This window comes from Syngnathoides biaculeatus, chromosome 11 (assembly GCF_019802595.1).
Source record: "Syngnathoides biaculeatus isolate LvHL_M chromosome 11, ASM1980259v1, whole genome shotgun sequence".
Classification (NCBI taxonomy): domain Eukaryota; kingdom Metazoa; phylum Chordata; class Actinopteri; order Syngnathiformes; family Syngnathidae; genus Syngnathoides; species Syngnathoides biaculeatus.
Genome location: NC_084650.1, coordinates 1,045,319 through 1,189,497, shown reverse-complemented (window position 1 = coordinate 1,189,497; position 144,179 = coordinate 1,045,319). Strand labels below are relative to the sequence as shown.

The 144,179-nt window shown below is 41.5% G+C and overlaps 2 protein-coding genes and 1 long non-coding RNA gene across 7 annotated transcripts; 1 reads left to right on the top strand and 2 right to left on the bottom strand.

Annotated features, from left to right (window-relative positions):
• Positions 1–37,607: 37,607 nt before the first annotated feature.
• klhl4 (kelch-like family member 4) lies at positions 37,608–86,497 on the bottom strand. 4 transcript variants are annotated; one of them, XM_061835407.1, is made up of 11 exons: positions 84,258–86,497; positions 58,383–58,550; positions 56,767–56,903; positions 56,127–56,323; positions 50,744–50,956; positions 50,330–50,516; positions 50,035–50,259; positions 45,211–45,373; positions 42,828–43,040; positions 41,109–41,280; positions 37,608–40,843 (listed from the first exon to the last, which is right to left on the bottom strand). In XM_061835407.1, the coding sequence occupies exons 2-11, from the start codon at positions 58,523–58,525 to the stop codon at positions 40,784–40,786; spliced, it is 1,710 nt and encodes a 569-aa protein (XP_061691391.1). In that variant the 5' UTR covers positions 58,526–58,550; positions 84,258–86,497; the 3' UTR covers positions 37,608–40,783. The 4 variants fall into 4 exon arrangements, with proteins under 4 accessions (XP_061691391.1, XP_061691389.1, XP_061691390.1 ...); XM_061835405.1 differs by lacking the exon at positions 84,258–86,497 and adding an exon at positions 79,387–79,832; XM_061835406.1 differs by lacking the exon at positions 84,258–86,497 and adding an exon at positions 59,174–59,762.
• On the top strand, positions 79,728–119,944 carry LOC133508885 (uncharacterized). Of its 2 annotated transcripts, XR_009797173.1 has the most exons (7): positions 79,728–79,867; positions 79,996–80,127; positions 80,534–80,636; positions 82,080–82,266; positions 118,299–118,353; positions 118,525–118,665; positions 119,586–119,944. It is a non-coding gene; the product is annotated as an uncharacterized LOC133508885 (long non-coding RNA). The 2 variants fall into 2 exon arrangements; XR_009797172.1 differs by lacking the exon at positions 80,534–80,636.
• On the bottom strand, positions 86,636–122,955 carry ahnak (AHNAK nucleoprotein). Its single transcript, XM_061835409.1, is given in 9 exon segments — positions 86,636–92,595; positions 92,598–97,926; positions 97,997–102,556; positions 102,598–107,469; positions 109,361–109,578; positions 109,702–109,858; positions 109,983–110,040; positions 115,775–115,837; positions 122,693–122,955. Coding segments are annotated over 6 exon segments (20,259 nt in total). The 5' UTR covers positions 109,983–110,040; positions 115,775–115,837; positions 122,693–122,955; the 3' UTR covers positions 86,636–87,472.
• Positions 122,956–144,179: the final 21,224 nt, after the last annotated feature.

Sequence of the window (144,179 nt, the reverse complement as noted above, 5' to 3'; positions counted from 1 at the left end):
CTCAAAAGAGGATCTTCTTCTTCTTCTTCTTTTCCTTTCGGCTTGTCCCGTTATCTTTTGCCATCTTAGCCTATCTCCTGCATCTTCCTCTCTAACCCCAACTGCCCTCATGTCTTCCCTCACCACATCCATAAACCTTCTCTTTGGTCTTCCTCTCGCTCTTTTGCCTGGGAGCTCCATCCTCAGCATCCTTCTACCAATATACTCACTCTCTTGCCTCTGAACATGTCCAAACCATCGAAGTTTGCTCTCTCGAATCTTGTCTCCAAAACATCCAGCTTTGGCTGTCCCTCTAATGAGCTCATTTCTAATCCTATCCAACCTGGTCACTCCGAGCGAGAACCTCAACATCTTCATTTCTGCCACCTCCAGTTCAGCTTCCTGTTGTTTCTTCAGTGCCACCGTCTCTAATCCGTACATCATGGCCGGCCTCACCACTGTTTTGTAAACTTTGCCCTTCTGTACTTTTCCACGAGCATCCTCAAGGCAAATAATGCATCTGTGGTACTCTTTCTAGGCATGAAACCATACTGTTGCTCGCAGATACTTACTTCTGTCCTGAGTCTAGCCTCCACTACTCTTTCTCATAACTTCATTGTGTGGCTCATCAACTTTATTCCTCTATAGTTCCCACAGCTCTGAACATCCCCTTTGTTCTTAAAAATGGGAAGTAGAACACTTTTCCTCCATTCTTCAGGCATCTTTTCGCCCGCTAGTATTCTGTTGAATAAGTTGGTCAAAAACTCCACAGCCATCTCTCCAAATTGCTTCCATACCTCTACCGGTATGTCATCAGGACCAACTGCCTTTCCATTTTTCATCCTTTGTAGTGCCTTTCTGACTTCCCCCTTAGTAATCATTTCCACTTCCTGGTCCTTCACTCTTGCCTCTTCAACTCTTCCTTCTCTGTCATTTTCTTCATTCATCAACTTCTCAAAGTATTCTTTCCATCTATTTAGCACACTACCGGCACCAGTCAACACATTTCCATCTCTATCCTTAATCACCCTAACCTTCTGCACATCCTTCCCATCTCTATCCCTCTGTCTGGCCAACCTGTAGAGATCCTTTTCTCCTTCTTTCGTGTCCAACCTGGTGTACATGTCTTCATATGCCTCTTGTTTAGCCTTTGCCACCTCTACCTTTGCCCTACGTCGCATCTCGATGTACTCCTTTCGCCTCTCCTCAGTCCTCTCAGTATCCCACTTCTTCTTCGCTAATCTCTTTCCTTGTATGACTCCCTGTATTTTGGGGTTCCACCACCAAGTCTCCTTCTCCCCTTTCCTATCAGATGACACACCAAGTACTCTCCTGCCTGTCTCTCTGATCACCTTGGCTGTCGTCGTCGAATCTTCCGGGAGCTTCGGTTGTTCCATCGAGAGCCTGTCTCACCTCTTTCCGGAAGGCCGCACAACATTCTTCCTTTCTCAGCTTCCACCACATGGTTCTCTGCTCTACCTTTGTCTTCTTAATCTTCCTACCCACCACCAGAGACATCCTACACACCACCATCCTATGCTGTCGAGCTACACTCTCCCCTACCACTACTTTACAGTCAGTAACCTCCTTCAGATTACATCGTCTGCACAAAATATAATCTACCTGCGTGGTTCTACCTCCGCTCTTGTAGGTCACTATATGTTCCTCCCTCTTCTGGAAATAAGTGTTCACTACAGCCATCTCTATCCTTTTTGCAAAGTCCACCACCATCTGCCCTTCAAAGTTCCTTTCCTGGATGCCGTACTTACCCATCACTTCTTCATCGCCCCTGTTTCCTTTACCAATATGTCCATTACAATCTACACCAATCACAACTCTCTCGCTGTCTGGGATGCTCAGAACTACTTCATCTAGTTCCTTCCAGAATTTCTCTTTCAACTCTAGGTCACATCCTACCTGTGGTGCATAGCCGCTAACCACATTATACATAACACCCTCAATTTCAAATTTTAGTCTCATCACTCGATCTGATACTCTTTTCACCTCCAAGACATTCTTAGCCAGCTCTTCCTTTAAGATAACCCCTACTCCATTTCTCTTCCCATCTACTCCGTGGTAGAATAATTTAAACCCTGCTCCCAAACTTCTAGCCTTACTACCTTTCCACCTGCTCTCTTGGATGCACAGAATATCAACCTTTCTCCTAATCATCATGTCAACCAACTCCTGAGCGTTTCCTGTCATAGTCCCAACATTAAAAGTTCCTACACTCAGTGGTAGGCTCTGTGCATTACTCTTTTTCTTCTGACGCTGGATCCGGTTTCCTCCTCTTCTTTGTCTTCGACCCACAGTAGCTGAATTTCCACCAACGCCCTGCAGGTTAGCAGTGCCGGGGGCGGGTGTTGTTAACCCGGGCCACGACCGATCCGGCATGGGATTCTTTAGATGAACGCTCATATTTGTTTGGCACAGTTTTTACGCCGGATGCCCTTCCTGACGCAACCCTCTGCATTTATCCGGGCTTGGGACCGGCCTACAGATTGAACTGGTTTGTGCCCCCATAGGGCTGCATTTAGTAATCATTTCCACTTCAACCTCAAAACCTCAAAAGAGGATGAAAAGTTGAATGTCATTTATACATTATCTTAAAACCTTGGAATTTTTTTTTTCTGTATGAAAAATATCTCCTTTAAAACTTCCATCCATCCATTTTCTGCACAGCATTTCCTCATTAGGATTTCACATGAGCAAGAGCCTCCTCCATCTGACTCTGCGTGAGAGGCAAGGTACACGCTGAACTGGTCGCCAGTCAACCACAGGGCACAAATAGACAAGCAACCAGTTACTGTACAGATCACGATGAATGATTTGAGTCAAAGTGGCAGTAAAACAGCCCAAAAACTGATATTAAATTTGACACACCAGAGGATGGAGTAATATTGAAAGGACCTGCCAAATTTGAATGAATAAAGGAAAAAACATCTGCAGCCCGATTAGCAGATTATCTGCAGCCCACTGGGCAGCACACTATTATGTTACCTGTCGGCTGGTCCCAAACCCGGATAAATGCAGAGGGTTGCGTCAGGATGGGCATCCAGCGTAAAACTGTGCCAAAAATATATCAGCATTCATCATAAAAAATTCCTTAACGGCTAGGTCGTGGCCCCGGCTCCCTATACCCGCACCCGGAAATGTTAATCTGCAAGGCGTAGGTAGAAATTCAGATCATGTAGGTTGAAGACAAAAAAAAAAGGAGGAAAGTGGCTTAATCAATAGAATAAGAGAAAGGCACAGACCATGCAGCTGTGTGTAGGGACTTTGAATGTTGGGACAATCACAGGAAAAGCTCAGGAGTTGGTTGACATGATGATTCGGAGAAAGGTTGATATATTGTGCATCCAAGAGACCAAGTGGAAAGGGAGTAAGGCTAGAAGTTTAGGTGCAGGGTTTAAATTATTCTACCACGGAGTAGATGGGAAGAGAAATGGAGTAGGGGTTATCTTAAAGGAAGAGCTGGCTTAGAATGTCTTGGAGATGAAAAGAGTATCAGATCGAGTAATGATGATGAAACTTGAAATTGAGGGTGTTATGTATAATGTGGTTAGTGGCTATGGCTAACTAGACGAAGTAGTCCTAAGCATCCCAGACAGAGAGAGAGTTGTGATTGGTGCAGATTGCAATGGACATGTTGGCGAAGGAAACAGGGGTGATGAAGAAGTGAGGGGTAAGTACGGCATTCAGCAAAGGAACTTTGAGGGTCAGATGGTGGTGGACTTTGCCAAAAGGATGGAATTGGCAGTGGTGAACACTTATTTCCAGAAGAGACAGGAACATGGAGTGATCTACAAGACCGGAGGTAGAAGCACGAAGGTGGATTATATTTTGTGCGGACGGTATAATCTGAAGGAGGTTACCGACTGTAAAGTGGTGCTGGGGGAGAGTGTAGCTCAACAGCATAGGATGGTGGTGTGTAGGATGACTATGGTAGAGGGTAGGAAGATAAAGAAGACAAAGTTAGAGCAGAGAATCAGGTGGTGGAAGTTGAGGAAGGAAGAATGTTGTGTGGCCTTTCGAAAAGATGTGAGACAGGCTCTCGATGGTCAGGAAGAGCTCCCAGAAGACTGGAATATTACTGCCAAGGTATTCAGAGAGGCAGGCAGGAGAGTACTTTGGGTATCTTCTGGTAGGAAAGGGGAGAATGAGAATTAGTGGTGGAACCCCAAAATAAAGGAAGTCATCCAAGGAAAGAGATTAGCGAAGAAGAAGTGGGACTAGTGGGAGAGGACTGAGGAGAGGCATAAGGAATACATTGAGATGCGTCATGGATCAAAGGTAGAGGTGACGAAGGCTAAATAAGAGGCATATGATGACATGTACTCCAGGTTGGATACAAAAGAAGGAGAAAAGAATCTGTACAAGTTGGCCAGACAGAGAGATAGAGATGGGAAGGATGTGCAGCAGGTAAAGCTGATTAAGGATAGCGATGGAAATATGTTGGCTGGTGCCAGTAGTGTGCTAAGTAGATGGAAAGAGTACTTTGAGAAGTTAATGAATGAAGAAAATGGGAGCGAAGGTACAGTCAAAGAGGGAAGCGTGAATGACCAGGAATTGGCAATGATTAGTAAGGGAGAATTTAAAGAGGCACTGACCAGAATGAAAAATATAAAGAGAGTTCGACCTAATGACATACAAGTGTAGGTATGGAAGCAGTTTGGTGAGGTGGCTGTGGAGTTTTTGACCAACTTATTCAATAGAATACTAGCGGAAGAGAAGATGCTAGAAGAATGGAGGAAAAGTGTGCTAGTCTCCATTTTTAAGAACAAAGGCAATGTTCAGAACTGGGGAAGCTACAGAGGAATAAAGGTGATGAGCCACACAATGAAGTTATGGGAGAGAGAAGTGGAGGCTAGACTCAGGACAGAAGTATTTGTGAGAAACAGTATGGTTTCATGCCTAGAAAGAGTACCACAGATGCATTTGCCTTGAGGATGCTCGTGGAACAGTTCAGAGAAGGTCAAAATTAGCTACATTGTGTCTTTGTAGACCTAGAGAAAGCCTGTGACAGAGTACCAAGAGAGGAACTGTGGTACTGCATTCGCAAGTCTGGTGTGGTGGAGAAATATGTTGGAATAGTTTAGGACATGTATGAGGGCAGCAGAACAGCAGTGAGGTGTGCCGTAGGTGTGTCAGAAGAATTTAAAGTGGAGATGGGTCTGCATCAGGGTTCCGTGCTGAGCCCCTTCCTGTTTGCGGTAGTAATGGATAGGCTGACAGATGAGATTAGACTGGAATCCCCTTGGATTATGATGTTCACAGATGATATTGTGAGCTGCAGTGAAAGCAGGGAACAGGCTGAGGAGCAATTAGAAAGATGGAAGTACACACCGGAAAGGAGAGGAATGAAGATTAGCCGAAGTAAACCAATATATGTGTGTGAATGAGAGGGGCAGAGGGGCAGAGTGAAGCTCCAGGGAGAAGCGATAGCAAGGGTGGAAAACTTCAAATACTTGGGGTCAACCATACTGAGCAATTGAGACTGTGGTAAGGAAGTGAAGAAACGGGTACAAGCTGGGTGGAACAGTTGGCGGAACGTGTCTGGTGTTTTATCTGACAGAAGAGTTTCCGCTAGGATGAAGGGCAAAGTTTATAAAACAGTGGTGAGGCCAGCCATGATGTACAGATTAGAGACAGTGGTACTGAAAAAAAGACAGGATGCAGAACTGGAGGTAGCAGAAATTAAGATGGTGAGGTTCTTGCTTGGAGTGAACAGGTTGGGTAGGATTAGAAATGAGCTAATTAGAGGGACAGCCAAAGTTGGATGTTTTGAGACAAGATTCGAGAGAGCAGACTTTGAGGTTTGGATATGTTCAGAGGCGAGAGATTGAATATTGGTACAAGGATGCTGAGGATGGAGCTGCCAGGCAAAAGAGCGAGAGGAAGACCAAAGAAAAGGTTGATGGATGTTGTGAGGGAGGACATGAGTACAGTGGGTGTTAGAGAGGAAGATGCAGAAGATAGGCTTCGATGGAAAAAGATGACACACTGTGGCAACATCTAATGGGACAAGCCAAAAGAAGAAGAAAGGAAAAAAAACATCTGACTGTTTAAAATCAGGTTTCAAAACTTGAGTAATAAGGGTCACCTCTGAGACATTGTGCCCGTGTCGAATGGATGCGTCAAAGGAATCAAACATACTGAAGGGATGATAACTTATAAGATGTAAAATCATGTAGGAGGCTCATCTTCCAAATGCAATGGTTATCGTTGAATATAATCATGAAAAAAAGCACACATCAACCTACTGTCGCTGTCGGTGATATGATGTCACATCTGAACATGACACCTAAAGACAGCAGGAATTTAGGAGCAAGCCTGGGTAGTTAGACAGTTGGCATTGCCCTATTCACTAGTATCAAGTTACCTCCAAACTGATGTTGTTGCTGGTGAAAGTTTACAAAACTATGAATTGTAAAATGCCCACTGCAGTCGCATTAATGTTCAGCTAGCCATTCGCATCTTTAAAAATTAAATCCATCACTTATTTTTTAACTTCATTTTTTGGGAGCTTAAAAAAACACCACAGAGTTGTTCTGTAAACTAAGATAAGCAGCGAAGATGTATTTTCGGGGCGTTGCAATCGCTAGTTTGCTTCTTGCACACGGGAGTAGTAAATGCGCCTTGGTGTGGAAGATAAGCACAGCTAACTCACAACTCAAACGCAATGATGTCACATTTTAATTATGTAGTGTGTGGGAGACAACTCATGCTAGAAAATATTCGCTCGAGTCCCATGGTGTCCCTTGTCATATTGCCAAAATGATGTGTAACAGTTAGCATTACTCATTCAGAGTTGAATTTGCCAGAAAAAAATGTTTATTCCAAGATAATTTGATAACAGCCAACTACAAACTTTGTCTTGACTTCTTGAATCTTGTTGTTGTTCTTATTGGTTGTGTTGATAAATGTTATGTTTTACCACTGTTGATATTTTTTTCACTACATTGATTTTAAAGTAAATTACACTTCACACTTGTTGTAGGATTGCTGAAGCAACAAATCCACCTCCCCGCCCACAAAAAATAAAAATATGACTGCAACTTTATAGACTAAAGTACATAGCTTGTTGAAGTAGTCTTTTTTTTTTTTAGGAATAATAATCAAATTCAGTAGAAACGGAAGAAACTGTATGAGAGGTGATTAAAATATTCTTCTGTCAATACAGATAGAAGTGGAAAAAAACTCATTCGCTGCCTCCATGACGTGTTATTAAGGAATGATTTCAACAAGCTCTTAGTAGCGCTTATTAGATGGAGTATCTAACCAGAACAAAACTCACTTCTGCTAACTATGTGGAGGAAGTGAATTGGAAAATTAAATGGTGAGAGGAAAGTGAGGGAGTAGTCGGTGCGACGATCTTCTCACTGCGTCCCCTCTCCCGCTAACAAGTCCACCGAATCAGCTCACGTCGAAAGTCATTCACATGGTCTAATTTCACCTCATTGATTGGAACTTAAAGCCCTGGAATACGGCAAGGAAGACATTAAGATTATCTATTTGGTAAAGTGTCTGCTGAACATTTGTTTTAAAATTGTGTGTCAGCGTACAGCCTTATAGTTTGAGTCGGGTGCCCTAAAAAACACTTGAGAAACTTTACAAACTAAAACTGCTCTCACTGCGGGGTACCATATAAGTGGCTGCAGATTTTTTTTTTTTAAAGCATGTATGTATATGCTACATGCTGTAGATAAATGAAAAAAACTTTTCATTAATCTTGACGAGCTGTTCCTGCTCAATGCCAGATGCTGGGGACACAAGCTGTCAAAACAATAGACATAGTCTTCTTTACTCACTTCCCCCTTGCCTCTGCTTTTTTGTTTGCACTTGCAAAAATGACATTACATCTGTCAGCTAGATATGATTTACATAAACATCAAGCTATACTTCAGATTATCTGTCAGGGAAACGCGCGAGGCTTACAAAATATTTGCATTTCAAGGTTCCACTTACACTATGTTCAGAGCTTTGCAGATGTACTATTTAAAGTTGTTTTTTTTTTTTTTTGTTCATTTGAAAAACAATCTCTTAGGAAGAGACAAGGTTTCGGACATCATATTTCACTTGTGTCATGATGACTTTCTTATTTTTTGCTTGAAAAATACTTTGAGGTTGGAGGGATAATGGAACCGAAGAATGTTTTATTCAAACCATACATATACAACTGGTGATCATACACCAGTCAAGAACAGCAACATAAACAAGTGTTGCAAATTGTCGAGCAACAGCATGCAATCACATCCTGAAAGGAAATTATACCTCACAGGAGCATACGGCTATTTCATGAATTAGGCTTTTCCTATGATTGTATTTCCCTTGAGCTGTTGGGTATCTTCTGCTTGATAGATATCCTGTTGATGACAACTCAAGAAATTTTATTTGTGGAATGTACAGTATGTGTTAGTTGCACGTTGTGTGTATGTTTTGTGGGTGCTACACGGAGTGACATAAAAGTGGTTTTCCAGATCTCATTTACATGATTAGCTGTTGATGCTGAGTGCCGGACTTGAGTTAGTCATACTGAGGGAGGGATTACCATGATTGATTTTCTTTCTTTGTGTTTTTGTTTAACACCTAAAACGCATTGGAACGTCTATTTTGGTTGGAGAATGCATCACAACAGTTAATTTCAAAAAACCAAGAAAAAACACGGAAAACTCAAATAATCATCATGGGTAGATGAATCTTGGGAGACTGAGCTAGTGAGCATATTTGTCTCTTTTTTGTTAATGTTTTGTTGTTGTTGTATTGTAGAACAAACCTGTATAAAAATTATAGATGTGGCTATAGAACGAGAAATGGATCAAATCAATCAATCAATCAATCAATCAATTATCCCTGCAGTTCCTTTGAAGTTATCATCAGGTTACTCAGTGACTTCTTCTTTTCCTTTCGGCTTGTTCCGTTAAGGGTCACCACAGCGTGTCATCTTCTTCCATCTAAGCCTATCTCGTGCATCTTCCTCTCTAACACCATCTGTCTTCATGTCTTCCCTCACAACATCCATGAACCTTCTCTTTGGTCTTCCTCTCGCTCTTCTGCCTGGCAGCTCCATCCTCAGCTCCCTTCTGCCAATATACTCACTCTCGTGCCTCTGAACCGTCCAAACCATCTAAGTCTGCTCTCTCAAACCTTGTCTCCAAAACATCCAACTTCGTCTGTACCTCTAATGAGCTCATTTCTATTCCTATCCAACCAATCACTCCAAGCGAGAACCTCAGCATCTCCATTTCCGCTACCTCCAGTTCTACATCCTGTTTCTTCAGTGCTACCGTCTCTAATCTGTACGTCATGGCTGGACTCACCACTGTTTTTTTTGGCTTTGCCCTTCATCCTAGCCGAGACTCTTCTGTCACAGAACACCAGACACCTTCCGATAACAGTTCCACCCCACTTGGACCAATTTCTTCACTTCCTTACCACACTCTCCATTGCTCTGTATTGTTGACCCCACGTATTTGAAGTTGTCCACCCTTGCTATCGCTTCTCCCTGGAGCTTCACTCTGCCCCTCTGCCCCTCTCATTCACACACATATATTGGTTTACTTCGGCTAATCTTCATTCCTCTCCTTTCCGGTGTGTACTTCCATCTTTCTAATTGCTCCTCAGCCTGTTCCCTGCTTTCACTGCAGCTCACAATATCATCTGTGAACATCATAGTCCACCTCACTGCTGTTCTGCTGCCCTCATACATGTCCTTAAATATTCCAACATATTTCTCCGCCACACCAGACTTGCGCATGCAGTACCACAGTTCCTCTCTTGGTACTCTGTCATAGGCTTTCTCGAGGTCTACAAAGACACAATGTAGATACGTCTACCCTTCACTGTACTTTTTCACGATCATCCTCAAGGCAAATAATGCATCTGTGGTACTCTTTGTAGGCATGAAACCATACTGTTGCTCGCAGATACTTACTTCTGTCCTGAGTCTAGCCTCCACTACTCTTTCCCATAACTTCATTGTGTGGCTCATCAACTTTATTCCTCTATAGTTCCCACAGCTCTGAACATCCCCTTTGTTCTTAAAAATGGGAACTAGAACACTTTTCCTCCATTCTTCAGGCATCTTTTCGCCCGCTAGTATTCTGTTGAATAAGTTGGTCAAAAACTCCACAGCCATCTCTCCAAATTGCTTCCATACCTCTACTGGTATGTCATCAGGACCAACTACCTTTCCATTTTTCATCCTTTGTAGTGCCTTTCTGACTTCCCCCTTAGTAATCATTGCCACTTACTGGTCCTTCACTCTTGCCTCTTCAACTCTTCCTTCTCTCTCATTTTCTTCATTCATCAATTTCTCAAAGTATTCTTTCCATCTATTTAGCACACTACCGGCACCAGTCAACACATTTCCATCTCTATCCTTAATCACCCTTACCTGCTGCACATCCTTCTCATCTCTATATCTCTGTCTGGCAAACCTCTAGAGATCCTTTTCTCCTTCTTTCGTATCCAACCTGGTGTACATGTCGTCATGTGCCTCTTGTTTAGCCTTCGCCACCTCAACCTTTGCCATAGGTCACATCTCAATGTATTTCTTCCACCTCTCCTCAGTCCTCTCCATGTCCCGCTTCTTCTTCACTAATCTCTTTCCTTGTATAACTTGCTGTATCTTGGGGTCCCACCGCCAAGTCTCCTTCTCCCCGTTCTTACCAGAAGGCACACCAAGTACTCTCCTGCCCGCCCCTCTTAGTACCTTGGCAGTAGTACTCCAGTCCCCCGGGAGCTCTTTCTGTCCATCTAAAACCGGTCTCACCTCTTTCCAAAAAGCCACACAACATTCTTCCTTTCTCAACTTCCACCACATGATTCTCTGCTCTAACTTTGTCTTCTTAATCTTCCTACCCACAACCAGAGTCATCCTACACACCACAATCCTATGCTGTCGCGCTCCACTCTCCCCCACCACTAATTTACAATCAGTGACTTCCTTCAGATTACATCGTTTGCGCAAAATATAATCCACCTGTGTGCTTCTACCGCCGCTCTTGTAGGTCACTCTATGTTCCTCTCTTCTGGAAATAAGTGTTCACCACTGCCAATTCCATCCTTTTGCATAGTCCACCATCAATATATAACCTAACCTCACCACCAATCACAACTCTCTCTCTCTCTCTCTCTCTCTCTCTCTCTCTCTCGCTCTCTCTCTCTCTGGGATGCTCAGGACTACTTCGTCTCGTTCCTTCCAGAATTTCTCTTTCAACTCGAGGTCACATCCTACCTGTCAGACATAGCCACTAATCACATTATAAATAATACCCTCAATTTCAAATTTCATCCTTATCACTTGATCTGATACTCTTTTCACCTCCAAGACATTCTTAGCCAGCTCTTCCTTTAAAATAACCCCTACTCCATTTCTCTTCCCATCTACTCCATGGTAAAATAATTTAAACCCTGCTCATGAACTTCTAGCCTTATTCCCTTTCCACTTGCTCTCTTGGATGCACATTATAGCAACCTTTCTCCTAATCATGATGTCAACTAACTCCTGAGCTTATCCTGTCATAGTCCCAACATTCAAAGTCCTTACACAAAGTTGTAGGGTCTGTGGATGCCTCTTCTTCTTCTGGCAACTAAGCCGCTTTCCTCCTCTTTTTTCTTTCTTCGACCTACATTTTCTGAATTTCCACCTACACTTTATTGATTAACAGTGCTGGGGGGACCGTCCTACAGGTTGCACAGGAATTGTGCTCCCCTTCGGGCTAAATATAGTCAAAACAAGCAATCAAATAAACAAAGTCAGCACATACGATACACAATTCACATAATACCGAATCTATGTTAAAGTCACATAAAAGCAATCAAATAAACACACACATACTACTTGTGTGAAAATGTAAAGGATATGTTGATGGAAAGGATTCAAACCACAATGGCCCTCCTCTCTAGTAGTTAAAGGTTAGTCCACATTCAATGTTTGGTCTACGCTGTATACGCTACGTATGTAATGTTGTTAGTGCGCTAGGATATGCTAACTTGGGCCATGCAGCTTCAACGCGAACGATACAGCTTCAATTTGAATTCTAAGATGTACTAAGATAAGTTGAATTTCCTATAAGTCCCCACGGCCCTCGTGGTCTAAGTTGTTAAGGTCGTACAAGTTATGAAGTTACTCACATTCGATGTTTCTTCAGCAGCACGGTTTGGTCACAAACGCGTCTTGTTGTTAGCCAGCTAAGCTAAGGTAGTCTGGGCCTATAAGCAAGTTTAAATTGTCGTTTCCACTTGCCCAACTTCCTAATAAGTACTCACGGTCCTTGTTGTATACGATACGTGGGTTTTGCAGGTTGTGTAAGTAGTAGCATTTGATGTTTACTTCCTCAGCAAATATTTGATTACATATGCGACTTGATGTTATCAAGCTAGGCTAGGCTGTGCTAGGCCACGCAGCTTCAACGCGAGTGAATACGGCTCCAATTAGGGGACTAAGATGACACAGATGATGATTTTCGTCCACTGAAGTATTCATAACATTTGGTCCAAATTTAGCAGGATTTATTTATTATCTCAGTGATTGATTATGTAATTAATTTAAAGGTAAAGATAAAGATAAAGATGTTACATGGTTAGTTGAATTTTATTTGCATTGTTTATGTTATATAATGCATACACTTCCCTTCCAGTAAGTTGTCAATGATAGTTTTGCTAAAAATTAGGTTTTTATTTCACATATTGAACATTCCCTGAACATACCAGAACCTCTAGACACAGGGGGTTGGTTATTCTGTCCACCACAAAGGGTTCACAGAAGTGACGCTGCAATTTCCAAATAGCGCACTAAACACTATACGCAATGGAGAGCAAAGGGTTGCAATATGAGGAGGAGGACTATTTTGACATATAGGAGCACCTAACTCAACCCAGCATCATCAAACCATACCTTTTAGCCAATCCCGAGCTTGGAACATAACAGTGACGATGACGAGTCGACAAGTAGCAGCTGTACAACAGAAAAAGTGAGTGGCCACTGGCTTGATGTGACGGTATGTCAAAAGCATGTCTTTTAACACAGCCATAGCTAGAAATAATGGCAGCCCGGGAGTGCCAATTTTTTATGAGCATGACTGTACATTTTTATGTTTTATTGACATGGCACAAGCTTTTAAATAATATGCAGTATTCCTGTATATTCCATGGCCCTCATTCAAGTAGCGTTATCAATCGCCACACAGAAAGTCTTTACCCTGTCTGTTGGCTTGTCATATTGGCAAAAATATAGACATCAGTCCTGAAAAGTCCTGAGTGGGTCTTTTTTTCCTGCTTCCCAGTGCATAACAACCATAATAGAGTCATAGATATACACAATGAAGTCCTCACCCCTTTGTGTGTGCAACTTCGCTGCTCCACCATCGCATCTGGGAGATTTAGTTCTCTTGTTGGCGGCTGAAGTTTCGATGGTTGTAAGAAAAATACTTGGGACTGCTGTTGCTTTCAGCCTCTGCCTTTGTGTCCATTACCAAGTGTTTCATTGCCAGTTCGAACTGAACAGCACAGAGTTTGGAATGCTTGCTTGGCACTCATGCTTGACTCTATTTCTTCCCTATCCACTGGTGACTTGTTCCTTTTTCACTTGGAAAGCCCAAGAAAGACTTGCCACTGTCTGAAATATTTGTACAACCAAATGGCACACAGTAAACCCTCATGAAATCATTAAATCCTACGGCAACAAATCTAATCCTATCCAACCTGTTCACTCATAGAGAGAACCTCAACATCATTTCTGCCACCTCCAGCTGTGCTTCCTGTTGTCTCTTCAGGGCCACCATCTCTAATCCGTAAATCATGACTGGCCTCACCACTTTTTTATGAACTTTTCCCTTCATCCTAGCAGAGACTTTACTGCCACACAGCACACCTGACACCTTTTCTACACATTCCAACGTGCTTGGATGTGTTTCTTGACTTCCTTACTACACTACCCACTGCTCTGTACTGTCGACCCCAAGTTTTTGAATTCCTCCCCCTTTGCTATTTCTTCTCTCTGTAGTCTCACTCTTCACCCTCCGCCACTCACACTCATGCACATTTCTTCTGTTTAACTTCAGCTAATATTTATTCCTGTCCTTAAATCCATTGCATGCCGCCAGGTTTCTAATTGTTCCTCCACCTCCTCTCTGCGTTCGCTGCAGATCACAACGTCATCTGCCACCATTATGGTCAATGGAGATTCCAGTCTAATCTCATCTTTCAGCCCACCACAGCCAACAGGAAGGGGTCCAGTTTAGATCCCTGATACCTGACTCTTCTGTCACACCTCGAGCACACCTCACAACTGTTCTGCCCCCCCCTCCCGATATATGTCCTGATTACCTGTACTATTCTATCATATTTCTCTGCCACTCCAGACTTCTGCATGCAGTACTACAGATCCTCTCTGTGTAATATGTCATAAGCTTTCTCAAGACTGACAAAGACGCAGTGTAACTCCTTCTGACCTTTTATTTACTTCTAAAGAAACATGTTTTTTTTCTCCCTTAATATACAAATTTCTATATATAATAACTGACTGGACAAGTAAGGAAATGAAATATGTGTTCTGATGTCATGCAAAGGTTTTGGCAATCAGGAAACATGGCACCCAAGCAGCTAAAAATGTTCCCAGCTGTGGTTTGACGTCACGCAAAAAGGATGACAACAGGTTGTTTGCAACACTTGTAGAGTGAAAAACTCCTGAAAGGGAATAAAAACAAGCAACATGAAAATGCATTTGCACACACAGCATGCAATAAACTTAACAGAACTTCATGTTTTCAATCTGTAGAGAATTTAAATTTGACTGCAGCCCATCCAGAAAAGGTAAACACGTCATCTGCTGTTAATACTGCAGGTAACTAAGTTTTTCTCTGGGGACCCACTAGTATCCCATTGAGGAGCTCCAGGTTGTGGGCTTCTTATGACCTCACTGTTGGGTTTTTTAAGGTGATGATATTTATGAAATAAGCAAATTTAATGCTAATCGACCAGTTTGTTCTCCTTTTTTTCAAAATTATTAAAGAGTCAAATCATTGAGAAATTTACAGAAATTATACACACATTTTCATGTCATGCTCGGGTTAGTGAGCTTACTATTGTGACTTGAGTTCAAGATTGTGGAATTAGAAGAAAGTAATGTGTCAAAAATCTACTCACAGGCAAAGAGCCAGTTCTGCAAAGAGCCAGATTCAGGTCAATTCTAGCAGGCACCCATGTCCTTTATGAATAATTAAGCATTCAGGCACAGGATCGACCTTAAGTGACAAAACACATAACTGAAACATATGAAATCTAAAAGTGAATGCCAGCTGGTGCAATTCCAATCAGGATTTGCAAAGCATAATGTTTGAAACATTTATATTGAAAAGGCTTGGGTTTTTCAGCCAATGTTTATTAGAAGACAGCTAACCAAATCCACGACTCGTGTTTGCAATAACACAAAGGTATTAGTTTTCCATTTTACTTGCATATATTGGAAACATCAGCATGGCGGAACAACTGGTAAGATTGTTGGCATCACAGTTTTGAGGACCGGGGGTTCAAATCCCGGCCACGCCTGTGTGGAGTATGCATGTTCTCCCCATGCCAATGTGGGTTTTCTCCGGGCACTCCTGTTTCCTCCCACATCCCAAAAACATGCAACATTGATTGGAGACTCTAAATTGGCCTTAAGTGTGATTGTGAGTGTGACTGTTGTTTGTCTCTATGTGCCCTGCGTTTGGCGGGCAACCAGTTTGGGCTGCCCATTCCGACGACCCTTGTGAGGATAAGATGCTCAGAAAATGGATGGATGTAATGTAAACAAATGCTTTGGAATAGCAGGCCACCGTTCATTTTAGGTCATACATATTATTGTCACCATGACAGCCAGCCAGGGGTGTTAAATCAAGGATTTGCTTTTTTGCTCAGCTAACAAGACTCTAATGAAAGTCTTTACACACGAGGACGAGCCACAGTGAATCATATAGTCATCATGGGGATTAAGATCTACGGCGTGTTGTTTTGGTACTGTTGTAGATGTTACACATTGCTTTGTGTGACACCTTATTGTTATTCCTGGAGGAGCTCTGTAAACTGTAAATGCATGTAAAATAAGACTGACGGTAGGAGGCTGAGCACACACTGAATGGTATAGAACATTTTATACATGATCTTATGTGTGAAACTGTACAGGAAGATAATATATTAAGATATCATCCGGTAGATTTGCGTTAGCTAGGGTGGAAAGGTTAAACACTAGTTAGACAGCTTGTACGCAAACCATTTATATCATTTCATAGTCGAGTCACAAAACCAAATCTCATTCAAATGACTTCACATTTTAACTGAGCCCTGTGTTTTAATTTTGTTGAAAACAAAACCATACTTTTTTACACCCATCAGCCTCTGCAGCTGAAATTCCGGGGAGAGTGTATTGGTGTCTTGAATGAATGGGTTCTACATTCTATATTCTGTTACCATTTGGGCTGGAAATATCTGGCACAAGGCTGATTCAATAGATACAGTATCTAGATGCACAGGTTGCGATTTAATTACTGGTGAATTGATTCATTATGGGAATGATGCAATTCTTGATTCGATTTGGAGAAGAAAATAATATGAGTTAACATTTCCACATGTGCTAATCAAAAAGAACCATGACTACACCCAATTCTATAAAATAACATTTGTCTAACATGGTGTGTCCAATAAAAAACATGAAAACATCATTACATGTACTGTATTAGTTTAGGCAAACTGTATGGACTGTAATTGTATGTCTACTGTTATGATTTCAATTAAATGTGTGCAGAAATCCAGGTAATTCAAAGGGTTTACTTTACTACTTTTTATTACTATTTATTCATTGCAATTTGATAGTTCTGAGGTCCAAGGTTCAATCCCAGCCCCGCCTGTGGAGTTTGCATGTTCTCCCTGCGTGGCTTTTCTCCGGGCACTCCGGTTTCTTCCCGCATCCCCAAATCATGCATTAATTGGACATTCTAAATTGCCCCTAGGTGTAATTGTGAGTGTGACTGTTTGTCTCTACGTGTCCTGCGATTGGCTGGCAATCAGTTCAGGGTGTACTCCACCTCCTGCCCATTGACAGCTGGGATAGGCTCCAGCATTCCCCATGACCCTTGTGAGGATAAGCAGCTACAAAAATGGATGGATGGATAGTATATGACCATTATTTTTAGTTTCTTGGAATTCTTACAGAGGTGGTCTATGACGTACTTAGCGCAACATCTCTCCATAGAGTGCTAATACACACTCAAATGGGTTGGAGTTTAATCCCTGTGGATACAGTGAATCTACATTGGCAAAAGGACAATAGTAATGATATTTACCTAATCTTCCTTGAGAGATTCAGGGCATGCTTTTCATTAAGACAAAAGTGGATAAGAAAGCATTGAGCACTCTTTTAGAGTTTACCTAAATCCTTTAAATCTAGGTGCAATTCACATTCTGATGGTGACTGTTTCTCACAGCTCTGACTTAAACCAGTGCAGGCACAAAAACTACTTAGATGGTCTTTTATTTTCTTTTGTTTTATTTTGTCTCAAATTTTTTTTTAATGCGTCTCTTAAATTTGCCGATATTCACAATGGTGGTTTGAATAAATTGCTCTGAATCAGTATTGTCAATCAACCAAACTTTATTTTCTAAGTGCTTTTCAAACATAAAATTCGCCACTTAGCCATTTACATTAATTAAAAGTTTGAAAATAAACAAAATTGCTTGTCCTAAAGGACACAGAAACACACACGTCCATACCTCCAAGTTAAACAACAGTACCGTGATGATTGGGACTCTGATGAAGAAGACCCTGGGAAGAATTTAAAATGTCTGGGCCTTTTTTTTTTCAAACTAACAAATGTGTATCATGATACTCTCATTGTGTTTGCATTTCACGATGTTTGATGTATTTTTGACAGACATAAATTGAACAATATTTTACCTGCAGAGATTTCTTCTTGTTAAATTCATAATTTTCTACCAATTTGTTTTCAACTTTCCAAGTATTAACTCAATTCATCTGGAATGAGATCCAGCATAAAGGGTGGGGGGGGGAGTCATTTTCAATGCACAACTCATTTTACTTACTTATGCAACTATTCAAGATTCAAAGTGACCACATTTTAGGGGTTATGTAATGAAGAAATAATGCTGATATTGAATGAGACCTGACACAAAATTGGGAAGTACCTGAGGTAAAAATAATTCCAGAATGGTTCGGTTATCTTGCATCAAAATTGATTTCACATTCATTTTAACAAGTTGGACTAAATGTACATCTTCATTTGACACATTTTGTTTATCATTTTTTTGATTATGAACAAATTCAGACCTGTGCAGGATGACATTATGTTTGTGTGATGACACATTTGGGAGAAAAAATAGATTTACAACTAAATTATAATTTGCTAATTTATCCCTTTGAATTTAGGGTGGGAGTTAACCACTGTCATCTGTGTTTGTTCCATTAAGTGAAAGTATAGAAACATATCTCTTCAGACTACAAAGAACAAAAGAGGGAGGATAGCACTTATTTTTCTTTTTAATTAGCTTCATCTGAGGAATTATCCTGCAATAATGTAATGGCTCGATTCATCTCCCACACCATCTGCTATGAGGGAGCTGTACCTCTGGAGTTGATTCCTTTCCCCTGGTGGTATGTCCAGGTAATAGGCTGTTCAAAGGCTGCTCTGGGCTCGGAAAGCAGAATGAAGGTGGGGAAGGAGCAGCTGGCCATGGCACCATCGCCTGCTGCCAGTCAGAGGGCTTCCCGAAGGGCTTCATGGGTGCCTATGCACGTGTACAGTAGCTACAGTAACTGCATATGTGTGCCCATGTTTGTGTTTTACATGCCACACCAATTTTACTCATAAAAGTAGTGCTCCAGACCAGTTTTATTTTTTTGGGGGGTAGTCAGACTTGCAGTTTTACACACACTCTAAGTGTGATTGTGAGTGTGACTGTTGTTTGTCTCTATGTGTCACTGCTGAACTGTATTTATTTATTCATTGTGGTAACTGTGGTATTTGTATTGTATTCTGTTTATTCTTTAATTGTATTCTAAAGCCTCACCAGAGTCCAAGACTGCAAATTAGTTGAAGCTAGATACAACATTTAAGCATCCCAGTATATAAACAACATTTATTATAAGATGGGTAGAGTGAATGAGAGGGGCAGAGGAGGAAGAGTGAAGCTCCAGGCAGAAGAGATTGCGAGGGTGGATGACTTCAAATACTTGAGATCAACAATACAGAGCAATGGTGTGTGTGGTAAGGAATTAAAGAAACGGGTACAAACGGGATGGAACAGTTAGCGGAAGGTGTCTGGTGTTCTAAGTGACAGAAGAGTCTCCACTAGGATGAAGGGCAACGTCTATAAAACAGTGGGGAGGCTGGCCCTGATGTACGGATTAGAGAAGGTGGCTCTGAAGAAACAACAGGAAGCAGAACTGGAGGAAGCAGAAATGAAGATGTTGAGGTTCTCGGTCGGAGTAAGCAGATACAGTATGATAGGATTAGAAATAAGTTCATTAGAGGGATAGCCAAAGTTGGATGTTTTGGAGACAAGGTTAGAAAGAGCAGACTTAGATGGTTTGGACATGTCCAGAGGTGAGAGAGTGAGTATATTGGTAGAAGGGTGCTGAGGATGGAGCTGCCAGGCAAAAGAGCGACAGGCAGACCAAAGAAAAAGTTGATGGATGTTGTGAGGGAGGACATGAGGACAGTGGGTGTTCGAAAGGAAGATGCACAAGATAGGCTGAGATGGAAAAAGATGACACGCTGCGGCGATCACTAATGGGACGAGCCGAAAGAAAAAGAAGAAGAAGATTATAAGAGATGTAGAGTGGCAAGCTTGCTTGTTTTTCTATTTTGGTAAGGTTAACTAATGTTAGCTAATGGTAAACGCTAGTCCGACAGGCTGCTACCATTTGCTTATAAAAATATATGAAGAGCATTCTGTTCGTAGTTCATAGTAGTTGTTTATTGGTTTTGATTGCCTTTGGCCAAGAGGATGGTAAATTTGTTATCAACAAATTGCACAAGAATATAGAACTTTAGCATTAGTTCTCCCTTTTGCGTCAGTGCAATATTACAATTTTAATATTTCCAGTACATACAGAAGTGCCACGAGAAATGGAAGATAACATCCCAGCATGCCTAGCGGCATGTTTTACAAGCAGCAATTAATTATGCGTCAATCATAATGTTAGATCTGCTTGTTTTAGTCATTGCTTGGTTTTCTTTTTTGTGTACTATGCAAGTGTAAGGTTGTGCGCCATGTAGTGACTCTTTGCTCATTTTCATTGTCCAGCTGCACTAGATGGTGAGTCATTTTGTGGTTAAAAAGGTTCTTCCTCTCTTTAATACAGTGGATATGAGTGAATGAGGTTTCTTTTCATAACCTCTTATGTTTTGAAGTTTTTTTGTCAGCTCTTCCTGTTTTTTTCTTAGCTGTGGGTGCTCTGCATGGGCACACAACAGCTGTGCCGCACAAATCCTGCTACGAGTGGTGATCTTGGGATGATCTGTTCTATATGCAATATGAAAAAAAAAAAAAGAACCATGCTAAAAAGGACATTAAAATGAAACTCAATGTGAAGCGCAGCAGAGGGTAAATAAAAAAAAAAACAGACTGAAATAATGCTTTGGCTTAATTTCTGTAGCAGCCACTAATATTAGCTGGCTTCTCTGTACCGTTTGTAAGATCTGCATACCAGCAATTGGAGTACACTTAGGTCTCTTTAATGTACAACAGCATCTTACAGAAGTCAGGAAGCTGGTTTAGTCACTCATCAAAAGCTATTAACTAGTGGTGTTTGGCACCATAAATATACTTAAAAGACAAAACATTACAAGCATGTACAATAAATTCAGATACATAAAATGCACTATGGAAAGCACATCAATTAAAGTATGTGTGGGGGGGGGGAGCTACAGGGCAAGGCGGGGTTATTGAGGGTATCTTATCTACAACAGTTAAGCAACTTTATTGCGTCTAATATGTACCCTGCCAGATTGAATTGTATAAACGGTGGACCTACATGGCAGCATTGGACATTAAAGGGGCCTATTGAATGTCTCCTTTTTTTGGAAGATGTGATGGCATCCTCAAACTGTTTATTAAACCCAGCGCAGTCTACTATTGATACGAGGCCATGATCGAGAGGAGAAGGTCCGCCTTAACTCTGACCACTCTGCACACAAATCTCACTGACTTGAAAACTTGACATGCACACAGCATGTTAGCATTTAATTTCCATCCAGATTTCACAATTAAAATTATACGGGGATTGCATTTCACTACCTGGACTTGCGGCAATTTGCAGGTCATTAAGCCTCCTACATTTTTCTGGAGATATTTTGGCGGTGAACATCTGGGGTTGAGTAGGCAGAGCATGAAATGAAACGCCTCTGGCTCTCCGCTATGCCTTTTGTCCAGAAGGGCTGAGAGTATTAGAGTGTCATGCATAGTGAAAGTGGGTTTGTGTGGGCCGCAACAAATTGGCTTGTGACCAGAATTGAAAGAGAAAATTGACCATGAATGTTGGATAGCAGCCACCAGTTTGAAGGTATTCCTGGGCTACAGAATATTGGAGCTGTTTTTCTCCAAATAATTCTATTATTTAGTCCTATATTGCATGTAATGAGGAGTATGACATGTGTTCCCCTTTGGAAAATTATAGAGGGCAAACACTTTTCATTGACATTTAAATCCCGCAAGATATACGACATAATTCTCTATTGTACTGAAATTGATTTTCCTGCGATGGAATAATAAAGATACTGCAAAGGAATTACTCCTGTGAGATCTTTTAGGAATCTGATTCAATATCACTATTTATTTTTTTTTCCCAATCACTTTTTTTTTTTTAAATAATTACAATTCTACCAAATAAATACTATGTGAGTTGGCTGGTAAGTAAAGGCTGCTGCGTCACTGAATTGTAAGGCTGGCATACGTGAGCAATTGGTTTTAAAATCTTCTCTTGGATTAATTTAAAAGCGCACGGATATGGTATTTAAATAACCTCCTTGGATATCAATAATACTTAGCGGTTATTTTTAAAATCCAGCAACATATTTTGTTGGAATTCCAATGATTTTTATTCTTATTCAGCCATAATGATATGCTCTGACAATGCGACCATTTGCATGAAAAACCCTGAGATCTAAGGCATGCTTTTTGTGAATAAATGGGCCTCTAAATATTCTGAATAATTAGTACATGCCAAAGGGTGCCAATCCCATTTACGCAAGGATTCATACAAATGGATTAGCACAAAAGGGTAAAAATCTCATTAATGGTTCCACTGCATCTGATTTCGCATTTGTCGTTACATTTGGAAGATTGCTGTCTCATGTAAAAATGTGCCCTTGTTTTTTGTAATGAGTAATATCGATGCAAAGTATTTTATAAAAGGTTACTGTAATTGCCTATCGGAAACCATCCTTCAGTCCAGTATGTGGAAGTAGAGAAGCAATCAGAAAAAAAAAAACAAAGAAAAGGAATCTTTGAAGAAAAATGCAGGAGGGGAGAAATATGGCAAATCCTCACATTTAGCACAGCAAAACTTTGGTGTGTTTCTTTTCCGCAAATACAATTTCTTAGTTGAGGATTATGCTTTGCCACAGGGTCTTCCCCTAATGGCTTTCATCTTGTCAAATAACTGCAGTGAATGTTTCGAAGCTGATCACTTTCCATTGCAAGCTCTGACAGAAAAAGCTTCTCCTCTCTGTTATCATGCTGGTGCAGTGTTGGGATCTCACTGGAGATTTGCACGGTACAAGTTTTATTCGAGATGATATGCGGTAATCAGGCCCTTTGAGTCCTTCTGTCTGACTCTCCCCTTCTTTCTTTTGTTTGGTTTGACAAAAGCGGCTTCTGCTGGTGCACTCAAGTTATCCAGTGTTTAAGCATTGCATCAGTCTGCATGGCACACAGTTAAGCTTTGGGGGAACTGGGAAGACAGCCCAGTCCTTCAGATTTGTCATTGCAGTGAGCTCGATTTTTGCGATGCGCAGATCAATCGCCTGTTGACCAGATGACGACTTGGCTCTGGGGTATTATTCCACATGCACATTTTTCCACCCTCTCTCATACAAAGTGTGAACAAGTCATCAAATATTCCCCTTTTTGTGTCTTTTTTGTCCACGTCTGTAAGCGTATTTGTTCTGCACAGGGGGCCCCTGCCTCCGTGCACTGATATCTTATTCTGTATAGGTACACTACGATGTCATGGCGACGCTTAGTTATGCGGCGGAATTTATTGTCTGCACTGCAGCAGATTACCATTGCTTAACATGCCACACATGAGACTGGAAGGAGCAGTGCAGCTTCCTTCCTTCTGGCAAGTCTGTTGAAAGTCTTGAGGCGTGCTGGGAAGCGCAGTCTTCCTGCGCTGCGACAGACTGCAGCCATGCTCCACGAGACTCGGAAGACTACAATGAAGACAATAAAAAAGGTGACGTTCAAGGTTTGTATTTTTTATGTCATGACACTCTACTCCGTCCTACGGACACTAACTTTGATAATTTGTGTAAAAATATGATGCACAAACCAGGTTTCCGATCTATTTGGGGGCTTCATGATAACCAACCTAATGTGTATTCCTCCTCCAAACGCCATTCCATTGTAAAATACAGACTCCGCCTAAATAATTCAATGCCACAGCAAGTCCAACAGGGGTATGAGGCAAGCGTGAGCCTCAGGATGAATTTGAAGGGAAGACTTTTCACCAAGCTACAGGCTCTGTAACAAAAAGACGTGTTTTCTCACAGAGACTTTGTAGTAAAGACGAATGACTCTTTTGAAGTTGTTATCTGCATACATGGGTCTTCAGATTCTGGCACCAGGCTATAGGAGGATAAGAAAGGTTTGAATTTCGTCTACCGTGGGCAAGCCTCGTGGCAAAACACAGTGTGGGTTTTCGCCTGTGTGATTCTGATCGCCTGGGGTTAAGCAAGAAGCAAAATGTTCTAAAATTTATTAAACCAACCCTAGTGTGTCTCTGCTCAGATCTCATCTGTAGGTAATTATAGGCTAGCCTACAGCAGAAATGCTGTGGCAGTAGTATTATTGCAACAACACTTCACTGCACCCGCATATTGTAATACTTTAGAACTTAAATTTTCTTGTCACATATCTGTCATTTCATTGCACTTGTGTCATATCTGTATTGTCGAGGGAGACAATACTTCTGTGAACAATGATAACGCCTCACACTTTACATACTGTAAAGAAATTTCCTCCTTTCTTCTGCAGTCCCACTTGTCTCGTAAGACTTTTGTTGGATTCATAAAGACTTTCAATACATTTGTTTCTTGTAAAAGTTTTGGGGTTTTCATTTGTGCTTTAAGTTTGTTCCAGTTGAGAGAGATTTATCTTTTTCCTTATTTACCACAACCTAAACAGCATATACTCCAGCTACGTGTTGTGTATTAAGATTAAAATAACAGCCTCAAAGTTATGTTGCGGTGAGTTTCCTGGCTTGTTGTTAATGGGAACGCATTTCGCATAACAAGACAAATCTTGCTTTAACTGGATCATTCTGTATAACGCTAATGTTGTTTAGCTTTACCACTATCGTTAACATGACTTTAGTATTTTTGCGCAGGACTGGTTTGAACTTTACCACGTGTTCAAGTTTGCCTCAATGCTAATGAATTTAAATTCTGACTGTTGTCTTTTCCATTTGATTCAACTTCACATAATCACTTGTAGGATCTGAACTACTGTCATTGATCATAAGTAAAGGAGTCCGTGGAGAGTTAAAGTAAGTCAAATAGTCAAGTTTGCTCTGTAAAATACAATGTGTTGATTTGGGATTAATTAGTTTATAATCCCCCTCTCCACTGATCACAAACACAAAATTGATTCCATCCGTCTATTAAACCTGTGAGACTAAGTGATCTCCTACAATTGTGAATGAATTGCAGAAACGTCCATTTCTATTTTTTTTTTTTTTTTTTTGGCTGTCATTTCCCAGGCTTCCACTCTGATGGGTTTGTGTATAATTTCCCAAAAAGCCACTTTACTGACACGACACAACGCAAACTGCATAAGTGGTCTGACAATCAAAACTGTCGTCGTTGACGGTTCGACATATCAGAGGTGAAACAGAGGCAGGACGCTGACAGGATGTCAGAGTTGTGCGACGTTCAACACCCAATCCAATTTATTTATAAAGCACATTTAAAAACAACATAGTTGACCAAAGTGTATCAAATATACAGACATAAAATATGAAATGTTTAAGATATAGCAAAACCATAAAATGCGAAACATAATAAAACACAGTTTATGAACATAACACCACATACTGCCAAGTCTCATAGAGTTGCAACATGTTAGGGAGAACAAATGGGTTTTTAAACATGATTTAAAAATCTAAGGAGAATGGGAGTTAGTCTGACTTGGGGGTGGCAGATGGGGGGGTTAGCTCGTTCCAGAGTTTGGAGGCTGCAAAAGCTCTGTCTCCTCTACGTTTCAACCTTCCTCTCGGGACGACAAGGAGGGATCTGTCGGCAGAACACCCAAGATACTAGACATCTAATCATCTCAATGGCTGTGTGAATTTGACAACAACTGAGAATTGTGACTAGCAGAGAGGTCACAGTGGACATGTAAGTGGTTTGACCTTTTGATGTCTGCTGGCTCATCAATCAAAATGATTGTAGTTCCTACATCTTAAGAGAACAATTAAAAATGGATGACACTTGACAAACATGTTTATCAATCCCACCTTTAGCCTTAGTGATTATTGGCTATAATTGTATCACTAACATTTCGGGATTAACATTACACTGTATACTTGCCTCTTAATGGCAAAATCATTCAAAGATGAGGTAGTCAGAGACTGAATTTTAAAGAAATTGCATATTCCCTAGAAATTGCATGAAAAATATCAGGTTTTCCGTGTTACGAGCCATCACTCGGTCATTTTGTTCTCTGTGTGCTTACGCCAAAATTTCAGATATGAGGACACTTTAGATTTGCAGCGCCGACAATCACTTCTCACTCATTCATGAGTAAATTAGGACATGATCTCACTTTTTGCAGTAATTAAACTTTAGGTACAAATTAAACCTTAAGTCAAGGGATCTCTGTATAGCCTGTTACTGTAATACACCACAGTACATCATAGGAATGATCATATAAGATACAATGCTTTGGGCCGATGCCATGATCTCTAACTCATCGTTCCTGAAGTGGCTGTCATATTTGACTTTTTTTGTTTTTTAAAGAAACTTATTAGTCTAAGACGAGCAACAGATGGCCTGGCTGACATTTTATTTTTATGATTGTTTTAATAATGATACTCTCAAACCAAGGACAATCACAAGCCAATCATTGTTATTATTTTATTTTATTCATATACATACTTATTATTTATATACATATGACACGCTGTGGTGACCCCTAACGGGACAAGACGAAAGAAATGCATACATACATGTACATTATCATTCAAGTCAGGGCAAGTTAATGTCACTATCAAACAGCTTTAATTGAATCTAAGACAACTGAGAGTAAATAAATTAATGTGTCTATAAGTTTCATATGTAAAATTCAGGTTTCAATATACTCTAGATACATTTACAAACGTGTTGGATGCACATTGTTCAACTGCAAATCCAATAATTAGGTTTATAGATGATGATTAAAATCAGAATCAGCTTTAATGACCAAGTATGTAACAACACACAAGGAATTTGTCTCCGGCAATCGGTCTCACCCTGGTACAACATTCAGAACAAAGAACCAACTAACAAAAATAAAGAACAAGAGGCATTCAGTTAAAATGATTATTTCAATATAGTTGATTTCTTAGACATGGTGAATTTATGCGGACTTTCCATAGTACTGGATTGCATGCCCAAATCATGGGACCTTGCAGAGTCACAACCCATAATGCAACTTTAGTTGGTAATAGAGTATGTTTCCAAATCAAATAGATGACAGTACATGAAATGGACTATTGATCATTGACATCAGTGATCAACTTCCAATTCTCACAGTTTACTACATAACAATAACTTCATCAAAATGAATCAACACAACATAACTCTGTATAGAAGAATGCAATCACTCAATAATGAGTTACTATAACAAAATTGGGATATTGTATATAATTAAAGTCATACAGATAAGACATGATTAATTCCCAAGGCTATCCAGAATATTATATTAAACAATATGGTTTAAAAGCATAATCTAAAGATAATAAATGGATGCCCACGGGTTTGCAGAATGCTTGCAAAAAGAAAAACACGCAGCAGCGAGCTAAAAAGTATAAAATAAATACAAGAAATACTGTCTAAGAATGAGTTAACAAATGTCATGAAAAATTGTGAAAAAAGATTAGCATCATAAATTATTAGAGAATAATAAACATAATATGAAAGGTTTATGGAATACATTGAACAATGTAATTATCAAAAAACCCAGACAGATTTATTATCTGCAGTATTTCAAAGACAATGATAAAACTTTAAATATTTTGGATGATATAGTTTATGAAATCAATTCATTTTTGGTAAACATTGGACCTGAACTGTGTGTAAAAAAAAAAAGTCCAAGTTCTAGAAATACAAAATGTAAAATTGCTGCAGTACAAAGAAACACTATGACAATGTTTCTTAAATCAGCTGATGTGAGAGTGGTTATAAATATTGTTCATCAAGCCAAAACCACCGAGTATAATGAAATACATGTGAAAAACGTAATACATGTGATATCCATACCACTGACATACACCTTCACTACTGTTTATCATTCCCAACTAGTCAGGTTCCCAATAATATGAAAATAACTTAAGCCATTTCTTCGGTTTAAAACTGGACACAAAAAACTTTTAATTATTTTTTTACCTTTTTCTGTTTTACAAGAGTTGTCAAAAATTCTGGAAGACGTTTTCACAATCAGGTTTGATGTTTTCATAGAAAAGCATCACTTTGTCACCAAGACAAAATTCATTTTGACAACTATTATTCATTTATTCATTAATGCATTTATTTATTTATTTATTTATTCATTTATTTATTCATTCATTCATTTAGTAGCTGATAAACTTTTTTTCATTCCTTGTTATTAATATGCAAGATACTGCTGTTCCAGATATAATCACTTGTATTAGTGTACACGGGAATATGTTTGTATTGTGCAGCTGGCCTAATGCACACAGTGCAATGAACACTCACCCAATGGCATCAATTGTTGTGGTTTTCGCACAACACACACACAACAGCGCAGAGCACCAGTTCTCAAGGTCTTGTATGGTGTGGACTTCCTCTAGTGTAGGGGTGAGCAAACTTTTTGGCTCAGGGGCCACATTGACTTTTAAAATTTGACAGGCGACCAAGCCACAACCAGATCATATCAAAAAGAAAAAGAAAAACAAAAAAGGCATTGTAGTGTTTATACTTACTTGTACTTTTAATGACAACAGTGTTTTGTTGATCACCTTTTTTTGGCAGTACGTGTGCGTCCGTGTGTACGCAGTAAGTGTTGTGTTAATTTTGTTGTGGCATATCTCAGAACACATCTGAAGAGTTTATCACTCAGCTGGGAATCTGTGGGATATTTTGTTGGTGTTCATCACACTGAAAGTCTGTTCACACACATATGAAGATCCAAACACCACCAGCATCCTCTCTGCCGTCTTCCGGAGGTTTGGAAATGAGTCTGAAGCATAAAACCCATCCAGTTTGAGAGTTGAACTTCTCTTTTTAGACAGTATCACATTGGAGATCAATCAGTTCCATTTGCAGCTCCATGGTACTGTTTCCATGTCTTGTGTGACCAAATCTTGGATGGCAGTTTGTCAGATAATGGTGTTTTGCTCTGAGCTGTAGTCATTGGTTTCTGCATTGATTGGCTGTGAGCATAATCATCCTGTTTGGTAGAAAAGTGATGGCTGATGTTATATTGCGCTTAACCCTTTCTTAACAAATTAGACCGGATTTTGACCGTACTTCAGTGAAATAATTTTTAGTTGTCCTTTCTATACTAAACACTCTATACTAACTGCTGACTTTTCCCTTCTTTGGCCCACTCATGTTCAAAGAAGGGTTCAGAGCAGTAGCAGAGTAATAACAAAACCAATGACAGAATAAAAACTAGTCTCCGACAAGACCCCTTTCACGTGATAATTCGGCTTCAACTTCCAGTCAGGGCAAAACATTGCTTTGGGTACTATTTCACGTGAAAGTTGACATCCTTTGACATCCTTACAATCGTACATTGTGAAACATTATAACATCGAATTGAAATGAAATACATTAGGTGTCACGTCCCATCGGAAACGAGAGTAGGACCCAAATGCAGGAACTCGGAAGATGCAAGGTAGTTCAAGAAGAGACACGTTTATTGTATGCAGAGGTCGGGGATCGAGCAGGCGGTAGTTCGGACGTCGGGCGAAGAGAACAGATGAGCAGACAGGCAGGAGTCGGTACACGGGGAAACAATCAACGCAGGCAGAAGTGTCAAGGAGTCAGGCTTACAGGGTTGGTCGGAGAACGGACGAAGGTCGGTACACACAGGTTCAATCAGGGATACGAGAGTGCTGGAACGGGACATAAAGCTCAACGAACTGGCGCCGGACCAGTCGTCACCGGGTCCTATATATACAGGGGATGATCAGCCCGCATAAGGCGCAGGTGTGTGCCTCCCAATTAGCGCAGCCGCGCGGGCACCCGCACAGCTCGTGCTGAAGTGGCAGGATCATGACATTAGGTTCAGCATTTTTGGTGTCAATATGGTTAATTCTTGTTGTGCTGTTAGCTGTCAAAACCGTGCAGGTGGTCACAAAGAAGTAACTTTTCACCAGTTATTGTGTTTCAGTTTAAACTTCATAATTAATTATTATAATTATGAATGAGGAAAATATATCATTGCAATATTAGGAAGGTCTGTACCTCCTATTACATATATATGTGTCAATGTATCTTTTAAACCTTCCTGGCATGTTGCAAATGTTTAGATTATATTCATGTATCAAGGGATCCAAAATATCCCAAGTATTTAGATTTATCGCATCGTTTTCTATAACGATGTGTGTATGTTTATCATACTTTTTGCCCTGACCAGAAGTCAGAGGCTGTTGACTGTGGTGGAACCAATGATGGACGCAGAGTGTGCAGTCTAGTTTTTATTCTGTCATTGAACAAAACAGTCAAAGTCAAGTCAATGAATCTTTGTACTTACTGCGCTACCTAGTGGAACCACTGAGCATTACAGCACTACCTGGTGGAACCTCTGATTATCCATCCATTTTCTTGGGCGCTTATCCTCACAAAGGTCGCGGGGAATGCTGGAGCCTATCCCAGCTGTCAACGGGCAGGAGGCGCGGTACACCCTGAACTGGTTACCAGCCAATCGCAGGGCACATTGAGACAAACATTTGCACTCACAATCACACCTAGGGGCAATTTTAGAGTGTCCAATTAATGTTGCCTGTTTTTTGGTTGTGGGAGGTAAACCGCAGTTCCCGGAGAAAACCCACGCAGATCAGTTCAGGACAGGATCAAATGAATGTGGTCATGTCTTTGATAAGATTTGGGTGATTTGGTACCAACTTTTGGCGGGCCGGAGTGAAATGATCAATGGGCTGGCTGTGGCCCGCGAGCTGTAGTTTTCTCAACTCTGCTCGAGTGGTACGTGCCCCAACCCCTCTTAAATTACACCTATGCTCTTGCAACATTCCAATGATTCCATCTCAGTATGCTAAATGCAGAGAGTGCAGTGTTCTTCTCCTTGTTGTGAAGCACAGCCCCTACGGTAACTTTCCTTGCAGCTAAAGTTATGGTCCACACCTTTAATTATCGAAGGTTGTTCATCTTTACCAACAATAGCAGGGTGGGGTGCGGGGGAAAAAAAGAGAAATCATGTTTGACAAAAGAAGCAGTTTAGTCCTGGAGTCAATCCATACACGTGTATTGAAGGGACAGCAGTAATGTGCTGGGAGGGATGACACAGTGTGAGAGACATACAGCCGCTACAATTGTGAGTGTTTTTTATCCTTTCATTGCAAAGATAAATCAGAAAAAGAGAGGTGGTAAATGTACAGTATATTGTGTGTCCTTCAAGGGAAAAGCTTTTATTACATTTAAGTGGGCATGACGTTCATTTCATAGCAAATAATGGAAAGACACTTGGGAGCAGAAGCATGAGGAAAATATACAAAATGTACGTATTTTGTCTGGATCCACTTCCTTCAAATGTGTGCTTTTAGTTAAGCTTATTTAGAATCCCTAGCCCTTCAAAGAAGCAAGACTGCTGCATGAAAATATTGCTAAGATGAGTCAGTGGTTTAGCCGGTAATACTGATCGGCAAGATGGTATTGAAGTATGTTGAGGCCCCGTTAAAAATGAAAATGTTGGATGCATGCAAGGGATGCGTTGCAGCCACAAAGGCGTCCTAATTGCATTTGTTCTTATGAGAGCTCCACAAATGTTGAACCTGATTTCACAAGCGTGTTGGCGGCACACTGCGAGAAAGCAGATGACTGGATTCTAACAAGTAGCTTTGGAGATAGGATGTAAAATCTTGACAAACACTCACAGAGCTAGCATCCTCATCCTTAATGTCTCACCCCTGACAGGCTTCCTCATGCATGAATTCAAAGCTGGTAAAACCATGACTGGATTCATTTTGATCTGATGTGTGTCATGTAGATGAGCGGAACGGTTTCATTTCATCGTGTCCACCATAAGAGCAGTAGCCGGAAGCAATTTTTTTTTTAACAGTTGTTTCAGTGTGGATGCTAATTAAGTAAATTAAAATACCAACAGAAAAACCAACATTAAGACACTTGACTTACTTTTGTTTTAATGTTGTAGAGAATCCAAATTAAAAACAGTAAAAGGAAAGAATCTAATGTGTGTTTTGTGTGTATATGTGTGTGTGCTCGTGCACGTGTGTGTGTGTGTGTGTGTGTGTGTGTGTGTGTGTGTGTGTGTGTGGTGTGTGTGTGTGTGTGTGTGTGTGACTGTGTCATGTTGAAGTTCTCTGCGTTTGCGGTGACATTGCATCAGATTCTTTAATGTTTCGCTGTCCGTGCGGTTTCTTTACCCTCAGGGGGGATTTGCAAATTGGAAAATTGGGAAGAACTTTTTTTTTTTTTTTTTACTATTTTCATTTGTATGGAGGAAACAGAAAAAGCCTCCCAGCCACTTTCATGGTTGGTTGGTGGCATGCACCAGTTTAGAGTTTAAACCCCCACTGAAACAAAATCCCCCATCTTTTACTGTCATGAATGCACTTTAACATTCATTTTACCTTAATCGGAATCTGCATTTAGCATATTATTGGAACACTTGAGCAGTTGGCAGCAGGGGTCTGGATAGTTGCCTGATTGATTGAATTGCATCTGAAATGTAATGTACATCATCTTTATTATTTTATTTTTTTCCATCCATCCATTTTCCTAGCCACATATCCTCACAAGGGTCGCGGGGAATGCTGGAGCCTATCCCAGCTGTCAACAGGCATGAGGCGGGGTGAACTTGTTGCCAGCCAATCGCAGGGCACATGGAGACAGACAACAGTCGCATTCGCAATCACACCTGGGGGCAATTTAGAGTGTCCAATTAAAGTTGCATGTTTTTGGAATGTGGGAGGAAACCGGAGTGCCGGGAACATGGTTGAACATGCATACCCCACACAGGCGGATCCGGGATTGAACCCGGTACCTCAGAACTGTGAACGCTTTACCAAGTGATCCACTGTGCCGCCCATTTTATTTTATGTATTTATTATTTATTTTCTGGCTTGTATAATGTAAGAATGTTAAAACATCACTTAAACCATTAATTGTAGTTTGTTTTATGAAGATGAAAGCTTAACTGTTGAACAAATTATTTTGCATCATTCCCTATGGGAAGAATTTGTTTGAAAGCGTAGTCCAAATTTGTCTTCCGCAGCGTTCTGGAACATAACACAACAGAGCTCTGGTCATTCACACTTTTTGATGGACTATATTTCCCTAGCAAATTGTCTTTTTGGTTTTTCTGCTCAAGAAAATAAAAGTTGAAGTAATTTCCAATAATATCAATTCCTTTTTAGCGCAATCTGTAAATAACTAACTGTCATCATATTTTCGACCGCATTTTGGCCGGCACGAAATCTTTTGGAAAATCAAAGTCTGTTGATTGGTAGTGGAGGGTGGGGTGGATTACATGTAATAATACAATTTTACGAAACTCTTCAAATCAACAAAATACTCTTGGATCCGACGGGAATTGTCAAGTTAAGTCATTTTCATTTATAGAGTGTAGCAGAAATTATCAAGGCACTTTATATACTGTAAGGAGCTGGTCAACAAACACACGAGAAAACCCCAAGTGGACCCCACATGAGGAAGTGCTGTAAATAATCCAATAATAATCCATGAGATGGACCAGCTAAATAAGAATGGCGTGGGACACGGCCAGCTAAATGTCAAGAAGATGGCATGCTATTTGGAGAAAATGAAGGAACTTGAGGGACTCGGAACATATAAACACACACCCCACCTCTGGAATCCATCCGAATGCCGTTCATCTTTATGCAACGCACATCATCCGCCGCCTGCTGAAAACATAATTTGCTCCTCAAACCCGTCCAAAAGAACATATTTGTGTTTTCAAAAGCTAAATCATGTGGTTCCGTTTACAATACAGCTTGAATACTGATCGGTTGAAATACTGTAATATGATGTACTGTGCCAAAAAATGGGCATGATTCATAACACTCTTCAGAATCAAGTTTAGAGTACACTAACATTTGAATTTTTTTAGATGGCAGAAAGTAGTATCAATCTACAATTGAATACCATGTTTATAGATTTATATATATCTAGTATTTTTAGCATAAGAGGTCTCAAAATGTTCGTGTGCTTGTACTGTGATAAAAAAAAAATACTAATTCCTTTGAGAGAAAGTTACTGGAATATTAAATAAGGACATATCATCTGCAAGATAGAGACTTTTATTGAAATATGATCTCTGTATTTCATTCTGTATTTCATTCATTACCCAGTGAACAAAGCAAGCAAGCACACAGTATTCTTTAGCAACATCCGTAGCAGTTAGCTGCTTTCCGGCAACAGGGTGGTGCCTTGCTCATGGGTACGTCTGCAATGAGGGGGATGCAAGTGTACCCATATCACTCTGTCCATTGATGCAATCAAACCTGGGGCCCTTCAGGTGCAGGAGCATTAACAAGCATTTGATTTGCTCCATGTGTAACAAAATTATTGACGCATGTCAAGAGCTCTTTAGCCCACCCACTGTTCGAAGTTGTTCTCTCACTGAAAGTGACTTTAAAAATGCACTGATTTGGTGTTCCAGCCTGTTCACTATAGCAGCCTAGCTCACTCCCCAGTGCTGATGGACCGTGCGCAGCATTTCTGTATCGGCCCGTGCGGCTCAGGCGTGACTGCATGTGCGTGGAAGGCGTCGGGCAGATGGGACGTGTCTGATATCTCTCACTCAACGTAATGAGATGAGAAGGCGCTACAGCAATCCCGAGGCCCGTCTGACGGCAAGAGACGTGGTGCCCACTCATACGGGAGGGATCTTTCCCCTCTTCAAAGATAATGAGATGACAATGAATTTCACTATCATTAGATGGAGGCAGGCTTCCAAGGGGGTAAGATGGATGGAGGGAGGGAGGCAGGAATGTTCTAGTGAACTCGTCCGTCGCCTTTGATGAACCAAGAAAAGCAACTGTCATTCTTTGCACGTGGACACGTGAAAGGTCTGCAACCTACTTTATCGCTGTAAGTAGTCTGGAAGTCTTTTTTTTTTTTATTCCATCAATTTCAATCGTTGACAAAACATGAGCACGCATTTTGAATGCCTGTGTGATAGTACAAAAGCTCTGAATCCAGTCTCACTGCCCCCCCCCCAAAAAAAGAAAGAAAAAAAATCAATTTTCCAGGGAAGAGGCAAACATACAGTTTTGTTTTGTTTTGTTTTTTTCATGACATGGCTCAACTGCTGCATGTCAAAAGTGCTGTGTTAATGGGCTTACTTACGTTAGCGTGACAAGAAAATCTTTTTGGAAGTTGACAAGTTGTTGAAGCCCTTGTAAAAGGATCTACCTTGTCTTTCTTCCCTCCGATGAAGATGATCCCGACATGCAGTTAAATTTTTTTGGGCATACTCTATGAACCATTTTTTTCCCACTGGAATGTTCTTTGGAGCATTTCAATTTGGGGAAGAAATGTGTCTGTAAAGTTGTACATAAATGCAGAGGATTGGGGTTCAAATCTTGGCTCTGGCTTTTCTGTGTGGAGTTTGTATTGTCTCCTCGTGGTTTTCTTCTTCTTCTTCTTCTTCTTCTTCTTCTTCTTTTTTTTTACATTTTACTGTAGCAATGTACACAGCTTCTTTTTAAGCACGATGTCTTATTTTGTGGGTGGATATGCCACCATATTTTAAGCAAAGCTCCTGAAGCCCAAGGTAACAAGTCAGTGCAAAGCTGTGGGGGTGTGCCAGCAAATAAAACAGATTGTTACCTTGACTTGTTTTCCCTTAAGTGCTCTAGTTTACTAGAGCCAAAGAGGGAGGATACTTTATATAGATCATTTTACTAATATAGTACTACTGTCAGGTCATACTGACAGTTTTCAATAACATGACAATTTTTTTTTCTCTCATTTCATTTTTTGGATGCTTACAATTTGCATCTTTTCTCATTCCATCAATTAGCATCTTGAGAATCCCATACCATTTTAAAGTCATTTTTAAAAATAATTTTCTTGCATGGTACATTATTTTCATCATTTTTGTAAGATTTGTGATTTTGGCCTTCAGTCATATAAGACACATTGATTTACCTTGTCTATTTAATGTAGGTATAAGTAAACTTGCCTCTCCTTGCATGGACTTTTTTTTTAACATAAGCAAAGGACTTTTAACTTCTTTTCACAGTTGTATAACAGTGTAAAATGTTTAAAAGTGTTACTTAAAACTTTGCCTGTTCAGTCAACAACAGTTGACACTGGAACAAATTATTTTAATTCCACTTTCCGTACTTTAAGTTCTTCCAGGTTTAAGAGAAACTAGCACACCGGAATTGATTGTGTTGTTTTTTCTTTTTCTTTTTAAAGAGCTCTCCTGTTCACTTGCACGACCTCCCTGAATGTTGGATCTGTAAGACTTCGTGCTGGAAGCTGTTTTTTTCTGTTCAACACGGGACTTTAAAATACTCCCTCTGCTTATTTTGAAATGTTTCAATTATTCTGATGACAGTTCCCCATTAAAGAACACTCATGTTCAGTTAATTTCCACGATTAAATATTTAAATAGATGAGATAATATCCATTTTGGCAAAATACTCCACTATTAACCAGCTGGCTATTTTTTCACCCCATGAATATTGTTCAATTTCTTGCAAGCTTCTAAAAAAATGCTTTGTGAATAAAAACCCTTGCAAACCTTAATATGAATATAAAGCAGCTTGCAAATCACCGCGCCTTGTTGCCCATTTGTCAAATCACGTTTCATCCCAGCAGCTCACTGTCACAAAGAATAAATAAACTGAGAGGCAGAGACCAAAAAAATTGAGTTATTTAAAATAAATAAATAAAAAATAAGTCTGGGAAGAGAGATCCAAAATAGAATGATCTGTCTGCTTTTGTCAAGCAATTACACACGATTGTTTAAAAGTCTGTGATAGCAGCATCCCTTGAAAATCTGACAAAGCATCTCTCGAGTCATTTTGCTTGTAGGAAGAAGCATCTCCTTCAAATCTCGGCAAGATGTTCATTTCAAAGAAAAGAAAAGGGGACACCTCAGCTTCCAATTTCCTGTCATTTCATCATTTTAATATTTCTGCTGGGGTGATTAGCTCAAGTATTCGTCCTTGGCTTTCTTAATGTCACTTGACGGTTGTTTTAATCATTAGCGCGCCGTGATGTGCTTCGTGGATGCGCGTGAGGGTCTCAGCGGTACAACAGCACCCTCTCTTGATCATTTACGATCAACAATGCAATGCTCCTCCATTGTAAATGTTGCGGGGCGCAACCCTCACGGGATAATCCAGTTGAATGCGTGCACTTTATTATTTTTTGATAATCACACTTCATAAATGCATATGCAGCGCTTTTCCTTGGGATGGAGTTTGTGTTCAAGACGACGAGATGGAGGTTTTCCCATTCGCAGCAACAATAAATCAATGAATCACACAATTTTTCCATTAATGTCCCAGTGAGGTGAGCTCTGCCACCGTCCCTGCAATAGGGTGTCTTTTAACGGCACATCATGTCATCTAAATGCTTTATATGCAATAAGTTGTGGACCATTACTCAAATAATATATATAATATATTCCTTTCTTTGCTTCTTTTCTCCTACATTTTATATTTATTCAGTGTCATCCATGATTAATCACGTCCACAGTGGGTAGTCCAATCATATTTTACACTTCTCGTCCTCTTGGACCTACAATGCCTAAAACCCACTAAACGTGTGCCCCACAAATACGGTATGCATATATAGTACCATCATTTCTCGATCCTCTACTTAATCTTTGCTTCTGTGGTCCGTAGATGTCATAAGTGGCTTTTGGACCTGCCCTTTTGCCCCTTGATGCCCAAGGTGCTCCGTTGTCTTCTTTTTTTTTTTTAAACATCTGTCTGGGTGATTTTCTCAATCAAATCTAATGTAACTGTGTTGAAAAAACAAAAACATATTAAGTTACAATTTTTTAAGGAATTAATATAGTACGGTATGTTGGAATACAGATGGGGAGGGGATGCAGCGAATCTCTCCGCAAAACCACCTGACCTGCTCATCCACAAGTAAGATTCATGTTTATTCGACATAAAAGTTAGATCAGTTTCAACAGCAAAGAGAGAAAAAAAATGAAAAAAAATAAAAAAACAAGGCACCTCTGGATAGCTCCCCTGCCACCCCTCAGTCTTACACAATAACACAACTCTATGGCCGTTATTTTGGCCACAATATCATTGGGACTTATGACCACAAAAAAGGTGTCATATGCTCACCAAATGTTAATGAACGGGTTTGTTATCATTCTGATTAACAACAAAGCAAATGTGTGGTAGAAAACTGCAATTCCTGTCTTTTCTGATTCTCTTTTCATGAATAGCCTGCAGCGCAATGCTATGGCATTTCAAACTCTTCTTCCAATGTGCCCCACTTTTAGCTTTGAGCACCTGCCCCTCCAAAGGTCTCAGCACGCCCCTGCACATTATCAAGTCTCTCTCAATCTCTTGCAGCCTAAATTTAAAACAGCTTTGAGGTATCAGCATTGTTCATCTCACATCTGTTTTTTGAACCTGGTCCACTCTGTGTACCAATGGTTCTCACAGGGTTCTTGCAAATAGCCCAATGAGCTGTTTCTCAGAATCTCCTTGGCGGGTTGTAATTTTGATCAATACCTCATGAGAAAAATTCCTTATCCTTAGTTCTAAAACCTAAATTCAAATTTCAGACTTGAGTGGTGGAACATTTTTCTCGTCTGACTGAACAACTTACTGAACTCACACAAAAACGATATAGATGGTAAACAGCATTAAACCTTTATTGTATCCTCCATATGTCACTTGCTTTAGGCAGGGCTGTCAAACTCATTTTTGTAGTGGGCCACATTGTAGGTTCCCGTTTCCCTCTGAGGGCCGTTATGACTGAAACCATAAAAACCTTTAATCATCTCATCATATTTACACTTGAAATTTATTAACTCTGTTTGGAATCAGAAATCAAGGGTAATGCGTTTTTCAACTATTGTTGATGTTTGGTCAGACAAAAATCCTTGCAATATCTCCATCTTATAATTTATGATATGACAAGTTGAAATTTTTGTACAGATTTTAACGGGAATCATGGGAGTTGACACACATGATTTGCCTTCGCGGCCCACATAAAACCATGTAGCGGGCCGGCTCTGGCCCCAGGCCTTGAGTTTGACACCTGTGCTTTGGGGCACACTGCATTTTTTTATGTGTGGTAAAAAAAAAAATCACAAAACAGTCTATTATCAATAAAAATAATGATATTGTGTGAATATACAGCTAACATTGAGACACAATGTATCTATGTACATCGTTATATTCCACTTGTATTTCAAATTCAACTTCAACCAATGAACAGAATTCAACGAATTGGGTAGTTTGAGCAATGACTTTTCCATGTCTCAAAGGTGAATATTTCAAAAGGGTAGATGTCATCATAACTCTTAATTAGTCTCCAATTAGATGGGCCTGATACCATCTCTATTTTTCTCACAGCTCTTCGACGACATATCGGCCTGCCGAGGGATTGTTATGATATGTTCTGATGTATTAATCAACACTACGGTCCTTAATTCATTTGTACATTAAATCGAAAGGGGAAATAATGCACACATCTTGTTGAGTCACGGCTTGTGACAATGGTTTTGGTTCTGTTTCTGTAGAGAGTTTGCGTATTTGACAAGACGGACGAGTTCCTGTATTAAACATTTACATTTTCTTTTGTTGACACTGAAAACAGTATTTTGTATGCAAAATCCATTTGCAGTAATCTTGAGGAGGTTGTTTGTGTAGGAGGTTTGAAAACAATTTGAAGGGTAAATAATGAGCGGGGGGGAAATAAGCAGGAGAAGTTGGTCCTCAAGTCTGTTGATGAGACACTTATGCTTGGTTTATAAATTGCTGCACCGGGAAGAAAATAGCAGAAAATCCTGATATAAAAGCTTCTATGTTTCATTTGGGTTTTTTTTCAAATCTCTAAACATTGATTTGAACATGATTATATTGGGATGTTCTTATGCTCTACAAAGTCATGATTAAAAACATAGAAAGTAACATTCACTCTAGGGAGCATATTAATATAGCAGTTAAAAATTGTCATTTAATTCTTAAGGGCAGAAGAGATTGATATAAAAAAAACTAATAGAAAAGGAACACATTTTTTGCACTCGCGCGTTGGATATTGGGTCATAAAATTAGATAATATGTGTTGACCCTCTATGTGACCTTAGAAGGCATTTACAAAAGTTACAGAACACACAGTGAACTCAATATAATCCACTCTGCGCACATAAAAGAAATCAGACATTGCGAGTGCAGTGATCTGAGGACGCAGCTTCAAGCAGGACTGTATCAAAACAATTGGAGCAATGTGAGATATCAATATGATATATCTTGTGTCATTCACAATTGTGTAAACTTTTATTCAATCCGCAAGACTGTGAAGGACAAGCAATTTACTTTGGTGTGGTGTAACGCTACAGCTTTGATAAGAAACTACATATTTTGATACATTAGCCACCTGAAAACTTGATTACCTTAGTATTGTCTCATTATTCACAGTGATGTGCTTATTTATTTTTTATTTTTTATTTTTTGGGTGGCTGTAAAGGGAAATAAGTAGACCAAAAAAATGTACAGATTGAGATGACAACCCTAGGAAAATGTTTATGTATAGATCTGTTGTTCAGATAATGTGACTTTCACGTAGTTTCATATTGACATTTTTTTTTCATTTTTCTTTTTGTAAAATCAAAATAACAAAGCAATACATCAACATCTTGTTGCTGGTTTGCTACAGCCTTGCCAAGTGTATGCAAAAACTGTTGATCACGTTGACAATCTCAAGAATGCGCATTCCAGTTCGCGAGTCAGGTCCTCCCCAGTGGGTCCACATGTGCACCAATGATGAGGGGAGAGGCTTGGTCATGGTTTTTTTTTTTTACCTCTCAAAAATCTAAAAAGCCAAAAGGATGAAAACAAAAGAATCTCAAAGAGTGCATCCTCGTCGTTTTGGTGGTCCGCTCGCCTTCATTTGTTTATATCAAGGAGGCGTGGGACAAAAATTGATCACGGCAGTTTCACCACCACCACGCAGGCACCTGCCCTGCCAATGTTTAGTGGGACCTCCTGCAGAACGAAAACTATGTTAACATGCAGGTTCTCATGTGAGGATTCCAAATAGTCCCATGCATTATGCTTCAGGCGTGTTTGGAAAAGAGTAAGAAACGCATTGTAGGAAAGCAAAAACAAGGAAAAATGTAAAAACAATAAATGGATGTGGAGTTGTACAGGTACAGTGTGTAGTCTACTCAGTACCATCGTTTGTGCAGATCTTGGTGTGACTATTGTTAAATGCAATGTGGACACATCAAATGCAAAACAAGTCCAGTACCTCAGTCCAGTCATTGTTCTGTGCGTCGTATGACTCAACCGTGGTCAGGTAAGATTGGCCATCATATCCACCCACAGCGTACAGCCTGTCACCCAGAAGGCAGACACCCACCGCATCCCGAGGAACGCCGAGAGAGGACACGGTGGTCCAGGCATCCGTCTTGGGGTCATACCTGAAATCATCAACGTGTGTTTTTTTTATTAAGAGAGGTTACAGATTAAACTCACCCTGATCCCAAAATTACCGAGGATTAAATAGACAATATTGCAAAAGTTTTCAAATGCATGTTTTCCTTAATAACATGGGCTCTTTGTCTGATACAGATATTCTATAAGTGTGGTATGAGTACCACTAGCGGTACCGGGCTTTCTCTAGTGGGATGCATGAGAATCACTGATATAATGTTACAGTGGATTTTTTTTTCTATAAGCAAAAATAAGGCATTTAAAATAAACGGTTTGTTTTCCAACACCTACCGAGATACAATCTTTTTTTTTCATGCAATGTATTTTAAATCACTCATTACTTGCTTGCATGTTTTAATTTGGTGAATTAAACTTCACTGCCATGTTCAAACACTGCCTTAAAATAATATTTGATATACCTATTAGGAAATAACTTCTGCCTGGTATTTGATGAACATCTGGGCTTGCTACACTACTGTTAATTATTATGGTGATATTTAGAGAGTCAAGTATTTTTTTGAGGTTTCAGAACCACTGGGCCAATATATTAATTGTTATATCAAATAGTATAAAATAATGGGATCATATCATGGCAAGGAACCTTTCTTGACAAAATTTCTACATGTTTGTCTACAGGGTATTGCTTAGATTATTTTAATTCACAATTTAAAAAAAAAAGAATATCAAGATATCAATCATGGAATCTTATTTGCCTCACTGAGGAGTATGAGCAGATTATTTAATTCCATGGTGGGAATAAAAAAATATTATTCCAAAAATGTACTCTGTTTGTATTTTTTATGTAGGGTTGAATGTTAGACCACTTAAAAGCGCAATGTCAAATAAGTCACAGATTTTTATGAATTGGTTCAAGTAAAAATTACACAAACATGTGATGCACAAAATATTTACCATTTAATTACTTCCCCAATTTATGGTAACCACTCAAGCATTGAATGGATTATAATTAACGATCACAATGATTAATGAATTTTGTGCAAAGTCATTCCATTTAAAAAGTAGCAGAAAAAAATGCATAAATACTGTACAAGAGTTTGTTCCTATGTATTTATGCACACCAAATGGATAACTAAATAAACGAATAACAAAAAGCTAATTTATAGTTAAAACTCCACTTTTTCAGCACAAAATTTTCCTAACATTTATTTATTCACTACTTTGATTTATTTATTTCTCATATTCTATCATATGTTTAGATGGTATTAAATGCATCTATGTGCATATTTTTTAAGAGAAACTGCATGGAATTTCAACTACAGTACGGAGTACAGTACTGCACTTTAAATATAAGTCCACCAGGTGGTGCTAGACTCCTTGACATCAATGAATTGATGGAAAAACAGATCTCAGGAGCATCGGTCTGAAGAGACAAATGATGCTTTGTTCCAGTGAGAAATTCATCAGTGTCCGCACCCACGAGTAAATTCCTCGCACAGATACTGGAAGCAATCCAAAATGCACTTGTGTATCAAATTTTTGTGGATGTTCCCTTGAGGGAAATTAAGTGTCCCACCTTTCAACACAATCTGACAATCGGGAACAGTGGTTGGAGGCCGGGGCGTCGTGTCCGCCCACAGCGTATAAAAAGTTGTTGTAGGTGGCCACACCAACCCCCCCTCGCCTCTTGGCCATGGGGGCGCACATGCTCCATTTGTTGGTGTGAGGGTCGAAGCACTCCATAGACCTCAGACATGAGCTGCCGTCCCGGCCACCTACTGCAAACAATCTGGGAAATTAAACAAGACAGAATATCTCAAATACTGAATTTTATATCAAGCACTGGGGAGCCATCTGTGCTTGCTAGACGTCATTTGCAATTCACATTTGCAACCTAAATAATCCAATGTTTGTTAAATGTATCATTTATGGCCAACAGTCACAAACTCGATCTTGATTGCTTTGTCCCATCATATTTCAGCCTCTATGTTCAGCCATTTCAATCTTCAGAATTAGTACCACTGGCCCATGTAACCTGAAACTCTTTTGGCAACGGAATGTCTCTTTAACCAAGCAGATTTCAAATTTTCCTCCTAGGGACAACTAGGTTGCCAAAATTGCCATCAACCTTTTTCTTTCTTTCGACTGGTTGGTCAAAGGAAGCCAAGTTCATCAAGCAAAGCATCTCGTCTAACATCTGCAGACATGAATACATTTAACCATCAGCAGCATCTCCAGTGAGTATGATGTAGTTTATTTGAGTGTTTATTTTCTTTCTTCGCTTCATGATTAGAACTCCTAGAGATTATCTACACGGTGCAATTGTTTTGCTGTTGAAATGCAATTTAGGATAGGGCTGAATATCATTTTGACTTGACATTAAGAGGTGCGTTAAGTCGGGTAGTCCCCGGAAAGGGCCCAAATGCAGAAAATGAAAGAGAAAGTGGCAGGAACCGTTCACATCAGCTGTCCCAGGGTTGAGAAGCAGCATTCGTGGAATGCGTTTCCTGCCTGAATCATCACGAGTGCCTTGCGAGTGGAATCCTCACAGTAGACAAGACAAGACAGTAGAGGGTTGGGAAACAGGTTCCTTGTTGTCTATTATGACCTCGATTCAGAAATAACGCAGCATTGACTACAACACCGCATTGTAGATGCAGCCAAGCATCACATCTCTCTTTCCACCAAGATATTTAAATTAGGCAGAGAGCATTCTTGTTGCAGGCGCCTTCACAAAGTGTAGCTAAAATGTCAGATAGCCCACAAAGCGCTGTTTTGAATTTAAAAAATGTCTCAGTTAAAATATCACACAACTAAGATACTGCCGTAGCTTTTTCAATATTTCCCATCAAGTTGTGTAACTCCCGCACACTAGCTTTCCTTTACGCTGAGACTTGACTACACTCCAAAGCAGTATAGTGAACCATTATTATACTCATTTTTTTTTTTGTAATGGTTGGCTAAATGAACTGAAATAAGATTTTATAATACGTATGCTTGCTCTGCTAACTAACATTTGGTAAAACTGTACCTCCAAATCGGCTTCTTGGTCACACAGTATATGCAAAAAAACTCTCAACACTCACTTCTTGAACCATGAGAAATACTTGGTGAGGTCTCTGTGAGAGTTCCGTTTAAATCAAATGTGCAATTTCAAAACTCTATACACCCCTGTTCAAATGCCAGGTTTTTTCATATTAAACAATAAGAACATGGATAATTTTCTAAATTTTTCCAGCATTAATGTGTCCTATAACCTGCAGAACTTAATTGAAAACAAAAGTCATATTTTCAAGAAAAAACAAACAACTAAAATAATATGATTATATGAGTCCGCACAACCTCTAAAAATTGGATGTGGCTTCATTCAAGAATTAACCAATCACTTCCAAACGCCTGCTCCAAAAGTTGCTCTCGAATTAACACCAAATACATTTAAGATGTTCTAGTAGCCTCTCCTGACATTTTTTTCTTTATTTTTACAGACCCCTGAAGGGGTTTTGCCTATATTTCAAACTGTTGATAATAACACCCACCCTGACTAAGGCCCGAGGTCCAGCTAAACCAAAAAAAGCACCTATAGTTACTTACTTACTGAGCTTTCAACGAAACGGTATGTCTTGGATCTTACAAAGATTATTTTGATTGTCTTTTTCAGACAAAATATCTAATATGACTCTTTAAACCAAATAACTTTTTAAGATGGAACAGTAATAATTTATGAGTCCTTCTCCAGTCCACGCAGTGTAGTACACAGTAGGTTTGTTTTTCTTTTTTTTTTTTTCTATTAGCTGTCAGTTAGTTTTTCCCCGCTTCAGATTTTCCATCAATTTCGTCCCCAAGGCTCTAAACAAAGCAGCAGATGGTCAGGAAGTTTTTCCTTGTACCGTATACTGCACAAGTCAGCATTCTGCCAGGCACTGGTGGCCGGTGGGGTGAGACAAGGCCAAGCAACTTACTTCCCATTGAGCGTCGTGACTCCCATGGTGCTCCGTGGTGTCGACATACTGGCCACATAGTTCCACTGTCGGGCCTGCGGGTCCCAGCGCTCCACTGTGTTGAGATAGCTCCAACCGTCGTGACCACCTACAGCGTACATGGGGCCCTCCAGCACAGCAGTACCTGCACACATTGAGCCGAGATAGATGCTGTGGTGAATCAACTGAGAAAGGTGCATAACAATATGCAAGTACTACCTCATAGAGTATTTGCTATTGAGACTTCCACTCTTTTTGCAAAAGCAAACTACTGAAAGAAAGCAAGTTTGTTATTTAGTGCATAGATTTGTCATTACATTTAGGCATTGTGTTTGGTGACAATTAAAGGTAAAACTAAAGCAACATCCATCCATCCATTTTCTTCGCCACTTATCCTCACGAGCCTATCCCAGCTGTCAACAGGCATGAGGCGGGGTACACCCTGAACTGGTTGTCAGCCAATCGCAGGGCACATAGAGACAAACAGCCGAACTCACAATCACACCTAGGGGCAACTTAGAGTGTTCAATTAATGTTGCATGTTTTTGGAATGTAGAAGAAAACCAGAGTGCCTGGAGGAAACTCACTCAGGAACGGGGAGAATATGCAAACTCCACACAGGCGGGTTCAGGAATGAACCCAGGACCACCTCAGAACTGTGAGATCAACCCTTTAACAGCTGCTCCACCATGCCGCCACTAAAGCAACAATACATTGCAAATCATATTCAGTTTATTTCTTCTTTCCTAACGCTGAGGAAAAGATGTGACTAGTCTGAAACAAATCTCAACATAGATTATAATAATTATGATATTAATTTTAAAATTGTGACTGCTGAGGGACATTTGTCACATTATTGACTGCTATCACCCAAGGAGAACAAGAATTGAGTTATTACTGCGATTTCTTGTACTCTGTTAGACATATCATAGGTAACACTGTTGTGAACTTGGATTACTGAACAAGTTTTACAAGGCACATCTGCATCATTGTTCTGAGGTTCCAGATTCAAGTCCAGCTTCGTCTGTCTGGAGTTTGGATTCTCTCCCCATGCCTGTGTTGGTTTTCTTCAGGTACTCTGGTTTCCTCACACGTACAAAAAAAATGCAAGGCAGGTCAATCGAAGACTCTAAATTGCCCATAGGTGTGAATGTGAATGCAAATGTTTTTAATGTTTACTTTATATGTGCCCTGCAATTGGCTCACGACTAGTTTCAGGGTGTAAACTGCCTCTCATTTGGAGATACCTGGGATAGGCTATATCATGCCTGTGACCCCAGTGAGGGTAAGCGGTACAAAAGATGACTGAATGAATGAATACTGCAGTGTTAAACCAAGGTTTCTATCCATTGTGTTGGTGTATTGTATTGTAAATGTAAGTGTTTTTGGCTTACAGAAGATGTAGGCCAAGTTACACAAATCTTAGCGCCAGAACTGACCAGGATGTCACTCTATCACACAACCCACAGTCAGAGTTTCATAAAAACAAAGGGCAACATAAATTTAATGTGAGACTTTCATAGGACACATCCAACGAACCACGGGATGCATAAACACACATGATCAATTTTATGCTAATCCTTAGCGTTTATGAACATTAACGATTAATGGCTGAATATTTTATGCGTGTTGGGAGTTGCAAAGGTTCGCAGTTCTACTGCATGCAATATCCAGTAATTCTCTGAGTCACATCAATCAAAATCCCATTTTGGATTGGAAACTGCAGTTAATTACTATCTTCACCTCACTGATAATACTGAAGTAATAATAATCATGTTAATACACTAAATATAGTGGCCACTGCCATTGTTATAGTTTTTTTCAATTTAGTACTACTATAGCAACTATTATTACTACAGTTTTTTATTATTACTACAGTATTTTTATTATTTTGTCTTAGTTTTATTTTATATATATTGGTTATATTTGTTTTCAAATCCTTTTAATCATGTAAAGCACATTGAGTTACGTCGCGTATGAAATGTGCTTCCCAAAAAAAAAATTGCTTTGCTTTGCTTTGCTTTGCATTACTAATAGTAGTGGTATTTCTCTTAATATATCAAACATTATTTGTAAGTGCTTTTCAAACAAAAAATTGCTTTACATGAATAAAAAAATTGAAATAATAAATCTAGCCTGCCCTTGTTCACAATGAAAGACACACATACATTTAAGTTGAAAATAATACACAAAGGACTTTCCACTATTAATACTATTGTTTTTATTACTACTACTAATCTTGTCATTGTTACGACTATTTGTATAAATGGTATTGCTATCGGGCGGCACAGTGGATCAGCTGTAAAGTCGTGGCCTCACAGTTCTGAGGTCGAGGGTTCAATCCCAGACCCCCCCCCACCCCCAGCCCCCCCCAACTGCCCCCCCCCCCCGGTGGAGTTTGCATGTTCTACCCGTGCCTGCGTGCCTCCTGCCCGTCAGCCAGCATTCCTGTGACCCTTGTCAGGATAAGCGGCTAATAAAATGGACGGCTGGTATTACTATCACAATTAGAGCTATTATGATAATTTACATAAATGCTACTTTTACTCCTACAACAAGGGGGAGCAAAACGCTCATTTTTGTTTGGCACAGTTTTTACGCCGGATGCCCTTCCTGACGCAATGAACTCATGACCCACTATTTAGCAAACCAACGCACTAACCTCTGAGCTATGGGGCCTCTTCTTTTACTCCTACAACAAACAATACAAATTATTCAATTACTGCTACTCTTCCAAAATTAGATATTTTTGCAGTGGCAGTGCCTCTCTCAGCAATGAAGCTTGCTTAGCACATAAAGTCAACCATAAACCACAAAGGAAGCGAGAACAACACATAAATTGTGAGTCATAACTGGGAAAATAGACAACAGGAAGACAATGAAACAGGCTAGATTTTCTTTTGTCCCAAATCACAGATGAAAGCCTGTTTTACGACAGCACACAACGGATCTCTGCATCAGAGTTTAGTGGTGGTGTTGAAATATATTGTGGGAACCACAGGAAAGTGTTGCACTTAGAAAGTCTGAATTAAATCAACACTGTCACGAAGAAACAACTCTCAAGGTGAAGCTGTCCTTTTGTGTTGTTTTGGAAATCAAAATCAATTGTTTTTCTTGTCTTTGCCCATAAAGCTCACAGCAGGCTGTGGGGGGGGGACCGGTAAACATATTGTGAAAATATATTTAGCCTCAACATAAGTGTGGCACAATCAGAGCAGGCAGATATTTGGGCTAGAGAAAACATGAAAGACAACCCAGGTGATGAATAAAGTGTGCGCTTGCTCGGGCTCGCTGAAACCCGAGACCCCACAGAGCTTTGACAAGATCTTGATATTCTGTTTCCCACACCTCTTTCAACTGTAAATCAAAACGCTTGTGATATGAGATTTGTTGGGCAGGGAGGGTTGAGGAAGAGCAGGGACGGCGCTGCCCACTGTGCTTTGATCGGGGAAATGGAAAATATCAAAGGTGTATCTCAAAAGAAATGTGTAATTTCAGTTCACAACGTTCCAGCTGTTAACACTTGGAGCACATGTCCTGAAAAGGTCCTGTATTGATGTGGAACTTTTTTGCCTGGCTGAACAAATTCACGAAAATGTTTACCTCTGTTTATTAAAAAAATTTATTTAAAACAAAATCTCTTCAGACACAACCAACAAAATGTGATCCAAATAGGTAAAATATGTATCTTCGCTCATCAAGCTGAAGGGCATTTTATAGTTGTACCTTTCAGTATACATCAATGGCATAAATAGATGAACAAAATTCATTACTCTTCCATTAATCCATCCATTCAACAACACCAAGTGGGAACTGAACTCACACTGGCTGACCAAGTCAGGTGAGTGTACCACTACACCATCAGTGGCCCAAAATACATCATTTATGAAAATAATAATAATAATTTTAAGACAGTCCATCCATTATCTTCATGACTTGTGACAAGTGCTCGAGCCTATCCCAGCAATCATCGGGCAGGAGGCGGGGTACACCCTGAACTAGTTGCAGGGCACACATAAATAGACGACCACATGCACACACAATTACGCCTAGGGGCGATTTAGAGTCTCCAATGATTACATATTTTGGAGATGTGGGAGGAAACCGGAGTGCCTGGAGAAAACCAAATCAGGCACGGGGAGAACATGCAAACGACACACTGGCAGGGCCAGGATTTGAACCACAGTCCTCAGAACTGTGAGGCAGACACTCTAACAAATTATTCACCATCCCGCCGCACTAAAGATTTTCATCTCAATATCTTAAAGGTCAGTGTATCACCTGCATCTTAGTCTCCTTAATCACACTTTATATCAACATGTCAGGAAGGCTTGTACAAGCTGCAAAGTTTATTAAAAGTCAAATGTACTGTATTGTCCAACTTGTATTTTTGCTTTCTACATACCTTTAACAGTTCAAGCTGGAAGCTAAAAAGGGTTAGGAGTATATAAGAGCAGCTGAGCAATAAACGAACTATACAACAATACGAACGAACAATAAACTGAAAATGACATGACGCAACACAAAAATAAGCGGTAACTCCTCGAATTGTAAAATAACGCTTTGTGGCATCCCACAATCCTTGTGAGGATAAGCGGCTCAGATAATGGCTAGATGGATCGATGGATGGTTTGTGGCAGCCCGAGTAGGTGTGGAGCTAGGTAGAGAGAGCGCTAGAGAGAGAGAGAGAGAGAGAGTGAGAGAGAGAGAGAGAGAGAGAAGATGAATGCATGAGATACATAGACAATGAGACAGACAGAATGACTGACAGCCCTGAATGTCATGTCTGATTTCAAGACTACTCACCAAGTCCATGTCGATGTGTTGACATAGGCGGCATGGTGGACCACACTTTGTTGACCGGATTGTAACACTCCACCATGTTAGAGGTCTTAAGCCCATCTCTACCACCGACCACATACAACTTGTTATCTATCACGGCAACACCAAACTGTAGCCGGCGGCCGTTCATAACTCCGAGCGGGACCCAGGTGTTGGTCCGCAGGTCATACTTCTCAATGGTGGTTGAACCTAAAGGCGCACACTACATGTGAATTGGTTGCCTCGCTCTGCCTGGATATCTGGCACCAATGGGTCGTACCTTTAGTCGCATCCATCCCACCTACAGCGTAAAGTGCACCCACTGTGGACTTTCTGGGCTTGGTTCTCGGGCTCTGAAACATGGGACGGCGCTCTGGTAGAAGATGGTACTTCATGGCCTCCATCAACAGTTTTTGGCATTCCAGATCATCAGAGAACATCTTGTTGTTTTCCAGGTCAGCAATAAGCTGTTAGGTCAAGAAATAAATAATATTAAGACATATGTTTCATGAGACTCGACAACTAAATATTTGAAATGTATCTACTTCACATACATGCAGTAAATGCCAACGCTCTCCTTTGTCCTCAATACAGTCTACAATTTAAAATTCTTGTTTTTATAAAAATGTAGCCCTTTTTTTAAAAAAAATGGATATATTCCCATCTGGCAGCAAGTAAAAAGTCTATGTGTCACCTGCGGAGGAAGAAGAGGCAGGCGAATATAAGAGAGAAGCACTCCGAGGTCCTGTTGTCGACGCTGGACGTCGTGCCTCACCCACATCATCAGGGCCTGGAAGATGGTCTCCTCGTCTGGCACGTTGATGTCATCGCTGGAAAGAAGCTTAACTATCTCAGCCGTGGGTAGCAGAAGAAACTCCTGGTTCTGAATAACCTCCAGAAAGTTTTCCTTTTGGAGGAGACACCAAGGGGACAGATAATCATCAGTCATTACACCAGAACTAGACTTGACGCATGGGACGGTGTGTCTATTTTTTATTGTCGCAGCAAGGAGCACAATGGCATGAACGGACTGAGAGGAGTGTTAAGCCTTTGCCAGTCTTCCTTGCAGCCAATAACAGCAATGACTTATGCTCCGGTGCTTCAAATTCTGTAGATATAACTGTCACTGATCTCATTAAATAAAATGATGGCAGCTGCAAGCGGACCTGGCAGAAAACATCTCCCCTGAATATCTTCATCAGCTGACAAAGCATTTTAGCAGCTGATCATACATGACACCATTAAGCCCTTTACAAGACTTTTTAACGAGCGACGGAAAGGTCTTGCATTATCATCCCATCGCTGCATTTTTTTTGGGTGTGGAAGTTCTTCACTATTACCTCCCCCTGAAAGATTGATTTTCCTTTTACTAGCCTGCAGCCTGGGCCATGTGACAACACCGCACGGCAACCTTTTCAAGGACATTATCTCGGGGCACTTCCATTTCAGATGATGTGATAAAAAACACCCCCTGTACACGGCCCCGTTGGGTATTATCTTATCAGCACTAGCCAACCAGGAGAATATAACATATTTTCTTTGTGAACAAAGCTTTCAGTTTTCAGATGCCTTAGTGGATACTCAACAATTATCTAAAATAAACCCACTATTGATCATTCATCTCCAGATTACAGTGTGTCGCTCAAATCCATTACCAGAGCAGGATTTGAGCGCTAAATGCGACAGGCGTTAATGAAAAGAGAGATGTGCATTGATCAGCTGTGGTTACACTTGACGGAGAGACCCTTTGACGTTGCTTTCGAACCAGTAAGTTGTAATTACCAGCCTGACAAGAAGATTGAGAGCTAAACAGCGTTTGTTTCATCATGATCTTGAAAGGATGCGATTTCATCCGCTAGCGAACTCGCTGGCGAGCAAAACAAGAGCAGCGGGAGAGAATACACATCGATTAAAACCCCTGCAAAAGAGTATTTGTGGAATAAGATATAATTTCTATTACACTACGTCTGCCAGTGATGGAGGTTGTGCTGTTTTTCCATTTAGTCAGTTGTATATGTCACTTTGTGAAAATAATATATCCTGTACTGCCACTTGCTTTCTTGTTGTCATGACTTTTTTCCATGTCAGTCTTTTTGACATACTCTAATCTGTAGTAAGTAGCAGGATAATGTCAAAAGGAATGCAAAAATTAAGATGCAAATGTCATTTGGATAAGGGTGTCGACAAAAGACTTGATTTAATTCAACTTTTATTTTTATGCAATGTAGAGGACATAAGCCTTACAGGAACTGGTGTCATGTTTTTGTTCTTACAAAGTTGTTGAGACCCAAGTTTTATTGAAACCCAGCATCATCTTTATCTCTCTTTTCTCTCTTTTGCCACAGATGCCACACTTTTAGTCAGCCATCTTGTATCACTTTGGATTCTTTGCACTGATGTCAGTAAGGCTTCTCATTATTACGAAAGGTAATTCCACCACAATTCCACCACTTTATATCTAATCACATTTTATCAGCTGTGGTCTACATTTTCCAATTGGGCCAACCACTCAGAACTTAGTGTCATGTATTTGTGTGTGGTAAGCCTGTAAATGTCTGCTATAAAGCAAATCGCATAAACATTGGGCCACATGTATTGGGAAACAATTAAAACAAAGTTTCTAGAATGAGATGTGAACTTGATCAGTTAGAATAGAACAGGCTTATTAAAACAAAAGTCCACTGCTAAAGCTGAGGACAGAGTTCCAGGAAGCCCACAAATCTTTCTGCTCATTACCAAAGCCATTGAACAGGAAGTTCAGCCATCCTGTGCAGTTTGATGATTTGATTAACCTTCCGATCCTGGAAGCGGGCTTTGTAAACAGGCTGAGCAGATGTCCTTTAGGAGATAACGCTTGCCCCACGCTGTCACTCCTGCTCGGCCAGTCAAGAAAGACCTTATCTGACAAGCATGTCCATGAATCTTAATCCATTGCAAATATTTCTCTGTGAAATGTAACAGAAATCCCATTTTGCCTGGTCTAACTGGTGCACTAATCAATGTGCAGCTTCATGGTATCTCTTACTGGCAGCCGCACAACGAAATGAAATAAGGTGAAAGCATCATACCTTTCCATTTCTATTCAAATGTGCATGTCAACATGTCTATGCACACGAATTAGATGATATAAATAAGTGAGATATCTTCATTTCATTCCTTTGCACATTATTTGAATGCAGCCAGCATCAAAATAACAGATGGTGACAGAGAATATGAGTGCTAGTAGCATATTGACATAATCTGTAGAAAACAAAGCAATGTCCATCATACCAAAACTGACATTTATTGGAAAGCTTTTGTTATTATACTTTATACTGAATTGTGCTTTATTAAATAATTTAACTAAAGATGTCTTCTTAACTGAAGAAATTGTAAATGGTTGTTTTTTATGTGCCCTGTGATTGGCTGACAACCAGTTCAGGGTGTACACCCCCTCTCGCTTGAAGATAGATGTGATGGGCTCTAAACCCCCCACGACCCTAGTGAGGATAAGCAGTACAGAAAATGGATGGATCTTTTTATTCAAACATCCAATGTAAACGGCCAAATTGAGAGACCCATAGGTGGCAGTCATGCATTATACGAAACATCAACTGCACCATTCAGCTGAGAAGGACCGGTTAAAAACATCAAATAAAATGAAAAAAAAATGGATAAATGATGTAGTCCAAACTACATTAAGAGAACGGTTTTCCCACCTGGGCCATGATGCATATTAAAATGTTAAATATGTAATAAGGTAGGAAAGATAATGCTTATTTCAAACCATGAAACTGTTTTTGGAAGCATGGAACTGTGTTTTGAAGATACATATTTACTTTTTCCAACTCACTTTCTTATTTTATAAATTGCCAGATCTGGTTGGATAATGTCCTTTAAATATGATCTCATGTCCACATATGATTTACGAGAGGCTCTCTTAATCACTTGTCAGGTGCAACTATTTTTGCCCCAACTGTTTTCAGCCAAATTAGCTCATCTTTGCCTCTGATGTTTTCCACCCTTGATATTCGTCCTTGGCCTCGTAATCTCCATGGCCAACTTGCAAGGATGCCCAAGGAGCTGCAAAACACTGATCTGTCAATCAGAGACTGTGGCAGAATTACCATGGGGAAGAAAAGAAGGTGTCCACTGCAACACTCACTCTTGTATTATTTTAGGAGGGAAGGAGATGTACTACTATACATACATAAGACACATTTTATTTTGTGTTTCAATTGTATGTTTGTTTATTTTTATAAGTACTTGCAAATATCATCATGCTTCATGTTACTAGTTTTTGGGATTATAGGAGAGGATGTACACATTTCTGCATGCTATTCTCTTGGACTCATTGTTTCATCACTAATATGCAATACCAATGTAACTTAATACTGTGAGTCAAAACACTATAAATAAGTTCTTGTTTTAATTAATAAAATGTTCATTTCTACTGAAACATTTATCTACGTTACCTGGCTTTTTTGCAGTATGAAGTCAAGTATTTGTAATTAAATGTGGAATACTTGATACTGCATATCCATCCACCCATCCATTTTCTATAACTTATCTGAGGTTGAATTGGGAGGTCAGAAAGTGAAGCGGGGAAGCCCAGACTTCCCTATCCCCTGTCAACACATCCAACCTTTCCAGGAGGATACCAAAGAGTTCCCAGAACAACTCACCAGGTGCCTCCTGGCTGATCGAGGTGCTCACCCTATTGCTAAAGGAGAACCGTGACACCCTGCAGATGAACGTCCTTTCTCGTGACCAGAGGTGAGGGTAGGAAGGTTGATCAACCGGTAAATCGAGAGCTTTGCCTCTTGGCTCAGCACTCTCTTCACCACGACAGACCGATATAGAGTCTGAAGCATTGCAAATGCTGCCGCTTGTTGATCTCCCGCTCCCACTTCATTCTTCCCTCAGTTGTGAAAAAGACCTTGAGCTATGTTGAACTCCTCCACTTGATGCAGGATCTTTTCCCTGACCTGGAGAAAGCACTCCACCTTTTTCTGACTGAGGACAGATTTCTAGGCGCTGATTTTCATCTCAGCCGCTTCAGTCACACCTGCAAACCACTGCAGCAACAAATAAAGGTCACAGCTCGATTAATGCATCAGGACTACATCATCTGCGAAAAGCAGGGACACAATCCTGAGGCCACCAAACTGGATTTCCTCAACACCTCAGCAGTGCATGAAGGTATTGCAGATAATCAGTGACAACGAAAGGTATGAAACGTTAACCAAACTCTGGCACAAGTCATACAGGGACCAAACAGCCTTTATCAAGGGGTCCCCTAATCTCTATTCCTGGAGCACCCTCCACAGGTCCCCCCAAGGGACATGGTCGAATCCATTCTCCAAGTCCACAAAACATGTAGACTGCTTGGGCAAACTCCCATGCATCTTTAGGGGACAATTCTGAGTGTGTCGATCTGGTCTACTGTTCCACAGTCAGGATGAAAACCACACTGCTCCTCCCAAATCAGAGAGTAGACTTTCAGATAGATGTTCTTCTCTCCCCACTAAATTTGAATGGACCTTACCGGGAAAGCTGAGGAGCGTTATTCCCCCTGTAGTTGGAAAACATCATCCTTCTTTAAAAGGGTGGATGGATGTACAGGTGGATGAATGAATAAGCCAATGAGTAGAAAGATGGCATTTATTAGTTTTCATAATAACAGGCTACGAGAGCAGTTTTGCTTAGTTTTGTTTTGTTGTACGGCTAACAGATAATAAAACTATAATATATCTGCACAATCTAAAGCAATCCAATCCAAGCGCTGTTTCGAAAATATTGTGCAAAATATTGTCTCAAAGCTCAGATCAGACTGACAGTCTTGACAGATATTCATTTCACACTATTACTGTATTGTGGTTGCAGTTCTGTTTCTTAGGAACACTACTGCTTAAATGAGAGCTCTTTACAATAAGTTGGTTGCCCAATACTATTAGCACCTATAGCAACATTATTTACACACCTCAGGAAAACACAACCACCAAAGTATACTATAAATGAATGCCTGTCAATCAGAGCTAAGTATTTTTAATAACATTGGAAAAGTCTCATTTCTGTATTTTTCCATGCCTCCCTACCATTGTGTAGTTGTGAGCCACATTGAGAAGGTCCACGCAGCCCTGAGCGTCAGCAAAGGACCGTATTCCCAGGCAGTTGGAGGGGTGAAGCTGCTTCATCAGGAAGTTGCAGCAAACCTGGATAACTTGTGAGAGCTGCAAGAGGCAAGCTGCCGCCAATAAACTCTCGATGGTCTCCTCCTTCAACTCAAGGACACCTGCAATGTCAGCAGGAGCAAGCTATATTTTTTTATGTGATGAGTAAATGTAGCTGTGCTAGCAAAAACTGTGCTAGCAATGAATATACTGGCGTTCACTCGTAATTTCTCTCATTCTACCACAGAATAGATAAAAACGAGCATAAATCCTAGGGCTTAATATTCATTGACATAATAAACTCCAAACTGCTTTTTAAACCCTGTCATAAAAGCTAAACAAATCATCATAATAGCATCCTGTTTTGAATTTAAAATACTTAAAATAAAAAGCAAAAAATAAAAAAATAAAAGGAGACGCTTATTCATATGAATAAAGGGCATAGTACAAGTGAAGTAATATAAGTCAGTCATCCCACTCAGTGATAGTGTTTTTAATCACGGTTGCATTCCAGAGGACTCATAACAACTTGCAAGAGCTTGTGAATGTCTTTATGAGCACTCACCAGTGTAGGCAAAATGGACCAGGGAGGTGAGGGCATCTGGATCGACCCCCTCCATTTTGATCTCCTCCTGTTTGGCCTCCCTCACGTCGCTGGTGAACATTGCGGCAAAGTAGTCGGAGACGGCGCTTAGAACAAGTCTGGTGTAAAGACAATTCAAGTAAGGTTTAAATGCATCTTAGCAGGAATGTACATTCAGTTTGCAAATTGTGGGTATTTGCATTCCAACATTATTGAGAGGATGATTCTATGATAGATTAGGAAATGAGACATCTGAACAATATGCAAAGGGAATTGAAGCAACAGCTAGTTCTTGGTTTAAATGTGAAGAGGAGATTGGAGTGCAAGCACTCAACAAGACAGCCTTCATTTAAACATGTGCAAAGAGCAGCACTGAAAATTTGTCTTGAGGTATAAGCCTGTCTTTTACTCCTCTTCTTCACTTCCCAAGTATGGAACAGCAACCGTGCAGTTGCCAGTCACTTTATTAGTTACATTCATCTTATGTTCCTCTTATCCTCATAAGGGTCCCGGGAAAGCTCGAGCCAATCTTCGGGTAGGAGGCAGGGAACACCCTCAACTGGTTGCCAGCCAATCGCAGAGCACATAGAAATGAACAACCATACACACTAACAGTCACACCTAGGGGCAATTTAGATTCTCCAATGAATGCATGTTTTAGGTATTTGGGAGAAAAACCGGAGTGCCGGAGAAAACCCACGCAGGCATGGGGAGAACATGCAAACACCACATGGGCAGATCTGGAATTTGAATCCCAGTCCTCAGAAATGTAAGGCCGACACTCCAACCAGTCACGTCACCGTGTCACATTAAAGGTAGCTAATGTAATAATATCCAAATCAAGCAATGGATAGATTGCCTGATTTGCTTGGTTTGATCCCAGCCCCGCCTGCGTGGGTTTTCTCCGGGCACTCCGGTTTCCTCCCACATCCCAAAAACATGCAACATTAATTGGACACACTATAATTGCCTCTAGGTGTGATTGTGAGTGCAGCTGTTTGTCTCAATGTGCCCTGTGATTGGCTGGCAACCAGTTCAGAGTGTACCGTGCCTCCTGCACATTGACAGCTGGGATAGGCTCCAGCACTCCCCGCAACCCTCGTGAGGATAAGCAGTAAAAGAAAAGGGGTGGATGGTTGGATGGATGTTGACAAACAATTACATTTTGATGGCGTCTCATGACTCACATGGTTTCTAATAATCCACTCCAACTATATAAACATACGTTACTTCTACTATGAGTTTGGAATTGTGTTCCATTCAGCCAGTCACACGAGGGCAGGATCTCCGTATATTGACACGCCTATGCTTGGGATCACAGTGTGAGTCCGTGTCTCAAATGTAACGTGTCGATATGAGAGGGCAGAGGTCTAATTAGATCACAGCACTGGGTTTTATTTGTTTGTGCACTGGTGAAAAATTTGTTTGCTCATCTGTTGGCTCTAGGGTCTGCTATGGATTACTTGATTATTCCTCCACAGATCAACCCAGCAAGTCCACAGCAAAGCCAAATATTCACACTGGCAATCTTAATGAGCTTTGTGCATTTCCCACCACACATAATGAAATTGTAAATCAAAGCTGAGTGGAGCCCAGACCTGTGAGCTGGTATCTTGTGATCGCCTGCTAATAGGAGCACATCACACAGTTGCTTATGCTGCAGGTAGCTCTCCATCTTTCGGAAAGTCTGCTCAGCGTGATTTGTGGCCTGGAAGAATTCGTCAGAGGGGTTGGTGCTCATTCTGGTGAAGGTGCTCAGAGCCAACCTGCAGAAGACAGGATGAAAGAAGACTGGGATAATGGACTCTAACTTTTTGAGTTTTCTTTCACACCTTTTTCTCTTTATGAAAGTTACCACGATCCTCTATTTTTAGAAGAATCATTTCCAAAATCTTCACTTCAAAGTATGTTGATGTGATGTTGTGGTGTTTACATAATTCACCCGCGGGACCTCGAGTTGGGGTGCGGGGTTCCGCACGGACTGTTTTTGTTGTTGCGCTTCCGGAGTAAAGGTTAACGTAGTTCCCGCCGTTATGCGAGCAGTGTTTTGATGTCGAACAATAAAGCAAGTTCTGTTCCTGTGTCCGACACTCCGCCTCCAACTCCTTTTCTCCGGCGCTACACTGGTGACCCCGACGTCAGTCCCGGCGTTTTCGAGACTGAAACGAACATGGCAACCGCCATCCTCAAATTGACGGAGTTTTGGGAGACGTCCGCGGCAGCGTGGTTCGCCCAGACTGAGGCTCAGTTCGCCCTCCGCGGGATCTCAGATGATTCCACGCGTTACTACCACGTTGTCTCAGCACTCGGGAGCTCAACGGCGGCCAGAGCAGTGAACTTCATCACCTCTCCCCCGGCCCGAGATGAGTATGCTGGGATCAAGGCTCACCTTCTCAATGTTTTTGAGCTTTCACGGCCGGAACGTGCCCGACGTCTGTTGGCTATTAATGGACTGGGGGACAGCAAACCTTCCGAACTCATGGAAATGATGCTAAACCTGCTGGGCACAGAAGAGCCCAATTTCATTTTCATGGAACTGTTTCTCAGGCACATGCCACCGCATGTTCAGACGGCGCTCGCTAACAGTACTGTCACTGAGCCCCGGGCCCTGGCCGAGGAGGCCGACCGTTTCTTCCTGGCCACCCAGCGCTTCTCCCCTAAGACGCTGGCCGCGACGTGCAGTTACTCGCCTCCGGGCGCGGGGGCAGCATCCAGCAGGGGCCCCATCGCCACCGACGGCCGTGCTGGCACAGGCTTGTGCTACTTCCATGCCCGTTTCGGTGCGAAAGCGAAGAGGTGCCGCGCCCCTTGCAACTACGACGCGTCGGGAAACGCCAAAGCCCACGCTTCGCAGCGGCCGTGAGCGTGGGCGCGAAGAGCTGGCTGCTGTTCGTCAAGGACAACCTTTCCGGGCGCAAATTCCTTTGCGACACCGGCGCCCAGAGGAGCGTCCTGACGGCCATTGCGGAGGACGCTGCTGGCGGGACTCATGGGCCACCCCTACTGTCCGCTAATGGCTCCCCTATCCGCTCTTATGGCATGAGGACTGTGGACTTGTGTTTCGGGAGTCAGCGCTTCACATGGGACATTGTCACTGCGGATGTCTCATTCCCTCTCCTCGGCGCTGATTTTTTTTTTGTGCCCACGGGCTGCTGGTGGATGTTAAGAGGGGCCGTCTGGTGGATGCACTGACTTTTTCCACGGTCGCCTGCGTCCGCAATGAGGCAACTTATGGTGGTCTCTCCAGTTCGCTATCGGACGGCACCAAGTACCAACTCCTCCTTGGTGAGTTCCCTGGCTTAACACGGCCCACTTTCTCCTCTGCCATGACGAAACATGGGGTCGAGCACCACATTGAGACCAAGGGCCCCCCGATCCACGCGAGGGCCCGACGGCTTGATCCCGAGAAGCTAGCAGTCCCTAAGTCCGAGTGTGCCAACATGGAGCGTCTGGGCATCGTCCGCCGCTCGGATAGCCCGTGGGCCTCGCCACTACACATCGTCCCTAAACCGAATGGTGGGTGGCGACCGTGTGGTGACTACCGCCGCCTTAACGACGCCACTACACCCGACCGCTACCCTGTTCCACACATTCAGGACTTCTCAGCCCACCTGGCAGGCAAAATCTTGTTCTCCAAGTTCGACCTGGTGCGCGGGTATCACCAGGTTCCCGTGCACCTCTCAGACGTTCCCAAGACAGCTGTAATCACTCCGTTTGGACTGTTCGAGTTTCTGAGGATGCCGTTTGGTCTTAAAAACGCGGCACAATCTTTCCAGCGTTTAATGGATTCTGTGCTCAGGGACTTGCCATTTGTGTTCGTCTATTTGGATGACATCCTCGTCGCCAGCTCCTCGGAGGATGAACATCTGATGCACCTCCGCGACCTCTTTGCAAGACTTGAGCAGCATGGCCTGATCATCAACCCGGCGAAGTGTGTTTTCGGGGTGCCCTCTATCCAGTTCCTCGGGCACCTCATAGACAAGAACGGCGCCGCCCCCCTTCCGGCAAAGGTGGAGGCCGTCTCCGCTTTTCCCCGACCTCGCTCGGCTCGGGGCCTCCGGGAGTTCCTGGGGATGGTGACTTTCTACCACCGGTTCATCCGCCGGGCGGCCCACATCATGCGCCCGCTCTATGAGGCTCTTAAAGACAAGGCCCCCAACCGGGACGTTGAATGGACGACCGAGAGGATCGAAGCCTTCGAGGCTACGAAGGCCGCACTGAGTCGTGCCGCTATGCTGGCCCACCCGACCCACGGGGCCCCTGTCGCTCTCACTACCAATGCATCGGACTACGCTGTTGGAGCCGTATTCGAACAGTGGGTCGGCGGCGCCTGGAAACCGCTTGCCTTTTTCAGCCGTCAGCTGTGTCCCCAGGGAGCGCAAATACAGCACGTTCGATAGAAAGCTCCTCGGCCTCTGGCTGGCGATCCGCCACTTCCGCTCCCTATTGGAAGGCCGTGAGTTCACGGCATATGTGGACCATAAACCCCTCACTTTCGCCATGTCCAAGGTGGCCGAGCCGTGGTCCGCCCGCCAGCAACGCCAACTGTCGTTCATCTCTGAGTACACTACGGACATCCAACACATAGCCGGCAAATCCAATGTGGTCGCGGACTGCCTCTCCAGGGCGATCGTCGGCACTGTGCATCTGGGTCTCGACTACTCCCGCATGAGCGCAGACCAGGCCTCGGACCACAGGGTGCAGGCCCTCAAGACTTCTGACACGGGTTTGCACCTGGAGGAAGTCTCGGTTGGTGACTCGGGCGTCAGGTTGCTGTGGGACCTCTCAGCTGACCAGCCTCGGCCGCTGGTCCCTGCAAACTGGCGAAGAGCTGTTTTCGAGGCGGTCCACAACCTCTCCCACCCCGGAAGGAAACCGTCCGTGAGGCTGGTGGCCCAGAAGTTTGTGTGGCGCGGTCTCAAGAAAGATGTGCAGGCCTGGGTCGACTCGTGCGTGGCCTGTCAGCGGGCTAAGGTGCATCGCCACACAAAAGCCCCCTTGGAGCCCTTCGCTTTCCCCGAGAGGAGGTTTGACCACGTCAACGTCGACTTGGTAGGTCCACTTCCTCCCTCGCACGGATTTACCTACTTGCTCACCATGGTGGACAGGACGACCCGCTGGCCCGAAGCCGTTCCCCTCTCCTCGACAACGTCGTCAGACGTGGCCCGGGCGTTCATCGGCACGTGGGTTGCACGCTTCAGGACACCGTGCGACCTTTCCTCAGATCGTGGCCCTCAGTTTACCTCTGAACTCTGGAACGCAGTCGCTGAGAGTTTGGGGGTCAAGATGCACCGCACTACCGCCTATCACCCCCAGGCGAACGGTCTTTGCGAGCGGTTCCACCGCTCCATGAAAGCAGCCCTGCGTGCCGGCTTGACGGACGGCAACTGGTTGGATAAGCTCCCGTGGGTCATGCTCGGCCTCAGGTGCGCCCCCAAGGAGGACCTGTTGTCCTCATCCGCCGAACTCGTCTACGGCCAGCCACTGCGGGTCCCCGGCGAATTCATCCCGGACGCCACAGCGCCCTGGTCCGCAGCCAAGCAACGGTCCTCCCTGCTGGAGGCCGCAAAAGGGTTCGCGCCGATTCCCACGTCGCAACATGGCACCCCAGCTGCCCGGCTGCCCCGTCACCTGCGCTCTGCGGATTTTGTGTTTGTTCGTCATGACGCCCACCGTGGACCTCTCCCCCCCCCATACGACGGGCCGTTCAGGGTCCTGGAGCACGGGGATAAGAGCCTGCTCGTGGACATTGGCGGCAGACCCGAGACTGTTTCCGTGGGAAGGGTCAAACCCGCGCACCTGGACATTGCCCAGCCTTTGGGGTTGGCCCTCCCCCCGCACCGGGGTCGTCCCCCTTTGCCCTGTGCCCCTGCGCCTGCCGGGGTACCCTTGACCCCGCCTGAGCCCTTGTCCCGTGACTCAATGGACAGTGCGGCCCCGCCCCCCTCGGCCCCTACAGTGCACACCAGCCGGGGTCGGGTCATCATCCCTCCACGGCACAAGGATTTTGACTATGGGTGAATTCTGGGGGGGCTTGTGTGGTGTTTACATAATTCACCCGCGGGACCTCGAGTTGGGGTGCGGTTCCGCACGGACTGTTTTTGTTGTTGCGCTTCCGGAGTAAAGGTTAACGGAGTTCCCGCCGTTATGCGAGCAGTGTTTTGATGTTGAACAATAAAGCAAGTTCTGTTCCTGTGTCCGACACTCCGCCTCCAACTCCTTTTCTCCGGCGCTACAATGTGACTTTTCTATAGTGCTATCCCACCTGGATGTTGGCAAGAGGTGTGATAGATCCAGCACTGGTCTAAAGCCATTTGCAGCTATACATAAACAAGTATTCACGCTTACATTCACACCTAATAATAATTTAAATCTTCAACAAACCTCACATGCGTTGTTGGAATGTAGGATGAAGCCAAAGGATGTTGGGAAAAAATAAGGGCACGCTAAATACAATTATGAAGGACCAACTAAGTTTCCAACCACAGTTCTCAGTGCTATGAGGTAGACGTGGCAAACACTAGGTCAATGTGCTACTGGTTCACATAAAATTTACCCCAAAATATTTTGAGCGTCAAATGTCAATTTCTAATACTAAGTGCTAACAAAAACTTTGATTGGTAGGTCATTGTCAGACATTGTGCCACATTTAAAGCAAATAAGAGGAGATGCTTTGATTGGCAGCAAATTAAGTCGGTGTCATGATCCTGCCGCTTCAGCACGAGCTGTGCGGGTGTCCGTGCAGGTGCGCTGATTGGAAGGTGCACACCTGCGCCTCATGCAGCCTGATTATGCTGTGGATTTATATGACCGCGATGACAACTGGCCCGCGCCAGTTCGTATGATCTTCATGTCCCGTTCGTGTGCTCCGGTATCCCTGATCGAACCTGTGTGTACCGACCTTCGTCCGTTCTCCGACCAACCTTGTAAGCCTGACTCCTTTGATACTTCTGCCTGCGTTGATTGTTCTCCCGTGTACCGACTCCTGCCTGCCCGCTCACCTACTCTCTTCGCCCGACGTCCCAACTACCGCTGCTGCACCGGACTGCCTGCTCGATCCCCGACCTCGGCATATAATAAACGCGTCTCTTCTTGAACTACCTTGTGTCTTCCGAGTTCCTGCATTTGGGTCCAACTCTTGTTCCGATGGGACGTGACAGAACGAACTGGCCATCACAGGACCCAGCAGGAAAGACCCGGCGTCGCCGGGACCGACGCAAGGTAGACCGTCTGCCGGAGGACCAAGCCTGTCCGATCCGGGTAGGCTCCCTGATATCCTCCGCTTCCGTGTCTTACGCTCCGCCAGCGAGGTATGAATACGTCCCGAACACGACCCGTCCGGCCTCTCATATTCTTCTGGACTCTGACTTTTCGGAATATGAGGAGGACCGTGATTTGTATGACCAGCTGCCTGAGTACGACTCCGATGACTTTGATTTTGAATCTCTTTGCCCGGCTTTTCATCCCAGTCAGTTTGTTTCACCTCCCCGCGTTTCCAGCACCCGAGCGACTTCGCCCTGTAGGTCCAAGTACACCTATCTGTACGAGGGAACCTGCTTGGCCATCTACCCGGGACCTCCGCGTGGCGGCCAGAGGAGACGCCCTGGCCAGGCGCTCCCTTGTGCCTCCCGCTGCGCGGCAACTAAGACACAGTCCTCCCACTCCTCGCCGGCAACAGCGAAGCCCGCAGACGCGCAGCTGGTGGCGAAGCTTCCAGCCCAGAGGGAGGAGGAGCCGCCAAATCACGAGGCGTTCTACCGTGAAATGCGGGCGGAGATAGAGCGGCAGAGCGTGGAATTGGTGGCTCTCACGGCCCAGGTCCGGCAAGGATTGGCGAACCAGCCGAGCTACGCTGACGTCGCAACGGCGACGGACTCGCTGCTGATGCAGGTTCACGTGGCAGTTGGAACTGACCCGCTCCCGAGACACGCCCACGTGTCAGTTTCGACTGACTCTCCGCCTACTCAGGTTCACGTTGCTGTGGAAACCGACCCGCCACCTCGGCAAGTGCACATCGCAGTGGGAACGGACTCACCACCTCAAGTGCACGTCGGAGTGGGTACGGACTCGCCACCTCGCCAAGCGCACGTAGCTGTGGAAACTGACCCGCCTCCTCGCCATTCCCACGTCGAGGTTTTGGCTGTTCCGAGCAGAGTTCACGCGGCAGTCGGAACTGACCCGCTCCCGAGACATGCCCACGTGTCAGTTTCGACTGACTCTCTGCCGACTCTCGTTCACGTTGCCCTGGAAACGGATTCGCCACCGCGCCACGCCCACGTTGCTGTTTCAACGGATGCACTGCAAGCTCACGTGGCAGTGGGGACCGACCCGATGCCGCCTCACGTTGCTGTCCAGGAGGTGGCGACGTCTCCACAGCCGCTTCTCGTCCGTGCTCTGGAGTACCAGTCGCGACCGGCCCGTGGACGCTCCACACTCCTGCTTCGTCGGCGACCGTCCCGCGGACGCTCCACACTCCTGCTCTGTCGGCGGCGAGCAAGCCCATACGTTCCCGTCCATGAGGTGGCGACGGTGACACTGACGCTGCCTTCTCACGTTGCCATCCAGGAGGTGGCGACGGTGACACTGACGCTGCCTTCTCACGTTGCCGTCCAGGAGGGGGCGATGGTGTCGCCGCCTTCTCACGTTGCCGTCTAGGAGGGGGCGATGGTGTCACCGCCTTCTCACGTTGCCGTCCAGGAGGGGGCGATGGTGTCGCCGCCTTCTCACGTTGCCGTCCAGGAGGAGGCGATGGTGTCGCCGCCTTCTCACGTTGCTGTCCAGGAGGAGGCGATGGTGTCGCCGCCTTCTCACGTTGCTGTCCAGGAGGAGGCGATGGTGTCGCCGCCTTCTCACGTTCCTGTCCAGGAGGAGGCGATGGTGTCGCCGCCTTCTCACGTTCCTGTCCAGGAGGAGCTGGGGAGTTCTGTGGAGCCACCCTGGAGCTGGAGAGACTTCGGGATGGTGGCGGTCATGGCTCTGGTCCTTCTCTCCATCATCCTATTCGCTCCAGATGGCTCCCAGCCGCTTCATGACCTGGCCTCGTTGGTGACCAATCCACGGCTGCCTATTGACCAAGCCTTGGTGGCGACCAATCCCTGGCGTGGGAGGTTCTCGTCTGGAGCAGTGGCCTGCCTCGTTCTGGTTCCTGCTTCGCCGTTTGGTTCCTCACAGAGGTGGTACTGTCATGATCCTGCCGCTTCAGCACGAGCTGTGCGGGTGTCCGCGCAGGTGCGCTGATTGGAAGGTGCACACCTGCGCCTCATGCAGCCTGATTATGCTGTGGATTTATATGACCGCGATGACAACTGGCCCGCGCCAGTTCGTATGATCTTCATGTCCCGTTCGTGTACTCCGGTATTCCTGATCGAACCTGTGTGTACCGACCTTCGTACGTTCTCCGACCAAACTTGTAAGCCTGATTCCTTTGATACTTCTGCCTGCGTTGATTGTTCTCCCGTGTACCGACTCCTGCCTGCCCGCTCACCTACTCTCTTCGCCCGACGTCCCAACTACCGCTGCTGCACAGGGCTGCCTGCTCGATCCCCGACCTCGGCATATAATAAACGTGTCTCTTCTTGAACTACCTTGCGTCTTCCGAGTTCCTGCATTTGGGTCCTACTCTCGTTCCGATGGGACATGACAGTCGGCTGTAAACACCACAAAGTGGTCAGCCTCCCCATTCTTGGGTCCGACGAGCTGCGGCGATCTATAAAATTACCACCGCCAGTCTAATCCTTCCCACACCACACCGAATTTATGCTGTTCATGAAAATAGTGTAGAACCCTTCATGTGCATGGATCCAGGACAAAATCCTTTGTAGCCATGTCGTAAAATTGAATTCGGTAGCCACAGTAATTTTAAGTTTCCTTTATGCCCATTGTCCCGTGTCATCCGCAAGCCTATGGCAACCATAGATGATGGAGGAGGGGGACAATAGCGCCTATTTGGACATGTTACACTCGAAAGTCATCTGTCCTCGATAGTGTTTGTAGATTTTTCCAAAAACGAAATCAAAACTGTTGTGGACTAAACTCCGTAAATAAGTGGATAACTAAGTAGCCTTGTCCAGTGGGACAAACAGCGTCACAATCCACAGCCTTCCCTTCAGATCGCGCTTGTGTTTATCTCTGTGTGCACACAAAATGTGTACCAATCACAGGAAGACTTAACAAGAGAAGACCGCTGTTCATTGCTGCATTGTGGGAAAGCATCCCTGTCTCCGCAGACTGAGAGATTACACGCTGTTTTACCAGCGTACCAGTAATCCTCTGATGCTTGCCGAACAATGCAACCTAGTCGCTCGTGCCCTTCACAGAGCTGGTCTATTCTGACATTTGGGCTTGTTTATTTCGCTCCACAAAAAGAACCAAATCATCTCACAGAAGGAATTTACTGTCATCAGCACCATGCCTCTGCTGTGTAAAGGCTGATAAGGCTTGAAAAAAAAATTCAGCTCTTTAAAGCCACAATTTGTCACTCATACGTACACAGGGGCACTGTCTGATACATGGCACACAAAAAAAAAGTCACTTTGGTCCGCTCATTTCAAAGCCACATTCTGATGTAGCTGATGTAAAGATCCTTTTGGTCATGGGCCCTTTTGCCGCTATTCACCCCGCCATACTCATATACTGCATGTATCAAACACGTTTTTAGGTACAATTGCACAATATTCAGATCCCATAAAGGAGCTTCATCAAAAAGCTTTCCTTGACAAAAAAATACTATCCGAAAGCTAAATTTTAAGGGCACCAGAACCTGAAAAGTTAAAAAAAAAAAAATATTTGGAACATTTCCTAGGTGAACAGGTTAATTGGAAACAGGTTAGTGTCATGATTGCTTTGAAAAGGAACACCCCCAAAGGTTCAAATCCTCACAAGCAAGGGTGGCTCGAGGTTAAGCACTTTGTGAACAACTGCGGGAGCAAATAGTCAATTTAAGAACCTTTCATAACCTACAATTGCAAAGTCGTTAGGGACAACAGTATCTGCAGTCCATAATATAATGAGATTTTTTAAATCTGGAGAAATCTCTGTATGTAAGCGCCAAGGTTGAAAACCAAGTTGAAGGCCAGTGACCTTCAATCCCTCAGGCAGCACTGGATTCAAAATCTTTGGAATTGTGTCAAGGGTACTCCCATGTGGGCTCAGGAGCACTTTAAAAAAACAGGGAACACAGTTCATTACTATATCTACAAATGCAACCGAAAACTCTACAAAAGATCAACAAAACCTAGAAACACTGTCAGCTTCTCTGAGCCCGAGTTCACCTGAGTGGACTGCTTTGTGTTCTCATGGCCAAAGAGGAAAAGGACTCTCCGGATTGTTTTCAGCACAAAGTTCAAAATCCAGCATTTGTGATGGTGTGGGTGTGTATTAATACACATGGCATGGGAAACGTTCACACCTGTGAAGGTACCATTGATGCTGAAAGGTTTAAAGGTCATACAGATTTGGACCATTATATGCTGCCATCCAACCAACTTCTCTTTTAAGGGTGTCACAGTTTATTGCAACGGTGTGGCTTTGTAGTAAAAGATCGAATTCTAGACTTACTTGCAAGCAATCCTGACCTGTCTCCCATTGAAAATGTGTGAAATTCCAAACACTACAATGGACACCCCGGCCTTATGAGAGACTACAGTGTTAGATTAACAAAGAATGGGAAACGATTCCATCTACAAAGCCTAAAAATAAGCATCCTCAGTTCCTAAACGCTAAATAAGTGTTGGTAAAATGAAAGGGGATGCAACACAGTGGTACATACAGCATGCCTGTGTCCTAGTTTTCTGGACTGCGTTGCAGGCATCAAATTCAAAATTAGTGTAAAGTTAATCATTTTGAACATTAAAATATCTCATTTTTGTCATGTATTCGATTCAATATAGGTTGAAAATGTTTTGCAAATCACTGTATCCCATTTTTAGCTATATTTTGTACAATGTCCTAACTTGATTGAAATTTGAGTGTGCAAATTGTCTGATCCACACCTTCATTCAGAACTGCAGCAAAATCTAATGGATTCTTGATTGATCCATGTGACCATTCCCCTTGTAATATTTTGTGAAAATTGGTTATGCGACAACAACAACATTCAAGGCACATAATTCTTAAAGCATATTTGTTGATCTTACATGAGAGGTCTAAAACTGTATACAACTGAATGTAACAAACAGTGTTGTGTAACACAGACGGTATACTTCAACACCACCCAATACTGCCATTATGATGACAATTTCTAAAAGTTGCAGATTTTTTCCAACAAATAAACCATAAATCTTTTTACTTGGCAGCACAAAGTATTGACATACAAAGATTGATTATTGCAGTAAAGAATGGAGGCGGAGGTTGCTTATATTGGCGACTTGTTTAACACACAATTATAAAGTTAAGCCATTTGTTTGACTTTCCTCAATGAATTGTTTGTCGAACTACTAAAAAGTCTGTCTGATGAACATTTTAACATTGCCCTCCAGTCTCTCTAGGTCAGTCTTTATCCTAGACGTTCTGCTTAACTGCTATGCATATTACATTGTGCTGTCACAATAATTCCCTAATGACTACTTCATCTTGAATAGGAACACCAAACAATGGTGCCATAAAACTGAGATGTATTGGCTCTAAGGGCTGCTAAAATGATTTTTCTTGCGTACTCATCTCTCCTACACTAATTGCCTTGGCATCAGATTCCAGAGAACAGTAAATTTCTCAAAGGTGTATATTTTGCTTTCAGGAGTGGGTGGAATTGTCAACGGTATATATCCCAATTTTATTGAGGCACTAAAGCATCACAACACCCGACTTGGGGAAATGACTCTGCCCCACTGCAATATGTTGCATATAACAAACCAATTCACTCACTCAGTACCTATCTGGGCCAAGACATGTCTATTGTGGTGTCCAGGAAATATCCACAGTTCCTTTGAGGCCATGTAAATTAGTCTATTTCGGAAAGAGAGAATAACTCTCAACATTTTTCAAAAATCGGAATCATCTATTTTGCCAGGTATACCAAAGACACACAAGGAATTAGTCTTGTCTACGGTATTTGCAGTCGCCTCAGTACAATAAAAGATGGGCATTTTGACAAAAAATAAATTTGAGAGAGTAAGACACAAAAGCACACTCAAGAGTCATTGAGCAATCAAAGGTTACTGGTAAAGCCAACGTTGTGTGCCATAAGGGTAATACCCACATACATCCCCCTTTTGATAACACGTTGGTGAGCTGAAATGTGCAAAAAAAAAAGTACTTTTGTGAAAACTTCGTTGTCTTGTCTATTGGTGTAACTACAGTATAGGGTTTTTTAAAGATAAATTTACATAATTTGAAATCTCAAAAAATATATCTTGATATATGAATCATTTATTAGTTCTTTATAAAATATTCAATCACAAAATCAATGAACAATGAAACTATAATTGTCCTTATCCACTTTAAGAAAGCAGAGAAAAAGATTAATTGGGCAAGCAACATTGTGGTTGTCGAAAATCCATCCATCCATCCATTTTATGAGCCACTTATCCTCACGAGGGTCACGGGAGTGCTGGAGCCAATGGCAGCTGTCATCGGGCAGGAGGAATGGTACACCCTGAAATGGTTGCCAGCCAATTGCAGGGGACATGGCGACAGGCAACAGTCACACTCATAATCACACTGAGGGACAATTTAGTCTCCAATTAATGTCACATGTTTTTGAGATGAGGGAGGAAACCGGAGCACCCGGAGAAAACCCACTCAGGCATGGGGAAAACATGTGAAGACTTCACAGCAGGATTGGTATTTGAACCCCGATCCTCAGAACTGTGAGGCCAACGATCTCACCAATTGTGTCACTGTGCCGCCCTGTGTAAAATCCTTTACAGTGAAGAAAATAAGTATTTGAATACCCTGCTATATTGCAAGTTCTTCCACTTGGAAATCATGGAGGGGTCTTAAATTTTCATTGGACGTGCATGTCCACTGTGAGAGAGATAATCTAAAAAGAAGAATCCAGAAATTACAATGTCTGATTTTTTTAACGATTAATTTGTGTGATACAGCTGCAAATAAGTATTTGAACACCTGAAAAACTGCAAATAAGTATTTGAACACCTGAAAAAAACAATGTTAATATTACAGTCCAGTACAGTCGCTTTTGTTTGGTTTTACCTAGGGTTAGTTGTTCACCAGGTTTGCACACACTGCAGGAGGGATTTCAGGAGGGATTTTGGCCCACTCCTCCACACAGATCTTTTCTAGATCAGACAGGTTTCTGGGCTGTCGCTGAGAAACACACAACTTCAACTCCCTCCAAATATTTTCTATCGCGTTTAGGTCTGGAGACTGGCTAGGCCACGCCAAGACCTTGATATGCTTCTTACGGAGCCACTCTTTGGTTTTCCTGGTAGTGTGCTTCGGGTCATTGTCATGTTGAAAGACCCAGCCACGACCCATTTTCAATGCTCTGACTGAGGGAAAGTGGTTGTTCCCCAAAATGTCACAATACATGGCCACGGTCATCCTCTCCTTTATACATTACAGTCGTCCTGAACCATGTGCAGAACCCCCCCAAAAGCATGATGCTACCACCCCAATGCTTCACAGTAGGGAAGGTGTTCTTAGGATAGAACTCATCATTCGTCTTCCTCCAAACACAGTTAGTGGAATTATGACTACAAAGTTCCATTTTTGGTCTCATCTGAGCACAAAACCTTCTCCCATGAGTCCTCTGTATCATCCAAATGGTCATTAGCAAACTGAAGAGAGGCGTTGACATTTGCTGGTTTAAGCAGGAGAACCATCCGTACCATGCATGATTTCAAACCATGACGTCTTAGTGTATTACCAACAGTCACCTTGGAAACAGTGCTCCCAGCTCTTTTTAGATTATTGATCGAGTCTTGTCGTAAAGTCCTGGGCTGATTCTTCACCTTTCTAAGGATCATTGAGACCCCATGAGGTAATATCTTGCATGGGGCTCCACTCCGATTGAGATTGACCGTCATGTTTAGCATCTTCCGTTTTCTAATGATTGCTCCAACAGTGGACCTTTTTTCACCAAGCTGCTTGGCAATTTTTCCGTAGCCCTTTCCAGCCATTTTGTCTCTGGTGTCTTTGGACAGCTCTTTGGTCTTGGCCATGTAACAAGTTTGAGTCTTACTGATTGTATAGAGTGGACAAGTGTCTTTTTGAAGCTAATGACCTCAAACAGGTGCATCTGATTCAGGATAATACATGGAGTGGAGGTGGACTTTTAAAGGCGGACTAACAGGTCTTTGAGAGTCAGAATTCTAGCTGATAGATAGGTGTTCAAATACTTATTTGCAGCTGTATCACACAAATGACTAGTTAAAAAGAAATCGTACATTGTCATTTCTGGAATTTTTTTTTTTAGATTATCTCTCTCACGGTGGACATGTACCTATGATGAAAATGTCAGACCCTTCCAGGATTTCTAAGTGGGAGAACTTGCAATATAGCAGAGTGTTCAAATACTTATTTTCTTCACTGTACATGCATTTTGTCTTTGATGTACACTAATTGTATATTCTGTTTGTGCAATGGACAAGATTTTCTCTGATGGAGATGTGGTTACCTTGTTTGGCTCCATGAGAGTGCTATGAGAATACAAACACCTCTCAGAATGATGGCATGCAGGTCAGCTTGACAGCAAATCAAACATGTCATCCAAGAAGTGGTTCATATGGATTTCATCAATCCTTCCATCTTCTCTCTTGAATCCATCAAAAACCTCTTTTTTACCATTATGCCGCCGGCATGACATCTGTGTGAAGGTTTCTTAACCGATGACACATAGCAATATGTATTTTATCGGTGGCAGATTTACTGTAAATAATCAAATCTCACGTCATTCCTGTGCCGCAACAGTCAGACTGTTCCCCTGCACAAATGATTGGTTGAGTCGGCTCAGATTAGGCCTGCCGGGTAAAGAAATACGAGTCAGTCGTGTTCCGGGGGATCACAGTGTAACGTCAGATCCATCCCAGCCAGCGAAGTCGAGCCGAGATTATTTGCCGCCGAGGGCTTCTAGACAGATATTGGGTTGAGTTTACAAAAGCCTCATGCAGTTTTATACTGTGCAGTACTGTATATATTTCATGAGCTCCTTCCACCTCAGCACACTAGCAGTCATGCATGCTGAGCTGTGTGAGAGGGGAATAAAAAACATACACTGGCTGTTTATTAATGAGATCCAAGCAGGGAAGCTGCAATAATGACTGCCCAGTGTAGAAATTGTCTTTTCTGAATGTTTTCTGGCGGCATGCTGTATAGATGGTTTGCATAGTTGCCTCACAGCTCTGAGGACCTGGATTAAAATCTAGCCTCACCTGTGCCTGCTTGAGTTTTCTCCAGGTACTCCGGTTTCATCCCACCAAAAACATGGTTGGTTGAATGAATGTTCTAAATTGGCCATAGGTGTGAATGGAGGTGAGAAATGGTTGTTTATATGTGCCTGCAATTGGCTGGTGACCAGTTCAGGGTGTACAGTACACCACGTCTCACTCCAAGATAGCTGGGAGAGGGTCTAGCACGCATTCCTAGTGAGGCTAAGCGGAATGGAAGATGAATGAATGAATGTACATTTTTCTTGTTTTTTATTTGTTAAAACTCTATTGGAATGTTTCTACACTTACTTTATCTTATTGTTTTGAAATGAGAGACTATCTGTTAAAACATTACCTAATTACAAACAGGCAATCAGAAATTAAAATGTTACACGAACACATTTTAAAATGTATACGCAACAAATATATTCTCAATCATACATTAGAGGTCTGACAGATCTGAATTGCAATACTGTATATCTATTTGTGTTTGGCCTAGCTTTATAAATAATGCAACAAAAAGCAATAGCAAAAGCAATTGTTAGTAATTGGATTGTTATGGTAAATATATATATATATATATATATATATATATATATATATATATATATATATATATATATATATATGTATATATACATAGGTGGCACCTGGCGTAGATGCTGAGCTATGGCCTCACAGTTCTGAGGACTGTTGTTCAAAACCAGGCCCTCCCTGTGTGGAGTTTGCATGTTCTCCCCCTGCTGGTGTGGGTTTTCTACGGGCACTCCGGTTTCCTCCCACATCCCAAAAATATGCATTAATTGGACACTCTAAATTGACCCTAGGTGTGATTGTGAGTGCAGCTGTTTGTCTCTATTTGCCCTGTGATTGGCTGGCAACCAGTTCAGGGTGTACCCCCGCCTCCTGGATGTTGACAGCTGGGATAGGCTCCAGCACTCCCCGTGACTCTTGTGAGGATAACCGGTTAAGAAAATGGATGGACGGATGAAATTTTTGATTCTATAGTGAAGTGGATTTGGAACAATCTGGTGCCCATATAAATCAGTTGTCACAGTGACGTCCTGCAATCTGATGCTCGTAAATGATGTGTGCTAATTGTGAGTGATGGAATAGTGTTTGTTGTGAAAAAGTTGTGATCTTCGTAGGGAGTTTGTTTTACAGAGTAGTGATTCCTCTGACGGAGAGTTCCTCCCATAATGAAACAGAATCATTACTGGAGAAATATGATCCATATACCTGATGTCAAAGTCATTAATCATCATCATATATTGCTTCCTATGTGTAATGTGTTCTGCCACCTATATAAGAAATATATGCTTATGTAGATCTTAATCATGAATCTAGCTATGAACCAGAAGTTTACAAAATATAGAACAAATATTTTTTTGCTCAAATATGTGCATTACATGAAATGGTATCTATAAATTATTAAGTCTTAAGTTTATTTGCATTTGTATTTTTTTTATTACAGTTATCTATGGCTCAGTGATTCTTTGCAATGAAATTAATGGAAATGAGGGCCTCAGGATATTGCTTAACTGAGTCACAGCTTTTCCTAATAGCATCCATGTAAAATTCATGAAAAGCTGTGTAAGGGATTAGTTTCTTTGAATTAGCTCAATTTGCAAGGGTGGAAAAAGGACAGATGCTGATTTGTACGGAAAAGAAGGAATGTGACCAGCATCTAAGTTTGAATATGTATTTTATTGCTATGTTGCTTCTCAGCAGAATCCGACCCATCTATCCAAGATGGCTTTTTGATAAAAACAACGTTCATAATCTATTCCAAAAAGATCCTGAACACTTCCTATCCACAAAGATGTCATTGTGAGATGACAGCTCCACTTTATTTGCTGCTCTTGCGGCATGTACCTCACACACTGATATTTGTAGTGTTATAAGGCTTCCAACAAATATCTGAATTACTGCTGCTGACATGGGAGAGGCGGCGGTATTTCTTTTCTCAGGCGGCAGAGAGGGAATTGAGATATCATTCAAACTAACAACCCCTGACTCCAACCTCTGTTAGTGTTTATGTGCGAGAGGTCAGGGTTTCCATTCCATTCAGGTTAACGTGGGCCATATATTCCGTGGCAAGTATGGAGCCTGTTTGGATGAGGACAGGACAAATAGATGTGCGGCTGCATTTGACTCAAGGGAAGGGAGAAAACGAGATTGTCTATAACTTACTCCACCTACTTTGATTTAGCAACTCAACATCCAGAGCAGACTGAGAAGGGTAATTATAATTGTTAAAGTGACAATGTACCTAATCAAGCGTGAATAATTGTAGGCTGAGAGCGCAGTGTAAATGAGTCAATATGTTTGGAAGTTGGCTTCAAAATGTTCCCTCACAGTTCTGGTTTCCTTGGGTGATGGAAAGTCATAGAAATGCTTCAGCCGGAAGGTGCATATTTTCTTTAATCCTTATCATTAATTAACCACTATGTACAGTAGAAACACCATCCATCCATTATCTGAGATGCTTATCCTCACAAGGGTCAAGGGAATGCTGGGGCCTGTCCAGGCTGGGTACCCCCTGAACTGGTTTCCAGCCAATCGTAGGGCACATTTAAAAATAACCAATTACTGTCTGTCCCCTCTTCCCTGCAATTGGGTGGCAACCAGTTCAGAGTGTACCCTGCCTCCTGCCCGATGACAGCTGGGGTTGGCTCCAGCATTCACATGACCCTCGTGAGGATAAGCGCCTCAAAAAATGGATGGATCAACATTAGATGCCCAAGCAAGGCAGCCAATATTTTTGGTCATGGAGGCTGCCAATGGCACAGAGATACTCTTCCTTATTACAATCCGGTATACTATCAATATGATGATTTTGAAACTGTTTTTGAAAGGTTAAATTACTTTGTAGTTAGTGTTACATTTTATAGTTTCACAAGCTTTGGTTGCGATCACAAACAATGATGACAATAAATTCAACGACGGCTGGACATCATGTGAGCAAAATAAATCCTAGCACCACTAAAATACTTTCTAAGATGAACTAGACTGTAAAAGCTGTTGCACTTTTTCACATCTGGCATAAATCTCGCCTCTTGTACATTTAACCTGAGGGATTGTGACAAGGATTGTGTCAAGGATTTATGATGTGAGACCTAATAGGGGCATCAGGCTGGTGGAGTAAATGAATGTGAACGTCTCAGTGACATCTGCTTCGCTGCCAATGTGTCACACAGACATTGGCCTACTTCTCGCAACTTTCCACATGGACGCCTCATGCAGATGGCAGTTCCAGCTATTACTGTGTAACTGTACATTGTGAAATTTAGGGTTTGCATTTGTTCTTTTTTGTTGTTGTTTTTCTTTGAGAGAGGCTTGAAAGTGTTCAATCTACTACAATCTGACTGATTTGAGGGCTTCGTCCAAGAGGTCGATGCTTAATCCCAATGGATTGAGTCACTGATATCCCAGTTAAAGTGGGTTACACATAATGTGTATGCCTGTAAAGTTTTATCATCATCACCAATTTTTAAAGCCAACCAACACCCCAAAACAGATGGCTGCCGTAATACCATGATTGACCTGTGTGAGGCAGCAGAGTGCCACAGAGAATTCAGACTGTCAGGAAATACAAAAGCGGAAAGAGTTGCAGCAGTAGTCTTCTTGGGCTATAATACGAGTAGCGGAGCAATGCTACTTGTTAACTCTTCAGGTAAACACATTTCAGTCTCCAAAGCAATTCGAACAAGTACAAAGCTCTTTTTGTGTCCGGCGCCTTAGTGAGCTACAAGTTGCTTCGTTCTTCCTTTTTTTTCCATTTCTGTTCATTCATCATCATTGTAGAACTACACAAAAACTATCAAGTTCATTTTTTATGTTAAAGTTTTATAACATTTTCGTGGTTCGTTGTTGCCCTGCACAGTATTGGAAGAAAAATGACATCACGACTTTTTTTAAACCTGAAATATCTCTTGTGTGATGTGAACTAATACAGGATCCGTTTAAGGAAAGTTCATTTTCTACACTAACTAGTTAAACATTTAGTTCATCATTCCAAAAAGGAACTAGTTCATAGTTCGTTTTTATTTCAATCTGCTGCTGATGGGCTATTACCCTGAAAAAAAAAAAAAAACAGGGGATCCATTTTATCATTGCTGCCACCCTTTCATTCCACAGTAATCGCCAGCTGCAGTTTTTGTCCTACAATCTCAAAAACATGTCAAAATATAAACACAACATGAAAGAAAGAGAATAATTGTAAAAATCTATTGGGTGGAAATATTCAACACTGACAATGTGACACCATTGTTCTATATGCTTCTCTTATATACATGTAGGTTTGGTCATAGCAGGATGTTTCCTTTGGAGGAAGCTCGGTGTAGAGATCAAGGGTTGGGAGGCAATTGCTGTTGTCAATAAGATACTGTAAAAACTCTATGAAATGTTTTACAGCTTAGGCAAATTCAGGAAGCCTGTTTATGAAGTTCTTAATTTGATTTTCCTCCAGATGAGGATTTTTGGGGGGGCCTTGACCAAGGTCTCCGCAGTACTGAGGGTCATTCTCATTTACATTCAAGTGTAAAAACAGTGTTGACTGTCATCAATTTTATGCGTGCGAAGGAAGGCTTTCTTGTTAAACTGACTTTATATATTAGATTACTTTGCACGGTTAAAGTCCATAAATGCATGTTACTAAAACCAAGTGCAGAAAGGCCAAGGGCATGTTTTATGATCCCGGAGAGAACGACCCTTTTAATATTTCAGCATCGTTGTCAAATATGATGGCACCGCTGTATTTTACATGACCAACATGAACTCATGGTCCCCCTGAGAGCTAGTGAGTAACACACGTCCCCACTACCCAACCCCACTGTGAGCACATCTCTTATGCATGCACTTTTCACATATAGCAATCCCCCACCAAATATGGATATCGGCCAATTATGAAATGCAGAATGTCGAAGTGCTTCCAAACTGCATGCTAATTTTAAATAATTCCCAGACTGTCCTATTATGCCTAACTTTCAATGGACCCTGCTTTACACATTGTAGTCTGCTTACAGTTAAGTCACCTTGAGGCTGTTGTAAAACAAAACAAACGAAAAACAAAATCTGGTGCAGAAAACTGTTTAATTCACCAGGTACATGAAGCGAGCAAAATGCCAGTCACCTCAGAATGTCACAGACAAGATTAAAGGTTGTTTTATCCTTGATGTGAAGTTGCCTTCCTTTTAGCATTCAGCAAGTAGACGACCAGCTCATTAAACAGGGAACCCATTATAAAATCTGTAGATGTAACAAGACCTAAGTGTATGATCAACTGAACATTCAAAACCAAGGTTTGCAAAACACTTTTCCTGGTGAGAAGTCAAATTGTGTGCTGCAGCCGCTTGCAGTGATGGCAAATGCCTTGTAAAGTGATTTTAATGGTTATCGTTGTAAGTCATATAATAACGGTGCTTTTTGTTTAAAAAGACTTCTGGGTGGTAAGTGATGTCACAGCTTTTTCTTGCCGAACTTATTAACCCCATGAAAGGCTGTCAGTGTAAAAACATGACAAATTGGATGATAGCGTTTGGCCTCGAAACAAAATTGAGGCTTTACATCTCCTGAATAATTAAAATAATATGTCAGTGATTTACCCCATCCAATAAGCTGCAGACCTTGAAAGTGAGTCCCGGGGTCAGCAATGTCTTGCCTTATTCATTACACTTACTTGTGCCAAACACTTCAAAGCATAGTTAATATGCACAACATGCACTCTTCAATTCATCCAAATGAGACGTTAAGTTCCCAAAAATCTTCTTCTTAATCGGTACAATAATACTTGGACTATATTTTAACATACTTAGAGTTGTCTGTGAAAAGATGTAAAAAAACAAAACAAAGAGGAGGTTGTGTGATTCAGGGGATAACACAAAGTAAACTGGCCTCCCTCCATCCACCAGTCTCACTCGGCATATTTTTCTCTCCACAGCAGGTCTTGAACTCCTGCCTCCAACCAAACAGACTTCCAGGCTTACTGTAGCTATTGCCACCTCTGTGTTTATTGTGGTGGTTGTCGTTTCCATTTGTCTAGAGATGCACTGTTCCTCGGCGAGGGGTGTTTCTAGCTTTCGGTACCTTATTTAACGCCCTGGGAGAGAATCAGTTCTACGACACTTCAAACTGCATTAACAACATTAAATGGTAATAATGGTAGTTTTGAGATATCCCGTTAAAAATTGTGCGAGTGTACCTAAATATTGTTCCGCAAGTGTACGCAAGTTGCAATGCGTGACTACATGGTCTGTGAGGTCATCAGTCATACCTCTCTCTGACCTCCACCTCTGCAGGTTCCTCCGTGCTGCTCTTCACATCTTCTTTGCCGGTGTTGGGGTCCTCCTTCCTGGTGGTGCTGGGCAACAAAGTAGTCTTGGAGATGTTCTCGTTGATCTGAAGGCCTGGCGCGGTGTGTTGCTGCTGACATGATTGCTGACCCGCTCTGACACAGACGGGCGTGGGTCCTGGCGTCGGTGCCAGGATACTGTGGGCCGGGCTGCTCGACTTCCGCATTCCTCCTCCACCTCTTTCCCGAGAGTGGCTCTTGAGCCGGCCCTGGACCGGGGTTCCCCTGTGGTCGTTGCCATCCTGCTGAATGTAACCCCCCACCCCGCTGACACCTCCGTTTCCTGCCGAACCTTGGGATGAGTGGCTGAACCAGCGCCAACGGAGCCTGAGGATCTGCTTCACATCAAATTCCTTCTTCGCTGACATTCTCCTCTGGCTTTGGAGACGAGGGTAATAGTACGGTGAGTGCTCAAAACCATGGAGAGCGGACAAGACAAGAGCTTTGCCTCTTCTACTCCGTTATTGTCTCACTACACTCATGACCACCCCCCCAACTCCCTCCTCTGTTACACCTCTGTTGTTCTTTTAGTGATGGAGAGCAGTCCTCTGCAGCTTTTGTTCTAAGCAGCCTCCCTCCAAGTCTTCTCCTCTGCCTTCCTCCCTCTCATTGCCTCCTGTACTGCCACTGCTGATCCTGCTGCTGCTGCACCACTGGAGCTGAGTTAATGCACATGCATGATCTACACTCCCTCCCTTTTGCTTTCCATGTTTTTCTCTGCCCCATCTCTCTCTCTCTCTCTCTCTCTCTCTCTCTCTCTCTCTCTCTCTCTCTCTCTCTCTCTCTCTCTCTGCCTGTATATCCTACATATATGCACACACTCATACAGACATACGCACCCCACACACATATACAGTAGGTTTGAGAAAATATGAAAATGTCCCCAGCCTTATCCAGTCCACTGTCTCAGCTGTGTGTACTTAGTAGGTATCTGTGATCATGTGCCTGTGTGTGCATGTTTTTGTGTGTGTGTGTGTGTGTGTGTGTGTGTGTGTGTGTGTGTGTGTGTGTGTGTGTGTGTGTGTGTGTGTGTGTGTGTGTGTGTGTGGGTGGGCATGTGCAAAAACAGTACTGTGAGTTTTCACAACAAGTGAGTTGGAGTATCACAGAGGAAGCATGAGGAGCACACACAGCATAACAAAGCAAAGCATTGCCTGCTAAAGACTACTACAGTAGGTAGTACTATTGCCAATCCTGAGCTCGCCATACATAGTGTATAATTTATATGTGCATGACCCATATAACATAATTTAAACATCCCTGATCAATCACTGCATTTCTCTGACGCTCAATTAGGCTCATGCACCACACCTATCAATTGCTTCAGACGTCTCCGATATGAAGGGTGCTATTACCTTGAATCCACGTTTCAGCTCCTTCCACAAATGTTCAATATGATTTCGATCATGGCTCTTAGCCAATATTTCTAACTGTGGGTTTTTGGGTCATTAACCTGTTGGATGACCTGTGATCCTTCATCAGAGACCTAGATTTATGACACTGGGCAGTGGATTTCATCCCAGAATGCCTAGTCTTTATGTTGGATAGTATCCCTGCACAAATTCAAGACACCCTGTGCCAGATGCAGCAAAGCTGGCCAAGAACACAATTAAGCCTCCTCTATGTTTCAAGGGTGGTACAAAGTAGGTAGCTGATGTGACCTGACTAAAAGTTCCACTGCTTTGTGATGTAGATCCGGAAATTACCTCAGATTGTCCTGCTTTTCATGAGCTATTTTCCCATCTTTTTAAAATCAATATTATTGTTAGATTTGGCTTATTTCAGGGGCTATATCACTAAGTTTTTGTATGTTTTACAGAAGCATGGCAACACTTTTGCCCATATGTGCATGAATAACCAATTACCACATCAAAACAAAAGGCATCATGTATCTGTTCACATGTTCTGTGACGCTCACATCAAACACAATCCCACGGAGGGGTTGCAGTCGGTAAGGCGGGGTGGGGGGTTTGTTCCATAAAGGTAACCATGCAGATAAATTTCCCCTTTGCTGTCTTGGAAGCCCCCTTATGAGAACAGTCCAAAAAAAAAAATCCAACTACTGATGAACCCTCAAGGTCAGTAAGCTGCCTGTCAAAACTTCAGAAGACTCTTTTACATTTCAAGAAGCAAATGCACACAAGCCACCAATCAGAATACAGCAGTACTCTAAAGGGGGCATATAAAGGTAAGGTGGAGGAACAAGATATCCATGAAAATGAGTTTGTGAGGGTATTTTGGTTTTATTCTTTAAGATAAAGGCATTGTGCGAACAGGAAAACACAGCAATCTTACACTGACAGGAAATGTAAATGCCATTTTTAATGTTGTTTACAAATTTGCACTGGAACAATATTGTGTCTCTGGCACTTAGAAGATCAAAAACATCTTTAATGGCCTCAAGTATGTATTTGTGATATTAAACTACATACTTGAACTTTTTCTGAATGAAGAACCAAGGTAGCAAGAATGCTGTCTGATTGGCAGTGCATCTATTTGTATCTTCTTTATTTTCTGTATTTGACTGTGAAGTATAGTTGGTGTGCAGCTTTGATTAACCTAATCATGCCTAATCATGGAAGTGAGAACGCTATATCTTTTTGTCATGAACGCAGGCTCCAGTTGCCGAGATGAAAGGCCAAACTTGCACTCAAACTGCTTGGATTTAGCACCGCAAAAGCTCTCATCCGCCTCCGCCGCCTCTCACCGCATGATGGGAAGTGTGTGGGCACTGTCAACCAAAAGGTTATTTTCAACCAACTCCCGTGTCCATTGGTATCAGACTAAGCCCCGCATGCCAAGGTAATATTATGGTGGTTGATCTTATCTATAAAACATGATCCTGTCACAGTCTACAGATTGCATCTATTTGCTGATTACAAGGATGTACGCATTAAAGGAGCAGCGCTCCCTCTCAAAAATTGCAGATGAACAGCATCAGAATCAGGAAGATAAAAACAAGCAATATGTGGCTGGTTAAGACACCATAGCATACCCTAACAATCTATAGATAACTTGCAAATTTTGAGAAGTATAGGAGTATGATATACTGTAATAATTAAATATGTTACAATGTTTATGCAAAGGAAGGACGTAATTGTCATGGTGTCAGTTTTTTTGTCTACATACAATATAGCACACTGGGGGAAATAAAGTACAGAAACTATATGAATTACAAAATTTGCTTTCCAAAATATTCCTGGAATTGAACTATTCAAATTAATGAAGACAAAATGTTCCTCATTGTTGCTATTCCAATTGTTTGTGCCTGTGGTAAAACTGCATTTTTTTTCATGCAAGGTCAAAGGCCAAGAGAATACATTATTAATGAGAACCGTGTCTGCTCATAAAAAAAATATATTATGTACTGTCATGTTGTGTTATTTTGGAGCCCAAAGGGGTCCGCATACACTATTGGTTCCCAACTCAGTCCTGATAATTGAAAGAGGTGAAATGCATGCCATGAGTACTGTATGTGTACGTACAACCAAATCCCTGCGGACCTTTTCTTTCCTTTTTCCAAAAACATGTTTTTGTTGTTGTTTCCTGCGAATCGAGCTCACCTCGCAATTTCACCTCACCATTGACAGTTTAGGAATAAGATACAGTAAGGCCATTTAAGGTTTTAAGTCTTTTTTTCAGGGGGGGGGGTGCGTTAAAATTTTGAACTGTGTGCAATGCTCATTAAATCCAATTAATGGCATGAAAACAATCACGGTTATAGGAATCTTCCGAAAGGAATTTCATCGCAGACATTAAAGGATGTGGGTTTTACTGCACAAATTAATTACTTTGGCCATCTTGACTAGCTTTTATAGCCCTTGCATGAAAACCTGTCACTTTGTGGTCAGTAGCTTTGCCAATTTCAGTCAGAACGAGCATGCATTTTATCAGTTGTTTTGCAGTAGGTAATAAGAATAGCACTCAGTAGAGCACAGACCTCTGGTAAGTTTGAGATGATAAGAAAGAGCGTATCTGACTGTATTCTTGAAAACAGTTTCTGCACCAAGAAGCAATAGGGTCTGCTAACAACAAGGGTATTGTTTTATTGTGAAATAATACACCAAGCAGTTACACAAATAAATACGAGACAGACAGGACTCTTGCTTTTTGCATTTTGGAGGGCATTGATACTCACCTCTTCTATCTACATTCCTGCGCACAAAGTTTCAGGTGACAACCAATAAACTGATTTCAATGAGACAGAGACAACGGATGGACAAGACTGCATATGGAACAAAACTCTCCCATACTTTTAATACAATGTCGAATTGGCAATTAAATGGATCCCTCATACAGTATTACGGCGCTACTCAATATTTGGAACAAATAAACAATTTTGTGGTGTTATATTATGAGAACGCACGTCTATTTCAATGAGAAATAACCTCATATATAGTCATCACATGGGGTCATCTCTTCAATGCATGCAGGAGTCAAGGACACCATCTGGCTGCACTCCACAAGACACATATGATGTCAGATGTTAAAAGCCATTACTAGCCAATATCTTTCTCCCCGGGATAGGATGTAGAGAAATAGATATTGGCCATAGAATGAACAGTGAACATTGTACAGGGATTAAAATCAACTTTTTAATCATTGAAGAGGTACATTTACATTACAACACAAAGTAACAATGCTTGGCCGACCAGTCATGACTAAAATGGTCAATATGTTATAGCAAGCCTAAAGTACTGTAAAAATAAAGATAGATATATATATATATATATATATATATATATATATATATATATATATATATATATATATATATAAATTGATTATCTTACCTGGAATTGGATTCAAAGTGTGGAACAAACTTTTAGATGCAAAACCATCACAACTGCACAGGACACTTTGTCTTCTGTCTCTTACACCACACAAATGTTTGCTTCTCCAAAAAGGAAAGGGGGGGGCACTTTCCTGTTTCAAAGGAAGCAGTTCCTTCCTTCCTCTGCACTGAATCAACAATTGCCTTCAAGTCATCTAGAACATGCGAGGATTGTCTTGTGTTTGAGGTCAAATGCTTCTTTCACAGGACATTTGTGTACATGGTTCACTATTTCAAAACATTATATAGCTGCATTAAGAATTTGGTCATAAAATTTCACGGAATATCTGTTTTACGCATACACTTTTTGACACGAACCAGTTACCTACATCATTTAGTAGATTTAAAACGAGACAGCATGGGACAATCTTCCTTTGGCAAAGATAATAATGCTTTTGATATTTTCTGTCGGATGATTATTCTTTTACAATTTGCCTATTAATGCGACACGAAGGATGACCGCTTAGCACATCTGCCTCACAGTTCTGAGGACTGGGGATCAATTCTCGGCACCGTCTGTCTGGAGTTCGTATGTTCTCCCTGTGCCTGCCTGGGTTTCCTCCGGGCATTCTGGTTTTATCCCACATCCTAAAACATGCACAGTAGATTGATTGAAGACTCTAAATTGCCCCTAGCTGAATATGGAAGTATGAATGGTTGTTTGTTGATCCTATAAGTGCTTTCTGATTGGCTGGCAACCAGTTCAAGGTGTACGCCCCCTCTCGTCCAGAGTCAGCTGGGTTAGGCTTCACCATGGCTGCGACCCTAGTGAGGATAAGTGGTACATATAAATGGATGGATGGATGGACAGATAGATAGATGGATGGATTGCAGTTATAGTATGAATTGGTGTAAAACAGCTGCATTACGCTGCAAGATTGAATGATATTTTCCTTCCAGCAGCCAAGAACTTTGAGACAACTGCATGTTATGGTGACATTAATATACATCTCACTTTAATGCCACATAATGACCATTATTATGCAGTATTTGTGTTGGATGTCATGAGTTATTCCACGAGTCCCTGATTGTAGATTAGATCAGGACAGTGGTACCTCATTTTTAGAACTGGGTGGTATATTTCAAAATTATAGTTCTCAAAGCCCCAAGATGATTTTAGCTTTTATTTGATTGGTTCCGGGTCAAATGCTTCACCTGTTCATTATTTGAAAAAATAAATTTTCAAAGTAAAACCTGATTGCTTGTTTTTACTGATTTGAAAAAAAACAAAACATTTTGCTTCAAGAAAAGCAACAGACATCAAGAAAAGATTAATTCCAATAATTCTGACATTGTACTTCCTCTTTAGAGCATGTCAAAGTGTGTATGCTGTAAACCTGTTTTACTTGATTCTACCTATCGGGTTTTGTCTATTTTCGTTTTTTGTTTGTCTGCTTTGTTTTTTGTTGTTGTATTTTTTTAGTAGTATTTTTTTGTTGTTGCTGACATTTTCAAAATAAAGACAATGAAACAAATTTCATTCATGGTAAAAGCAACTTAAAATTAATCACTAACCAGTTAAAATTAATTCCCATAATAAAGTAGAAAGCGGAATAGTGGATCAGCTGCAAAGTGTCTCACAGTTCTGAGGTTGAGGGTTCGATCCTGGCCACGCCTGTGTGGAGTTTGCATGTTCTCCCCATGCCTGCGTGGGTTTTCTCTGGGCACTCTGGTTTCCTCCCACATCCCAAAACAACAACATTAATTGGACACTCTAAATTGCCCCTAGCTGTGATTCTGAGTGCGGATGTTGTCTGTCTCCATGTGCCCTGCGAATGGCTGGCAACCAGTTCAGGGTGTACCCTGCCTCCTGCCCGTTGACAGCTGGGATAGGCTCCAGCACTCCCGCGACCCCTGTGAGGATAAGCAGCTAAGAAAATGGATGGATGGAACCAGAATATTTCGGGGGAATTTGGAACAAATTATTTAAACTGATCTTTGTGTCTGGCCTCGGGTGTCAACTGAGTAAAAATAAGAGGAAGTCATACCTTATTACTAGTAATATACAGTACTTTGTATTGTACTGTATAATGATCAAATATAATTTATTACTTTGCAGCTCTAATATTAATTTAGCTTGGGTACGTTGTGCGTAACCTCTTACACTGTAATGTGCAGTAGTTCAGCCTGCAAGTAGAGTGAACAATTAATTATTTTATAAAAATATTTGGAACGCTTACTAATTTTATACCTTTTGGGGGAGGGCGGGGGTGTATTCAATGTGGATTTATTAGCATATTCCAAATCGGAACATAAAGTGTGACTTGAGCCTGAGCAATATCTTACAGTGCCATAATAAACAAAATAAAAACAAAGAGACAGATACTCCTCATGAAATATGATACATTCTATACATTTTAATTAGTTTTTCAGACAGAATGCACACAAGAGAAAAAACAAATGATTCATACTCTGTGTGCACATATCGCATCAAATATCTCTCTGGATGAAATATATCTAATGACACTAACAATGGCATTTATTTTATATGACATTTAATGCTGTATGAAGGGTGGAAAAGAAGACCAGGTGAATTGTACAAAAAAAATAAAAAATGTAGCGCAATTGTGGACAGTCATTCAAGGATGACAAGGTGCATTTGGAAAAGATGTATCTAAAGATAATGACTTGTCTGTGCAATTATGATCTATAAAACATGACCAAACTTAAAGAGTATGTTACACAGACCCAGTTTTAAGATGCAAATGATGGATTATACAAAAAAAAACGAAAATCAAAGCTTCTGACTAAAACTGGAAACTCTTTATATTTGTGTATAAACTACATGTTCCTTCAAAATAACTACTTTGACTGTTCAGCGAAACAGACCCTGCATGAAATTAAACCACACCGATTCATGAACAACATTTAATTGAATAAAGCAGGACAAAATATTGTCGGTAATACATTGTTAGTGGAAAATTTGGCGAGATGGTATATTCTCAATAAATCTTGACTATGTACAGACAAACAATATTTATTACAATATATTTTATTTACAGTTTTATGGGGCCTTAAAGTATCCCTCACCTTTCTGTTGATCACTGCGAGGTTTGAAAATGATGAGGATGATGGGATTTGATAACAGTATATACTGTATGTCTGGTATCAACCATATCTGGATATGGCGCTTAGGTTTTTACTGTAGGGGCTTCAGTTTAAGCCATCAACAATTTAATCATTTTTAGGGGATACAGACAGTTCAATTTTGGGGAACTTTAAAGCAGCCCTTGACCCACTATCACTGCTGGACGATGAGGACAATCTGGATTTGGGGGTGGCTAACGACACACCTGCACTGCCTTCAACTCCTGCTTTACTGCCTTCACCATACGACACTTCATACGAGCCCTTTGACTTGGAACCAAAACCTCCGAAGGTCCCAAACTTCAACTTGCCTTTTTTTCCTTTGACCTTTGGTCCTTTGAGGTCTAATGAAATATCACTACCCTCTGCTTCAAGTTCTCCTAAAGGGGAAGCAACTGCAAGTCCACCCTCATCGCTCAGAGAGGAAGATCGATGTCTTGACTTCTTGGAAAGATCCAGTGATGCTGACTTGCTTTTAGGTGAAACACTGAGTCCAGCATCACCTTCAAATTGTAGTTTTCCCTCTCCACTATGTACACGGAAACCTTTTGAGACGTCGCATTTATCATTTGTACTCAGTTCTATATCTGTTACCCGAAGGTCCCCTGCACTCCTGCCCTTTGCTTTTGATTTGCCAAAGAAATTTGGTATCTTCACCTTCATTTTTCCTTCACTTTGCCTTATTTCTGGACTTGAAACTGCAATATCCTGTGAACAGTCAAGTTTTCCACTAGCTGAAATATTGGTTTCAACCTTACTATTACCCTCCTGGCCCTCAAAGTGGGGCAGACTAAAACCAAACTTTGGTACCTTGAGCTTGGGAAATGTTACTGTACCTTCGGGATATTGAAGGCCTCTAAATGTGCCACCTGCAGGAGAAATTTCAATGTTTGGCATTTTCATCTGGGGAGTCTTTAATCTCACGTCTGAGCCTTCGTAACTAATATTTGGACCGCTGGTAACAGAACTCTGTAACTCGACGGTGGGGGATTTCAACTCCTCAGATAAAGATACCTCGCCTTTGACTTTTGGGGATTTGATATCAAGTTCTACGTCAGGAAAATGGAGTTTACCAAAAATAGGTTTTTTCACTTTTGTTCTTTGGACGTCAATATTAGATGTTCCTGCCGTCACATCAATTGTCTGTGTTTCTGTTTCGAAATCCGGTTTCTTTCCCTTTCCTGCCACCTTAGGGAGTTTAAATTTTCCCTTCTTTCCCTTTATGCTGACATCCATGTCAGGATATGACAAATCTCCTTTCATATTTGAACTTTCAAATGCACCTGTTGGAGCCTTAATGTTTGGACCTCTGATATCCAATTCTGGTCCTGTGATTTCCCCATCAGAATTTGGTGCAGACCTATATATCCCACCTTTGAGGTCAGGATTTTTCAAATTTAAATCAGCATTTGGTGTGGAGATGTTTGGTCCCGTGATTTGTAGCATTTTTATTTTCGGTACCTCGATCTTACCACTGGGACTCTTAATATCAAAATGTGGTCCTTCAATGTTGAATTTTGACCCTTTTACATTAGCTTTTGGGAGACTAACATCAACTTCTGGAGCATGAACGCCAACCTCAGAGGCCTTGGCATCAAAATTACCTTTGGGAATGTTGACATGAATGTCTGGGCCCTCCAGTTTAGGACCTTGGAAGCCAAACTGTGGCATTTTCAATTTAGGAATTTCAAATCCACCTGTATAACCCTTCATGTCAACATTTGAGCCTTTTAAATCCATTTCTGGGCTTTTGATCTTTCCCTCAATATTAGGTACTGACAACCCTACATCTCCTTTGACACTGGAACCTTTCAGATTGAAATCGGGTTTGGTGACAGTCGGTGCAGAGACTTTTGGTATTTTTAATTTTGGTCCCTTGATCTTCCCAGTGGGACTGTCAATGTTAACATATGGTGCTTCAAATTCCAATTTTGGACCCGTAATGTCCAAATCATCTTTGGGGAGATTAAGATCAAATTCTGGCCCTTGGAGGTCAACCTCAGGGATTCTGACTTCAACATTGCCCTTAGGAAGGTTGATGTCAACATCGGGACCTTCTAGTTTGGGACCTTTAAATCCAAAGTCTGGTACTTTGATTTTTGGCATTTCAAATTCAGTCTTGGGTCCCTTGGTGTCAAGTTTAGGGCCTTTGATATCAATTACTGGTGCTTTGCTGTCTCCCTCAATATTTGATAGTGACACATCAACATCACCTTTAAGTTTAGCACCCGCCATGTGCAAATCAACATCAGGCATGGAGACCTTTGGGTCTGATATTTTTGGCATTTTGAATTTTGGTCCCTTGATCTTACCACTGGGACTGTCAATGTCAACATCTGGCTTTTCAAAGTCCAAGTCAGGGGCCTTAATGTCCAGATCAGCTGAAGGTACATTGACATCAAATTTTGGGTCTGTAAATTCAACCTCAGGAACATCAATGTTGGCTTTGGGCATGTTTATGTCAACATCTGGACCCTCCAGTTTTGGACCTTTGAAGGTAAAGTCTGGCATTTTCATTTTTGGTAATTCAAATCCACTCTTGGACCCCCCCTTAATGTCAACTTCGGAACTTTTGATTTCCATTTGTGGTACTTTTATGTCACCTTCAACATTGGGTAGTCCCACATCTACATTGCCTTTGAGTTTAAGGCCTTTTGGATGCAAATCAAGATTTGGCATAGTTATATTTGGTCCAGAGAGTTTTGGTGTCTTGAATTTTGGTCCCCTGATCTTTCCACTGGGATGGTCAATGTCAACCTCTGGTACTCCAATATCTACTTTGGGTCCCCTAATCGCCACATTAGCTTTGGGGAGACTCATATCAACATTTGACCCTTCAACATCCATCTCAGGGACTTTGACATCAATACCCCCCTTTGGAAGGTTGATGTCAAGATTTGGCCCCTGGAATTCTGGACCTTTTACATCTACACTTGTTACCTTTACATCAATGTCAGCTTTTGGAAATGAAACGTCTGTGTCAACTTTGACTTTAGGACTTTCAATAATAAAATCAACATCAGGGAGGGAATTTTTTTTTCCTGTAAGAGATAGCATTTTGAGGTTTGTTTCTTTTACTTTTAAATTGGGATCCGCACTTTTTACTTCTGGGCCTTTAATGTCAACGTTAGGAAATTGCATTTCTCCACTGCCTTGAGATACATTGAGATCAGCTCCTGGAAGTTCCACCTTGGGAATTTTGAAACCAAATTTTGGCATCTTAAATTTTGATCCTTTTATTTTGGGGCCCGTTACATCCATGTCAACATCCAGTCGTTCAATACTACCAGTCTTCCCTTTGATGTTAATTTCTCCTTGAGCCTGTTTCACATCAATTTCTGGGGTCTTTATCTTTGGACCCCGGAAACCAAACTTGGGCATTTTGAATTTAGTTTTCTTTGTGCTGATTCCTGGCACATCAACAGTTACATCTTCCACACCAAGTTCAGCTTTTGGCAATTGAATATTTCCTTCAATATTACCCTTAATTTTAGGGAGGCTTGTGTCAAATTCAGGTCCCTCTACAGTAGGACCTTTAAGTCCAAATTCTGGAATTTTAAATTTTGGTAATTCAAATACGCCCTGAGGCCCTTGAATGTCAACTTTGCAATCTTTAATTTCAAGTTCTGGTGGTTTTACATCTCCCTTGATTTTTGGTACGGATATATCTACATCACTTTTAAGATTAGGGCCTTTCAAATTTAAATCCAGGGTTGGCATGGTGATGTTTGGTCCTGACACTTTTGGCATCTTCAATTTAGGCCCCTTGATCTTCCAACCTGGACTGTCAATGTCAACATCTGGTAATTCAATGTCAAAATCTGGATCCTTGATGTCTACATCCGTTTTGGGGAGACTGACATCAATTTCAGGGACCTTGACATCAACATTGGCCTTGGGTAGATTGATGTCAATGTCAGAACCCTCTAGTTTTTGACCTTTCATGTCAAATACTGGCATTTTGATTTTAGGGCCCTCAATGTCAATATTTGGGCCTTTGATGTCCAATTCTGGTGTTTTAATGTCCCCTTCAATATTTGGAACTGACACGTCAACATCACCTTTGAGTTTAGGGCCTTTCAGAGTGAAATCCAGATTTGGCATATTAATATTTGGTCCTGAGATTTTTGGCATCTTCAGTTTAGGGCCCTTGATCTTCCAACTTGGACTGTCACTGTCAACATCTGGTACTTCAACTTCAAAATTTGGACCCTTGACATCGACATCAGTTTTTGGGAGACTGACATCAAATTCAGGGATATTGACATCAATATTTGCTTTGGGGAGATTGATGTCAATGTCAGGACCCTCTACATTTGGACCTTTGAAGCCAAAGTCTGGCATTTTGAATTTTGGCAATTCAAACCCAATGCTAGGTCCCTTGATGTCAATGTCTGGACTATTAATATCAATTCCTGGTGTTTTTATAGCTCCTTCAGCATTTGGTGTTGTCAGATCCAGATCCCCCTTTAGTTTGGAGCCTTTAAGATGGAAATCAACATCTGGTAGTGAAATATTTTGTCCTGAGATTTTTGGCATCTTGAATTTTGGACCCTTGATCTTCCGACTGGGACTGTCAATGTCAATATCTGGTCCTTCAAAGCCTAAGTTGGACCCTTTTATGTCCAATTCAGCTTCAGGGAGATTGACATCCACCTTGGGCCCATGAATGTCAACATTACCGATGTTGACGCCGACCCTTGCCCCCTGGCCACTGGGAAGATTGATGTCGACACCTGGACCCTCAAGTTTGGGACCTTTCAGGCCAAATCCTGGTATTTTCATTTTGGGCATTTCAAATCCAGCTTTGGGTCCCTTGATGTCAAGTTTTGGGCCTTTGATATCCATTTCTGGTGTTTTGATTTCACCCTTAATGTTTGGCACTGACACATCAACGTCGCCTTTGAGATTCTGACCTTTGAGGTGGAAATCTACATCAGGCATGGAGATGCTTGGTCCTGATATCTTTGGAATCTTGAATTTTGGTCCCTTGATTTTTCCACTGGGACTGTCAATGTCAAGATCTGGTCCTTCAATGTCCATGTTTAGACCTTTAATATCCACATCAGGTTTTGGGATATTTATATCAACTTCTGGGCCTTTCAGGTCGACATCAGGGACTTTGACGTCAATATCAGCCTTGGGAAGGTTAATGTCAACATCAGCACCCTCCAGTTTTGGACCTTTAAAGCCAAATCCTGGCATTTTGATTTTGGCAATTCCAATCCAGTTTTAGGGCCCTCAATGTCAATATTTGGGCCTTTGATGTCCAATTCTGGTGTTTTAATGTCCCCTTCAATATTTGGAACTGACACATCAACATCACCTTTGAGTTTAGGGCCTTTCAGAGTGAAATCCAGATTTGGCATATTAATATTTGGTCCTGAGATTTTTGGCATCTTCAGTTTAGGGCCCTTGATCTTCCAACTTGGACTGTCACTGTCAACATCTGGTACTTCAACTTCAAAATTTGGACCCTTGACATCGACATCAGTTTTTGGGAGACTGACATCAAATTCAGGGATATTGACATCAATATTTGCTTTGGGGAGATTGATGTCAATGTCAGGACCCTCTACATTTGGACCTTTGAAGCCAAAGTCTGGCATTTTGAATTTTGGCAATTCAAACCCAATGCTAGGTCCCTTGATGTCAATGTCTGGACTATTAATATCAATTCCTGGTGTTTTTATAGCTCCTTCAGCATTTGGTGTTGTCAGATCCAGATCCCCCTTTAGTTTGGAGCCTTTAAGATGGAAATCAACATCTGGTAGTGAAATATTTTGTCCTGAGATTTTTGGCATCTTGAATTTTGGACCCTTGATCTTCCGACTGGGACTGTCAATGTCAATATCTGGTCCTTCAAAGCCTAAGTTGGACCCTTTTATGTCCAATTCAGCTTCAGGGAGATTGACATCCACCTTGGGCCCATGAATGTCAACATTACCGATGTTGACGCCGACCCTTGCCCCCTGGCCACTGGGAAGATTGATGTCGACACCTGGACCCTCAAGTTTGGGACCTTTCAGGCCAAATCCTGGTATTTTCATTTTGGGCATTTCAAATCCAGCTTTGGGTCCCTTGATGTCAAGTTTTGGGCCTTTGATATCCATTTCTGGTGTTTTGATTTCACCCTTAATGTTTGGCACTGACACATCAACGTCGCCTTTGAGATTCTGACCTTTGAGGTGGAAATCTACATCAGGCATGGAGATGCTTGGTCCTGATATCTTTGGAATCTTGAATTTTGGTCCCTTGATTTTTCCACTGGGACTGTCAATGTCAAGATCTGGTCCTTCAATGTCCATGTTTAGACCTTTAATATCCACATCAGGTTTTGGGATATTTATATCAACTTCTGGGCCTTTCAGGTCGACATCAGGGACTTTGACGTCAATATCAGCCTTGGGAAGGTTAATGTCAACATCAGCACCCTCCAGTTTTGGGCCTTTAAAGCCAAATCCTGGCATTTTAATGTTGGGCATTTCAAATCCAGTATTGGGTCCTTCTATGTCAATTTTTGGACCTTTAATATCCATTTCCGGTGCTTTAACATCACCGACAATATTTGGGACTGACACATCAATGTCACCTTTGAAATTCGGGCCTTTAAAATCAAAATCCACATCAGGCATCAATATGTTGGGTCCTGAGATCTTTGGCATCTTGAATTTCGGTCCCTTGATTTTTCCACTGGGACTGTCAATGTCAAGATCCGGTCCTTCAATGTCCATTTTAGAACATTTCATATCCACGTCAGCTTTTGGGAAATTTATATCAATTTCTGGGCCTTTCAGGTCAACTTCAGGGAATTTGACGTCAATATCAGCCTTGGGAAGGTTAATGTCAACATCAGGACCCTCCAGTTTTGGACCTTTAAAGCCAAATCCTGGCATTTTCATTTTGGGTATTTCAAACCCAGCTTTGGGCCCTTTTATGTCAATTTCCGGTGCTTTAATATCACCCTCGATATTTGGTACCGACACATCAATGTCACCTTTGAAATTTGAGCCTTTCACGTTAAAATCCACATCCGGCATGGATATCCTTGGTCCAGAGATCTTTGGCATCTTGAATTTCGGGCCCTTTATTTTTCCACTAGGACTGTCAATGTCATGATCTGGTCCTTCGATGTCCATGTTTAGACCTTTAATATCCACATCAGGTTTTGGGATATTTATATCAACCTCTGGGCCTTTCAGGTCAACCTCAGGGACTTTGACATCAACATTGGGCTGGGGAAGGTTAATGTCAACATCAGGACCCTCCAGTTTTGGACCTTTAAAACCAAATCCTGGGATTTTGATTTTGGGCATGTCAAACCCTTTCTTCGGTCCCTTGATATCAACTTTTGGGCCTTTGATATCCATTTCCGGCGCTTTAATATCAGCCTCTATACTTGGAACTGACACATCAACATCACCTTTGAGATTTGGGCCTTTCAGGTGAAAATCCAGATCAGGCATAGAGATCTTTGGCCCTGAGATCTTTGGCATCTTGAACTTTGGTCCCTTGATTTTTCCACTGGGACTGTCAATGTCAAGATCTGGTCCTTCAATGTCCATTTTAGGACATTTAATATCAACATCAGGTTTTGGGAGATTTATATCAACTTCTAGGCCTTTCAGATCAACTTCAGGGACTTTGACGTCAATATCAGCACCCTCCAGTTTTGGTCCTTTAAAGCCAAATCCTGGCATTTTCATTTTGGGCATTTCAAATCCAGCTTTGGGGCCTTTTGTGTCAATTTTGGGACCTTTAATGTCAATTTCCGGTGCTTTAACATCACCCTCGATATTTGGGACTGACACATCAATGTCACCTTTGAAATTCGGGCCTGTCAGGTTAAAATCTACATCTGGCAACGATACGTTAGGTCCTGAGATCTTTGGCATCTTAAATTTTGGTCCCTTTATTTTTCCACTGGGACTGTCAATGTCAAGATCTGGTCCTTCAATGTCAATGTTTAGACCTTTAATATTCACATCAGGTTTTGGGAGATTTTTATCAACATCTGGGCCTTTCAGATCAACATCAGGGACTTTCACGTCAATATCAGCCTTTGGAAGGTTAATGTCAACATCAGGACCCTCCAATTTTGGACCTTTAAAGCCAAATCCTGGCATTTTCATTTTGGGCATTTCAAATCGAGCTTTGGGGCCTTTTATGTCCATTTTGGGACCTTTAATGTCCATTTCTGGTGCTTTAATATCACCCTCGATATTTGGTACTGACACATCAACATCACCTTTGAAATTTGGGCCTTTCAGGTGAAAATCCACATCAGGCATGGAGATCTTTGGCCCTGAGATCTTTGGCATCTTCAATTTTGGTCCCTTGATTTTTCCACTGGGACTGTCAATGTCGAGATCTGGTCCTTCAATGTCCATGTTGAGACCTTTAATATCCACATCAGGTTTTGGGAGATTTATATCAACTTCTGGGCCTTTCAGGTCAACTTCAGGGACTTTGACGTCAATATCAGCCTTGGGAAGGTTGATGTCAACATCAGGACCCTCCAATTTTGGACCTTTAAAGCCAAATCCTGGCATTTTCATTTTGGGCATTTCAAATCCAGCTTTGGGGCCTTTTATGTCAATTTTGGGACCTTTAATGTCCATTTCCGGTGCTTTAATATCACCCTCGATATTTGGTACTGACACATCAACCTCACCTTTGAGATTTGGGCCTTTCAGGTGAAAATCCACATCAGGCATGGAGATCTTTGGCCCTGAGATCTTTGGCATCTTCAATTTTGGTCCCTTGATTTTTCCACTGGGACTGTCAATGTCGAGATCTGGTCCTTCAATGTCCATGTTGAGACCTTTAATATCCACATCAGGTTTTGGGAAATTTATATCAACTTCTGGGCCTTTCAGGTCAACTTCAGGGACTTTGACGTCAATATCAGCCTTGGGAAGGTTGATGTCAACATCAGGACCCTCCAGTTTTGGACCTTTAAAGCCAAATCCTGGCATTTTGATTTTGGGCATTTCAAACCCTTTCTTTGGTCCCTTGATGTCAACTTTTGGGCCTTTGATGTCCATTTCTGGTGCTTTAATATCAGCCTCGATATTTGGAACTGACACATCAACATCACCTTTGAGATTTGGGCCTTTCAGGTGAAAATCCACATCAGGCATGGAGATCTTTGGCCCTGAGATCTTTGGCATCTTCAATTTTGGTCCCTTGATTTTTCCACTGGGACTGTCAATGTCAAGAGCTGGACCTGCAATTTCCATTTTTAGACCTTTAATATCCACATCAGGTTTTGGGAGATTTATATCAACTTCTGGGCCTTTCAGGTCAACTGCAGGGACTCTGACGCCAATTTCAGCCTTGGGAAGGTTAATGTCAACATCAGAACCCTCCAGTTTTGGACCTTTAAAGCCAAAACCTGGCATTTTGATCTTGGGCATTTCAAAACCTTTCTTTGATCCCTTGATGTCAACTTTTGGGCCTTTGATGTCCATTTCCGGTGCTTTAACATCAGCCTCGATATTTGGAACTGACACATCAACATCACCTTTGAGATTTGGGCCTTTCAGGTGAAAATCCACATCAGGCATGGAGATCTTTGGCCCTGAGATCTTTGGCATCTTCAATTTTGGTCCCTTGATTTTTCCACTGGGACTCTCAATGTCAAGATCTGGTCCTGCAATGTCCATGTTTAGACCTTTAATATCCAGATCAGGTTTTGGGAGATTTATATCAACTTCTGGGCCTTTCAAGTCAACTTCAGGGACTTTGACGTCAATATCAGCCTTGGGAAGGTTGATGTCAACATCAGCACCCTCCAGTTTTGGACCTTTATAGCCAAATCCTGGCATTTTGATTTTGGGCATTTCAAAACCTTTCTTTGGTCCCTTGATGTCAACTTTTGGGCCTTTGATATCCATTTCCGGCGCTTTAATTTCAGCCTCGATATTTGGAACTGACACATCAACATCTCCTTTGAGATTTGGGCCTTTCAGGTGAAAATCCAGATCAGGCATGGAGATCTTTGGACCTGAGATCTTTGGCATCTTGAATTTCGGTCCCTTGATTTTTCCACTGGGACTGTCAATGTCAAGATCTGGTCCTTCAATGTCCATGTTTAGACCTTTAATATCCACATCAGGTTTTGGGAGATTTATATCAACTTCTGGGCCTTTCAGGTCGACATCAGGGACTTTGACGTCAATATCAGCCTTGGGAAGGTTAATGTCAACATCAGCACCCTCCAGTTTTGGACCTTTAAAGCCAAATCCTGGCATTTTGATTTTGGGCATTTCAAATCCAGTATTGGGTCCTTTTATGTCAATTTTTGGACCTTTAATGTCCATTTCCGGCACTTTAACATCACCCTCAATATTTGGGACTGACACATCAATGTCACCTTTGAAATTCGGGCCTTTCAGGTTAAAATCTACATCAGGCATCGATATGTTCGGTCCTGAGATCTTTGGCATTTTGAATTTTGGTCCCTTGATTTTTCCACTGGGACTGTCAATGTCAAGATCCGGTCCTTCAATGTCCATTTTAGGACATTTCATATCCACGTCAGGTTTTGGGAATTTATATCAATTTCTGGGCCTTTCAGATCACAACTTCAGGGACTTTGACGTTAATATCAGCTTTGGGAAGGTTAATGTCAACATCAGCACCCTCCAGTTTTGAGCCTTTGAAGCCAAATCCTGGCATTTTGATTTTGGGCATTTCAAATCCAGTATTGGGTCCTTTTATGTCAATTTTTGGACATTTAATATCAATTTCCGGTGCTTTAACATCACCCTCGATATTTGGGACTGACACATCAATGTCACCTTTAAAATTCGGGCCTTTAATGTTAAAATCTACATCAGGCATCGATATGTTCGGTCCTGAGATCTTTGGCATCTTGAATTTCGGTCCCTTGATTTTTCCACTGGGACTGTCAATGTCAAGATCCGGTCCTGCAATGTCCATTTTGGGACATTTAATATCCACATCAGGATTTGGGAGATTTATATCAATTTCTGGGCCTTTCAGGTCAATCTCAGGGACTCTGACGTCAATATCAGCTTTGGGAAGGTTAATGTCAACATCAGGACCCTCCAATTTTGGACCTTTAAAGCCAAATCCTGGCATTTTAATTTTGGGCATTTCAAAACCTTTCTTTGGCCCCTTGATGTCAGCTTTTGGGCCTTTGATATCCATTTCCGGCGCTTTAATATCAGCCTCGATATTTGGAACTGACACATCAACATCACCTTTGAGATTTGGGCCTTTCAGGTGAAAATCCAGATCAGGCATAGAGATCTTTGGCCCTGAGATCTTTGGCATCTTGAATTTCGGTCCCTTGATTTTTCCACTGGGACTGTCAATGTCAAGATCTGGTCCTTCAATGTTCATGTTTAGACCTTTAATATCCACATCAGGTTTTGTTAGATTTATATCAACTTCTGGGCCTTTCAGGTCGACATCAGGGACTTTGACGTCAATATCAGCCTTGGGAAGGTTAATGTCAACATCGGGACACTCCAGTTTTGGACCTTTAAAGCCAAATCCTGGCATTTTGATTTTGGGCATTTCAAATCCAGTATTGGGTCCTTTTATGTCAATTTTTGGACCTATAATATCAATTTCCGGTGCTTTAACATCACCCTCGATATTTGGGACTGACACATCAATTTCACCTTTGAAATTCGGGCCTTTAAGATCAAAATCCACATCAGGCATCGATATGTTCGGTCCAGAGATCTTTGGTATCTTGAATTTCAGTCCCTTGATTTTTGCACTGGGACTGTCAATGTCAAGATCTGGTCCTTCAATGTCCATGTTTAGACCTTTAATGTTCACATCAGGTTTTGAGATATTTACATCAACTTCAGGAACTTTGACATCAATATCAGCCTTGGGAAGGTTAATGTCAACATCAGGACCCTCCAGTTTTGGACCTTTAAAGCCAAATCCTGGCATTTTGATTTTGGGCATTTCAAATCCAGTATTGGGTCCTTTTATGTCAATTTTTGGACCTTTAATGTCCATTTCCGGTGCTTTAACATAACCCTCGATATTTGGGACTGACACATCAATGTCACCTTTGAAATTCGGGCCTTTAAGATCAAAATCCACATCAGGCATCGATATGTTCGGTCCAGAGATCTTTGGTATCTTGAATTTCAGTCCCTTGATTTTTGCACTGGGACTATCAATGTCAAGATCTGGTCCTTCAATGTCCATGTTTAGACCTTTAATGTTCACATCAGGTTTTGAGATATTTACATCAACTTCAGGAACTTTGACATCAATATCAGCCTTGGGAAGGTTAATGTCAACATCAGGACCCTCCAGTTTTGGACCTTTAAAGCCAAATCCTGGCATTTTGATTTTGGGCATTTCAAATCCAGTATTGGGTCCTTTTATGTCAATTTTTGGACCTTTAATGTCCATTTCCGGCACTTTAACATCACCCTCGATATTTGGGACTGACACATCAATGTCACCTTTGAAATTCGGGCCTTTCAGGTTAAAATCTACATCAGGCATGGAGATCTTTGGCCCTGAAATATTTGGCATCTTGAATTTCGGTCCCTTGATTTTTCCACTGGGACTGTCAATGTCAAGATCCGGTCCTTCAATGTCCATTTTAGGACATTTCATATCCACGTCAGGTTTTGGGAAATTTATATCAATTTCTGGGCCTTTCAGATCAACTTCAGGGACTTTGACGTTAATATCAGCTTTGGGAAGGTTCATGTCAACATCAGGACCCTCCAGTTTTGGACCTTTCAAGCCAAATCCTGGCATTTTGATTTTGGGCATTTCAAAACCTTTCTTTGGCCCCTTGATGTCAACTTTTGGGCCTTTGATATCCATTTCCGGCGCTTTAATATCAGCCTCTATATTTGGAACTGACAAATCCACATCACCTTTGAGATTTGGGCCTTTCAGGTGAAAATCCAGATCAGGCATGGAGATCTTTGGACCTGAGATCTTTGGCATCTTGAATTTCGGTCCCTTGATTTTTCCACTGGGACTGTCAATGTCAAGATCTGGTCCTTCAATGTCCATGTTTAGACCTTTAATATCCACATCAGGTTTTGGGAGATTTATATCAACTTCTGGTCCTTTCAGGTCGACATCAGGGACTTTGACGTCAATATCAGCCTTGGGAAGGTTAATGTCAACATCAGCACCCTCCAGTTTTGGACCTTTAAAGCCAAATCCTGGCATTTTGATTTTGGGCATTTCAAATCCAGTATTGGGTCCTTTTATGTCAATTTTTGGACCTTTAATGTCCATTTCCGGCACTTTAACATCACCCTCAATATTTGGGACTGACACATCAATGTCACCTTTGAAATTCGGGCCTTTCAGGTTAAAATCTACATCAGGCATCGATATGTTCGGTCCTGAGATCTTTGGCATTTTGAATTTCGGTCCCTTGATTTTTCCACTGGGACTGTCAATGTCAAGATCCGGTCCTTCAATGTCCATTTTAGGACATTTCATATCCACGTCAGGTTTTGGGAAATTTATATCAATTTCTGGGCCTTTCAGATCAACTTCAGGGACTTTGACGTTAATATCAGCTTTGGGAAGGTTCATGTCAACATCAGGACCCTCCAGTTTTGGACCTTTAAAGCCAAATCCTGGCATTTTGATTTTGGGCATTTCAAAACCTTTCTTTGGCCCCTTGATGTCAACTTTTGGGCCTTTGATATCCATTTCCGGCACTTTAATATCAGCCTCTATTTTTGGAACTGACACATCAACATCACCTTTGAGATTTGGGCCTTTAAGGTGAAAATCCAGATCAGGCATGGAGATCTTTGGCCCTGAGATCTTTGGCATCTTGAATTTCGGTCCCTTGATTTTTCCACTGGGACTGTCAATGTCAAGATCTGGTCCTTCAATGTCCATGTTGATACCTTTAATATCCACATCAGGTTTTGGGAGATTTATATCAACTTCTGGGCCTTTCAGGTCGACATCAGGGACTTTGACGTCAATATCAGCCTTGGGAAGGTTAATGTCAACATCGGGACACTCCAGTTTTGGACCTTTAAAGCCAAATCCTGGCATTTTGATTTTGGGCATTCCAAATCCAGTATTGGGTCCTTTTATGTCAATTTTTGGACCTTTAATATCCATTTCCGGTGCTTTAACATCACCCTCGATATTTGGGACTGACACATCAATGTCACCTTTGAAATTCGGGCCTTTAAGATCAAAATCCACATCAGGCATCGATATGTTCGGTCCTGAGATCTTTGGCATCTTGAATTTCGGTCCCTTGATTTTTCCACTGGGACTGTCAATGTCAAGATCCGGTCCTTCAATGTCCATTTTAGGACATTTCATATCCACGTCAGGTTTTGGGAAATTTATATCAATTTCTGGGCCTTTCAGATCAACTTCAGGGACTTTGACGTTAATATCAGCTTTGGGAAGGTTCATGTCAACATCAGGACCCTCCAGTTTTGGACCTTTAAAGCCAAATCCTGGCATTTTGATTTTGGGCATTTCAAAACCTTTCTTTGGCCCCTTGATGTCAACTTTTGGGCCTTTGATATCCATTTCCGGCGCTTTAATATCAGCCTCTATATTTGGAACTGACACATCAACATCACCTTTGAGATTTGGGCCTTTCAGGTGAAAATCAAAATCAGGCATGGAGATCTTTGGCCCTGAGATCTTTGGCATCTTGAATTTCGGTCCCTTGATTTTTCCACTGGGACTGTCAATGTCAAGATCTGGTCCTTCAATGTCCATGTTTAGACCTTTAATATCCACATCAGGTTTTGGGAGATTTATATCAACTTCTGGGCCTTTCAGGTCGACATCAGGGACTTTGACGTCAATATCAGCCTTGGGAAGGTTAATGTCAACATCAGGACCCTCCAGTTTTGGGCCTTTAAAGCCAAATCCTGGCATTTTTATTTTGGGCATTTCAAATCCAGTATTGGGTCTTTCTATGTCAATTTTTGGACCTTTAATATCTATTTCCGGAGCTTTAACATTACCCTCGATATTTGGTACTGACACATCAATGTCACCTTTAAAATTCGGGCCTTTCAGATCAAAATCCACATCAGGCATCGATATGTTAGGTCCAGAGATCTTTGGTATCTTGAATTTCAGTCCCTTGATTTTTGCACTGGGACTGTCAATGTCAAGATCCGGTCCTTCAATGTCCATTTTAGACTTTAATGTTCACATCAGGTTTTGAGATATTTACAATCAACTTCAGGAACTTTGACATCAATATCAGCCTTGGGAAGGTTAATGTCAACATCAGGACCCTCCACTTTTGGACCTTTAAAGCCAAATCCTGGCATTTTGATTTTGGGCATTTCAAATCCAGTATTGGGTCCTTTTATGTCAATTTTTGGACCTTTAATGTCCATTTCCGGCACTTTAACATCAGCCTCTATATTTGGAACTGACACATCAACATCACCTTTGAGATTTGGGCCTTTCAGGTGAAAATCCAGATCAGGCATGGAGATCTTTGGCCCTGAAATATTTGGCATCTTGAATTTTGGTCCCTTGATTTTTCCACTGGGACTGTCAATGTCAAGATCTGGTCCTTCAATGTCCATGTTTAGACCTTTAATATCCACATCAGGTTTTGGGAGATTTATATCAACTTCTGGGCCTTTCAGGTCGACATCAGGGACTTTGACGTCAATATCAGCCTTGGGAAGGTTAATGTCAACATCGGGACACTCTAGTTTTGGACCTTTAAAGCCAAATCCAGGCATTTTGATTTTGGGCATTCCAAATCCACTATTGGGTCCTTTTATGTCAATTTTTGGACCTTTAATATCCATTTCCGGTGCTTTAACATCACCCTCGATATTTGGGACGGACACATCAATGTCACCTTTGAAATTCGGGCCTTTAAGATCAAAATCCACATCAGGCATCGATATGTTAGGTCCTGAGATGTTTGGCATTTTGAATTTCGGTCCCTTGATTTTTCCACTGGGACTGTCAACGTCAAGATCCGGTCCTTCAATGTCCATTTTAGGACATTTCATATCCACGTCAGGTTTTGGGAAATTTATATCAATTTCTGGGCCTTTCAGATCAACTTCAGGGACTTTGACATTAATATCAGCTTTGGGAAGGTTCATGTCGACATCAGGACCCTCCAGTTTTGTATCTTTCAAGCCAAATCCTGGCATTTTCATTTTGGGCATTTCAAATCCAGCTTTGGGGCCTTTTATGTCAATTTTGGGACCTTTAATGTCCATTTCTGGTGCTTTAATATCACCCTCGATATTTGGAACTGAAACATCAACATCACCTTTGAGATTTGGGCCTTTCAGGTGAAAATCCATATCAGGCATGGAGATCTTTGGCACTGAGATCTTTGGCATCTTGAATTTTGGTCCCTTGATTTTTCCACTGGGACTGTCAATTTCAAGATCTGGTCCTTTAATGTTTAGACCTTTAATATCCACATCAGGTTTTGGGAGATTTATATCAATTTCTGGGCCCCTGAGATCAACCTCGGGGACTTTGATATCAATATCTGGACCCTCCAGTTTTGGACCTTTAAAGCCAAATTCTGGCATTGTGATTTTGGGCTTTTCAAACCCTGGCTTGGGTCCCTTTATGTCAACTTTTGGGCCTTTGATGTCCATTTCTGGTGCTTTAATATCTCCTTTCATATTTGGTACTGACACATCAACATCACCTTTGAGATTTGGGCCTTTGAGATTGAAATCCATATCTGGTATTGAGATTTTTGGCCCGGCGATCTTTGGCATCTTGAATTTTGGCCCCTTGATTTTTCCACTGGGACTGTCAATGTCAAGATCTGGTCCTTCAATGTCCATGTTGAGACCTTCAATATTCACATCAGGTTTTGTGATATTTATATCAACTTCTGGGCCTTTCAGCTCAACTTCAGGGACTTTGACATCAATATCAGCCTTGGGAAGGTTGTCAACATCAGGACCCTCCAGTTTAGGACCTTTAAAGCCAAATCCTGGCATTTTGATTTTGGGCATTTCAAATCCTGTCTCTGGTCCCTTGATATCAAATTTTGGGCCTTTGATATCCATTTCCGGCGCTTTAATATCAGCCTCGATATTTGGAACTGACACATCGTCACTTTTGAGATTTGGGCCTTTCAGGTGAAAATCCACATCAGGCATGGAGATCTTTGGCCCTGAGATCTTTGGCATCTTCAATTTTGGTCCCTTGATTTTTCCACTGAGACCGTCAATGTCAAGATCTGGTCCTTCAATGTCAATGTTTAGACCTTTAATATCCACATCAGGTTTTGGGAGATTTATATCAACTTCTGGGCCTTTCAGGCCAACTTCAGGGACTTTGACGTCAATATCAGCCTTGGGAAGGTTAATGTCAACATCAGGACCATCCACTTTTGGACCTTTCATGCCGAATCCTGACATTTTGATTTTGGGCATTTCAAATCCAGTGTTGGGTCCTTTTATGTCAGTTTTTGGACCTTTAATATCCATTTCCGGTGCTTTAACATCACCCTCGATATTTGGGACTGACACGTCAATGTCACCTTTGAAATTCGGGCCTTTCAGGTCAAAATCCACATCAGGCATCGATATGTTTTGCCCTGAGATCTTTGGCATCTTGAATTTTGGTCCCTTGATTTTTCCACTGGGACAGTCAATGTCAAGATCTGGTCCTTCAATGTCCATGTTTAGAACTTTAATATCCACATCAGGTTTTGGGAGATTTATGTCAACTTCTGGGCCTTTAAGATCAACTTTAGGGACTTTGACATCAATATCAGCCTTTGGAAGGTTAATGTCAACATCAGGGCCGTCCACTTTTGGACCTTTCATGCCGAATCCTGGCATTTTGATTTTGGGCTTTTCAAACCCTGTCTTGGGTCCCTTGATGTCAACCTTTTGGCCTTCGATTTCTGGTGCTTCAATATCAGCTTTGATATTTGGCCTTGACACATCAGCATCACCTTTGATATTTGGGCCTGTCAGCTGGAAATCCATATCAGGGATTGAGATTTGCGGCCCTGAGATCTTTGGCATCTTGAATTTAGGTCCCTTGATTTTTCCACTCGGACTGTCAATGTCAAAGTCCGGTCCTTCAATGTCTGTTTTTTGGCTTTTTAAATCCAAGTCAGATTTTGGGAGATTTACTACAACACCTGCACCTTTAAGATCAACCTCAGGGACTTTGATGGCAGTATTAGTTTTGGCAAGATTTATATCAACATCAGGACCCTCAATTTTCAGACCTTCAAAGCCAAATCCTGCCATTTTGATTTTGGGCTTTTCAACTCTGGGCTCAGGGCTCTTTATGTCAAGTTTTGGGCCTTTGATATCCTTTTTGGGTGTTTGAATTTCTCCCTTAATATTTGGTAGTGACACATTCACCTCACCTTTGATTTCTGGGCTTTTTCTATGTAAATCCACATTTGGCATGTTTATCTTTGGACCTGATATTTTGGGGATCTTTAGTTTTGGTCCCTTGATCTTCCATTCTGGAGTGTCGATGTCAACATCTGGTATTTCAAAATCTACATTGGGACCCTTCATGTCTCCATCTCTTTTGGGGAAACTGACATCAGCTTTAGGCACCTTGACATCAATATTAGCATCAGAAAGTTTAATGTCAATGTCATGTCCCTCTAAATTTGGAGCTTTACAGACAATCGGTGGCATTTCAAATCCAGTTTTGGGGCCTTTAATTTCAACTTTTTGCCCTTTGACGTTAATTTCCGATGCTGCAATATTTCCCTCAATATTTGGTCCTGACATTTCCACATCACCTTTGATTTTTGTGCCTTTCACGTTCAAACCAATTTCGGGCTTTGAGAGGTCTGGTACTGTGATGTTTGGCATTTTTAATTTCGTTCCCTTGGTCTTACCGCTGGTGTTGTCAAAATTAACTCCTTTAATATTTGGTATAGGCAAATCAGGGCCCTGAATGTCCAAACCAACTTTTGTTAGACTGGCATCCACTTCAGGACCTTGATCACCCGCCAAAATCTTATTGTCGTCTCTTGGGCCTTTGATATCAATTCCATGAATTTTTGTGTTTTCCTCTGTATTTTGTACACACACGTTCACGCGAGGGCCTTTTAGATTTAGATCTGTCGCAGGGATATGAGGATTTATGAGGACATCAATCTCAGGAACCTTGATATCAATATCAGACTTGTTCAGATTTATATTAACATTTGGGCCCTGCTCTTCCTGACCTTTTAATCCAAATTTTGTCTTTTTTATTTTTGCAGAGCCGCTCTCCCCCGTTATCTCCACATTTACTTTTCCTTCTATTTGTGGGGTTCTCTGACTCATGATCATGTCACGATTTTTTGCATCAAAATTTGAACCCTTTGTTCCAGGGGAAGTTATGTTTATCTGAGGCATTTTGAGATCCCCTCCTTTCTGATCAAGAGTTACGTCTGGACCATGAACGTGATACTTTTTTGTTTGAATGTTGACTGTCGTTTTTACGGACGGGTCTTTCAATTCACTTTCACCATCTGTGAAACCTCTGTTCAGTGAGATGCTTGGGATATGAATTGAGCTTGATTCCTTTGAATGCGTGTGACTAACAATAAATTCTGCTAATTTCCCCGTTGTTCCCTCACCCTCTTTTGTTTTATCTATGGATGTTACAAACGGTTGCTTGCCTTTTTCAGGTAGAGTCACACGAATTGACTCTGTATTGTCATTATCTGTTGTAAATACCTCACTACCGCTCACGCCTCCCATTGGAACATGCCTGCTACCAGTGTTTGAACTTTCCCTTAGCTTGGAAGAATCATTACTTAACTCAAAAACTCCTTCATCTCCCACATTACTGGAAGGGCTGCCATATGAAATTCTCACTCCTGGAGAGCCAGACCCTGATTCTTGCCTTTGGCCCTTGAAATCTGGGCTGGAAAGCTCAAGTTGCTCACTTATGCCACTTGGCATATCCACAGTGTAGGTGGTGATGCGGCGGGTGACAGTTGTAATTGTACTGCCGTCACTACTTGTGCTGCTATGCCGCTCTGTGCGAACATCTACTCCTTCTGCGAGGTCTTCAGACTTGAGCCTTGGTTTGATCTTCCTTGTGTAAATCCTTTTATAGTCCTCATCATCCCCACTCTGTTCAGAGAAAAGCGAATTAAGGAGGAATTATAAAATAGCAAACCATGATTTTCAAAAACTACATGCGATACCAGGACTGTAGACTGTAAATCCAGCCCCGATTTCAATGAAGTTGGGATGTTGTACTAAATATAAAAACAGAATAGAATGATTTGCAAATCATATTCAAGCTATATTTAAACAGGGTCACTACAGAAACTGATAAATGTATTGTTTTGTATGGTGCATTGCAAATAATCCTTAACTTTGAATTTTACAGCTGCGGCCAAAAAAAACTCAGAAAGGTGAGAAAAAAAAACAGAAATGCTCATGAAACACCTACTTGGAAGATCCCACTGTTGAACAGGGTACTTGGGAACAAGTAGGTGCCATGGAGCATCCCCCGAATTCACAAGCAAAGATGGGGTGAGGGTCACCTCTTTGTAAACAAGTAATTTAGAACACAGTTTAGGGACTATTCTGAACATAGTCTGCCTTTTGCCTGAAGTTAGCTGGGATAGGCTGCAGCACTCCCGCGACCCTTGTGAGGGTAAGCGTCTCAGACAATGGATGGATGGATGTTCTTCAATGTGCAGTTGCAAGGGATTAGAGATTTAATCTTCTATGGTCCACAATACAATCAAAAGTTTCAGAGAATCTGGAAAAACCACTGCATGTAAGCGGCAAGGCCAAAAAAACAAAAACATTAAATGGCCATGACCTTTGATCCCTCCGGCGGCACTGCATGAAAAACCAACTTCAATGTATAAAGAATATGACCACATGGGTTCGGGAGCACTTCAGAAAACCAATGTCAGTCAGTATAGTTCGGTGCTACATCCGTAAGTGCAACTTAAATCTCTACAATGCAAAGCAACAGCTACTGTATTTATCAACACCCACAAATGTCACCAGTGTCTCTGGGCCCGAGCTCATCTCAGATGGACTGATGCAAAGTGGAAAAGTGTTCTGTGGTCCTACGAGTCCACATTTCAAATTATTTTGGGAAATTGTACACTTTGTCTTTTCTGGAATGGTATGGACATAAAGTTCAAAAGCCAGCATCTGTGACGCTATGGGGCAGTGTTAGTGCCAATGGCATGGGTAATTTACACTTCTGTGAAGGCACCATTAATGCTCAACAATACATATGGGTTTTGAAGAAACAGATGCTGCCATCCAAGTTAAGTCTATACCATGTACGCCTCTGCTTATTTCATCGAGACAATGCCAAACCACATTCTGCATGTGTTACAACAGCATGGCTTCGTAATGAAAGAATGCGAGTACAACACTGGCCTGCCTACAGTCCCGACCTGTCTCACGATGAAAATATGTGGCGCATTCTGAAGCACAAAATACAACAATGGAGACCCCAGACTGTTGAACATCTGAAGCTGTACATCAAGCAAGAATGGGAAAGAATTCCACCTACAAAGGTTCAACAATTAGTGGCCTCACTTCCCAAACATTTACTGAATGGTGTTAAAAGAGAAGGTGATGTAACACAGTGGTAATTATAACTCTCTTCCACTTTTTTTGGACCATGTTGCACCCATGAAATTCTAATTTATCCAGGTAATCAGTCTGAACATCTTCTCTTTCTTGTCTTTGTAGTGTATTCAGTCAAATATAGGTTAAGCATGATTTGCAAATCATTGTATTCTGTTTTCATTGAACACAACCTTTCAACATGATTGGAGTTGAGGTTGTAGAACACCATGTGAACCATTCAGGGTATTTTTGGCAATGTTTTTTTTTTTTTTTTTGTCAATATAGACCATATTTAAGGAATTTTCAAATATTTGATCGCAATGTTAACCATCCAAAAACACGCGAGTCAATTACATACTCAATTTAAGAAATTCAGCAGTAGATACAAAATTTGGGAATTTAAATAAAGACTTACGAGAATGATGTCTGGACTGGAGCTTCCCATTTTCCCCTCCCATGTCAAGGTGCCCATTGGGGAACGACATGGTGTGCTCAGGGGGGAGCAGCATGGTGATTTATCTTTATTTTGGAGTTTCAATCCAACCTTGTGACGGTTAAGAGTCTTCAGCAGCTCAGCTGTTTCTTCTGAGCTCATGTTGTCAAAATAGATTGTTGCGCCCACAATTTGGTCACCTGTTAAATAAAGTTGCATGAATTTTGGGGAGAATGATCATTGTAAATCGGGTTTTTGGAGAGCTTTATTGTTTAAAAAAAATAAGGTATGAGATTTTAAAAAATGAATAAAATGAAAATGACCTTCATATACTTTCCCAGATCGTGCAGCCGGTGACTCTCCTTTCACTTCTTTTACAAAAATCTCTCCTTCACGTGTCTGTTCAATAGTTAGGCCTGTTTTATCTGGACCCTCCCAGTCTGGAAAGAGCACTTCCCGTGTTTCCTCTTCTTCAGCCATCTGTAAATGTGGACACACAAATAATAGATATGAGTTGGCAGGTTTGGCTGTGTTTTTACATTGTGCAAATAACAAACAAACAACAACAAAAAACGAACCTAAATCTACAGAATAACTAAAATACCTTGTTTTGTTTCTTGCGTTCAAGTTCTGGTGGGAAAGAACGTCACCCCTTAGTTTTTCTGTATTAGGGAAGGAGAAAAAAAAGAAAATATATTAAACATAACAGACAACAGTAATATGAATTGTAGGTCTCAATGATTAACACTAGATGGTGGTAAAGTCCTTTCAGGTAATACTTGCTCCATCTAACGTAGGTGTCGGTCTCATCTAAAGGTTACATCACTCTCTGTATGGCGGAAACCACCAAAATAGGACATCTACAGCCTTCTTCCAAAATGAATGCATATATACATGTAAACTGCAAAGTGAAACTGTCGATTATCTTATGCCATCTTAGAAATAGGAATCAAACTACATACTGTATTTATTGTATGAAAAAGTACCACCACATCCTTAAGGTATTCTAGTACACAAAGTGTACAAGGCCTTGCAAAAAAAAATATTTACTTTTGGGAAATGCTCGTCACACTGTGTTTTTGAAAAATATTACTAAAATGATTATACAACATACCTGTAATCAAACTATAATTAAGAGTGGATCAACTAGGATTGAACAAGTTGTTCGAAGCTCATGAAATTTCAGATGTGTGCAGAATATAATATTCCTCTTATAGGTCTATATGGGAGATAGACTCAAAGAAGCTCATGCCAAAACAAGTACAAAAGTTTAATTTGTTCTTTGTTGAAATTGAGCATTAGCATCTCTGAAAAGCCATGAAACAGAACGTTTAATGTTAAAATAGAGGTAACGTTATCTTGCATTAGGCCAGAAGAGAGGCTACATTCTGCCTCAAAAAGGGATATGGAGTAGGTCCATAAATGGTCACTCCTTAAGTATGCTCGTTACAACTTGGGTGGGTTTTTTTTATATAATGCTACTTTAGAGCCAATAATAAAGCACCGAAGGATGTGTTTTACATATTGCACCTAGAATTTAAGTGAACGCTGAAAACCAACAAATTAAGAGCAGAGTTGCATGTGACTTTACTCTGTGCAGCCAGTCAGGAAGCTTCCAGAACTTCGTCCATTTTCTAAATATCACCAGAACGATTGCAACATTGGGTGGACAGTGTGGGATTTTTAATAGCCTTGAAAATTGTCATTAAAAATACAAAGCAAGGTGGCAATGTGGTCTATTTTATGAGTGATAAAACATTTCCAATTAAATGTTCAGGGGATTTACATTATTAGCATATAAAGAAATACATCAATTTAACAGCCTTAGAACAATGATTACATCCGCAGGAACTGATAATAGAAGATACTTTATGTATTTGACTAGCAAGACAATGATTAAACATGTCCCAGTTTGGACCAAAAGGGCCCGTCTCACAATATCTGCGTGGTTGACACTAATTACGTAATGGCTAAAGAGACACTTTAAGAAAAAAGCATTAAAAACAAAGTCAATGTAAACACTGAAGTTTTACTATGCTGTTTATTACTCTAAATAACTATAAACAGTATCGTATTTATGTTGCATATTCCTTACTCAATGTGTTAACTCTCTTAATATGATACCAAGGAGCAGAGAACAAGGATAACCTGAAATTAAACAGACCGAACTAATGATTGAAGTAAAACTGTCACTTTATATTGGAGAATTTGGAAAATTGTATTCAATTGAAGCTCAACTACTAAGAGGCCGCATCGCAGCATGGCGAGCATTCAGGACATTATCTGCGTGCACGTAACCTGCAATACACTAATAAACACATCCATTTTAAGATTGGTCCCGTGTGACTTCAGGGATACGAAAAATGCACGCAATGCTTTGAGACAATATTAATTCCGCTCCCCAAAATAGAGTGCCACAGGCTCTCTGGTCTGAATGTAGGCACGGTAAAGGGATAGCATCGAAGATTATGCCGACGACTCGTAAGCATCTGCAACCCGATCCTCTCCCCCGCTTCACTTTCGCTCCCTTATTGTGTCACGTTGACTGGACTGAGGCTCAGGCATTGCCGTTTATTTTATTTGACAGACACGGTGATTACAATGCTTGAGAACAGTTATATCAGATTACATTCATTCTGGTTGCTCCAATACTCCTAGCCAGGTTTTGTTTGGAAGATTCTGAGAATTAGCCATGATATGTTGCTAATGTTACACCTCACACATCCTCACTATTGGCCCTCATTACACACTAAGCAAAAAATAGCCGACAAATGTGTCACATGACCTTGTGATGTTTTGCATCTGCATTTTTGACATTGCAGCATCAAGGCAATATAGGTTACTGTCATTTGTTGGACAGGGGTACCCAGAATACTCACTAGTTGAAATAGTGTCGTAAACAGGTCATCTGCTGGTTTCAGCTGAGTATTTCACTCCATGTAGCCTCTAATGCATTCAAAAATTTGAACCATTTTTTATGAGAATTGCTCGTGTAGAACAGAATTCATTGCACTCTATTTCTAATGTACTTCATTTAGTTGTAAAAAAAATAAGGAAATAGAGCAAAATAGTCAGTATGATATTACATGAGATGGATTGCAAACTACAATCACAAAATAAACACATTTTCAATGCATGTGTGAGTAAAAGTGGAGAATTATTAATTTTTGAGCTCCAACACACCCACAACCCAAGTGGTGACAAGCAGTAAAGAGACTGAATGGATGAATGTAAATGAGGTTTTTCCTCTAGTTTTGTGGTGTGTGAGGGTGATTATTAATATTTGTTTATTTTAATCTTCTTTGACAAATGTCATGGTACTTCTGCTTCCCCATGTGTAACATATTTGGGCTATGTTGTTGTCGTTGCACCTCTGCTATATTTCTAGCAGGGGAGGGAGTGGGTGCGGTGGTCAACAGAGCTAGGGGGAACTAAATTTCACTGAGAAAGGAGAGAGCAGGAAACTGTGGGGGTGGAAAGGGGGCCAGATAGCCAAGGAATTGCCGGAGGAATGTCACCTGATGAGTTAACTGGAGGGAGTGGGAAAAAAAGCAAGATAGTGGGAAGACAAATATAGCACATGGTTATCGCAAGTCAGCTCCAAGGGGGCTGAGAGTTGGTGTGCAAAGTGTGTTCAAGTCCTTCAATTCCTTTAAACCTCCATCTCAAGTATCAGAATGGCCCTCTCTTTATTAACTTTAGAATACTGTATGTGCCCTCAAAACATTCTCGAACTGTGTAGAGTTGATTCAAAAATAGACACACCCCTGTTCGATCAAAGGCTTTTTGTGATGTAAAAAAAAATGAGACTTAGATAAGGTTGTTGTTTGTTTTAATCTTTCAGAGAATAGGGCTTTAAAAAATTAATTTATGTAGTTGCACATCTGTGCACACCCTCTTATAACTGGGATATGACTGGTCCACCCATCCGTTTTCTGAGCCACTTATCCTCACAAGGGTCACGGGAGTGCTAGTCCTAGCATCAGGCAGGAGGCGGGGTACACCCTCAACTGGTTGCCAAGCCAATCGCGGGGCACAGATTTAACCATTCCAACCCATGTTAAATGGGAGTCAGCACACACCTATCAGCATTTAAAGTGCCTCAGATTAGCCCCCAATACATTTTAGATGTTGTAGTAGCTGTTTCCTAACTTTATTTGTTTATTGTTTTGTCGCAGAAGCCTGGAAGTCAGAATACAGCCACCATCACTGAAAGTGCCTCTGCTTTACTCTAAATATATTTCCGATGTTCTGGTAGGCTTCTCCTGGCATATTTTATTAAGACTAAAGGTTTTGCGCCAACACTGCTATTTAAAACTGTTCATCATTCCCTGCACCTTGACTACGAGCCCTATTCAAGCTAAAGAAAAATAGTCTCAGTCTTCGCCGTAGTTCTGGTGTTCTTCTGGTCCCAGACCGTGTTGTGTTTGCAGCAAACATAATTATTTTTTGGAATTATGGCCCAAAAGTTTCGCTTTAGTTTCATTTTCATTCATCTTAGCTTTCATTTTAGTTTTCAGACCATAACACGTGCCTGGTAGATTTTATGGGGCACCAACCAAAGTTAAAATATTTAGTCATTATACCAAGATTCCAACACAAACACACACTCATCAAAGAGACACTACACTGGCGGTAGTGGCAGCATCATGTTTTGGCACTTTTTTTTTTCCAGATGCAACTGGGGTCTTACTTAACATGGACCGAATTATTAACAGTTTCAAATAGTTATTGTTGGCACAAAACCGTCAGGCTTAATAAATTAGACAATCATAACTTTTTTGGGGGGGGGGGGAATCAGAGGCACTTTAAATGATGGTGACTGTATTCTGACTTCTGTCTGAAAAGAATTTTAATGTAATTAGCTAATTCTGAGCACAGCCATATTGCATTTATGAAAGGGTGTGCCCATTTTTGCAACCACATTATTTCTGTTGTTTATTTTTACTTCCCCCTCTTGAAAAGCCCCAAAAATGTTTGAGTTGTACAGGTCACATCAGAAGTGGAAAATGTTTTGAAACGATTTATCTTGGTTTCATTTTTCATATTGCAAAAACCAGTCATTTGAGCTGGGGTGTGCAGACTTTTTATGTCCACCGGAAAACATTATCCGTCATTAATAATCTGAAAGGATTGCTAAACTCTATTCAGGGTGTTTCACAATAAGAAAGCGTGTGTTCATCATAAGACAGATACACACCATGTCGGTCATTATCTGTTTGTTCTCTTTCTGTATCTTTTTTCCATCCAGTGCGATCTTTTGTGTCTCACTGTGACTCTTTAAGGGGAAAGCAATAAAGTATACAGGAGACGAGACCATCCATCCATTTTCTACTGGTTTTCCGGGTCAGGTTGCGGGGGAAGTAGCTTCAGCAAGGACACTCAGACTTCCTTTTCCCAACCACTTCTTCCAGCTCTTCTGGAGAGATCCCAAGGCGTCCCCAGGCCAGCCGAGAGACATAGTCTCTCCAGCGTGTCCTGGGTCGTCTCCAGGGAGGCGTTCGGGAGGCATCCGAATCAGATGCCCCAGCCACCTCATCTGGCTCCTCTCAATGCGGAGGAGCAGCGGCTCAATACTGAGCCCCTCCCGGATGACCGAGCTTCTCACCCTATCTCTAAGGGAGCGACCGGACACCCTGCGGAGGAAACTCATTTCGGCCGCTTGTATCCGGGATCTTGTTCTTTCGGTCACGACTCACAGCTCGTGCCCATAGGTGAGGGTAGGAACATAGATCGACTGGTAAATTGAGAGCCTCACCTTTCGACTTAGCTCCCTCTTTACCACAACGGACCGATACAAAGTCCGCAAAGACGAGACCATCCATCACATAAGCTGTGGTTTGGGCAGGCAAGAGCAAGACAGCGAGCCAGCCAAAATCCTCAATGAACTAGACTGTGACTGAAGAACATATGTATATGCCTTCCAGCTCTGCCATCGCCTTAAAGGGTTTGGATAAAATGGTTTCTCCCTGCCTTTTTTCTGCTCCAAAGGAATAAATCACCAAATACTACTGACTTAAATTGGGTGAGCCTGGCGGGCTGTTGTGAATTTGTTGCATAAGAAGGGGTTCGAGGACCCCCAACAGGTGGTGGCTGGGGGACGTACAAGGGCAAGCAAAGGGGAGGAAGTGGGGTGCAAAAGTATCAGGTTTCCATTCCCGTTAGGACGGCAGGAGGCCAGATTTCAATTCGAAGGAGGCTTTGCAACAAACATTCCAAAAGAGTTTTTGCTCTCTGCCTGCATAATGGAGCGCTGTACTGATGTCACAGTGACAAGATGGCCTTGGACAGAAGAAGTAGCAGAAGGGGAGGGATCAGAAGTTGAGTTTTACTTCCCTGACCAGTAACAGATGTATACAAAGGGTTCCTTTTTGACATCATATCAAGGACAATTACCTTGGACAGCTCAAGCGAGGACAGGGCTTCTGTCTGATGCGTTGGTTCTCGTTTTCTTGACTTCTGTTGATAGAAAAGCAAACGGGATGATTTATTTAACCTAATATGACCACATTTCAATTGCATTGCAATAAACAACCAAGTGTCTAAAAGCTAAGTGCTTAAAACAAATGATGGCTTTTGTTTGACCAATTTATTGAAAGGTTAACTTCCCATGCCATACCACCAACTTTCTATCATTTTGCTAATATGTGATTTGTTGAATCCAAAGTGAACAAAAATCAGGCAAACGTTTATCATTTGTGAATATTCACACAGCCCAATTCTTCTGACCTTTTTGAAAGTCTCACTTTTCGTGCAACGTTAAGATGTTTTTCGAGCTGTGACTTGTCCAAGCTCTTCCATGACTAGCACGGATTGTTGCTTCAGCCCACTGGCACATTTGGAAACAAAGCCTTCTCTTTGTCAGAGCAAAGTACAAACAGAACCAGACTCCATGTGTGTAAAAGCCAGGCATCTACCAGTGGGAGCTTGCCCCTCGGTTTAATTCTTCCGCAACAGGCTGCACAGACCCGTCATTAACCTCTCTCTTCCAGATCTGTCCTGTTCATAATCTAAAGTGAACTGAGAGATAAACGTTGCCATTATTATTTTCTTTCCAAACCCTTTAGTTTGCCAAATATCTCTTTTTGAACAGACTTTCCACCAAAGTCGTGGGGATGCTGCTGAGATAAATGCCAGCCAAGAGCATTTGTCCTTTTGCTTGCATAAGGAGACCTGCGGTACAGCAGCTGTGCACACTTTGCGTCCTGCACTCTTGTTGCACCATCATAATTATCAGGATGCGACGCTACTTAAGCAGCAATTCGATTAAAACATCCAGACAAATTCTCAGGGGGATTCACTTGAACAACGCAAAAATAAAATTAGACAAGCGTGTGACTTGCTTGTTTATGATTCGCTTAAGGGTGCTGCTGGTTATTTGCTTGCGTTCACTTCAAAGTATGCAAAGTAAGTGTAAGACTTCTGTCTCACCCTTAAAAGCTATAAAGAGACCGCACGCCCACGAGTGGACACTAACAGTAGGTAAAAAAAGGCAACAAAAAACACATGTGCAGACAAAGAATACTGCCCTGGAGTCCACAAGGCTGCTCACATTGCTTCACCTCTGCAACACTTTCTGAAGGAGAAGCTCAATGCGTGGCCCCACCCAGGCCTCCAGTCGCACGCATTCCTTGATAGAGCTCCCGGGCCAACTGGAAAGGAGCCCAGCCTCTCCCCGCACTGACTAACGCCACAGAAATGTCCTCTTTCTGCTCCACTCAGGCTTCAGTCTGTGCCGCCCACTCCGTGCCCTGCATGAGCACCCACTCCCGCTTCCTACAGTGAGGCCACCACACCCCACCCTCTACCCCCAATGCGCAGGTTATGCTTAAATAAATAAGAACACCACACATATTCAGATTTTCTATCTAGCGCACACTTTTAGGCACCGGACACATCTGTGTAACAAAATGTGTGTTGTACACTTGGCTTGAACATCCGACCCTGGTTGCTCACTGGGAGAGCTGCGATTCAAGTCAGTTCACATCAGTTTGATCGCCAAATGTAATCATTTGGGTGAACACAAAACAGCAGCAGTGTGACCGTGGTTACAGCTCATGTCTAACTGAGGAAGCCACTTTATAGGGTTTGGCAAAGAGCAACTATAAAGGCCACAAAGAAGGGAAGGAAGAAAGGAGGTTGCAAATTATTGTCTAACAGAATGGACTCCCTGTTCTCACAGCTAAGGGTAGAAGGCCTCAGTTCCCGATCCCTTCATACACGCAGATAGGGTATACACGAGTGACGCATATAAAAGGAATGTACGCCAAGATAAGTGATTCTCTTCTGTGCTCCACGGTCAACATTCAGCACTGTAGTCCTGAACCCAATAACATGTCCTGAATGATAAAAAAGCCTGCCCACTGACGCCAGCTCACCCGCTGCTAATTAAAATTCTTGTGAGTTTGGTAGAGGTTAGAAATTAGAAGGACAGTAAACTGGAAACCGACACATCAAAGATCCCAGACGTCAACAGGCAAAATGGAACATAAAGAGTTGCAGTATTTGCACGGCAGGTTTTCATTGTTTTCCTTTGCATCCCTGGATATTTGCGGAGGGAGGGGAGGACCTCTGATTGAATTTCCTCTGCTGAGGTTAATATTTCAGAAGGAGTGTTTCCTCCAAAACACAAAGGCTTTGTCAAAAATTTTTGCTTTAATCGGATGGATTCCACTGTTGTCAATCTATACAATGTCAGGATTGAAGTTAATGTGACAAAAATTCTCACTATTATTAAGTTGAAAGAAATTGTGAAAGAAACTTAAAACCAAACTTCCTTTGAAACTCGGTTCACAATACAGATAGAGAAACAGCACCACAACAAAAATAAAGTATAGTACTATGTGAGGCTCCTGCGCTTGATCCAGAGCAGCATTAGACACTTTGTAATTAAATCAGGATTTGTTTCTGTCCATCACAGCTGCCATTGGAACAAGAACAGGTGGAAGGCCATTCAAAGAGCTACAGAGCAGAAGGTGAGAAGGAGGGCAGCAATTTATGATTGTATCTTTATCAATATTATACTTCCTTTGTTGCAGACAGCCCGACAAACTAGACCTAGAGAACCTCAGAGAAAATAAACATTGGAGTGAATTGTATTTCAGATTGTTCAATCATTCATCTTCCGTACTGCTTCTCCTCACAAGGATTATGGGCATGCCGGAACCATTCCCAGGTGAGGCAGGCCCAGAGGTGGGGGACACCTTGAACTGGTCACCAGCCAATCGCAGGGCAATATTTTACATTACATGGGAGAAAAAAGGAGCCCAACAGCTGCGTGTCATGTGGTGAGCAGTAATGTTTGCTTTTTTGATAAAAGTTCCCAAAAAATCTTCGATGAGCTTGTTTGACATTGGTTTGGTGAAAATCCTTAAAGTAGCTTTGGAATTAGGTTAGCAACAAAGAAACAAACAGGGGCAAAGGTCAGTAATAAAATTTTAAAAAGTGGTCTTCCATCAGATTTTATGTCTTTGTAGCAGAGAAAGTTAATAATTATTCAAGTGCCTGACCCTTCGTGTTTGGAACCCACCCACTCAGCTCAGATAAATGGCAATAAGGCATTTGCGGGTTTGAGAGTCGCTGCCAAGCTATACAAATGTACTGTACACACGGTCTATTTTACAACTACAATATATTTAACTGGAGTCCTCATATCCTATGTAACAGTGAGCATAATAGCAACCCTTGTGATGAATTTTGACTAAATGTCCACCTGCGATGAACGTAACACTCAAATTGAGGTGAGGGAAGTATGAGCCTAAACCTCAAAATATCCACAACATTTAATTTTCAACTCCGACCCATTTCAGCTTACGTTCTTTATTTAGTGGACCAACAATCCAACACTTGGTGAATATTGCTTCACAAGGATAAGAGGACATCAATGGATCGAAACGCAATGTCGCTATGAACACGCGACCATCCCAAGCCACTATACGCAGTGCAATCGCCTCGGACCAATCCAAGCACACGTATCAAATATTAATTAACAATGAGGTTGTTTTACATACCAGGCAGAAAAGAACAAGTAGAATATCATAAAAAGGACATTCTGGGCATTTACAATCCAAATTACGTTGCAAACTCAATAAAAGGGCACATATATACATTTTTTTAGGGGACCTTTAATGTTACGATAAGAGGCAATTTGGTTTGTGAGCCTTTGTATGGAAATCCATACAACCAAGCTTTCATTTTGTCTCAACAGCGAGGCAGTCAACCCCCACTACGGACACGACGAGACATTCCAAATACAAGCATTGGCCGGACGAGGTGGCAGTGGCCGCAGGGTGGATTGTATCCAAGGCCTTTTAAAAATGTTCACACATAATGGTTGCATGTTTATATGCAACTGGAGAATGTGTAAACTCCCCTCACTTTTGTATCTGCAAACCTCTTTTATGTCCTCCCTCTTTTTGAGTGTTTCTTTGTGCCAAATTTAGGGAGACATCCTCTGAATGGCTGTCAAGTGAAGGATTCTAAAAAACTACAGCACAGTTGCTGTCAGCTTGATTGATGACTTGATTGACGCTTATTTCGAACATGGAACTGAATAAAAAACACAAATATCAATATGCCATACTGAATTTCGCTTCTACTGTATTTCTATCCAAGCACATTGCGGTTGCCTCCCCACACTGGTCAACCCTCCTATCAACAATCCAACAGACCCAACAGAGGAAAAGGAAGAGGAAGTGCGCTCGAGACCACTTTCTTTCCTTTCCACGCGGCTTATTCCGCTCCTTTTGGGCAGTACTGCCATGCAAGTCACTACAAAGAAGGTGGTACTTCAAAAAATATCAAGCATGTCTTGCTCTTCTGGCTGGCTGGCTGGCTGGTTGCCTTCAGGAGGATATTGATGTTATTTAGTGAGCAAGAATCCCAAAATGTTGTGTAAAGGTGGGCTTGGGCCAAGGGTGATCCATTAAATTACAGTGACTTTCATTTTTATCGATGCCAGATGATTTTAATTTGCTTTATCTCTCCTAGAACAAGGAATAATTATTGCGATCATTTTCTCGGCTCACTGTATGTAGGTAGAGGATTGGTATGATAAAGGGGTGGAAATACAATTGTTGAGTCTTGGCAGAAATCTGTGCGCTACTCAGTTCCGTTGTAGCCAAAGATCCAATTCGATTGGCGAAGGGACCAAAATAACTGACAGGCTCAAAATGGAAAGAAGTGATGCAACAGAGTGTGCTTTTCTATGAAAATGCCTTCAACGACTTCACATGACTCCATAATGTGGTCTCTGTGTCAACCCATTGCGACGCGTTAGGAGTATTTAAACAAACAGCATTTGCCTAGAGCAAAAACGAGGCCCTGTTCATTGTGGAGTCTTTCACAAAGCAATTCTAAAAATGTCATCACCTCCAATCCATATTGCATGAATATTCATCATTCAGGTACAGTACATGTCCAACGCTTAGAGCAATAGAATACTTTGCACCACATTATCACCAAGTCAAATATGAATTAGGAGATTCCGACAGAACTATCGCCACAGTACTCTACATGCAGGAAGACCCTTGCACCCCTCCCAGAAGCATTTGGGTCTGTGAGTAGCCTGTGCAGCGATCAATCGCCTCGAAGGGGAGCACTCCGAGAAACGGCAGACATTTACAACCTCGGAGCACACAACATGGAGAGCAAAGAGTGTGCAGAGAACAGCAACAGTGTACTTAAATATTTTTTGGGGTGTGGCAGGGGAGGGCTGTGGGGGCCAGGCAACTGCACACGTGGACATTTTACTCTTTGCTTAGAGTCCGCATAACACGAGTGACTTCTTCAAGACGAGTGACTTCTTACTGCGGTGATTTTTTTTCCGTTTACTCGTTTTGTGTAAATGTATTCCAGATGATGAGAATTCTATTTAGAACCAGTACTGGAAAGTTGTAAGAAACTCAGTCTGATACCAAACCTCGAGACACCGTCAAAGCATCTTAGTCACAAATGTGTAGTTTTAGCTCCCCCTTTACGCCTCAAACCTGGTTTCAATTAGCTTGTCTTTCCAAACCACTGCATTCCATGATTCCCCTCCTCACTCTTGCCCCGCCCCAAACAGACTCCCTCTTTCGTACTCCTGTTTCCTTCTCCCCTCATCTCTTCTGCCCTGCTTCTATGTCCCAGAACCAAAGTTAGGAGACACAGGAAGAAACAGAGAGAGAGGAAAAATCCCTTTGTAAAACAAAAACAAAACTTATTTTAGAATTTAGCCGGGGAAAAAATGTTTAAACTTTCTTCTCTACAACAATCCATCATTTCTTGAAAGTTCTGCGATAAAAAAGTTACAAAACAATCATGTAAAGACGGCAATAATAAAAACAGAATTTCCTATTTTCGATATTGACTCGGGAACCCAAATGCACTTTCAAATGCATAATCAGACACAAAACCATTTGAAATACAAATCAAGCTAATATTTTGTTTTCAGAGCCACGATTCAGGATAATTTTGGGATGTTTTTGATGGATTTTTCATAAATGACTACCTGCGCCAAGCTTTCAAGCATGGAGATTTGGGCTGTGGAAAGGGTGTGCCTATGTGAAGGGAAGAACACAGGGAGAGAGAAAAAGTAGGGAGGGGGGCAAAGAGGCGAAGAACAGCAATCCACACCCAGGCTGGTTGCTGGCTACAGGCATGCTTTACTTTTTGAACATCCGTGTCCCTTGCAAACCGCTGCTTTCGAAACCCTTTGCAAAGGGTGAAAGACAGACAACAGGAAAAACACTGGTTGATAAAATCAACACAGGCAATTTGACTCTTATCTTGACACCAATTGCTCTATTCAACTGTCATCAAGCGTGAGGAATACACCGGTCCCGCTTGGAAAGGACTCAGCCACAGGTTGGATTTGGGCGGATTTTAAGAGGATCTGAGTGTTTGCTGAAGGAAATCCCAGTCAGTTCATCTTGTATGCATTAAAAACCTTTGACTCACACTGTGTTGCGCAGTTAAAGGAAAAGTTAAGTGCATAATTCCAGTCCTCTGCATTCATGTGGAGCCTGAAGGCACACACCCACTTTTCGATCCTACCCCATTTTAACTTCAAATTGAAAGACAAAGGAATTATCACGAGATCCAGAAAAAGGACAACACTCTAAGCCCCAGAGTTAACCACTGATGCACACACTCAGTTTAAATGCCATTTGATGTACTGTACGAGAGGAATGCTGGACTGCCACATTTGTCACTTTAACTATTGCATTCCTTTTCTCCTATGATGAGGCAAAGCTCAGATGCTAGGACTTTGATGCCAAAGGTAGAAAACCCTTTCAGGGAAAGAAAAAAAAGAAGAAAAACATTGATCCATACCTGTGCGCAACTTGTTGCGCCCGAGAAGCCTCATACAAGCTTGAGCATCCTTGAAAACAATGTGTCGTCTTCCCCGTCTCCCCAGCCCAAGAAGAGCGCTTCTCAACTTTGTTTGACGGGATTCTATCACTTCTCCAACTTTTCGATCATACAAAGTTTCCAGGGCGTTTCCCCCCCCCCCCTTCTCTCTCTCTCTCTTTCTCCCTCCCTCCTCTCACTGCTGAGTTGATTTTAACTTCTTTTTTTCCCTGTGTGGCTGCTCCTCTGGGCTGAGCAGAGTGCTCGGATAGGGTGCTGGGTTGGGCTCCTGGTTTGCAGAGGGGAGGGAACCAGTGCGAGGGAGTGGTCCTTTGCAGCCATGGGACAAGCCGCTACTTCACATGGAGGCCTCTGAAGACACACCGCAGGCAAAAAAAAAAAAAAAACACCAACAACAACAACTGAGACACCAAAACTCAACTCCAAGTGGATGATAAAATAACTTTCCCTACATCAACTATGAGGAGGCATCTTGATAGCATTTCTATGGAGATAATTGTACAGCAACATGAGTAGAAAAAGTATATTCCCTTCAATGATTGAAATATGCAGCTTCACGTTTTTAATTCAGTCACAGATCATGCACAAGTCTGCCTCACAGTTTTGAGGTTAAAGGTTCTAATCCTGTGTCACCGGTAATGTAGTGGCACACATAGCTGACTATGGTGCAGGCAGCATGGGATCGATTCACACTCAGTGATGGTGTTGGTCTGTGCTCTGTGACAGACTGGCAAGTTCAGCATATAGTCTGCCTTTAACCTGAAGTTACCTGGGATAGGCTCCGGTGCTCCCGTGACCCTTTTGAGGATAAGCAGCTTGGAAAATGGAGAAAAGAAATGGTTCTAATCTTCACTCCGGCCTTCCTCTGTGGAGTTTGCATGTACTTGCCATTATTTTGAGGGGTTTCTCTGGGATTTAGGATTAGGGTTAGGGTTTTTTTCTTTGGCTTCCTCCTATATTTCAAACGCATGCATGTTAGTTAAAATGAAGGTTCTAAACTAGTACCCATAGGTGCGAATGTGAGTGACTGTTGTCAATAAGTGCTCTGTGATGGTCTGGCAACCAGTTCAAGATGCAGCTCACCTCTCACCTCAAGTCTGCTCACCCGTGACCCTTTAAAGCAGGGGTCTCTGACCAATGGGCTGAAGGCTGGTACCAGGCCACAGAGAGAAACTGAGCTAATAGTATTTTACTGATCATCAGAGTCTGAAAAAAGTTGAGTATGGAAAATCAATTGCATCCACTGGTGTCGCTGTCAAAACACTCAGCTTGGTCATGTGATATGAATTAAAAAATAAATAAATAAACAGGTCCAGAAGCCTACAAAAATAATAGTTAAAAAACAGTTTGGAGAGATGTTTTGATAAGCGCAACACACGAAACAATGAAACAAACTTAAAAGCCTATTTAAGACAGGGATGTCAAACTCATTTTGTCATGGGCCAAATTACAGTTAAAGTTTCCCTCAGAGGGCTGGCCTGTTATGATGTTGAAACCATATAATTGTTTAACCATTTTTTCACATATACAGTTCAGTACTAGTTTTAAAATCAGAAGTGAAGTTCAAGCCACTGTTAAAAGCATTTTGGTAAGAAGAAAAGCTTAAAGGTCAAGTGTCATCCCTATAAACATTCTAAAATAGATATTGTATTGAAAAATACATATAACATTCACTTCAATGTCTATATGAAAAAAATAAATGTGAGCGGAGAGGGCGTCATCCATGCGCAAAGTTGGAAAAGTGTCATTCGACGACATCCAAGTGCTCGCCATATTGGCTGCATCCTCTGTCCGTGACGTTACCCGGACATTCGCCAATGAAAACATGCGGTGCACCCTACTATGGGAGACAAACACACCCCTACTGACACGGAAGCTCTTTTCGAAAAGAAGAACGCCACACAGCCGAGTGAAGTTACCGGGGCAATATTACACGATTGTTTCGAGCCATATTCAGATGATATGCGATCACGGCCAAACTGCCTCCCCGTCTGATTCACTTCTGTGGCGGAGATGAGCCATCACAGCTCATTGCAGCCGGCCGGTATGGCTCATTTTTGGCGCCGTGGTGGCTTATAATGGAGCCAAGCCGTGCTGCTTTAAGGGGTTGCTCATAGCCGCCACAGTACGCGATGAACAACACCGTGGAGTCGGGGCGCTTTATGGCATTGTTGTCCGCATTGTGGTAGAGTTCTTCAGACCCGCCGCCATCCGTGAGCCCGAAGCTCAGCCTTCGCTGGCGAAGCGACGCAGCAGCCTGACGCCGTCCGACGCGCACAGACGCATTTCAGACGCGGATCTTTTGTTACGTTATGAGAGGCCGATTACGTGGTCCGCCAAAAAACTACTTTTTTTTTAGTAGCTGTAGACACACCTTCCTGTCATTTGGAACCCACGAAGCGCTCGTCCTGTGCACCCGTCCAATCTATTTTTCACGACAAACTGGGTCTCTTGCAAACTTTTGAAGGGTAAATCCATCCTCCCAAGTGTTCAAGCAATGTCCAGCAATGCAACGAGCCGGCATTTTGGCTAACACGATGGTACAACGAGCTACCTTGCCGGAGGTAAAACTAATGGAAACAAGCGAGTCCAGTTGAGAGCGGGTCTGTCCTTTGCGTCAATTCCTGCTTCTTCTCGAAAACAAATCCCTCGAGAGGATTTTCATGGCGGGATTTATAAAAACCTGAATGTCAAAATTATGTTTTGTGGTAAAAAAAACGCATGGGTCCATGTCAGCTGCCGTTATTTTTATTAATACCAAACTAAAAATCATGCATTTCATGGCAGTGGCCCTTTAAGCTATCTCAATGTTATTATTACATGATCATTTGAAATTTGGCACAGATTTTGGCAAGAATTACACGCTTGGTTTGCTTTTACGGTTCACCTAAATGATGCGGCAGGCCGGATCTGGCCCCAAGGCCTTGAATTTGACACCAATGATTTAAGAGATAACATTGACAGTCCTACTTAAAGGTCAAGTGTCATCCCTATAAACATTCTAAAACAGATATTGTAATGAAAAATACATATAACATTATTAACTTCAATGTCTATACAAAAAAATAAATATGAGCGGAGAGTGCGTCATCCATGCGCGAAGTTGCAGAAGTGTCATTCGACATCTAAGTGGTCGCTATATGGGCTGCATCTCCTGTCCGTGATGTCACCCCAGACTTTCGCCATTGAAAACACGCTGTGGCCCCTACTGTGGGAGACGAACACGCCCCTTCTGCCACGGAAGCTCTTTTCAAAGAAGAAAACATCTAACAACTGAGTGAAGTTACGGGGGCAATATTATCTTATTGTTCTGAGCCATATTTAGATGGTATGCGATCACGGCCAAACCGCCTCCCTGTCAAATCCAATTCCACGGCGGAGATGAGCCATTGCAGCCCGGCGCAGCGACGAGCCACCCCGGCCGACAAGGCCGGCGGTCGGCTGCTATAGCCACCCCAGCTGACAAGGCTGCCTCAGTGATAGAGCTATTAAAAAAATAATAATAGATGGGGGGGACGATGTAATCCTTCTCTCAGAATGTAACAAAAGATCCGCGTCATAATAACTTAATAAAGTATGTAAGTCAGGGGTGCGAAATGTGTCGATGTGCGCGGGCCGGCGTTGTTCACAGGGGCTGGAGCCAGCGTTGTTCATTCCTGCCGTGGAGGTGAATCAGGCGAGGAGGTGGTTTGGCCATGTGCGGGACGCAAAAGTAGCTCTCCCCCCCGGCCATCGGTGTCTGGTCACCCCTGAAGTAGTTACTTTGCCCAGCATTAGTCCTCCTGAGTACGCTACATACTGTCATACAGGCTGTCGGGGAGTTTGTTGTTAGAAGTGATCCGCATATCATCTAAACATGGCTCGAAACGATAGGGTAATATTGCCGCGGTCTCTTCCCTCGATTGTGAGATGTTCTCTTCTTTGAAAAGAGCTTCCATCTCAGAAGGGGCATCTCTCTTGTTCTGTTGTTCATCTCCCATAACAGGTGCCACTATGTGTTTTCAATGGGGAGTGTCCCAGTTTGACATCTGCTGATGATGTTGCAGCCAATATGGCTGCCACTGGGATGTCGAGTGAGACTTCTGCAACTATCCGGATGAATGACACGCTCTGTGCCCATTTCTTTTTTCATATAGATATTGAAGTGAATCATATTATATGTAGTTTTCATAACAATATCTATTTTAAAATGTATATACGGATGTCTGTAGACCTTTAAGCTGCAGGTTTATTGACTCACATGAACAAAAGACACTGGGTGTAATATGTTGTGACAGGTTTGGAAATGGGGCAATAAAGCTTTTAAAAAAATGCTTCAGTACGTGGGGTTGAAGCAACTGGCATGAACAGACAATACTTTGTACTTTTTTTTAAGGAAAAATGATTACCCTGAGATGGGAAAAGCCTCTTACATCAAAACAAGTGCAGGGTTACCACTAACTACATGTACAACTACATTAACAATAATGGTGAACATAATGTACCCTTATTTAAACATTTTTCCTATGCTTTTCCTTCACAACGTCTGTGTATAAAACTAGTCTGTGCCACAAAACCAGACGAAGACTGCTGCGATTCGGGACAAGCACTACAGAATTTTTTTTTTTTTTAAGACACTAATACCTGATTGTTGTCTGTTTTCAGTTAATGCCAAACATGTGAGATATATGATCTACGCTAATTGTTTTTAGATAAAGCAGCTTTGACTTCCTTGCATGGATTTTAACATAATTACGACTCTGGCCTTCAAATAGTAGCTGTAATTTGTTGAAATTAAATTCATGTGTTCGTAGGCAAATGTTTTAAACTGCTTATTTATTTAGCATTTCCAAGATGGTGAAAAAAAAAGGGCATCATAGGACTTTTTTTTCTGTTTGGATGAGGCCAAGCGTCACACCCAAACCAATACAGCAAGCCCAAACTCATCTTTAAAACTAAAATGTGCTTCACTTTTCAGCCTGTGTGAGAACAAAACTAAACATGGGATAGAAAAATAAATGCGTGACTTTCACACTTTTGACGTTTCAAATGACGTAGTAGTACCATAGAGGAAGCATTTTTTTTTTTAAAATGCATGTTCGAAACATGGCCAGAAAACAGTTGAGGTTGAGATAATAATAATTAAAATGAGATGAAAAGTTCAGGTAATTGTTTATTACTTTGCAATTTCCAGGTGATGTTGTGTACTGCACATCAAATTTTCAGTGTCCTTGAAAGGCCTCTTGTCAATAAGTTGGAGCCATTTTTTTTTTTTTTTTTTAGACAAAGGAAATGACTGCGTGTTTGCTGCAACACAACAGGGAGTGGCACAACTGCGCTCACACATGTATGTACGTTGCCTTAACGCTATTATGCTGCGCCATCGGCAATCTCAAGAAAACAAAATGTTATTCCCGGACAGTGTGAAGGACAAAAGCTACTGTGTGAATGAGTGCGCATGCTGGGATAAAAGCTCCACACTGAGCTTTGGTAAGTCACACTTGTAGTTTCTTTACCCCTTGGACTGCAGCTGTGTTGTAAATAAACATTGCAAAGCTGCAGGACTTTGACCAGAATGAGGTTCAACAAGATGAATGACTCAGTGAGCGCATTGCCCAACAGGAATTGAGTAAGAGATCATATAAGAAAACACACCGATTGACAATTTTATAAGCTTGCAACACCAATGCCACCCAAGGCTCTGTTGCAACATATTCAGAAAATCTGAAATCCAACTATTTGCAATACATTATTGTTATTGTCATGCTAATACATTGTACTATATGTTGCAATGAAAATACTTTATTTTTTATTGTGTCAAAAATGTTCCATAACTGTTGTCACAAGATATATTTCAGATTCTGTATTCAAATTACAGACAAATGTTCCCCTTTGAAGTAGGCCCTTTGGAGTCAACACACACATTCCCAGCTTTTTCTGCCACACCTCCATGCACTCCTGGAAGGATACTTCCTGGATCCCTCCACATTTCTGTCATCACAACGATCTTGATAGGGTCCACACCTTTAAAATGGGTCCCTTTGTGGGTCCACTTGAGTTTGGGAAAGACCCAAAAAAAAAAAAAAAATCGCATGAAGCCAGGTTGGGTTAGAAAGCACGGCGACAGTCTTCTCGTCCATGTACTGTGGGACGCTCATGGAACTGAGACAGCCAATAGTCCGGCGACAACTCTTGCCTCTTTTTGTGCACTTAATGGAGCAAATCCCACAGGGTCTTTGGAGATGTCCTGGTTGACAATCTGGCCGTCAATGATGGGCAAAACTCTTGATCTAAAATAGTTATGTTTTATGGGAACTTCTGACACAATTTGTATCATCTTCTCAAATATTTCTACACAATCACAGTTTTCTAATAAGGAGGTTAGGAAGTGGCATATTTACTGATTTCTGGATCACAAATCTATTGCATCAAAATAAAGCCCATTATTGTGCTGCAACCACTGCCGACAAAGTTGGTTCACTCCAAACTAAATTGGTGACTTGGAAAAACATCAAAATGTACACTTTGGGAAATAAAGCGACATCGATGAAGAACTCAGCCATAGTTTTGCTTGCGAACAATATTCTGCTCAAAATCTAAGACGACATTTATTTAGAGGACATTTAGAGGGAGGATCTCCCTTCCCAATCTAAATATTTAAAAAAAATAACCCTAGCAAAAAGGTCGTTTGTCCTTAGGTAACATCTGCGTTTCGTTTCTTTAACTGCACATGCGAAACATGGTTTTTTTGTTATGTTCCTCTCTCGGTGTGTTCAGCTACTACACCTGTTTGCTCAGCTCTGTGCATGTTTGACTTTCTCGCTCCAAGGGTGTGGCCCTTTGAAGAACTGTTTCAGCTCAGAGCTCATGCGGCTTCCAGACGGACAACTTTTTGTGACATGCGCACATTGTTTTGTGCAACGAGACGCCTTGCAACCTTTTAGATATGCGCGCTCACAGAACAAGCGTAGGTAAACACATGCTACAGCAGTATTTGTGTTTGGTTTTACAAGGATTTGTGCTTAAAATGTTGAGTCCAATCCAAGAGAGCCTTTATTGATCCCCACCCACTGAAATCATTCAACAGTGGGACTTGGAGGATCCAATCAGCAGATAAAGATAATGAAATAAATCCAAAGTATTGTGCAATCAGGGTATTTGTGTATTACATTTTTTTGCAGCTTGTGGACCGGTTCTGATCAACCAAATCCCTGCTGCTCATCAATTATTTCAGGGAGGGTCACTTTAGCTGAATGCTAGGATATCTACAAATGGGCGTTTTTCCTGCATGGTCTTAGGTGTGTCGGTCATCCTGAAGCAGAGCGCATAACTTGGCTCAGACGCACTGTGAGTCACTCATGCTCATGGTTACAATGAAAACACGACAGCTCAGTCAGCAGAAGAGAGAACATCAGGATCAGATCCGCAAGGGACTGTTTGCGCACAGACAAGCTTAAGCGTTTGTGTCATGCAGTAACGATACAGTATATCTATCAGGAGCATAAAGATAAAGAGAAGTCAGAGCATTCCGTTGCAGAACACTGTTGCTGCACGTTAATCTGATAATTCAGCTAATATCTGTTGTAAAACTGTTGAAAACTGGCATGACAGCCAGCTGACATGCAGCTCAAGTTTGTGCTCAAACTGAACTCCAGATTGTGACCTTGTTAACAATCTTCTCTTTGTGCACCCAAATATTAAAGCAATATAACCACTGGCCTTTTAAATTGCATGCAAGTTGTGATCTATATATAATCAATCACCCGTGACCCTTGTACGCGGCTCAGAAAATGGACGGATGAACGTAAACAATCAGAATGTTGAAAGTATTTATGTTTTTCTCGTCTTTGCACAGTGAGCATAGAATGACCCCCACATTTGTACAAAACAATGCTATTAGTAGACTGACACTGTGTTCCAAAATAAAGCACCACACACTGTATGTAGAAAAGACATGTGACATTATTGAGAAACAAAAAGCGTATAGTGTTCTAAGGGTCGAACTTGGATGAACCAGATGATAAACATTTGATCTTGGAACAACGACCCGTTTGAAAAACCATCAAAACACTTAAGTCACCAATGGTGCCTCAACGCAGCGAACAGCTGAGGTGCACGAGGCAAAAGGGCCTGCTCACGAGTCATTGGACTAACTGAAAGAAATACTATAATATAGTGCTTAATAGATATATTACATCTTCCATAGGTAGAGGCTTACCTCTCGTTGATTAGACGTATGCCACTGTTTTCCTTTATTAAAAGACCTGGTAACGATTATTATGTTTTATCTTTCTGGAAAGGTTAATACACCATATACTGTAGAGCTAGAGAGGGAGTTCTTGAACAGAAAATATGTTAAGGTAAAATGAATGTTAACTGTGAAATTTCAGATGTATTTATTTTTAAGAAAATAAAGCAGGGGGGAAAGAGCACTTCTTAATTTTAATTTATTTTAATTTAATTTTCTTTAGTTGTTTTGGTAGTCATTGAAGCAATAAAAACCATTCATCCAGAATCAAATTTCTCTCTCCCGTTCAAAGTTGTAAAAGGTCCAGAGCTCACTGAAACTGAGTCAACATTAAAGAACTTAATGATGCTCGACAAACGGGTTTTGGTGGCCCAATAATTTATTCATCCAATTTCTATAACATTTAACCTTTGTGGGGGTGCACGAGAACTGGAGACTGACTAGGAGAGGGAGGGTACACCATTAGCCAATCACAAAGCTGGTTTAATAATTAAAAAAAATAAAATTAGTTAAAAATTGTCTGTAACATACTTGTCATTTTGACAGAGAACCAACAGTCCGCACGTTCCAACATTCAAATAGATTACGCCTATTTCTTATTTGTGATTTTAGTTGATCAAATCAATGCAAAGTGAAAGTAGGAGTCTCCTTGGCACAAAACATAAACAAACTTAAGACAAACAACACTCCTATTTAAACGTGTCCTGTTTTGCTGCTTTTGAGCCGCGGTGAAAATGTAGTTAAGTCTTGAAAGAGTCGCTTTCGCATCCTTTGAGAAAGTGCTCATTCACTCCGCAAACTGAATTGAGTGCAACAACAACAGCTCTTTTACGATAATCACACACAAGGTAATATTGTTGGTGCGGTTCCAAAGAGTTTGGGCCAAATACTCAGTGCTTAGAATGACACCAACACACAAACCAATGGGGGCAAATCATACAAAGTCACATATGCATGTGGGATGTATGAAATGTCATGTAAGACATTCTGATCTCCCCAGTTTTTTATTTTATTTTTTTTTTTTTTGTAGGACCGTAGTGCTAATGGTTTGACCCTATCTAGTCTGTCCTCTGCATACAAGTGGTTCATGATCAATCAGCCCTGATTACTTGGAAATTTCTTTTCCAAACAGTTTGATCTTGAAATGTATCATATCCAATATATCTTGTGGCAGTTTTGAAATGCAAACAAATTAGTATTTTACCATGGCAAGTGAATTTCAGACTTTTAGGAAAAAGTGTTCTGTGTTAAAGAAAGAAATGAAGGGTATTTGGAAGAACCATACTGATGTAGAATGATATTAAATTCCACTATGGTTGGGAATTACCAGTTCCAGAGATGTTTCTTATAAGAAACAAGATAAATTGATTGCTTTCATTATCCACAGTGTTTTTCTTGTGACTGACCAACATAAAATACAATCCATCAGACGCCTTATTTAAGATGTAGGAGATATATTTTGGAATCAATGTTTCACATTGGGTGTCACAGTGGAACAACTGGTTAGAGCACTGGCCTCACAGTTCTGAGGTCCATTGTTCAAATTCTGGCCCCGCCTGTGAGTTTTCATCTTCTACTCGGGCCTGGGTGAGTTTTCTCAGGGCACTCCGGTTTCTTCCCACATCCCCAAAAAACATTGATTGGAGAGTCTAAATTCCCCTTAGGTGTGATTGTGAGTGTGACTGTTGTCTGTTTCCATGTGCCCTGCAATTGGCTGGCAACCAGTTTAGGGTGTACCCGACCTCCTACCTGATGATAGCTCAGCCACTCCCGCTGCCCTTGTGAGGATAAGCGGCTCAGAAAATGGATGGACGTCTGTCTCACATTTAGCAAAATATGTTTGTAACATTGCCACCTGAAATTGGGTATTTCACGTCAATGAGCATCATTGTTGTCGTTAACCAGTATAATGGTTTCATCTGCAGCCGCTTCCTGTAAATATAACATGCCTTTGTTTTATTCTCCGTTGATTTAAACTTTTCATCGTCATATACACCACCCTCACAAAAGGCCTGTAATTTGTGTAGTCTTCCACTTAAATGTACCTAAATAATTGGAACAACAAATTAGGAAGCAGACTGACATCGTGCCCAGCATATTTCACATTAATTGAATATCACTGATGTTTTTTGTGAAATAGGTAAATGGAAACAAAAGCATATGCTAATGTCACCATTCCTCAGGAAAGAAATCTTTAATTTAATCTGCCTCCCTCACCCATTTTACTTGAATTATAAGATGTTTTCACACACACGATTTTGTGCTACTCCGCCCTAGAGTAGTGAATCAGCAGACAGAGCAAACAAGCTGGATGCCCTCAAAGCAAACTACAAGTTAAAATCCCAACTATGTAATAGACTGGTCCAAATCAGTGGTAGCTGATGCTAACGTGTAGAATTCAAGTTATTAGTTGTTAGAACTCCTGGGTCTGCCTGTCCAACCCGTTAAGTCACTCAAGCAACCATAGGAACGCATCATTGTTGTATATCTGTCATGAATCTTTCTGGAAATTCCCCCCCAACACAAACACGCACAGAGATGATTCATAAAGTTGCTCCTTGGGCACTGAAAAGAATGCGAGGAAAAGGAGACGCACTGAATTGTGGTTCCAACAGCCAGTTATGACTCACAAACACGAGGGAAGAACAGGGAGGGGGTGAAAAGATTATTCTGGGATGGTTTCTGTAGCAACATAATAAGCAAGGGGGGCAGGTACTAGTTGGGTTGTTTCCATAGCAATGCACTTTGTGTGTATGGATAAATATCACATGTCACAAAGCAGTTTGTAATAAGGAACTTTGGTTCCGCCTTGTACAATTTTTTTTTTTTGTCTTCGGGATGACACGCAGACAGACACACTCCTCCTTTTGCAAGTTGAGCCTCGCTTCTACAAACACATCTATTGCACAGTCATGCAGTTACTGAGAAACCTTTACTATACCCATGTTTACTAAATCGCACATATCGGCATTGGGGCAGATAAATTATCTCCACAGAGACACAGTTATGAAACACATGTGAGTACGTTCACAACTGATTAACATTGTGTGTGAGCACACTTCCACACTGCCTGAGAAACTATTCACAGGTCACACATTTGAAATCTTGATTCACGGGCAAGTGATTTGGGGCTTTGCAATCGTTTGCTTCTGAACTGAGGAACATCTCCCATCTGTTGCGCTTCAACTCAGACATCTTCCTGAGCTGCACATTCCAGTCATAACTGTAAATGTAAAAATTTAACACCCCAACTCTTGTTTTCTTTTGGGTGGGATGAACCCACGAGCAAGTCCATACATGAAACAGAAGTGACACGTTTTCAAGAGAGGGTCATAGGACTTGTTTACTCAAAAAGCATGTGGCCAAGCCTCAGCTGCCACCATTGTAAAAGAAGCTGACACACTGTGGGCCACTCAATAGATTACAAGCATCATTCTTTGTACTTCTGCTTTATGAGGAGAACTGATAACTAGCCATCCATTTTTTTTTTTTTTTTAGACCACTTGTCCTCATTACGTTGGCAGTGACCGGTGTCTATCCAAGATGACTTTGGGCGAGAGACGGTGGTGACTCAGAACTGATCGAGTGAATCTCAGGGCAGAATTTAGAACCGGTAGCCAAACTGAAAATTAAACTCACAGTACACGACTAAGTGACAAACTGTCTGGGAAGCTATATTTAACATGGGTACACGTTATCGGTGTCGTATTTGTTATACTACATCCCTGGCACTTCATAATGATTACCTAAATCAATATTTTTCATCTTTATGGGCATCTGAGAGTGCCTTCATTTTGCTTTCCAGTGACAGTTGAAGTCATCATGCTCCACCTTCAGATTCTCGTAATATGAGCTGGAGGCATTTGTGGGGTTTCACATCCAGAAAGGCAGGGGCTGCCTGTTTTCCCTCCTCCCTCCCACCATGCACACTCTTCAAGGCAACGCAAACTGCCAGAGAAATGAACACATCATTTTGTTATGTAATGGCATTCTACTTTTGTAATGATACTGTGTCATTTCTCATTTTGCCCCTTTCTTTGGGCTGAGTTTCTCCTTTTTCACCTCTTGGCAGAATCAGCTCAGACCTCCCTCATTGTATTCTGGTACTGAATTGCTATGCTGCGTTTAAGTGCCACAGAGAAATGTGCAACTTTAAGCGCATAGAGGAGGAGATAGGTCTTTCAAAACAATCTGGAGGTCACCAATTTGCCTAGGATACAGTTACACAACCCATGATATACATTCCTGGACTTTTTTTTTTTTTTGTCTGAGCCCTTAGTTGCCTATACGAAACAATTGAAATATACTGTATGCAGGTCCTTGTCAAGGGGTTACGCTCTCAAATGCTGAGTTAGGATTCATTTTCTTGCCCTAATTACCCCTCATGTTGAGAGTGTTTGTCTGCTAAGCGTCTTTAAGCCCAACCCCTAACTCGAGTTTAAGGGAGCCTCTATATTAAAGTCAGAGGGTGGCTCTGTGCATATGTGGCGGCCAAGAGCTTTTTTCTGTCTACTTGGAGACATTCCTACACCAACTGACTTCTATGAGCCATAAAGGCCTCGGCAGAGCCCTTAAACATGTCAAAGCAGGAAGGCCATAACTATTTCGGACCCACAGCTTTTTAGAAAAACCTGCACATTCCTTCTCCAAATTATAAGTTTCACATCTCTGGTCATAGTAAGCTGAACCACAATAAGAGCTTCTCTACTTAGAGGAGCTGCAATGTATCGACATTCTGAAGCTGGTTTACATTTTTGAACAATTCGTCCCAGTTTTCAACCACAGTCAAAGCTGGGAACTGCCTGGTACGTTCACTTTTTCTCAAGCGTGATCACAGAACAAGAGAAATTTTCTGTCTCGTAAAGAGGAATCTATCTAAAAAAACAAACAAAAAAAATCTGTTAATTCTGGTAAAATGATAACTTATATCTTAATATTCAGATGCTATTCTTGTAATATTACAATTTGAATGTAAAGCAATGCAAATGTATTTATATTGTGCATATGATACACAAGGTAACTCAATGTACTTAACAGGATTCAAAGCATTTAAAACAAAAACATCCATCCATCCATTCTTTGCCGCTTATCCTCACGAGGATCAAGGGGAGTGCTGGAGCCTCTCCCACCTGTCAACGGGCAGGAGGTGGGGTACACCCTGAACTGGTTGACAGCCAATCGCAGGGCACATGGAGACAAACAGCCGCACTCACAATCACACCTAGGGGCAATTTAGAGGGTCCAATTAATGTTGCTTGTTTTTGGGATGTGAAGGGAAACTGGAGTGCCCGGAGTAAACCCACGCAGGCATGGGGAGAACATGCAAACTTCACACAGACAGCTCTGGGATTGAACCCGGGACGTCAGAACTGTGAGGCCAACCCTTTACAAGCTGACCCACCGTGCCACCAACAAAAAAATTAAAAACAAATAATACAAGTACAATTAAAACGGCATAACCTGCTAGAAATATAATTTAAAAATGGAAATACCCTTTAAAAAAACATGGAAAAAGAATAGAAGAGTACACTTTAAAAAAATGAAAAAAAAAAATTTGAAAAAAATTCTCAGAAAATGTTTTTCTTTGAATGAATGGGATGATTGCGGTGAAATGAAAATTTCTCTATAGTCCAGCTTTATTCTCGTTTAATATTTGTTACTTTCCAAAAACCTCCAACTAATACTACACGTAAAGCATGTGTCCTTATAGTATAGTTTAGCATCTCCTTAAAGGACTTTTATGCTGTTGTAGCTAACATTGTACAGCACCATATTATGTGGTAAATTTTGCCCATTCAGCATCCATTGCAACTTGGTCATCCTGGAAGGGGGATCCATCTATTCCTGCTCTCTTCTCAAGGTTGTTTCAAATGGGGTCTTGAGTTTTTCTTTGGCTGGTTAGTGGGATGGACCTTTCCGACCTGTCAATCACTCCTACAATAATACCCAATCAGATAGCCGCATTGTCTTTACCCCTGGCTTGGCACGCCGCTCTCAGCATGATGTCCCACAAGCAACGCTAGTTGTCAGTAGCATGCACTTGGAAAAGTTAATGTTACGGAGAAAATGGTCCTATATAAATATGCAATTCTGATGAAAGATATCCCGTTAGGTTACAACGGCCCACGTTGATTCATTTTCCAAAGCCTAAAACACAGTTGACAAAGTGTCTACGATGGATTGAGCCTTGCGAGACCACACGTACAACTAAATGTGAACAATATCACAATATCACAAGGCTGTATGTTCGAAGGGAAGTGAGGGAGAAGTATCTTCTCTGAGTTTGATTTAATTTTCATCATTCCTTTATACATTGCAGAAGAATAACATTCACTATGTTAGTGTAACACTAACTTGTTGAATAAAGTGTGTAATGTTTTCTGCCGAAGAGTCGGGTTAGTGATATGTAAATGCGCAAGAAATGTCTATTTGCCGATTTGTATCAACATCAGACTTTTAAGACAGAGCACTGGGTTCGAGCCAAGTCAAGCTTTTTCATCTGGTGACTATGATACTGACTGAGTTAATCACCATTGTTTAATTGTACAAAATCGAACCGAACTCACTTATTAAGACTACAATGATATTACTCGTGATCTCTCCAAGTAAAAAGTACTCACTTTTCTTTACATGTGCAGTATGATTCTATTTTATCCTGTTGGATTTCACGATGAAGTTTGCGAGGCATCAAACGTTTTTGCATCGATCACCAACGTTTCGCTGAAACTCTGACATTGCGTCCTGCTCCATCCAAAATCTTAATTCAGTGTACATATCCTTGCGTGAAATAGTTGAGACCTCTCTGTAGAACTCTCTTGGACAAGTCTGAAGCATTTGGCAGAAAACATACCGCAATATTATCTCGAATACGCATTAGAGAATCGACTTCAAACCTGTTCTGTTCAGTCGCCATTTTGGAAGCTTGTGGGACATGGCAAATGTAACTAAGGTGGGCGGAGCTTATGATCGCCAGTCGGAAAGGTACATTGTGCATCAGACATCAGAGGATGTCAAGCATCTCTGTCACTGGTGGGCCTGTTTAGCATTTGAAGATTTTGTTTTCAAAATGAGACATATCCGTTTTTTTCATTTTGAGAAAAGGGCTTGGTATTGAAGTGAAAACAATAAACTCAATTTATGTTTCTAACTATTGGGGGATGGAAAGAGATGCTAAAAAGTAACTAAACACCATACTACAAAAAATATTGGCTTAAATATTCACCGAGTTTTTTTGATGACGAATTTAATTTTTTCTCCAAAATGAGACATATCCAAACATTCTATTCTTGGCAAAGTGAGACATATCGAAATTTCGACTTAAACCTTCTGGAGCAGCTGTATTTTTTTTCTTAAAAATCAGTTGCTTTTGATAGGCAATCATGAAAACTATTTGCCTTTCAACATTTCAAGCATTTTAAAATAATATTTAAGACCATGACCACCACATTTAGAGAGTTAGGTATCAGAAATAAGGGTCAGTCACCAGTCACAATTTTCACAATTAGCTCACTAATGTCAGATGTTGAAAAAGGAGATGAAAAAAATGGGAATTTCTTTTAAAAAGGTGTTTTTCAGTTATTTAGAAACTGTTTGTTCAGTATGAGGTCTTGGAAAGGCTGAGTTTACATCATTGTAATTTTGTGTATCTGTATGCGATTCTGCAATCCGACATCTGCAGGCATTGTGTTACTCAGTTGATTAATTTTGTTTATAAGTTGATGTGAGATCATTAAGAAAGTAAACTGCTTCAAACCAGTCTACCAAGGTTAATATGGGTTGCGAGGGATACCAGCAGAAAAAAAATAGGTAGTTGATCTCATACACACATCTCCAAAATGAAATCATTTTCAAACTCACAAATTCACTGTTTAAAATCTGACTCATTGAGTCTGCTTTCTTTTGATTTTATTTATAGCTGTCGCTGTCGGGGGAAAGAACACTGCAGAATAGGATATAAGTCTGTAGTAATAACAGTATTCATAATGCTCATAGACAGAAATTAAGTCTACTCCAAGGGTGTTGATTTCCTTTTAATGTCAACTTTTCTTAAGTCATAGCCGATAACTTTCCTTATAAAAAAAATGGCAAAAAAAAAAAAGATTGCATAGAATTATAAAAATTTATTCATTCATTAATGATCGTTGGTGAAATATTTTGTACAACAAAATTACATTTCAAGCATTGCACAATCATAGACAAAACAGTATGTTTATTACATTCAGACACAATAGTACTTGGATGAGAACTGAAGTATTAAATTGCAATAATTTCATAAAGAATTAAAATTAAATAGGAAAAGCACCCTCACAATGGGACAGCCTGCAAGTAAACCAGCACAATCACTGATTCATTTATTCGATATTATTAAACATTGATAAACAAAATACAAGACTTAGTTCAGCTTGAAAGCAAGAAACACTGTAAAGATAAAATCGACAAAAATGCACGCCAAGGATCCAAATAAAAAAACATGGCAAAATGTACCACATGGCAAAACAATGAAAAGGTTTGCTACTGACTGTACTGGATATTTTTCCAGTGTAAACAAAAACAATCTACAAAGATCAAAAGTCTTTATTTTCTTTCAATACATAAGTACAAAAGAAACATTACTGATTCACACATCAGTAGATTCTATTAAAAAATAGAATTCATGTAAAAGAAAATCCAAATGTGATAAAAAAGGAAACAATAGGTCAACTTCACAAAGAGGAAAAAATAGGGTCTACTATCATAGTAAGCGCTTCTTTTCTGACCCCGTTTCCGCTGGGTCTTTTCCTTCCCAGCTTCATTCTCTCCAGTGTCTCGTACATAAAATCAAATTCGGCATTAGCATCTCTCTCAAACGTGGGCGCAGCCATTTTGGATGATGATGTGGAAGATACTGGAACTTCTCTCTAGACGAATTCTGATTGGATGCTCCTTGCTTCAGCAGCGCACGCTGATTGAACGAAATTATGTTGCATTTTGCTCTAAATAAGATCTCGGTAAGTCGCATTTTGAAATAAAACGCGATCTTCCTTGGCTGATATAGAACGATATGTCGCACTTTCAACAAAAATCAGAGTATCCCGATAACTACCATTCGGAGCTGGATAATTTTGGCGTGAGTTTCGTAAATCTGAAAAAAAATGCCTATGTCGCGTTTTGAAAACAAACTCTTCATTTTGAGATTTTGGTGATTTTTTTTTTTAAATGACTTGACCAGGGTATGGAGACTGCTACAAGGATTGGGGAAAAACACAAATATTTAAAAAGTTGATTCAGTCAAAAAATATTGCCTTGAGTCAGGATTGTTTACTAAATTTCAATTTAGCATGCTTCAAAAGGATCCCACTCATACATCCATTTTTAAGCCGCTTGTCTTCATGAGTGTTATGGACCCTACCTCTTGCCCAAAGTCCACTGGGATAGCTCCGGCCTGGACTGGTCGCCAGTCAATCACAGGCTACTGATGGACACACAGCCATACCCTTAATCGCACCTACAGATAATTTAGAGTCTTCAATGAACCTTAATGTCGTGTGTAGGAATAATTGTGATCATAATTATCATACATTTGCTTCCAATAAAGAAATGCTTTGCTCTGCCCTAGATAACGTGGCAGCCTCCTAGCAGGAGATAGCAAGAACAAAAACATCTAATCATCAGAACTGTTAGAACTGTTGCCTGTTAAAGAAATGACCACACATGTATTGAGCAATCTTCCACACATGCACACGCGCATGAACAAACATTTACACCTTGTTTCAAACTGTTTTGCTTGTAGTCTCCTTTTTGTAACATCCATGTAAATAAGGGGAGTCTCAAAACTAAATAAATAGAGGTGCCGAGGAGAGGACAATCAGAGAGTGCAGTGGTGAATTGTACGAGACAGTTCTCTTTAATGAATGTCTGATTGGTGAACCTGACATTTACTTGGTCCTTCGAGCCGGATCTCAAGATACCTGAGGTTTCCAGGGGCCGAGTCGACGTTCAGGCAAAGACCGTGGCCACGGCACTTGAGACCCTTTCCGGGACTGGACCTCGACTTTGCGCGTGGAGGCTTTGGGTTGACGAGAAGCCGAAGGAAGTGAAGACATCTCTGGTGAGTAGGAAACTCCCACACTCATGAGGAATGAGTGAATGCGCGTCTGGGTGACTGCGGCAGGACCAAACCTCAAGAATACTACTCACTATCGAGTAGACTAATTAGTCTATAAAACTGAGAAAAGGGCAAGGTGTGTCCTGTACATGAGCTCTGTGAAACGTGTGCATGTGTAAAAGTGTGAGTGGAGGTTCGCTACCTCATTAGAACAGGAAATTGAGTGACAACTGTTTGAGGATGCAGAGGTAAGAATTCTCCGCCACTTGTGGTAGAAGCTTGAGAATTACCTCAAATGGAACGTAATTGTCACCCTGTTAAGGGGAAGTCAGTATAGTCACCCTAGGTGAACTGACTCCAACAGGGGAAAAACAAATAGCAAAATAGTTGATAAATAGCAAAATAGTTGAAACACAACATCTGAAAAAATAATAATAATAATGATGTGTAAGGACTAGAAGTTTGTAGAAAGCAAATTTCCTACTAAAACAAAACATCTAAATTTGTGGATAACACAATATGACTTTGCTGGCCAGCTCAACATACACACAAAAAATATATATAGTTAACCTGCAGGATAAAATAAGAGAAATACACACACACACACGCGCAAAAAAAAAAAAAAAAGCTGGACTCAAGATGATGTGAAAACGGCCATAAAAGGTATCACATCTCATAAAGTTGATGTAACATAATTCATCCAGGGAACGCAAGACTTGAGAAAATCTTACCACTTAAATGGTGTGGAAGTACAATAAATTTGGATGACAGCAAAGTACTTTCTCACAGTAGCAGGGAGTTTGAGGGTTAATATTGCGCACCTCTCCTAGATTTAGAAAAAAAAAAATTGTTCTGCCATTGGAAGAGCAAAATAAAACAATGAACCATTTGAAGAATATAGAATTGGAATAAATGCATGTTTTAAAGCAAACAGAAGCATTCCTGAAGATCACACTCCAGGGAGTGTGTATCAAGGGCAATTTAAAAAAATGTTCATGCAAATTCAAATAATCCTACAAAACAATGGATTGAAAAACATTGGGTTGACAAACCGACTGGCAGCCTGTAACATTACGTTAACCAAGCACTACACGCAGAAAGGGTGCTACAAAATAAGAAAAACAAAGTTGACACCTTTCTGACAGAGGAAGGAGAAATTTATGGAGCTTTATGCGAAACATTTAATAATTGTGGCCACAGATGAGGAAGAGAGCAGCCATCTCCCCATCAAAAATGTCACAACTAATGCTCCCAAAATGCAACGTTTTAATTTGCCCCGTATGTTTTTTGGGAAGAGATAGCTTGCTGAAACTAGGACTGGGCTTAATTCCCTCTCTGACGGGAAAAATAGAAGTAAAAAGAAAAAAAAATTAATTACTGGGAGGACAGTTAAATATCTTACAAAATAGGAATCCAGCGCTCTATTATTACACCTTACATATTCCAAACAAACCTCCCACAAGAACAGGAGATTTCTTGCTGCAAACAGCTCAAGACGTGATTGAACAACCACAAAATGACGTAGGAAGTTACAATGTAGTATAAGATAAACTTATAACAGCCCACACCAGATAAAATCATGATTATCTGTACTCAGATGGTATATCAGTCGTGGTGACAGGAACAAGACTGACTGGCAAACTAAATGCACTACACAAGGAATGGACACCACCACACACGTCATTACAACAGGAGTGGAAAAGTTTGGGACAATTTCTTTTGGTAGTACGAAATGTTCCTGATTGGATAGAAAAAGAACCAGATTTGGATTGGGACGACTGAACTGTACAGACAATATCTTATTGGACAGTCTTAAACAATCTGAGACCAGATGCTGCTGTATTCACAGTGGTATCACAATCTACACAGAGAATACTGGAAAAATAGAGGAATAGCGACAACTACAGGGAACACAGTGACACATGCAGAGCTACTACAAAATTTGCTCATAGCAGTTCAATTACCAAAAGAAATAGCCATATGTAAATGTGCAGTACACACATCAAATACAAAGAATCATTAGGAAATGGATTTACAGATAAAACAGCAAAAGAAGCAGCAGCCAAAACCTTTATGGGATTAGCTGACCATGTAACAAATGAAGACATTGAGATGATGTGTTAAACAAAATGCAACAACAAAGCTTACCAGCAGAACTAAAAAGGTGGAAAAAAATAATGTACTAGATTACAAAATGGGAATTATGTCAGCACAGATTCAAAAGAAAAAAAATTCTACCAAAAACATTTTTTAAGTGGGCGGCAATCTTGAGCCATGGGAAGTCTCAGGTTTCAACAGGGGGAATGGTAGCCCTGGTACAAAGGCATTGCATGATCCATGGATTTAACTTGTACACAAAAAACTTTTTTGTAGGGCTTGTTTGATCTGCGTGCGACATAATCCACAAGGGAATGTGCATCCCAAACGTGGTCAGTTTCCTCAAGCTACACATCCATTCATCCCTCTACCCATTTTCTTAGCCGCTTATCCTCACAAGGGTCCCGGGGAGGGCTGGAGCCTATCCCAGCTGTCAACGGGCAGGAGGCAAGGTACACCCTGACCTGGTTGTCAGCCAATTGCAGGTCACATGGAGACAAACAGCCGCACTCACAATGACAGGTAATAAAAAAGGGGCAATTTGGACACAATGATAGATTTAGTCTAACTATACATACATTACAAGCACATAAGGGTCTCATTCCATTCAAAACAGTGTTTGGGAGACTATACAAATTACCAATATTTTCCACACAATGAGAGATAGACGAATGATGAAGGAAAAAAAAACACAAGTGGGTCCCTTTCAGGAGTTATTAACAACCCCAAACAGCTTAAAAAAAATTGCAAAAAGGGGTACTTGAGTTCATTTGTTCATTGTAGGAAAGTTTTTGCTTTTGAAACCATTGTTAACACAAACAAAACTAATTTGTTTTTATTGGCCACCTGTAAGATAGCTGTTCTCATTCCCACTGCCAAGGTCGCTGTAGTCCGGTTACACATGGGAGTGAGACTGCTGTCATAATGGCAACTAAACAGTTAAATTTTACTGTTGGGTGTTGGATGAAAACGCTACCCGTTATTTTCATTTTTCTGTTTGAGTAGTACCTGTGGGAACCACTCAAGGTCCCACCCCCCAA

What these genes read in the sequence shown, in the direction of transcription:
- klhl4 (XM_061835405.1), bottom strand. Translation starts at nt 79,832, where the DNA reads ATGTCAGCGAAGAAGGAATTTGATGTGAAGCAGATCCTCAGGCTCCGT. An exon ending in CACAAGATACCAGCTCACAG is followed by an intron (nt 56,904 to 58,382) that starts GTCTGGGCTCCA and finishes TCTTTACACCAG; the next exon opens with ACTTGTTCTAAGCGCCGTCT. An exon ending in AGAACAATGACTGGACTGAG is followed by an intron (nt 40,844 to 41,108) that starts GTACTGGACTTG and finishes TTCGTTCTGCAG; the next exon opens with GAGGTCCCACTAAACATTGG.